Source organism: Cynocephalus volans, chromosome 4, assembly GCF_027409185.1.
Source record: "Cynocephalus volans isolate mCynVol1 chromosome 4, mCynVol1.pri, whole genome shotgun sequence".
Lineage (NCBI taxonomy): Eukaryota > Metazoa > Chordata > Mammalia > Dermoptera > Cynocephalidae > Cynocephalus > Cynocephalus volans.
In genome coordinates, this window is record NC_084463.1 from 49136869 (window position 1) to 49281047 (window position 144179).

At 40.0% G+C, this 144179-nt stretch overlaps 1 protein-coding gene and 1 pseudogene across 1 annotated transcript; both read right to left on the reverse strand.

Annotated features, from left to right (window-relative positions):
• The window catches only part of LOC134376116 (zinc finger protein 717-like), a 19184-nt pseudogene extending 13339 nt beyond the window's left edge, over positions 1-5845 (reverse strand).
• A 39812-nt stretch (positions 5846-45657) lies between these two features.
• LOC134376748 (death-inducer obliterator 1-like) lies at positions 45658-83325 on the reverse strand. The gene is given in 16 exon segments (XM_063095231.1): positions 45658-46690; positions 50245-50440; positions 51342-51432; positions 52204-52356; positions 52652-53156; positions 53398-53533; positions 53796-53849; positions 53852-53902; positions 54046-54162; positions 55314-55473; positions 55613-55678; positions 55680-56022; positions 75763-75976; positions 79243-79455; positions 81412-81733; positions 82490-83325. Coding segments are annotated over 16 exon segments (4137 nt in total). The 3' UTR covers positions 45658-46010.
• Positions 83326-144179: the final 60854 nt, after the last annotated feature.

Genomic DNA, 144179 nt, shown 5'->3' on the forward strand with positions numbered 1-144179 from the left:
CCAGGAACATGGACTTGCAACTGGCATCTGAAGTGGGGATAGTCTTGGGGATAAAGCTCTTAACTTATGAGATATGATGCTACCTCCAAGTAGATAGTGCCAAAATAAATTTGAATTAGAAATGCACCCTGCTTGATTTCTGCTGCAAAATTGCTTCTGGGCTTAGTGTATGAAGAGAAATCCTCATGTATCTGGTGTCAGCTGCCAGCAGTGTGTTCTGAGTATAGGAGGGGAAACTGAGTATGTTTTCCCCATCCAACCTAATTGATATTTGTAGAGTACAATCTGAAGCTGCTATGAGTAAATGTGTCCACCAATGTTAATGTGTTGGAAACTTGATCCCTATTATAACAGTGTTAAGAGGGTAGGAAATCCAATTATAATATTTGCAAGGTGGGACCTTTAAGAGGTGACTGGATTGTGATGACAATGCCCTGGGGAATACATTAATCCACTTACAAAGTAATGGATTAATGTGTTAATGAGGTATCATGGGCATAGACTGGTGGCTTTGTACACTGGGCACATGAAAGTGCTCTTGCCATTCCCACCATGTGTTAATCTGCATTGCCATAGGACTCCCTACAGAGGCCCCACCATGAAGAAGATCCTGGACTTGATCTTAGCCTCCAAAATTGTAAAATATAACCTCTTCTCTTAATGCATTGTCCAGTTTCACATATTCTGTTGTAAGAAACAAAACAAAAAAAAGAAAAGAAAAGAAAAGAAAAAAAACCAGACTAATACAGAAACACTCATCAAGACACAGTACACACTGACCTATAAAACAAGTCTCAAGACTGAAATACTATAAAATATGTTTTAACCACAATAAAATTAAATTAGAAACCAACAACAAAAGTATATTCACAAAGTCTCAAATATTTGAAAATTACATGACACACTTTGAATGGAGGCTAAAAATCAAAGAGCCTGTGTCGGCTCTGTGGGGGTAGTTTTGGTCTAATGGATTTTAATGCACAGAAGCCTGTGCTTTCTAAAGTAATGATTACATCATTTCTTGTATCAAAAGGCCAGAGTTAGATAAAAGGTGAAAAAGAGGCCATTGGATCCCCAAATTACTATAAGCAAGAAATAGAAAAAAAAAAAAAAGTTGGTCAAGTACAAACCCAAGCATGTGAGGAATAAGGATACTGACAGAAAATTGTGACAGCCAAAGGGGAAGTGTAAAGAGTCACGAGGAAACTTTCCAGGGAAGAGGACCAGGCCCTGTTCAAAGAACTACAGCACATGGCCAGTGGGAATAACTAACTGATCAGACCAGTGTCTACAGGTGCCTCTCCTTCCCACCAGCCCTCTCTGAAAGGAAATGCCCACACGTTCCCGCCAGTGTCTTCACTGTGAGGTGGGTGTTTCTGGAGGAGCAGATGACAGGCCACAGGACCTGTTTATGTTGGGCTTTCAGCCCGTTCTTTAACAGCAAAACATTTCTGAGGCTCTTGAGAGCGGAAAATTATATTGTGCACATGACAGCATTTTGTGAGAAACTGTGGTCTTGAATTTTTTTTACCTTAAGGTACATTTCTAATAGCTACAAGGAAGTATTCAACAGGGAGTTTAATCTATGGTTGAAAGGCTGGAAAAGAGGTACAAACTGGAGAGGAATAGGTCTGAAAACTACAGAGGATTGAATCTCTCAAGAAGAATTGCAGAGTGAGAATAGGGCCCAGGATGGAGTGCTTGGATGGGCTCTGCTACAAATAGAAAGTAGAAGAATTCAGAGAAAAAAGAAATCATCAGTGAGGTCATCCTAGCAAGTAACACAGAAGAATTTCTGGGAAAAGGTCATGAACAGCAGTTTCAAATATGGCAGAAGATTCAAGTAAGGCAAAGGCTAGAGAATAGTCATTGAAATTGATTAAAATTTAGGTGATTGGCAAACTTTTGAAGAACTGAACTAAAACTATATTGAGTGGGTTCAAGAGCAAATGAATGGTGAGAACATTTTCCAGAAAATATAACTTTGCACAGTGTGCTACACACCTGCATGAACACAGGAACTGAAAGAAACTTATAGAGTTATTCAAGAATCTGTGGTTGACTCCATCCTCCCGATGATCCAGGTTTTAGCTGTGAATCAAATAAGGCCTTCCAAAAGCTGTTGGGTTCACACTGTTTTAGAAATTCCAGAAAAACCTTTTTAAGGGAATTGTTCTTAAGCACTAGGTTATTGTTTTTACTGCAGAAAACTGAAAGTATTTGTTTTCAAATTGGTGGTTAAAAAAAAACCTTCCACAACACACTCAATGAAAATTGTCTGTCAGACTTTGGTGGCAACAAATCTGGATGTTCCGTAAAAAATGTAGCATACTGTCCTCTCAAATTTCATTTCAATCAAGAAACAAAAGTTCCTTTTTGCCATGACATCAAAAGGACTGGAGACAAATTTGCACTCAGCATGGAATATCCTAACTTCTGCCTACCTGCTGTGTCTACATGCCAACTTTATCTTTTATTCCTACATTTCCCACAAGCTAAGTTTTACTTATTTATATTTTTCTATTTTAATTCATGGACCCCATAAAGGTCATATATACAATGTCAGACAAAGTAAAGAACATAAACAAACAACTCACCAAAGACTTATTCATTTTTTGTTGCTCTTGGAAATGCAAATAGCACTCTGGCTGCACAGCTGAAGGAGAAAGAAAATGGAGTGAATTAAGAAGAGAACTGGTGTGACTTGATCTTAGATTCTCCTGACCAAAACACTGCCAATTAGCTGGAAACAAGAACCACCACCACCAGCAACACAACAGACTTTTCTCCCTATTGGATGATAGTCCTTTATGCCTCAAAAAGAGGCAGCACATAACTAACTGAAGATGCATCTACAAATACATTAATTGACAAAAAGCAGACAATTTAATTTGGGGTTAATGAAAACCGATGAGGGTACTTAAAAAGTCTGCATAAACATTAAATTAAAAGATAATGTGAATCCTTCAATACAGTTTTTGAAGTCCCCTCACAGATTACCTACTGCTTTAGCAACATCTAATTTTACCTTAAGATATAATTTAATCATTTAAACCAAAGAACAAAATATCATGTCTTCACTAAAATTAATGTGATAAAATATACCTAGGCTGTATTAACCATTTGCCTATTAATACAGGGATTTCACACAGGAGTCCACATGAGTGTTTCCACTATAACATATCTTGCTTTTATATACCTAAACATCAGAAAAGTGTACATCTTGCACCCCAACATTTTTTGCCCATAAGTATAAGAAAAGACATACATGATACATATTTCTTGTGGTACACTCTTCCAGTAATAATTTCCAGTGTCAGGTATCCCTGTATCCATCTTCTCATATAGTATGTTCTCGCAATAAACTGGGCTTTGCAATTGATTTTCTTTGGCCACTAAGACATTAGAAAATGTGATGCAAACATTGCTTCGGAAAGTGACTGCCGTTGGTGCTTGCCTTCTTAGACACAGTTATGTTGTAAAGAAGCCTGGGGCTACCCTGTTGGAGACACAGGACCTACCCAAGAGCCACCAAAAACTACAGGGCAAGTGAGTGATGACATCTTAAACCAACCAGCCTCAGTCGGGGCACAAGCTGACTGAAGCCTCATTTGTAATCCAGGCAACACTAACATAGAAACTGCCCACCTGAGCACACTCGAAAAAGCGTTTCCATAGCAAATACACATGTAGCAAATGAAATGCATTTTGTGTTTATTTCTGTTTTATAAGTCATTGAATTTTGGTTAGTTTCTTACCAATTTCCTTAGCAAATACCAACTGTTACACAGAAGATGCCAGAACTCAATAGAAACAAAATTATTTGGAAGAAGACATTTTAAATTACATGTCAAAAATAGTCAATAGAAATTCAAAATCACACACAAAAGTTTTGAAAATCACACAGAATGACAACTGGATGGACTTCAGTGAGGTTGTTAGAGCTCAGGGAGGCCACGTGAATTATATAAAGCAATTGGTTGCATCAGTAAAGTATGTTGTAAGTTTTTAAAATTTATTTTTCAAGTCATAAACAAGTCTATTTACCTAAAAACATAAAAAATAAAAAGTGTCTGTTACTTATAAGCAAGTATTACACTGTAACTTAATTACATTTTAAGATATAGGTGTGGGGCCACCTTGTGGCTCACTCGGGAGAGTGCAGCGCTGGGAGCGCAGCTGCACAGCGCCAAGGCCGCGGGTTCAGACCCTATATAGGGATGGCCATTGCGCTCACTGGCTCAGCACAGTGCAGCCGACACCAAGCCAAGGGTTACGATCCCCTTACCGGTCACAAAAAAAAAAAAAAGAAAAGAAAAAAGACATAGGTGTGGAGGAGAAGAGTGATGCAGTCTAATTTGCCCATTTTAAATAATGTTAAATAGGCTCCCATTATATCCTTGCAGATTTCATAATTTTTAAGAACAGATTACTGACATTAAGTGGAAAACACTTGTGTTGTTTACCCTTTGAAATCATATAATCCATAGAAAGTTTTGGAAATAAAAAAGGATAGTGATATTTAAAGCAAAGTATATTAAAGCAATGTTTAATCTAAGTTAATTTCATTCTCACAAAGATAATCTTAAAAGTAAACAAATGATTTTTTATATTTTTTTAATCTTAGTTTTATTGTAACATAGTTGATTGTACATATCTGTGGGGTTCAGAGTTGAATATCGATACCTGTGTGCAACATGTGATGCTCAAATAAGGATAACTGGCATGTTCAACAATATACAATGTCATCATTTTTCACAGCTCTTTATCAATTCCTCCCTCCCCCTTCCCCTTTCCCCCCTCTGGTAACCTCAGCTCTCCTTTTGAAAAGTTCAATGTATTATTGATTGTTTTTCTTTCCTTCTTTTAATTTATACATTTATTTTTTAGTGCCCACTTATGAGTGAAGGCATGCAGTCACTTATTTTGACTTAAGTGTGGCAAAAGGATAACATTATCCAAAAAGTCAGGCTGTGTAACATCAACAGATTATGTGACCATGGGCAAATCACATCTCCTAAAATCCATTTATAAACAATCTTTCTAATAAGGTAGGAATAACTTGGCAAACACTTCCTGAACTATTGAGAACAACTATCAGGATAGTGAGAGCCTCAGGATTATCTCTAGATGCCACAAATGGTGATAGGCTATGTTTGAGAGAGCTCAGACACTCGAAACAATCAGGGAAGATAGAAGAAACGAGAGCGTGTTTGGAGGGCACTGTAGGCAGATCCTCTCAGATATGACAGGTTATTCCTTCATTCCAGGCCATACATTCAAGCCCCCTACTATAAGTAACATTTCCTAGGCCCTCGCCTATACTCAAACTCATGTCTCTCTTTTTTTTTTTTCTTTTTTCGTGTCCGGCACTCAGCCAGTGAGTGCACCGGCCATTCCTATATAGGATCCGAACCCGCGGCCGCTGGGAGCGTTGCCGCGCTCCCAGCGCAGCACCCTCCCGAGTGCGCCACAGGCTCGGCCCAAAACTCATGTCTCTTTTGAAAGATGGTGCAAATCTTTCAATAGCACCCAGTCCCCAATAGCTATTGCACGAGAACACCTCATTCAATCAACCAACTCGTGTTCACTCCAGACACTGAGATCAGTAATGGGTTGGGCTGTGCAAAGCCAGGATCTTGACCTTCTGGGACATTTTTGCCTGTGCACTGAAGCACTATTGAGAGGTCTCAGGTCAGAGGGGAATTCTTGCAGGGGAGATTCCAATTCACTGGGCACCATCCTTCAAACTTTTTAACACCTCCTTTACTCCTAAGAGAACTGGACCATCAGCCAGTGGCCCAATCTTTGTCCTAGAAGTCACTGTCCCTGGAGACTCGGTCATGTACAAACATCTGTAGACTCGGACCAGAAGTGCTAGGCAGGCTACACAGTGCTGGAGGGAACAGAAACTACACTTGCTAAAAGAGACACCAAGACGCCCCACAGATACAACTTGCAGAGAGTAACACTGAGTGTGCACACGCTTCACAATTCTTTCTCTGGGAACTTGAGGCAATTTCGCTACTATTGCGAATGCGCTCATCTTACACATCAGTAAACTGAATGTCACTAGTTTAGTACCAGGTGCCCTCATGGCAGGGCCGCAACGGGAACTCACCGCACACCTCCCAGGCTCACGCTGTCTTCAGGCGCCCCCACTCCAGACCCGCCGCCATCTTGGTCTTGGCCCCCAATGGCGGAGCTTCTGCAACCGGCTTTTGTTCTCCAGGAAGGACAAGCCCCGCCTTCTGCAGGCCCACATTCCTCTGACGAAGCAGTCGACAGAACAGGGGGAGGCCCCCCTTCCCCAGCCCAGGTCCATGGTTCAGACCAGCCCATCAGGCTCCGCCCGCCTCACACGGACCAGCAGACCTGTTCCACCAAACGCTGAGACACCCGTCTGCTCCACAGGGTCCCCTCCTTCACCCTCGCACCCACCTTCAAGGACACAGACTCCAACCACAGAATCTCGTCAGCACCGTGGAGGTGGCAGCAGCCTCCGGAAGATGAGGGGAACGGGCAAGGCCGCACATGCGCACCAGAAACCCAGAACAGCCCTGCCCGGATCCCGTGCGGATGACGTCATTTCAAAGCCAAACTACCTTTCCCAGGTTGCAGAGCGAACTGAGCGGCACATGCGCAGAAGAAACACAAGGCCGGTTCCATAGCTCTCTGCAGGCGATGTCAACGGAGGATGAGACTTTATTTCCCACAAGCCTCTGTGGTTCCCCCTTGGGAACAATGGAGGAAATCTTTATTTCTCCAGCGGGAAATCTGCTACTGGGACACCAGGCCGTGATGGAACAGCTGTGGTCTCTATCCAGATGTTGGTGATGAGGAATTCTGATTCTTGATTAAATCCTTATTTGATGAGAGACATTGTGGTGATAAAGGGAAAATTCAATGTGGGCAAATGAGTAGATGATATTAATAAGTTCCTTTTTTAAAATTTTTATTTCTGATATTAGTATATCTGTTATATAGATATATATATCGCTGTTATAGAACCCAAGTCTATTTTCTACAGATGCATTTTAAAGTATGAAAAAAACTGTTTCCCTATTTGACCTCATTTTATTTTTATTTTATTTTTTAATGTTTTTAATTTTTTTGAAGTAACTTATTATACATATTTGTGTAGTACGAAGTTAACTATCAGTAGTTGTGTACTACGTGCGACGGTAGAATCAGGATAGTTAGCTTATTCATCATCACAATATGTAATCATTCTTTGAAAAGATTTAACAAGCCAGAAATTATTATGGTAACTTTCTTCCAGTTCATCAAAAGATGTTTGTTTTCATCCAATAAACTAATTTGTGAGTCTCCAATGGATTTTATTGTACAATTGGGAAAATGCTATTGTGTATATAGTGAAATAAAATAGCAGGTCATAGGGTAGGTGCACTCCATAATCCTGTGTCAATTTACACTTGCAGTATCTGATAATTATTTGCCCCCAAACCCCCAGGTCCTGTTCATTCATCCATATATGCATCAGTCAAATATTTCATTATATGTTTTTGTGTGTTTTTGAGTGTATGTGATGGGCCTGAACTTTCCCTTTTCTTCCCTGGTTTCTGCCACAGACTTGGCAAGGAGTTCTGTGCATGGGTTTCTCAAGCCCCTGCTACCACTGAATTTTCTTTTCAAACAGAGAAATGCCTGGCTTGAGTCATCAAGGTTGATGTGGGCTTGAGTGGTAGAATGAGACCAAAATTGCTCAGAGATTATTATCACGGGGATCTGGTGATAGTCAGTAAGATTGAGAACAGCGGCTACTGTTTAGGATAATCTAAGAATGGCATTTTAATAAATATGTTCTGACATAATAATTTATCATAAAGAGGAAAGAAGAGAAAAAGCTATGTGTCAACAATGAAGGTGCAATATATACTATACCCAGATTAACAAAACTGAAATAATTTGTTGCTGGTAGATGGGAATACAAGAAATAGAAAAAGTGTTCTTAAGCCTGGAAGCAAATAACCCCAGACAATAATACAAATTCACACACAAAAAAAACATGGAGCCACTGTAAAGGTAAATGAGAAACTATAAAAGGCAATATAAGTGCACATTGTTTCTACTTTCTTCTCTTAATTGACTTAGAAAGAAACCTCATAAAGTTGTATATCTACATTGTATTGTTCTTCCTACAACATATAGAAATGTAATATACCAGAACTGATGAAGACCACCAGGCTAGAATTTTCTGAGGTCCTAGTGTGAAATCCACAGTCCCAGACCTTCTGTTTGGCCACAGCTGAGGGACATTACTCTCCATGAGAGGGTCTCATAAAAAATGCTGCCCATGCAAAAGCAATCATCTCAGCATCCAGCCACATGGACACATTGAGGTCAATGTGCATGTTTGACTTATTGTCTAACACCAGTGTTTAATGGGATGAAGAAAAAGAGTGCTTGAAATACACCAAAATGCTTCTACCATGAGGTTCACATTGGTACATAGTGGTAGTCACATTTACTAAGCTGCTGGTCACAGGTCCACTGGTGTCATGTCTAAGAAACTACTTCTCAAAGCAAGGTCACAAAACTCTGCTTCTATATTCTCCCATAAGAGTTTATTTTTTACATTTAGGTTTATAATCCGTTTTGAGTTAATTTTTGTGTATGCACCGAATCAAGAGTTTAACCTCATTATTTTCATTGTAAGTATCCATTTTTCTAAGCATTATTTGTTGAAAACCCTAAATTTTACCTTTACATTGTCTTCTCGTATTTGTTGATAATCAATTTACCATAAATGTCAGGATTTGTTTGTTGACTTTCAATTCTATTCTACTGATACATATATTTTTTTCTGTGCTCTGTCGCTATCACATTGCCTTCATTACTGATGCTTTATAGCAAATTTTTCAGTATTATGTTGATTATACTGGGTCGCTTGCACTTTCACATAATTCTTAAGATGAGCATTTCTAGAGGAAAAAAATGTAGCTTAAGTTTTAATACGGATTGTATTGAATCTACATTTCAGTTTGGCAAGTATCATTATGTTAACAATGAATGTTAGCTACGTAAACCAGACATGTATTTTTATTTATTTAGGTCTTTTATAATTTCACTCAAAAAAGCAGTTCTGTTTTTGCTGTAAACATCTTGAACTTTCAAAAATTTATTCTGAAGTAGGTGTAAGATTTTAGCAGATATTCTTTATCAGGTTCCTTCTATTTCCAGTTTGTTGTGTGTGTTTAATCACGAAGATGTGTTACCTTTTTTTTATGCTTTAAATGCACATATTGGGAATCAGCTTCTTCTACAGACACTTTAAAACCAACGGTTCATCTTCCTTTCTGTTTCTGGATCCTTCTCTCACAAACGCAATCTTTCTGAAGGCAAATCAGATTCTATGTATTAAAAACAGGGTGAGTGGATGAATGAGTAGTTGAGAACCCTTGATCTCAGTTATCCTTGCAGCTGACTGCTGTGTTATTGAGGAGGGTTGGTTTTCACTCCCATGAAATGTAAATTAGAAATGCAAATACCAGGGGCCAAGCCCATGCCACACTCGGTAGCGTGCAGCGCTGGGAGCGCGGCGACGCTCCCACCGCGGTTTCGGATGCTATATAGGAATGACCGGTGCACTCACTGGCTGAGTGCCGGTCACGAAAACGACCCCCCCCCAAAAAAGAAATTCAAATACCAATAATGTTAGAGGGCAGGAAGGAGGATACCTGTAGAGTGCACACTTTAGAAATTTGTCTTCTCTTTATTTACTGTGAAGTGGAAATATTAGCACCAAGGGAGAAGAACTTGTAGAAAATACAGCATATCAAAGGTGTGTGTAGCTGAAAATAAAAGAGAAAAATAAGTAAACCTTTATTTACACAAGGATTATGTTGAAGGAAGTAGAAAAGATTTTGGCCATAGATTTCAGAAGTGCGTTTGTGCATTTTGAAAATACTGCTTCTGGTTTATTTTATGAGGGGTCTGATACCATCCTATCTATTTCAGAAGTCTGGATGGTAACCACTGTGTCTGCCTCCATCATGTGTGGGAAGTGTCTGTTCCACATTCTCTCCTGTTACAGGTAAGAGGGCTCTGGGAGTCACCTGTGGGTCTTCAGCTGGAAAGCATGTGACAGGCTGTTCTTGAGTTCTCGCTCTGTTTCCTTCTCCCTGAGTCTCATGGGATATCTGTAATCTAAATGCTGTGCACCCTGGTTGTCTGTGATTGTAGTCAAATGCCTCAATGACAATCTCCCAGTCACTTGTAGGCTATTATGGGAAGGAGCAGACAATATTTGGCTGGGGAGGGGAGCAGCAGGTTACAGACATCCAGTGAGACTCCCCACCCCAGCCAAATGTGTTTACTCCTTCCCACAATAGCCTACAAGTGACTGGGAGATTTTCAGGGAGGCATTTGACTACAATTACAGAAAACCAAGGTGCACAGCATGTCGGTTTTTAATTCAATAGATATAATTTCCTAAATGGTGTAAGGTAAGGGTCCGACTTTATTTTTTTTGCACATGTGTGTCCTGTTTTCCCAGCATTATTTGTTGAATAGACTACCCTTTCCTGATTGTGTAGTCTTGCCATTTTGGATGAGGATTATTTGAACATATACGAGGGTACTTCAAAAAGCTATCTTTTATTTTATTTTTTCACAAATATTTTGAAGTACCCTCTTGTGTGAGATTTTATTTCTGGGATTCCTGTTTTATTCCACTGGTCTAAATCTCTGTCTTTATGCAAGTTTCGTACTATCTGGATTACTGTAACTTTGTAATATGTTTGGAAATCAGAAAGTGTGAGGGCCAAAATTTGCTTTTCGCCCATCTCTAGTATCTTTAGGTTTGTTCTCTCCTTCTGAATGTTCAACATATTGTTTTGGCTTCTTCCTTCCTTCCTCCCTTCCTTCCCTCCTTCCTTCCTCCCTCCCTCCCTCCCTCCCTCCCTGTTAAGAGTGAGAACATGTGTTATTTCCCCTTCCTTGTTTGGTTTATTTCACTTAACATGATTTTCTCCAGACACATCCATGTTGCTGCAAATGGCAGAATTTCATTCCTTTTTATGGCTGAGTATGTATACACATTTTCCTTATCCAGTCATCAATCGAAGGACATTTAGGTTGGTTCCATATTTTGGCTATTGAAAATAGAGCTACTATGAACATGGGAGTGCACGTATCCGTTTAGCATGATTATTTCCATTCCTTTGGATATATGCCCAGTACTGGGATTGCTGGATCATATGGTAGTTCTATCTGTAGTTGTTTCAGGAACATCCATACCATTTCCCATAATGACTGCACCAGTTTACAGTTCAACCAGCAGTATAGAAGAGTTCCCCTTTCCCCGCATCCTTGCCAGCATTTGTTATTCTCAGTCTTTTAATAATGGCCAGTCTAACTGGCGTGAGATGATATCTCAATATGGTTTTGATTTTCATTTCTCTAATGATTAGTGATGCGGAGCATTTTTTCATTTGTCTGCTGGACATTTGTATGTCTTCCTTTGAAAAACGTCTATTCATCTTCTTTGCCCATTTCTTAATTGGGTTATTATTCATCTATATATTTATTTTTACTGTATAGTTGTTTGAGTTCTTTATATATTCTGGATATTAATCTCTTGTCAGATGTATAGTTTGCAAATATTCTCTCCCCTTCCATACATTGTCTTTCCACTCTGTTGATTGTTTCCTTTGCCATGCAGAAGCAATTTACTTTGATATAATCTCATTTGTTTATATTTTCTTTACTTGCTTGTGCTTTGGGGGTCTTCTGCATAAAGTCTTTGTCCAATCCTACTTGCTGAAGTGTTTCCCCTATGTTTTCCATTAGTAATGTTATGGTTTTGGTCTTATATTTAAGTCTTTAGTCCATTTTGAGTTGATTTTGCTATGTGGTTAGAGGTACAAGTCCAGTTTCATTCTTCAGCATAGGGATGCCCAATTTTCCCAGCACCATTTATTGAAGAGGCAGTCTTTCCCCCAGTGTATGTTCTTGTTGATTTTGTCAAAGATCAGTTTGCTGTAAGTATGTGGGTTGATTCCCAGGTTTTCTATACTGTTCCATTGATCCAAGTGTTCGTTTTTATGCCAGTACCATGCTGTTTTGGTTACAATAGCTTTGTAATATAATTTGAAGTCAGGTAGTGTTATGCCACCGGGTTTATTTCTAGATTTTGCTCAGGATTGCTTTGGGTATTTGAGGTCTTTTGTTTTTATATATGAATGTTAGGATTGCTTTTTCTTTTATTGTGAGGAATGTCATTGGTATTTTGATGAGGATTGCATTGAATCTGTAGATTGCTTTGGGTGAGATAGGCATTTTCAGGATGTTAATTCTTCCATTCCAAGAGCATAGTATGCCTTACCACCTTTTTGTGTCCTCTTTAATTTCTTTCAGTAGTGTTGAAAGTATAGAATACATTATTTTAAAGTATGCTCACTCTGTTGTACAACAATATATATCCTGAAATTACTTGTTCTGTCCATCTGAAATATTTTATCCTTTGACCAACATATCTCCTTTTGTCACCCCACTCTGAACCCCAGATAACCACCATGGTACTCTGTTTCTATGAGTGAGACAATTTTGGATTCACATATAAATGAGTTCATGAAGGTTTTGTCTTTCTGTGCCTGCCATATTTCATTCAGCATAATGTCGTCCAGGTTCATGCAGTTTTCTTTTAAGGATGAAAAGTATCCTGCTGTTGTTGTTTTTTTTAATTACTGTACATGCATGTGGGTACAATGTTGATTTTCAATACTTGTTTTCAACGTGTGGTGGTTAGATCAGTGTAGTTAGGGTATTCATCATTACAATATACAATCGTTTTTTGTGTCTGTTGACCAAATCCTTATTAGCCCCCTTCCCTCTCCCCTCTCCTACCCCCCCCATTTTCCACCTCTAGTTTTTTGTAAAGAAAATGTAATTTTATTAATATTATTTTTTACATTCTAGCATGTGGTTGCCATGCAGTTGGGAGGGAGGGGGAGAGGAGAAATGGGAAGGAAATGGAGTGGAAGAAGGAGGAAGGAGGAGAGGTGGTATTGAGGCCTGTGGCATCCCCTCATTCCCACAGGAGAGACTGGGGGGATTCCAACAGTGGCTTGCTCATTGCTGGGCTGGGTGCAGATGTAAGGCAGGTGTGATAAAAGCCCTCACCACCCACTGTCCCAGCTTGGGAACCCAGGGCCTTTCTTGCTACAGCTTGGTGGTTGCCACTGGGCTGGTTGCATGTGTTGGGGTATGTGGCTGAGGCCCAAGAGCCCCCGCTATCCTGGGTGGGACAGCCTGAGGCACTCCCTGCAGTGGCTCAGTGCTCACTGCTGAACTGGCTGCAGGTGTCAGGGTGTTGTGGCTGTGGCCCAAGGCCCCACACCACCCCAGCTCTAGAGAGCCCAGGGTGCTTCCTGCAGTGACTCAGTGATCACTGCTGAGCTGGCTGTGGGTGTTGGGGGTGTGAGGCCAAAGCTTGAGCTCCCCCACAAACTCAGCTCAGGAAAGCCTGGCTTGCTTCCTGTGGTGGCTAGGTGGCTGCCACTGGGCTGGTTGTGGCCACATCTAGTTTTTTAAAAGTTCAGTCTATTACTGTGATTGTTGTTTCTTTCTTTCTTTCTCTCTGTCTTTCTTTATTGTTCATTTGTTTATTTATGGATTCAGCTCCCAGTTATGATTATGCATATGTGGTATTTCTCTTTCTGTACCTGGGTTGTTTCACTTAGGAGAATTTTCCCCAGGCTCACCCATGTTGTTGCAAATGGCAGAATTTTATTCTTTTTTATGGCTGTGTAGTATTCCATTATGTTTATATACCACAATTTCCTTATCCAGTCATCCATCCGTAGACATTTAGGTTGGTTCCAACATCTAGCTATTGTAAATAGAGCTGCAATAAACATGGGAGTGCAGGTATCTCTTTGACCTGATGTTTTACAATCCTCTGGATATATCCCCAGGACTCGGATTGCTGGATCATGTGAAAGTTCTATCTGTATTTGTTTAAGGAATCTTTGTACTGTTCTCCACAATGGCAGTACTAATTTACAGCCCCATCGACAGTGCAGGAGGGTTCCACTCTCTCCATATCTTTACCATCATTTGTTATTCTCTGTCTTTTTAATAATATATATACCACATTTCTTTATTTAGTCCTGATGGACATGTTGATTAACTTCATATCTTGGCTATCGTGAATAAGATTACAATAAACACAAGAGTAAAAATATTTCTTTGACATACTGATTTCATTTATTTTAGATATATATACCCAGATGTAAAATTGCTGGATCTTATGGTAGTTCCATTTTTAATATTTTGAGAATATCATACTGGTTTACATAATACCTTTACTAACTTACATTCCCACCAACAGTGTACAAGTGCCCACTTATCTCTGCACCCGTTCCAAGAGTTTTCTTTCTTTTTTAGTAATAGCCATGCTAACAGCTGTGATGTAATGTCTATTAGTTGTTTCTTTAAATTGCCTTTCCCTGATGACTGGTAATGTTAAACGTTACTTTTTCCACATACTTAGTGGTATTTGTATATCTTCTTATGATAAATACATTTCCAGAGTTTTTCGTATTTTAGTTTTTGTTCGTTTTTTCACCACTTTTAATTGGGTTATTTGCTTTCTTGCTATTGAGGTAAGTTCCTTATCTATTTTGGGTCTTAACCACTTATAAGATATATGGTTCCCAAATGGTTTTCTTATCCTGTACGTTGTCCCTTTACTCTGTTGACTGTCTCCTGTGCTTCACGTGAGCTTTTAGTTTTATGAGCTGCCATGTGTCCATTTCTACCTCGGTGAGCTGTGCTCTAGAGTTCATGTCCAAAACGTCTTTACTCAGGCCAAAGGCATGAAGCTTTTACCTCTAGCAGTTTTACGGTTTCTGGTCTGAGGTTTAATTCTTTAATTATTTTAGGTTTTTTTTTTACATGGGTAAAATATGGTCCATTTTTGTTTTTCTGGATGTAGATATTCAGTGTTTCTGACACTCTTAAAGAACCTATTGATTTCCCATTGTCTGTTAATGATATTTTGGTCAAAAATCAATTGACCATAAACGTGTGGGTTTCCTTTAGGACACTCTATTCTATTCCATTGGTCTTTGTATCTGTTTTTATGCCAGTGGCATGCTATATTGATTACTAGAGCTTTATATTATATTTTTAAATCAGGTAGTGTGATGCTATCAGCTTTGATCTTTTCACTCAATTTTACTTTGCCTGTTTGGGGTCTTTTGTGGTTCCATTCAAATTTTAGAATTTGTTTCTATTTATGTGAAAAAATGGTATAGGATTTTGATAGACATTGCAATGAATCTGTAGATCACTTTGGGTATTATGTGTATTTTCTCCATATCAATTCTTCAAAATAATAAGCACCAAATATTTCCATTTATTTTTGTATTTTTCAATTTCTTCCTTCAATGCTTTATCCTTTCAGTGCACAGACATTTCACCACCTTCGTTAAATTTATTTCTAAATATTTTATTTTTTTCTTTCTTTCTGATTTGGATGCTTTTTATTTATTTTTCTTGCTTGACATTTTGGCAAAGACTTCCAGTACTATGTTAAATAGAATTGAAAAGGGTGGCTATTCTTTTCTATTTCTGAACTTGATAAAAAGCTTTCAACCTTTCACTGTCGAGTATCGTATTCGATTGAACTTGTCATACATTAACTTTATTGTGTAGAAGCACATTTTTCTATACCTAATTTACTGAAATTTTAGTCATTTGTTAAAAATATGTTTAATATTCTCAGTTGCGTTTTTCTTTTTCGTATCTATTGATATGATCACATGGTTTCTGTGTTTTAGCCTGTTAATATGGTATGTCACCTTTATTGGTTTGCATATGTTAAAACTCCCTTACCTCACAGAAATAAATCTCACTTGTTCATGGTGAATAAACCTTTTAATGTGCTATTGAATTCAATTTTCTGCATCTGAATTTATGAGTGAGACTGGCCTATAATTTTTCTCTTGCAGTGTTCTTGTCTAACTTTTATATAAGGTAATGCTGGCCTTCTAAAATGAGTTGTAAGTATTCCATCCTGAACATTTCAGAAGATTTGAGAAGCACTGGTATTAGTTCTTTAAGTGGCTGGTAGAATTTAAACATGAAGCCCTTGGGTTCTGGGCTTTTATTTGATGAGAATTTGGAGGGAGATTATTATCATTTATTCAATCACCTTACTTGTTATCTGTCTGTTCAGATTTTGTATTTCTGTGTAATTTTATCCTAGTAGGTTGTATGTGTCTAAAAATGTATTCATTTATTCTAGGTATCCATTTTGTTGCTGTAACTCACTGAGAGTCGTTTAAATTTTTTCATGTTTGTTTTTCTCTGACATCAGTTGAAATGTCTTCTCTTTCATTTTTTATTTTACTTACTTGTGTCCTCTCACTTTTCTTATTAACCTAGGTAAAGTTTTATCAACTTTGTCTTTTAAGAAAACAAAAACAAAACCAAAAAATCTCAGTTCTGTTGATCTTCTCTAGTTTTTTAGTTTCTATTTTATTTATGTCTCTGCTCATTTTTGTTACTTCATTCCTTCTACTAACATTGGGTGTGGTTGTTCTTGGTTTTCTGATCCTTGAATTGTAATATTAGGTTGTTCCTCTGACATTTTTTTAATGTGGATATTTACTACTATAAACTTTCCTGTTACACCTTCTTTTCTCATCCTGTAAGTTTTGATATTTCTTGTCTCCATTTCTGTTTATCTCATAATATTTTTAAAAATTTTTATTTTGATTTCTACTTTGACCTATGAGTTGTTCTGGAGCATGTTGTTTAATTCACATGTTTGTGAATTTTTCAAATTTCTTCTTCACTATGATTTGAATTTGTCCATCCAAATTTTATGTTCAACCTTAATCTCCAATTGAATTCCATTAAGAGGTAGGCCCTTCGGAGGTGATTAGATTATGAGGGCTCCTTTCTTATGAATGGTATTAAGACTTATGTAAAAGGAACTCTTTATACAGTATTTGGATCTTTTTTTTATCTACTGCCATTGCTATGAGGATGAAAAGCTTAAGGCACCATCTTGGAAGGACGAACCCCAGTTATTAATATTTTGTCTATCTCCTACATGTTTTTTTTTCTTTGTGATCACCAAGCCTTTCATAAAATATCTCAGAGTAATAAAATCTTAATTTAAGCTGATAACATTTTAACCTTGATTGCAAACAAAATCTATATTCATTTGCTCTAAGCCAACATTTCATGCTTTTGATGTCACAATTTACATTTTTATATAGTATATTTCTTAACAATTTTTTATTGATATTGAAGTTTTTAATAGTTTTCTTTTCTCTTTTATTCTATAGATATAAGTGATTTACACATCTCTGTTACATTATCATAGTGTTTTGAATTTGAATATATATTTATCTTTAGCATTATGATTTTTACTTTCATAGGTTTTCATGTTTTAGGTTAATGTCTCTTCACTTTAATTTGAAGAACTCATGTTAGCATTTCTTGTAAGGGAGGTGGTGGTAATAAATTCCTTCAACTTTTGCTTGTCTAGGAATGTCTCCATTTTTCCATTTCTAAAGGACAGTTTCCCAATGTGAACTGTTCTTGTTTGGCTTTCCCCCCCATCTTTCAGCATTTCACTATCCCTTGGATTGCAAGGCTTTTGTTGATAAATCAGGTGATAGCTTAATGGGGGTTTCATTATATGTGATGAGTCTTTTGTCTGCAAGCTGCTTTCAAGACTCTCTCATTGTTTTGAATTTTAACATCTTGATAATTCACTTCAGATTATATTGTGTATGTATGTTGATCTTGCCTCAGGTTCTTTGAGCTTCTTGATGTCCACATTCCTCCCAAGATATGGAGGTTTTCTGACAGTATTTTTTTAAATAAACCTTCCTCCCCTTTTTATCTCGCTTTTCCTGCTGAGATGCCCATAACTTCTATGTGTTCACAGTTGATGGTGTTCCATGGGTCCCTTTTGTATTCTTCACCTTTTTCCATTTTGCTGTTTTTGCTGCTCCTGTTGTTCCTCTCAGTGGCTTATTTCAAATAATCTACCTTTGAGTTTGTTGGGTATTTCTGCATGATCACAACTGCTGCTGAAGGTCTCCATTCATTTTTTTCACTTCTCTCATTGTTTTCTTCAACTCCATCATTTCTGTTTGGTTCCCTTTTTATGGTTTCTATTTCTTTTATAAACACAATTTTGTTTATGTATTTTAAAATTGTATTTAGTTCTGTATCAGTGGCCTTTTTTTTTTTTTTTTGGTTGCTTTGTTTGTTTGCAGCTCACTGAGATTCATTAAGACCGTTATTTGGAATTATTTTTCTACCAATTCATAGATCTCATTTCTTTGCAGTAAGTTACTGGAGTTTATAAGTTTCTTTTAATGTCATCACAATTCACTGATCCTTCTTTATCTGCTACATTTGCATTAATGTCTGTGCATTTGAAGGGATGCACACCTCTTACGGTCTTTACAAGTTATGGGCTTTAAAAAACATTTTGGCAGGTTAAAGGCTTCCCCTTTTAGTTTCTGAGTCCATCTGAGTAGATAAACTTGGTCACAAACATTCACGTTTCTATCCTGCCAGCCATGGCTCAAGTTGTAAACATGACAGGACTATGAGGGTTCCAACCCCCTACCAACCTGATTCTGTTCAGGAAGGGCCCCTTTCATCTCTGCTACACAGACACAGAAACACACACACACTCACAGAGTTATGAGGAACAGGTGAAAAACTGCCCAGATAAGATCACAGGTGAGGACTGGCCTAAACAGACCTTCCCTGGACTGCCCTGTGTTACCTGTGACTGCCTTCTACCAAATGACCAAAGGTGTTGGGGGTGAGGACTGAGCCAATGTCTGCATTATTGAAAAATTTTCTCACTCCAGGCTTTTCTGAGGCAAGCACCTCAGAAAGTCAGGACACAGCAGAATATCTTCCTCTCTTGAGTGTTTCTTGGCAAGTGAGCTGAGCATGGGGCTTTCTCTCAAATGTAGGTGTCTGGTTACCAAAGTTCTAAGTTCTTTTTGGGTCTATTGTTAAGGAAGTGAGGTCACATCTTCAATGTTACATGACCTGGGTCTCTGTCTTCAATACCCTCTACTCAAAGATTCCACTAGGCTGCTGGCTTCTCACCCTCCTCTCCTTTGTCACCTCTTTCAGAGTCCATGATTGTGCAAACACAGCCCTTCCTCAGCCCCCTGGGAAAAAGTGAATGTAGCTGGTGTCTCAGGTTTGAAGACCCAGAGCTAGATCAGATCCTCCTTTTTCTTACCATTTCTGTGACCCCAGACCAACCATTGTGTCCTCTAAGTCCTTCTTGTCTCTTAATATGCACAATGGGAATCATGCCAGCATCTACTTCATAGGAAACTCATCAGGCGTGTATGAAATAAAACTGAGAAATCTCAGGCTTGGTGCCACATGTAGAAAGATAATGCACATGTTTAGAGATAAGAGGTGAGGAAAAGAGTGAGAGGCAGCATGGACTAGAGCTCTGACAGGCCTGAGTTCCAGCAGTGTGATCTTGGGGAAGTCACTTCTCTTTTTGGCCTCATTTTTTCATTCAATGCTGGTAAAACTTTAACATTAAATAAAATTCAGATATTTTTATCCTTTGATAATAAACCTTCCACTTCCTGTCCATCATGTTTACAATGAGACCCATGAGCCTCCCCTCAGCCTAGGAGGTGGCAGCCTCCACGGTGGCTCCAACACTGCCTGGTTATTCACTCGCTTCTGACCAACAGGATAAAAACAAATGTGAGAGTATCACTTCTGTCTTAGTCATTTCAGAGTGTGTGACAAAGCACTGTAGACAAGATCACTTGTAAATAACAGAAATTTACTTCTCACCATTCTGCAGCCTGGAAGTTTGAAATCAAGGTGCCACTGTGGCTGGGTTCTGGTGAGGACTCCCTTCCAGGTCGCAGACTGCAGACTTCAGGTTGTCTTTTAACCTGGCAGAGAGGGGAGGAGAGAGCCCTCTGTGGTCCATTTTATAAGGCCAGTCATCCCTTTCATGAGGGATCCAGCCTCATGACCTAATTACTTCCCAAAGGCCCCACTTTCTAATTTTATCACATTGGCTGTTAGAATTTCAACATACAATTTCGAGGTGGTACAAAAACATTCAGACCATTGCAGATTCCAAGATTTGATTACGCAAAAAGCTGTCATTTTCTTTTACTCTCTTCAATGTTTTCTGTTTCTCTCTTTTCCATTCTATTTCTCAAACTGTGAATGCAAGCTCCTATGTTATCAGCTTCCCTATGCAGAGGCCCACATGGCAGAGATCTGAGGGAATATCCAGGCCAACAGATGAAAAGAACCTTAGGCTGTCCATCTAAACTGAGTGAAAAATATTTTTTACCAGGGAGTCAGAACACAATGGGTCTTTGATAGAAAAGCAAAGCCAGCAGACACTTTCTGAGTACCTGAAACCCTTGGGGTCACTTGCTCCAAGCACCACAATTTATAAAGAGAAAAACTGATATACTTATTTTCTGTAGCCCCTGTCTACAACAGACTGGGTCACTTGCACTTTCACATAAATCTTAAGATGAGCATTTCTAGAGGAAAAAAATGTAGCTTAAGTTTTAATACAGATTGTATTGAATCTACATTTCAGTTTGGCAAGTATCATTATGTTAACAATGAATGTTAAATAATTAAACCAGACATGTATTTTTATTTATTTAGGTCTTTTATAATTCACTCAAAAAAGCAGTTCTGTTTTTGCTGTAAACATCTTGAACTTTCAAAAATTTATTCTGAAGTAGGTGTAAGATTTTAGCAGATATTCTTTATCAGTCTGAAAAAGGTTCCTTCTATTTCTAGTTTGTTGAGTGTTTAATCATGAAGATGTGTTACCTTTTTTATATGCTTTTAATGCACATATTGGGAATCAGCTTCTACAGACACTTTAAAACCCACAGCGCATCTTCCTTTCTGTGTCTGCATCCTTCTCTCACAAACGCAATCTTTCTGAAGGCAAATCAGATTCTAAATATTAAAAACAGGGTGATGAATGAATAGTTGAGAACCTGCCTGATGAAATAATGGTGGAAACGCTCCCAGGTATTGGCTGAGACCCAGACTTTCAGATCCAAAACTCTCAAAGATCCCCAAACAGATTCAATTCAAAGGTCCTTTCTGAGACATGTTATAGTCCAACTGTCAAAACTCAAAGACAGACTGAGAACACTAAATACAAGAGAAAAGCACTAAATCTCCTATAAGGAAGTCCCTATCAGACTAACAGCAGGTTTCTAAGCAGAAATCCCACAGGCCAGAAGAGAATATAATGATATATTCAAAGTACTAAAAGAAGAAAACCCTGCCAGCCAAGAATACTATTTCCAGCAATGCTATCCTTCAGAAATGAAGGAGAAATAGAGTATTTCCCAGACAAACAAAAACTGCAGGAGTTCACCACCACACAATCAGCCCTATGAGAAATCCAAAATGACAATCACCCATGAATATATTAACAACAAAACCCACTGATATGTCAGATATGCAATCAAGAAAGAGAAAGAAACTGTATCTTTCCACATCAAAAAACCAATGAACACCAAAGACAAACATTAAAGGGAAAGAAAGAAACAAAAGGTACTCAAAAGAACAAAACAAAAATCAACAAAATGCCAGGAGTATGACAATAATTTTCAATAGCCACCCTAAATGCAAATGGATTTTATTTCTCATTCAAAAGACACAATTTCAGATTTTGTTTAGTGTATTACTAAATTTGTTATGGCCTGCTAACCCATTAGATAAACAATTTCTATTTGTACCCATTTTGTGGTAATAAACACTGGGTCTGTTGCTGGCCAGATAAAACTTAGAAACCCATGAGGACAGAATTCCTGATTTTTCCATTACCATCCCTGGCACAGCAGAGGCCGCAGTTTATAAGCTTTTGGAGGCGGGATGGTGAGCACCCATGATGACGATCGGCATGATGGCAGGTGCCCCTCATAGGGAAGCGCACCGTGTCATTGGCCCTGGTGGGAGAAAACAGCACAGAAAAGCTTTGCAGGACCAGGTACCACTCAGCTCCTCATGCAGGTTTATGTCAGGCCAGGATGGGGTTATCAGCCAGACACCAAACAAGGTGACATGATGGGCTCTTTTCAAGCCCAAACCATCATTCACATAACTGACCACAAAGAAGGCAGGTGGCAGCGTCCAGAGTGTGGTTATCTGGGCCAGCCTGAGATCAGAGGGGCAGCCTAATTAGGCTGCAGACTGCTTTCTAGATGCATAGTATGGCATGGGCTTAAATGCTGTTCTCACACATCATGCAGTGTGAAGCATCTCATGGGTAAATCACTAGATGGTATAGCTAAATATTTTTAAGATATAATAATCTGTATTATATATAAATATGTTTTTTTCTCAGACTTATTATTTTTAAAACTACCTTTTTTTTTGCTTTGTCCTTTTTAAAATTGATTTCATAATAATAAAAAAACTGACTTGAAACCAAGTTGGGAATCAATTGCAATGCAATAGCCTATGAATTTGAACCAATGAGGTAGTGGGAGGAGAGCACTTGGTAACACCTGTCCCTGCATGTTCCTCCCAACACAGACCTGCTGCTCCCTGCTCCCTGTGGGGGACATGTGGGGGGCTTCTCCCTGCCCTGTACTCACACAGCCTGAGGCACCCTGCATTACTGTCATGAGTGGCTTTATAAAAGTGAGCATTTGTGGAAAACAAATAACATCTAGGAAAATGCAGAGAGGGTTGGGGTAGGGGCAGGCGGCCTCACCTTGCGGGCCACCAATTCCTCTTGGGCCAGTTTCCTCATCTCTGAAATAAGGGTCATCTCCATTTGTGCTGCACTTTCATGTTTCTATGAGGTACTTCAGTTTCATGTTTATTTCTGATTTGTACACAGAGAAGAGTCTGATTTGAACTAGCAATACCTTGAATCTAAGGAACATGCAGGTCTACCCTTTATATGTCTGCCAATTCTGCCTCTGTACAGATTTGAAAAAAGGAGGTGAGTCACTAAATATGTGTTCATTCCTGGCTTTTTTTTTTTTTTCAATTAAAATTTCTCTTATTTATCAGGAAAAAGTGTCATCATAGTTTCCAAAATTAAGCATTTTATTTTAGATCAAACTAAAATAAATTGTTATTTAAATGTTTCTTCCTCTGTTAACAATTTTTTGGCTGTATTTAGTGCATATAGTGAGATATAAAGGAATAAATATTAAAGGCTGAGTAGTAAGACTACACTGAGGGAATTGAATCACTTGTCAAATTTAGCCAAAATAATCCATTGCTTTACCTAGTTAAAGTTTCCATTTCTTCATGGTAATGAAGAAAATACAATGCCAATTTTCTAAATTCATGAATGCTTGGTTTTAGAATAGAACAGAATAGACAGGCAGGAGCCATGGGTTATGGAGAGGGTGGCATGTCAGTCTGGGGGACGTTTTAGTGTGGTGGAGAGGAAACACTTTGTGGTTACTGTCTGGCTGTCAGTCTCTCTACAGACAGCACAAACACTCAGGTCCTGTGAGGCAGACGCACTGTCGGGATTTGCAGATCTCATAGTTATTCATTGAGGATTCTTGAATTTTTTAAGAACAACTTTGCAGAAACAAGTGCTTTTACTGAGAGTTTAACATTAACAATGTATGCAGCATACTGTTTGTAGAGTACTTAGAATAAGTACGATAAATCTCAGTTCACTGCATGTGTGAGGACAAAGGTAATAAAATAAGTCTTCATTCTGTGTTGGTTCTAAAACTGTGTTACTGGCCAGTTCAGGGGCGAGTGGTCTTCACCACCGCCATGTGATCGCGTGTGGTTCCCAGACTCCCTGCTGTATCCAGGGGATTGCAGGTTTGCCGGGGCAGCCAGACTCATTCAAAACTGCCTGGTTAATGACAGCTCATCATCTTCCTGTTCCCTGTTTTCTGTGGAGGTTCCACTTCAATACAGTCTTAGAAGCAGTGCATCCGTGGCCACCCGTTCTCACAGGCCTCACAGATTCCGTACGAGAATATTAAACGTCCTTCATAGACACTCCTCAAACTGTGGACAGTTTTACAAGGTATTTAGAAGTGAGAAAGGAGGAGAGTGGAGAAATGTTGGGCCAGTTCTAACCTCTAGTAACGGTTTTGGGGGAGAAGTACAGAAATGTTACTATTGTCCACAGCAACATGATTCAGAGGCATTTTTATGAGCAAATTTCGAGACAGTTTCAAATGAATAGAGTGATTTTGACATTTTTATAAGAAATTTTACTTAAAGAAAAATATATCACCACTAAAAACTTTCTTGATCAATTAAATATTCACTTTATTAGAAATATCTCAACATTCAAAATGACTTAAACAATATAATAAAATCAATGTACCCACCGAAGTGTAATAACTGGAACATTACCAGTGAATGGAAAGAAACAAAAGTGCAATTCCTTATGGACGACATGAGCATGTGTTCAGAAAACCCAAAAGAATGTACAGAGTAACTATTAAAATTAACAATGTGAGTTTACTAGGACCACTGGATAGAACACCAGTTGTGCAAAAACTCAATTGCATTTCTATGTACCAGCAACAAAAACTACGGAGAAACTATAAAAACCAAATGGCAGCCGAAGGCGGGTTGTCGCTCGCTTTGCTGGAGGCGGCCTGCACATGGTGGGCTGAGGGGCCAACACTCTACTTTGCATCTGAAAGTCAGCAGCAGCTGCTCACTCTCCCGAGCCGACCTGCGCTTTGTACTGAATTTTTCTTGCTTTTGATAGACTTGATGTCTGTGCTGAACTTCCTTTAGTGTTAGACTTGGTCTCAGTCTCTGGAGCTATGCCTCACTCTCTGTGGGACCTGCATTTCTTATCTGTCCTATTAAACTTGTTCTCACTGTCTACTGTGACTCTGCCCTTGAATTCTTTCCTGTGGCAGAGTCAAGATCCCATTAAGAGGACTGTGTGTGTTGAGGCCAGCTATCAGCCACCCCCCACCAGACCCTATCTCCAGCATCATACGGAGATAGAGCTGAGACCAAAAGAGGCTTTGCTCTTATGCCCCAGAGAAACACTCTCTTTCAAGATTAAGGTGCAGAACTCTGTCTGCTCCAGGATGACTCCAGGCCATAGCTCTTTGAAGATGTTAAGGACATGTTTCCCAGGATATGGCTTGTATATAATGTGCATTTTTACCACAAAGTGACAAGTAAACTAATACCATTAATAAACCCGGTAGGTTTGATGATCTGACTTTACAAAAACTCAGTAACACACAAATGTTTCCCATTGATTCAGGATTCATAGCTTCATTAAGCATTAATATTTACACACAAAAAAAATATTGAAAACCTGCTGTGTGACAGACTTTACTCTGAGCACTATAGATACAACAGTGAACAGTGCAGACAGAAATTCCTGCCTCACAGGGGCTTACAACCTAGTGGTTTTTCTTTGAATATGGAGCTTCCTGTGAGCATAACACTGGATTTTATGTGATTTTCAAATTTGCAAGACTATCAATTACATAAAGGGGAACTTATGCATAGGCAAGCATAGCCTACAGCCAGAATTTGGACATAATCTTTTCAGGTCTTCTATTGCTTTAGAAGACTCTGTGGTAACTAAAAATATTATCCATGGAGATAATGCTTTGGACACTGGGCTATCTGCATCTCATCTTGGGCAGTCTGCGGTAGTGGAGTGAGCACTGAACTTGGAGTCAGAAAATCTGGACATGTCTGGCCTCCCAAGCACTATTCTTGTGACCTTCAGCAAGAGACTTAACTTCTGTGGCCTTCAGTGTCTCTGTTTGTAAAATGAGGGAGAATAACAGCCATTCCACCCATGTGAAAGTGTTCTATAAAGCCCAAAGCAAAAGAAAACAAAATAGAAATGAATTGCAGTTGAGAAAACACTTGAGATGTATGAAATTGCCCATAAATGTGTGGTGTTAATATCCCTAACCTAATATGAATGTGAACTGTGATAAATACAGGCAGCCTTATAATCTGATCTGCTACCTCATCAGTGGGCAAGTCAAATACATCAGAAGCTGGTTGCACTCTGTCCTTTGCTCTCCATCTGGAGGACTTTTTGAGTGTCAGCTTGCCTAGGCCAGAGGACAGTTCCTAGAATCCCCTTTCTAGTGTGTTTCTGGGCAGGTGGGTGGCAAGGGAGATGCATCTGGGAGAACTGGAGGACAGGGAGCAGCGGCTGCCACTCTGCACCATTCACACGTCCTCTCCCAGTTATTCATCCAAACTATGGTGTAGGTGCCTCTGGGAAGGGATTTCGCAGATGTGATGGAAATCTCTGCTCAGCTGACTGTGTCACTCAAAGGGGAGATTATTCTGCTGGGCCTCATTTGACCAGTTGGAAGGTTTTAAAAGCAACCGTATTCCCTCCCTGAGGGAGAGATTGCAGACAGCCCTGGGTCAGCATCTGCTCCCTTCCTCCAGACCTGCTTCCTGACAGCCCCCTTTACACAACAACTGTAGCTCACACGCATAGAATTCTGGTTACTCGTGATCGTCCCTTCCTAGCCACCAACCCTAACAACTTTGGACTTGTTTAACCATCATGCACAACTGGGTAAACTATTTCTTGCAATAAATCCATCTATATATGTTTCTATCTCCTCACACTTGGTCTATTCTGGTTGGAAACAGAGGCACATCCTTACCTGCTCGCTGGCGTTTTGCCTGTAAAGGTAACGTTACTCCCACCATGGCTGTCCTTATGCTTAAAGAAAAGTTGGCCTCAGCCTCTAAGTACATTTGGGAGACACAAGCCTCTGGCACATTATGTGCTGCAGGAATGGGCTGAGGAACCAGGCTGATATTCGATGTAAGGATCAATAAAACATAACAAGGTGGAGCCCACTGACAGCCTGCTCTGGAGTGTTACTCTCCATCCCCTACCACTCAGGACCACTCATGGGCTCATAATTTCCTACATGCAATGCCCCCTTCTTAGGGCTTTCAGTTGAACTAGGTGGTCTACTGGCCTGTGTGTGTGTTTCCTCAGTGCAGTTTGTCCTAAACCATCAAGACAGATGGCCAGCTCAGGTAAGTTTGTGCAACAAACCCAGGGAAAGAAACACTAAATCAACCTACTGGACAAATACGAATGCTCTCATTAGGAGCTTAATAATTCACGTCAGCCTTTGGTTCTTTCCATGACATTAATTCCATATTCGACTACAGAGCAATCGCTCTTCTCAAACTTGTGAGACACCCAACGAGAACTCTCAGTTCCCAGAATGTGAAAATAGTTTTCATACGGCCCAAAGAGATACATCTCAGAACTAGCCTCCCTCCTCCTGTGCCCCCTACACACACAGCCCACAGCTTATGACCTCTGAATATTGGAAGCAAAGCTTGGAACTTTCCCCACGCATGCTCAGACTTACAGTCCCATCTTTTCCCCATTCAGACTAATAACTCACATATAGTGATTTGTGTGGGCCCAAGCACTGCTTTCAATGCTCTAAATATATCAACTGACGTCTAGCATCTGTGAAGTAGAACTACTTTATTATCAGTATTTTACCAATAAAAGAACTGAGACACAGATGATCAGTGTCTTGCCTGAGGTCTGCTAACTAGAAAAGGTAGGAGTGAGGAGTTAGAGATTGAGCCAGTCCTGGAGCCCATCCATTTAATTTTTCAGAAGTGCCACTCCCTACGCAGGGTACTTACTCCACTACCCTTCTCTTCTGTGTACCTCCCCATAAGGTTTTGCTACGTTTTAAAAAATCACTCTACCTTCTTGACCCGCTGGCCCTTCTGCCTCCGTTCCCCCATCTCCCCAGAAGCACACAGCTATCTCAGTGACTCTTTGGGAAGAAGGTGTCAAGTTTACACAGGATAAGAGCAGCCAACTGGGTTTTTCATTATGGGCATCCCCCCACAATCTTACACAAAACTCCAATTTCCTTTTATGCGATCCAAGCCCTTCAGCATCCTCATGCTGCCACTGCACACAAGGCAATGCTTCAGATCGTCTGCAAGGAGCTCTGGTGTGATCTCTCCACCCTCTTGTGCCTGCACTTTCCAGCTGGGTAGCTCTGCCTGAGGCACTGCAGTGTCAGAAGCAAACACACCCTAACAGCTTTTTGTCATTTACCTGTCTTTCCCCAGAGTGCCACTTCACCTTAGAGAGTTAGTAGGGAGGAGATAATCCCCAGGGCGAATGAAAACAATGCTTCCTTACAACTTGTGGGATGTCACTTCTGGCTAAGCTGCCAGGTTCGTACTCTCAGGGAACATCACAAAGCAAGCTGGGGTTTGGATACCAAGGCAGCTTCTTCCTCTTTGAATAAAGTAACATCAAATGCACTGTTCTGATGAGCAGGATATTAATCAAATACACTATTTCCAAGTAAATAAAGGGTTCTGGAGAATTAGGTAGAAAAAATAATACTGAGTTTCAGATACATGTAAAACTCTCCAGCTAAAATTAAAATAGCAAGTAAATAAATCTAGTGGAACAGGCCAGCATTATAGAAAATCACTTGATGTCACTCAGTGATTCAATAAATATATTTTTTCAACCTGAGGCAATGCTGTTCCAGTCACTGTGCTAGGACCGTATTTGATGAGCAAGACTGAAAAGCTTCTGTTCTCACAAGAACTCACATTTTGGCAGAATGCTAGGAAGCACACCTTGACACTATTGCCAAGAGAGGTGACATCCAAGTGATAGGTGGCTTAGCCTTCTTTGCCTGCCTTAGTGTCCCTTCTTTTGTTAATAACACCTGGATATTTCCTTTGGAGAGCTGTGTCTACAACAATGCCAGTCGTCCTGGCTCAGGAGACAGGCCTGTGTCCTGGGCCTACTGAGAGCATCACGTGTCCCTGGGGATGGCAATCATGCAACAAGATCCACTCACGCACTTGAGACTCTCATCCTTGGATTCTCCAAACTGTTGGAAGTAAGCCACGAGCTGCTGGGGACAGACTGAAAGCAGCAGAGACAGTGAGACAAAACCCTAACTGCACCGCACGAGCCCCTGAATCCAGTTCTACCGAGGCTAGATATACTGTGAGACTTGGGAGACACATAAATCTCTCTCACGTTTTTTCCTTTAGATCAGTTTGAGTTGGGATTCTATCTCTTCCAACAGATCTTGACTAAGAACAGTTAAGAATCCTTCATTTTCAGCTGGACATTGAAAAGTTACTTACTCATCTGCTGTGTTTACAAGGCTTTCACTCACAGTAAGACAGGTCTAGCTTGGCCTCCCGGTTCATCACTTACCAGATTTAGAATTCTGATTCCTCTTCTCTCTCACCTCTAAACTGACAGTAACAGCAGAGCCTTCTTTGTAGGTTTGCAAAATGCAGTGAGACCCTGGATGGAGAATGCTTTGCACAGTGCCTGGCACATGGTAAGTGCCCAATAAATGGCAGTCATTTTGATTCTGATGATAATGGTTATTATCATAATCATGATCATAACACTCCAAACCCTCTCCTGGCTCTATGCCCTCCCCTCTTGCAACTGCCCTGTTTCCCTGCTTCCTTTCACTACAAAACTCTTTTTAAAGGATATGTATTCTCTTTATTTTGCACTTTTTACTTTCTGCCCCCGATTTCCACCACTCTAATCAGGCTTTTATTTCCCCAGTATGCTATTGAAATTGCTGTTGTCAAGATCACCTATAAACTCCATCTTGCCAAAAACAGTAATTAAATTTCCTCTCATTTTTCTCAGCCCTTTGGTTGTGTTTACCACAGTGGACACATTCTTCATCTTGAAGCATTGTCCTCACTTGGCTTCTGGGAAACCACACACCAGGCTTTTCTTCAACCTGACTCTCCACCCTCTGTCTGTCTTTGCTGTCTCCTCCTCCTCTTCTGATGAGCTCTCTATGCTCACTCCCTGGGTCACTTCATTGTGTTCTTACCTAGGTAAACCACTTATCCATCAATGGCTTTGCAATATATCCCTGTAGTCCCAAACCCTCCCCTGAGGTCCAGATCCCTCAGTCTAACCATCCATGTAACTTCACTTGGATGTCTAACAGGGCCCTTAAGCATAATAGAAACAAAACTCACTTGTCAATTTCACCATCCCTCTCTTCTCCTAGAACCTGCTCCTCCTCATGGGGTCTCCATCTTGGAAGATAGCATGATTATTTCTACTTTCTCAGATGAAAACCTAGACATCATCTTCAATTCCTGTCTTTTCTTGGTCACCACATTCAACTTATCAGCAGGTACTGTAGACTCTGACTTCAGATTTATTCTGAATCTAATTCCATTTCATTTCCTCCACCCTTTCCAACTGAGTTCACACACAAGACTATGCAGCAGCATTTCACTGGTCCCCAGACCTTACATTTGCCCCCTCAGATACTGACAGATCATCTCACACTTCTGCCACCTCAAATCTCCAGTGGCTTAATACCTGTAATACCTATTACACCAATGATAAAATTCAAGCACCTATGATATGACTATCATAAAATCCAAAATTCTTTAAAATGTCCCATGACATTTATGTTTTATGTAGCACTTGCATCCTCCTCTGACTATCACTTGCAAACTTCTTCCACCTGTCTGTCACTTTCTCACCATCTCCAGCCACACTCAGTGTGCTTCAGGGATCTCACACATGCCACACTGGGTCCTGCTTCAAGGCTTTTGTTGTTGCTGTTCCTTCTGCCTGGAACACTATTCTCCCAAGGATTCCCATGGCGGGCTTCTCAGCTTTTAGTTCATTGCTCAAAAGTTACCTCCCTAGAGAGGCCTTGCCTGACCATGGCCCCTAAAGATGTCTCTTTCCCACCCCTTTCACGCTCTCTCCTGCTCTTCTGTATTCTGCCTTATTTTCTTCAGATTGCTTATTTATTTATTTTCACCTACTTGTTGTCTGACTTCCCTGGTTGGGTTCACTGTCACATAGCACAGAAGAAAGTCTTAGAGGGATTTAAAGCCAACAGGCAAAGACAATTCCAATCTAACAGTCAAAAGCAGAGGAACTTCTGAGTCTTCTCTCCACTTATACTACCTTGAGAGTCCAACTACCTCCTTTCAGCTTAGTCTAAAAACCTGGAGTTGAGAAACATACTTCTAAGTGGTGAGACTTACCCAACAGGGCAGCTACCTCTATTATACAGTGCTGCCTCTATTATAAAGAAGTAATGATTTTTAAATACTTGGCATTCAAACTATTCAATAAGCCCAATTATCATGGATAAGGGTGAAAACCCCTGAAAGGCAAAGGTAGACAGAGAATGAGATGTAAATAATTTGTATTCTATATGTGGCATTTACTAAAAAGCCATTAGAGTCATTCCTGAAAATCTGATATAAAATTGATTGCAATTTCACAAACTACCTTGTGGCCCTACTAGGGAAATGAGTGAGTAAGACAGGCATAGCGAGCATGCATACAGAATGATTAGCTGTATAAACAACTAAATCAATAGCTTTATAAAACTGGATATCAATATGGTAATTGGAAATCAATAGGGTAAGCCAGAGCAATGCTAAATCTCTCCCAACATTCAGTAAATCTTGAATAGCAGACAGAACACCTCTTTCTATGAAAATGTAAATAAACCAGTACATCAAAGAACAAAACTACTATGAAATTAATCAGTTATTTCAGGGATCTCCAAAATATTAAACATCTGGGGAAATGGTCTATTGTTATAGTTGGGGCAATATTCTTTTACACTCAGTTTAACTGAACTTTATCTTACATCTACATGTTATTACCTGATTAATTCAACCTGATTCTAATCACAGCTTTGCCAAGCCCTCAAGCAGGTGCAATATTGAGATGATTTTATATTAATTTTTAGTAGTAATATATGGTTTGTAAGTGCAAAATTTCATTCATGGACACTGTTTTCTTTATAAAACAGACAACTCCTTGAGGGAAAGACTTACTCTAGCATTCTATGTCATTAATTTTACATGACCAGGGTTCTGTTCCTTGTATGGAAGTAGCCAGGATCATGCATGAAGTACGTGGCTCCAGAGCCTAAGGGAATACTCCTTATACAAAACCTGTCACCAAGAGGTCCCATGCAGATCATAGGTTGGCATGGAGTTTGATTCAGAATTGTACAAGGCCAAAGGCTAGCTAGATTTGAGGCAAACACACCTAACTGTGTGGACTGGCTATTCCCTAACTGCTTTCTAATTCTATTTTCCACCCTCTTGTCCACTTCTGTGCCCTGGGAGAGTGGCCTCTACCCACACCACCACCCAGTTTACCCTGCCCTCAGGTTCTCTGTGGTTTTCACCAATAGAATTTCCAAGGAGGAGATGGGAGGCAGAGGACTGAGAGTTTGAAGACCTATCACTCAGCTGCTTTGGGACAGGCCCCTCCCACCACAAAGTTCCACCCCACACTTGTACCTAACCCCTGCTCTTCTTTTTGCTTTTTTATCCAGGGATAGTAATGATTCCCACAGTGGCAGGTCACCATCTTATGCTTACTCCCTGAGCTCTGCCAACACCTCTGTAATAGTCCCTTCATTACACATTCTTCCACTGAATTCATTGGGTTTTCTACAGGGCTCGCTCAAGTCGTTAGTACCCGTATGTGCACAATGAGGGGTACTTTCACCAAGAAAAAATGTGTGAACTCCTATGAGGCAGAAGACAATGTGGTGACTGTAATATACAAATTAATTAAACACCCATAACTTCTCTAACAATGCAGAGTCAGCCTTGATATCCACAGGTTCTGCATCTGCAGATTCAACCAACTACAGATCAAAAACATTCATGTATAAAAACAATAATAACAATACAAGAATACAAATATGCAAATAAAAACAATGCACTATAACAACTATTTACATAGGATTTACATTGTATTAGGTATTGTAAGTAACCTAAAGATGATTTAAAGTATACAGAAGAATGTGTGTAGATTATATGCAAATACAATGGCATATTTTATCAGGGACTTGATTATCCACTGATTTTGATAACTGCTAAAAGTCTTGGAACCAATCCCCCACAAGTACTGAGGAATGACTGTATATCTATTTTTTTTTACAGCACATTGTAACATACCTTATTGTTACAGAATCATTATCTGCCCTCCTCACAAGACTAGGAATACTTTGAGTGCTGGAAATAGGTTTGTTTTAATACACCCAAAACCTGGCCAGTACCTAACTCAGAGTTCGTTTACATTTGTGAAACATCTCAAAGAATTTTAAACTGATTAGTAAAGCCAGGTAAGTAATTCACCATAATATAATGTGATAAGTGTTTAAAAGCAGCATGACTGAAATTACCAGAACATAGAGGAGGAGGAAGGGCTTGATTCTGATGGCATCTGGAAGAATGAAGACTTGAGGGAAGGGATTATAGTGAAGAGGTGACATGCAATTAGAAGGATTAGTAGATGTACCTCAGAAAGAAATGGAGCAAGGAGATGAGCCAGCCTAAGTGTCCAACAACAAGTGAATGAAAAAGAAAACATGGTATATGTACACAATGATAATACTATTGAACTATGAAAAATAATAAAATCCAACCATTTATGGTAGTAAAATCCCCCCAAATTATAAGCAAACCAAATTCAACAGCACATTAAAAGGGTTATATACTACAGTCAGGTGGGATTTAATGCTGGAATGCAAGGATCATTCAACATGTTAAAATTACTTAATGGGATACACCACATTAACAGAATGAAAGATATTGACCACACGATTACCTTGATAATCCAATAAAAAAGCATTTAAAAATTCAGGATCTATTCATGTAAGAAAAAATTTCAGCCAAATCTGTATAGAAAAACTTACTTTATTACAATAGAGGGTATATATAAGAGCTGTAGAGCTAACATCAAAATCAGTGGAGAGAAAATAAATTTTGGCCTGTAAGATCAGTATGAGGCAAGTATACCCATTCTTACCACATCCATTTGACATAGCCCTGAAAGTCCTAGCCAGAGCAATTATATAAGAAATAAATAATAAAAAGAATCCAAAGCAAAAAGGAAGTAATACTGTCCCTCTTTGTTGACAAGATGATTATAAATGCAGAAAATACTAGTGTCTCCACAAAAACACTGTTATATTAATAAATTTTCTAATGTTACAGGATACAAAAATTAGTGGTTTTCTAAACAGAAATATATATTCAGAAAATATGCTTCTACAAATGAAGAAAACAATCTCATATTTTTAAAAAGTATGAAATATTTATGCATAAACATAAAGTAAGTAGTAAAAGTCTGCACAGAAGATTATAAAATGTTGATGATAGAAATTTAAAAAGAAATGGTTAGGTACAAGTACATACAGTGTTCATGCATAAGGGAACTAATAGTGTTAAAATATTCAGATTATCTTTCGATATCTACAAATTCAAAGAAATGAATATTATTCATTTCCAATGTTGAACAAATAACACTAAAATGTATATTTAACCACAAAAGTTCCTGAATAGCCAAAGGGATGCTATACAAAGAAGGAAATGCTGGAGGCATCAAACTTCCTGACTTCAAAATATATTGCCAAGTTGTAGTATTCCATGCCATATAGTATAGACATACAAAAAGGCATATACCCCAACAAAACAGAGAGCCCATTAATAAATCCGTACATATATTTTAATAATATATAATTATTGTACACATTTATAATTTATGCATATTGACGTATCACAATAAAACCTGACAGCAGTATATCAATGATAGATTTAAATATTTCCCTTTTAAGAATGAAACACCCAGAGAAAAAAATTATTACAGAATCTGCTCACTTGAATAACACTCTATAAGAAACAGTTCTAACTTATTATCCAGAAGTTTCCAACCAACCACAAAATCCACTTTCTTCCTAAGAGCATAAAAAACATTTTACAGGACAGATTATATATCAGCTTACAAAATAACTCTCAAAAAATTTGAGAAGTTCAAAATAATCCCAGGTATCTTTTCCAAAAATAACTGAATGAAACTACAAATGTATAACTTTAAGAAAATAGGAAAATTTACAACTACAGAAAAACTAAACAAGACATTCTTGAACAACCATTGGGCCAAAGAGAAAATACAAAGGTAATTTGAAAAATATCTCAAATCAAGGAAAATAAAAACACGAGATGTTAAAACCTTTAAGATGCAGTCAAAGCAGTATTATGAGGGAAGTTTATGAACAACCACATTATATATTTTAAAAAGTCTCAAATAAGCAATGTCACTTTACACTTCAAGGAAGCAGAAGAAGAACAAACAGAGCAACAAATTAGTGGATGACAGAAAAAAATTAGATTAGGACAGAAATTAATAATGAGTAGAAAAACAAGAAAAAATGTTTTGCACCCCCAAAAACAAAACACACAAACAGAAAAAAACATAATCAAAAAACCATTCAGTTTATAAGACAAAAAAAGAGAGAAAAAATTTTTAAAAAGAGAGACATAAACAGAGACTTCAAAATGCTCCAAAAATAATAGTGGACAATTTTAAACAAGTATGTGAGAACAAATTTGATAACTTACAAGAAATACTTTTTTTACTGACATAAAATGTACCAGAACTTGATTGAGGTAAAAACAAAAACAAACAAACAAACAAAAGAACAAAGACTGAATGTACCAACAACAAATAAAGTGATTGAATTAGTTCTACAAAGCTTAACATCAAAAAATGCTCAGGACTGGATAAATTTGTGGCCAATTCTACCAACACTGAAGAAATATTGGTAACTATCATTATCTTTTCTTACTTTTCATTCACATATAATAACTGTACACATTTCTAGGGCACACTGTGATATTTGGATACCTGTATATGAAACGGAATGAAAAGTGTATCCATCACATTATGTATGATTATTGTATGTGTGATGAGAGCATTCAAAACTCTATATTTTGGCTACTGAAAACAAGACAATACCTCTGTGGTAACTGCAGTCACTCTGCCAATTCTTCTTCAATACTTCCAAAAAAACAAAAAAGAAGAAAAAATGTGGAGAATACTTCAAAACTCATTTTAGGAGGTTAGTATCAGCATGATATTAAAACCAAAAAAAAAAAAAAACCACACACTTGAATAATACTACAAAAAAATGTTCCTGACATACAACATTGATACATAAATTCCCCCCAAATATGAGCAAACCTAATCCAACAGCAAATTAAAAGCGTTATATAACACAACCAGGTGCAATTTACTTTTGGAATGCAAACATCATTCAACATGCTAAAATTGCTTAATGTGATACACTGCACTAACAGAATGAAAGATATAGAACACATAATTACTTCAATAATACAATAAAAAAGCATTCAAATATTCAGCCTCTATTCATGACACAAAAATCTTCATCCAAATCTCTACAGAAAATCTTACATTATTACAATAAAGGGTATATATAAAAGTTGTAGAGCTAAGATCAAAATCATTTGGGTGAAACTAAAATTTTTGCTGGTAAGATCCAGTACAAGGCAAGAATACCATTCTTACCACATTGATTCAACATAACCCTGAAAGTCCTAGCCAGAGCAATTACATGAAATAAACAAAGAGAATCCAAAGCAAAAAGGAAGAAGTAATACTGTCCTTGTTTGTTGATGAGATGATTATAAATCTAAAACACACTAGTGACTCCACAAAATCACTGCTTTAAATAACAAATTCACTAATGTTGCAGGATACAAAAACAAATGGTATTTCTAAACATATACATATGTTCAGAAAATATGCTTTTTAAAAATGAAGAAATCAATCTCATATTTTTTAAAAGTATGAAATACTTATGAATAAATTTAAACTAACTAAAGACTGGTACACAGAAGATTATAAAATATTGATGATAGAAAATGAAAAAGAAGTAGATACATAGAAACACATACAGTGTTCATGAATGAGGGAACTAATAGTGTTAAAATATTTAAGTTGTCTCTAGGTATCTACAAATTCATAGAAATCACTATCATTCTTTTCCAATATAGAAAAAACAACCCTAAAATGTATGTCAAGCCAGAAAAGACTCTCAATAGCCAAAGGGATATTAAACAAAGAAGGAAAGGCTAGAAGCATCAAACTTCCTGACTTCAAAATATATTACAAACCTATAGTAATCAAAACAATATGGTACTGACATACAAAGAGGCACATAAACCAACCGACCAGAGAGCCCATAAATAAATCCACACATATATTTTTCCATAGTATATAATAATTATACACATTTATAATTTATGAATATTGACATATCACCAAAAAAAATATGACAGCAGTAGATTAACAGTAGGAGACTTAAATAGTTCACTTTTAATAATGAAAGAAACACCCACAGAGAAAATTATGAAAGAATCTGCTCACTTGAATAACACTCTAGACCAAAGTATCCTAACAAAAATATCCACAAATTTCCACCCAACAGCAAAATCCCCCTTCTTACTAAGAGCATAGGAAACAATTTACAGAATAGTATATATATCAGCTTACAAAATAAGTCTCAAAAAACTTGAGATGTTCAAAATAATCCCAAGTACCTTTCCCGAATAAAATTGAATGAAACTACAAATCTATAACTTTAAGAAAAGAGGTAAATTTACTAGTACAGAAAAACTAAACAAGACACACTTGAATGACCATTGGGCCAAAAAGAAAATTAAAAAGTAATTTAAAAAATATTTCAGATCAACGAAAATAAAAACACAAGATATTAAAGCCTTTATGATGCAAACAAAGCAGTATTATGAGGAAAGTTTATGAACAACCATATTATATATTTAAAAGGATCTCAAATAAGCAGTGTCACTGTACACTTCCAGGAAGCAGAAGAAGAAAAAACAGAGCACAAAAATAGCAGAAGATAGAAAATAATAGGATTAAAACAGAAATTAATAAAGAGTAGAAAACAACAAAAATGTCTCCCTCCCCAAAATTAAACAATCAGTAAAGACAAAATCAGCAAACCGTTTAAGATCTTATGCAAAAAAGAGAGAAAATAAAATGAGAAACTGAAAAGAGACATAACAATATGACTTCAAAATGATCAAATAATCATAGTAGACAATTTTAAACAAGTATGTGACAACAAATTTGGTAACTTAGAAAAAATACTTCTTTTACTGACATACAAGCTGCCAGCACTGAATCGAGAAAAGAGAGAAAAAAAAAAAAAAAAGCCTGAATGGACCAACCACAAATAAAGGGACTTAATTAGTGCTACAAATCTTCCCATGAAAAACAGCTCAGGATCAGATAACTTCGTGGGTCAATTCTACCAACACCCAAAGAAGATAACTATCATTATCTTTTCCTACATTTCCTTCACATGCAATAATTGTACACATTTCTAGGGCACAGTGTGACATATGGATACCAGTACACAAAATGAAATGATCAAATCAGGATGATTAGTGTATCAGTCACCTTATGTACCAGTTTTATATGTATGATGGAAACAGTCAAAATTCTTTCTTCTGGCTACTTAAAATAGTTTTGTGATAGCTACAGTCACCCAATATCAATTCTTCAATACTTGCAAAAAAACAAAATAGAAGAAAACATACACAGAACACTTCTAAACTCATACTAGGAGGCTAGTATCAGCCTGATATTAAAACTAAAAAAAGAAACTTGAAGAAAACTAGAAAATGTCCCTGACATACAGCATTGATGTATAAATTCCCCCCAAATATGAGCAAACCAAATTCAACAGCACATTAGGGAATATATACCACAATCAGGATGGATTTACTGCTGGAATTCAAGGATCATCCAACATTCAAAAATTGCTTACTGTGATACACCACGTTTAAAAAATGAAAAATATAGACTACACGATTACCTCAAAATGCTATAAAAAGGCATTTAAAAATCCAGCATCTATCATGATACAAAAAGTTTCAACCAAATCTGTATAGAAAACTTACATTATTACAATAAAGGGTATATAATAAAGCCACAGAGCTAACATCAAAATCCATGGGGAGAAACTAATATATTGGCCTGTAAGATCCAGTACAAGGCAAGTATGCCCATTCTTACCTCATCCATTCAACATAGCCCTGAAAGTCCCAGCCAGAGCAATTATATAAGAAATACATAATAAAAAGAATCTAAAGCAAAAAGGAAGAAGTAATATTGTCCCTATTTGTTGATGAGATGTTTATAAATGTAGAAAACACTAGTTATATCTAACAAATTTACTATTGTTGCAGGATACAAAACTAGAGTTGTTTCTAAACACAAATTTAAATTTAAAATGTTTTTTAAAATGAAGAAAACATTCTCATATATTTAAAAACTATGAAATACATATGAATAAACTTAAACTAAGTATTAATATATTGGTCTACAGAAGATTATAAAATATTGATGATAGAAACTTAAAACGAAATGGGTAGGTAGAAACACATAGAGTGTTCATGGATGAGGGAACTAATACCATTAAAATATCCAAATTATCTCCACCTATCTACAAATTTAAAGAAATCACTATCATTCTTTTCCAATACACAACAAACAACCACAAAACCTATATGGATCCAGAAAAGACCCAGAATAGTCAAAGGGATATTTTGTAAAGATAGAAAGGCTGGAGGCATCAATCTTCCTGACTTCAAAATATATCACAAAGCTATAGTAAAGAAAACAACATGGTAGTGACACACAAAGTGGAATATACACCAACAGAACAGAGAACCCATAAATAAATCCACACATATATTTTTCCATAATGTATAATTGTACACATTTATAATTTATGAGTACTGACGTATCACAAAAAAACCCTGACAGCAGTATATTAACAGTAGGAAACTTAAATAGTTCACTTTAAATATTGAAAGAAACACCCACAGAGAAAATGATTAAAGAACCTGCTCACTTGAATAACGCTCTAGACCAAAGTGTCCTAGCAAAAATATCCACAAATTTCCACCCAACAGCAAAATCTAACTTCTTTCTAAGAACATAGGAAACATTTTACAGAATAGTATGTGTATCAGCTTATAAAATGTCTAAAAAATTTGAGAAGTTCAAAATAATCCCAAGTATCTTTTCCAAACAATGATACTTGTAATGATCATTTGTAATGATACTACAAATATATAACTTTAAGTAAATAAGAAAATTTACTAGTACAGAACAACTAATCAAGACACACTTGAATGACCATTGGGCCAAAGGGAAAATTAAAAAGTAATTAGAAAAATATCTCAAATCAAGGAAAATAAAAACACAAGATACTAAAACCTTTGTGCTGCAAACAAAGCAGTATTATGAGGGAATCTTATGAACCATCACCCTCTATATTTAAAAGGATCTCAAATAAGCAATGTCACTTTACACTTCAAGGAAGCAGAAGAAGAGCAAACTGTGCACACAATTAAAAGAAGACAGAAAATAAGATTAGGACAGAATTTAATAAAGGGTAGAAAAACAAGAAAAAATGTTTTCCTCCCAAATAAACAAAACAAAACATCAGAAAAGACAAAATCAACAAACCCTTTAGTCTATTATGCAAAGAAAGAGAAATAAAAATATCAGAAACTGAAAAGAGACATAACAATATGACTTCAAAATGATCAAAAAATCATAGTGGACAATTTTAAACAAGTATGTGACAACAAATTTGATAACAAAGAAAAAATAAATCCTTTTTTACTGACATACACAACCTACCAGAACTGAATCGAGATAGGAAAAAAAAAAAAAAAAAAAAAAGCCTGACTGTACCGACAACAAAAGAAGGGATGGAATTAGTACTGCAAATCTTCCTATGAAAAAACGCTCAGGACCAGATAACTTTGTGGGTCAATTCTACCTACACCCAAAGAAATATTAATAACTATCATTATCCTTTAATCCTTTTCATTCACATATAATGTGTACACATTTCTAGGGGACAGTGTGACATTTGGATACCTGTATAGAAACTGGAATGATCAAGTCAGGATGACTAGTGTATCCATCACCTTAGGTACCAGTTTAATATGTGTGATGGGAACATTCAAAATTCTTTCTTCTGGCTTTTCACGACTATAAGACCCTTTTGTGTTAACTACAGTCACCCAATACCAAGTCTTCTTCAATACTTCCAAAGAAACAAAACAGAAGAAAAAATACAGAGAATACTTCTAAACTCATTTTAGGAGGCTAGTATCAGCCTGATATTAAAACCAAAAAAAGAGCCTTGAAGAAAACTATAGAAATATGTCCCTGACACACAGCATTGAAACCGTAGGATTCCAGGCAACATGAATTAACTTGGAGGACGTTATGTTGAGGAAATGTGCCATGCACAGAAAGGCAAGTACTGCATGACATCACTCATATGTGAAATGTAGAAAAAGTTGTTCTCATAGAAGTAGAGAGGAAAATAGTGGTCACCAGAGGCTGGGGAGGGTACTGGGGAGGGGGCGGGGGAGAGATTGGTCAATGAGCACAAAGTTACAGTCCGGCAGGAAAACTAAGTTCCGGTGCTCCAGGGTGACGATAGCTAACAATATCGTACTGTACATTTCAAGGTAGCCAGCACGGAGGATCTTGAATGCCACCATCAGAAAGAAATGATAAATGTTTGGATGATGGCTATGCTAACTACCCTGACTGGATCATTAAACACTGTATGCATGTACTGAAACAACACATAAAATTTAAATTTGCTTAAAAAATAAGAAAAGGGGCAAAAGGAGAGCATTCAGGCAGAGGGAGCAGACTGAACAAGAAGCATCAGAGGTGTAGAGGATCATGACGTGTTGGGGACGAGGGGCCTCCTGACATGCCCTGAAGCATGGGGGTGCCTAGGAAGAGTGGGGGCAATGAGGCAGGACAGCTAAGTCACGTTCAGAACGTTGTCCATCCTGAATCAGTTAGCGGATCTCTTCTTGCCTCAATTTCTACCTCATGGTACAGTTCCGAGGAACTTCACATTTCAGAAAGCAGCTAGTCCCCCTCCCACCACGGTGAAGTGTAGAAGGGGCGCTCCATCCGAGAGGTCACTGGCAGTTCCAGTGGTTAGGAAGACTCTGTCTCTTTGGCTTATGACATTTATATTGCTTCTCAGTCCTTATCCCCTTCTTGGGACTGGAAGCTTCGAGAGGGATGGAGTTGGGCATTTCCCCTGCCCCAGGAGGTTTGACCCCGGTAAAATCTCGTTGGTTATTAGGCTCTTAAGAAATCGTTTCCTTTGAAGGCAGCACCTGTTAAGGAGGACAGAATTCAATGGGCGTATTTTAAATGCCTACTTTCCCCTCCTGCTGGAAGCTGAAAGCAATCATTTTGTGATCTTCTACGTGAGAGCCTGGTCGTGTTTCTGGAGGTAAAACTCCTTAATTTGTGGAAACTTCCAAGACTGGGCACCCCAGAGGTTTTGACTCAAACTTTATGAATTCGCCAATTCCAGTTTCGGATTCTGCCACCTGGAGCGCTTCTCACAGAGGTTTGCTTGTGGTTTTCTGATCAAGTAAGTGATGGTTCTTTGAAAGAGCTTCTTTCTCCAGCTTCTGTCTGTCTCTGTCTCTCCCTATTTCTATCTCTCTCTGACTCTGTCTCGCTATCTCTCCGTGTCTCTGTCCCCATCTACCTCTCCCTGTCTCTGTATTTCCTGCTGTTTCTCTATCTCTTTCTGTCTCTGTCTCTCACTCTCTTGCTCTTTCTCTCCCTGTCTGTCCCTCTGTCCCTCACTTTCTTCCTGTCTACCAATATCGATCCCTCTCTCTCACTGTCTCAATCTTTCTGTCCCTCTTTCTGTCCCTCCTTGTCTGTCCCTGTCTCACCCTGTCTCTGTCCCTCTGTCTCAGTTTCTCCCCATCTCTCTCTGTCTCCCTATCTCTGTATCTCTATCTCTGTCTCTGTGACTCTGTGTCTCAGTCTCTCCCTGTCTCTGTCTCACCCCATCTCTCTGTCTCTGTCTCCCACTGTCCCCCTCACTGGCTGTCATCTGTCTGGTCCTGTCACATTCTCCTCCTTGACCACAGGCTGACACAAGGAAGAGGAAGGAGGAGGAAGGGACGGGCGTGTGTCTGTGGCACCAGCAGTGTGGACACCACATGATGCGTGTCTTGTCACCACTGGGATTTGTGTTTTGTTTGCTCTTAAAGATGTAAGTACCTAAGAGCATCTGATAAACCTTCATTATGGATGTGATTTTAATTAAGTCCTTAGGAGTACTTGATTAAATATGTTCGTAACTGATATATAAATATTTGGAAAAATTAACTTTGTTCAATATTGAATTTAATGTTTAAGTGTTTAATATGCAGTGTTTAAATATTTTTTAAAAATATTATTCAATAGCTTTATAGGACTAGGAAATAGGATGTTAAACAAAATATGAGAGAGAGGAAAAGAAGGTTAAGGAAATATTCCAAAATGTCAACAGCAGTTAGTGCTGGGTATAAAATTATGGGTGACTTTGGTTTTCCTTCCTCTCTTTTGCTGAGTGTCCTGCAGGAAGCAGGTGCAGGACCCGGTGGCTACCAGTCGAGTGCCTGGCCCTGCCCTGCCACTGAGTGCATGAGGTCCTGTCTGTGCTTGAACCCACGTGGTTCCTGCCTTTCCTTTTCAACCCTCCTGTTCAGGCCCCTCCCAGGGCACAGCCACAGCTAAGGGCCCCACTGCTGCCACCGTTGCTGATGCCATGGAGTTCAGTGGGGCGAAGGGTCTGGTGTGGCATGGAGGGGCACGGGGTACCTACTCCCTTTGGGTGTTACCCTCCACTGGAGGCACCAACACCTTCGAGTTTTCTAGAGAGATGGCTCTTTCCACTTTATGACACCTGCCTCAACAGATGTGCCAGGACTAGGAGCCACACCCAAGTGGTCCCTGTGCACTGGCAGCCCAGGATCTCTGGCCTGGGTATTTCTCTGCCCTGTGAGGTGGACATGGCTGTGCCCTTGTCTAGGGACGGGCTGGGGCTGGACTGCTCACCTGTCAGGTTTCTAGAGAGCCATGCATGGCACAGTGCACAAGTGTTGTGGGTGACGTCGGCCAAATGGCACTATGGGCTGGAGCCATTAGAGCTGGTCCTGGAGGGGATGTCGGGGTGGACAGGTGCTTGAGCAGTGGAAGGAGCATGGCATAGCTGCCTGATGCAGCAGGAGGGTTTCAACAGGGCTTTGGGGTGAACGAGAATGAGACCAGACAATATCCGAGGCCTGCAAGGCCCGAGGGCTTTCAAGTCGGGGCATATTTTCCCAGGCATCTGGGAGGCCACCCTGATGGGAACCTGCAGGCCACAAAGTGTGGAGCCAGGGGCTGTGCCAGGCACCCCTTAGTGTCTGTGTAGTGGAATTGGAACTTCCACTCTCTGGCAAAGTGTCACTGTTGGGCTGGATCGCAGACACCTCTGCCTCGTCCTGTGCAGGTCCTGAGTCAGGTAAGGGAAAGAAAAACCGAGCAGCTGCTGGCAAAGTGGACATGTTTTATTCTTCAGACACGAGCTCCACCGACCTGCAGTTCAGAGCCGCTGCCTTCCATACGAAGTACACAACAGCGGCAATGAGCCAAGGGGTGCCCGGGTTCATGTGCACTAACTCTACTCTTACATCACTTGTTTACAAAGGATGTACCTAGTCACACCCAGCCGGATATGAGGTGAGGGGACCTGACAAACCAACTCCACTTTCCTCACTGTCAGCTACCAGGAGCTCACTTCAGAGCAGTCTTCCACGAGGGACACCTACACATGTGCCACCACTCGGCTTGACAAGGCCCTTGAGGTGATGGGGCCATTGTGGAGGCAGTGCCAATGGCTGTGACAGCAGTCTGAAGGGAGTGGGGGCTGTGTGGCCAGCACAGGTGGTCAGAGGGGTCCCCTTATGAAGTCACCTCCCTTGTTACACTTGCCTCAGGTCTGCCTGAGCTTGTCTGCGAAACGAGACACCAGCCCCACTGAACACTCTGCCACACAAGGCCTGTCCTGTCTGGGCTGGTCAATGCTTTGTTCAGGAATGTTCCCTTAGGGTCTATGCTCACGGCAGAGTTGTGGACATAGGTGCTTGCTGAGAAGCTAAGTGCTGGCCCAAGGGTGACCACATCGATCTGTCATGTGGAAGGTGGGCCAGACCCACACCCACATGCTCCTTCTAGTCGTGGCCACACACCATCTCCCCTTCACCTGCAAGTACTGAGTCTGGGCCACCAACTCTGCCCAACCAGTCACTTCCTAAGAAGCCTGAATGGCAGCTGGATGCTCCTTTGAACCCCAATGAACTGGGATTAGGGGACAAACTCCTGCCCAGGAGCCACATGCTCAGCCCATCCCTGCACCTCCTCACTGTTACACTGTGACCACGTTTCCCCCTTCATCATACTCTGTGGTTCAATGGGAGGGAGGCTCCTTGGTGGCCCCCAGCAGGGGTGTGTGACACCTGCAGAGTGATGAAGAATGTGGGAACCCGGGTGGCCAGCCATGAACTAGGCTCATCCCCCAAGTTCAGGAAGGGGCCGAGGGCAACAGAAGCTGGGGGTCCAGGTGCCCATATCCAACCTCTGACTGCCCAGTGTTAGGACAAAAAGGCTGAGTGAAGACACACGAGAAAAAACTCTTTGTAGATATTTATTCTACTTCAACTAACAGAACCTGACAGCCCAATATACAGTGATAAAATACTCTGCAATATAAATACAACTTACAGAAATTTCTATCAACAAAACCTAAAGAAACTAACTTCATTTTTACTTTTGTATATTTAAATTAGAAGAAAAAAAAACCTTCACAACATATTAAATATTGGAAATGACCCCTGCTTTAAGGTAATTTAACATAGCGACACTTGGTTTATAACACAAACACCCCAAATAGACATGTTCTCCATATTTCCTTAAAAATTTGTGCTATAAAGTGAAAATCTGTAGTGATGTGTAATGCAATAGACTCCAAAAGAACATATGAAATTCTCTAATTTTGCATCTGAAAAAGTTCATGAAAATATAAAAATTATCAACATGTATTTGTACAGTCAAATAAATTAGCCAGGTTTTCTCTTATTTCACACTTCAGAAGGACTTGAAAAATACAACAGGCATATCTTGTACTTCACAGTGAAAAGTTTTCTATTTAGTTTGTAGTTTTTTAACTAATAATCACTATTTTCCCTCGCTTGGCGAGCTGTGCATCCAAGGCTCTCTCCAGGTTCTGCTCTTCTTCAGGGCTGTGCGGCTGATCCTCCTCCTCTTCCTCTAGAGCCTGAGCCTTTGAGAACTGACCAAACTGCTGAACAGTCGGATCTGGCCAAGGAGCTGCGGACACCCCGTCGTCTGCCTTGGTGTTGGAGTCCTGGTGGAAGGAAGGAAGAGCTCCGACAGACTCCTTGGCAGGGGGCTCAGATGATTTCTTCTTTCTGAAGAGAATTTGCAAGATGGATTCCAGCGGTGACACAACAGAGGAATTTGCTGTAGTGACTGCTGCTCGCTTAGTGGAGGCTGTGACAATCTGGGTAGCTTCTGGCTTGACGGATGACTGTATTTTTAACTCTGATGGTTCTGGAAGAGAGGGTGGAGGTGGAGGTGGAGGGTACCCTGTGGGTGCGGTGCCGACAGCGGTGCCTGCAGGGTACAGGGGACACTTGGAAGGCTTCTCCTCAGACCACGGGGCTGCAGTTATCTTGGGGTAGATGGAACCTTCCACTTCTTCCTGTTGAAGTCGGGGCCGTTTCTTCTCAATTTTGTCTAATTCTCCAGCACTTGAAGGACGTTTTATTTTATGACAGATTACTAACCCAAGGATTATATTTGGACATGGTGACTCAAGACCTGAAAAACAAAATATTGTGTGAATTTTAGAATCTAAATCCAGTTTTCATCTTTCAGAGGTAAATTTTATTAAGGGCTTTCATGGAGAAATTATGTAGCAAAATAAAGCCAAGTGATTGATAAGCTAATTGCCAAAGACCAAATGGTTCCCATCCCACGAAGTCACCACCAGTCCTACCGAGCCCTGATGGCGGCTGCTGAAAGGGAGGGATTAGCCCCCCAGCCACCAACTACAGAACCAAGGGCCCAATTCACGAATAAACTCACTCCAATTGTCAGAACTTGTTACATATTTTACAAAAAATTACACACAGTGCTAAAGCAATAGCATGGTGCAGGTGGCAGGAAGGGCACTACAGCAATGACTAACGTTAACCTGCAGGAATCAAAAGTGCGTGTGGACCACATGTCTTTTAAACGAACGCATCTCAGATACGCTCTTATGGTGCCTCTTGTGACATATCCAGAAGGTAACAGCACTTTTTCTCGTTCACTTATGAGTTGCAACACAATGACCAATAGGATTATAATGATCAATAAAGCACAAAAACCATTAGGTATATTCATTAGTTTCTGGTACCAGAATTACAATGAATGAAACAATAATGCTGACTGAAATAGCTAAAGTAGATGTTTGAGGCTTAGAAAAAAATTCAATGAGCATTAATTTATCAAAAACTAGCTAATGTTTGAGTCTTTGTAAACACAGGGCTTGTGCTTAAGTAAAGCGCCGAGGCATTCAGCACACTGGTGGGGAAGGACAGTCACACGGAGACAGACTGGGAGCTTCAGGGCACAGCATCAGTTTACAGAATAGGTATTTGTTAAGAGACGGTTACTCCAAAGATCCTAAGTTGTGACAACTTACATCAGGAATGCTAACGTTCCCATAATGATCCCCCACCCCCACACTCAATCAAGAATTCCCAAAGGGGAACTAACTAAACAGCCAAGTCACAAACAGTAACTTACAGAAAAATCATTCACGAAGGACAGAATATTTGTTTCAATAGCATAAGGATACAATCAGTCAACCTGTATAAATTCAATTTACAGATAACATTACATAATATACAGGAGGTAATCACACTTTTTTCTTACAATTTAAACCAGTGCTAAGATTGTCCTGTTCTTTTTGTGATTTAGAGATGATCACACATAACTTCACATGGTTGTTTTCATAGTTCTAAATATGTTTGCTGTGAGTCTTCCAAAATTCAGTACGGAATTGATTACCGACAGCTGAGCACACAAGTGCAGGTGGATGTCCTGCCCGCCACTTAGGAGGAGGACACCAGGTTGAGCTGGGGCAACCCGGCCTCCGCAGACTGACGCCGCTCTGTTCCCCTCCCTGCTTAAGGGTGTCCTAAGGCCTCCTGCTTCACAGGCTGCTGTGTAAGAGATTCGTGTTGAAGGCACCCCTGGGTGAGCTGTGATCACAACATATCCTAGTACCACGCCACCCTCCTCTCATGAGAACTTTCTGTCATAATGTCCTCTCCCTGCCCCATCTGGGAACAGCACTGTGTCAGCAAAAGAAAAGGCAAAGGAGGGGATAGCATCTGGCGTCTGGCCACCACACTGAAGAGCACTGCCAAAATTTCCTGCTTGGCCAATGCGAAGAGCAACTTATCAAGTTAATTTCCTAATTAGCATTCATTATGGGTATTTTATCTTCAAATACTACTTCTTTCACCGTAATAGCTATTTACCGAATACTTTATAGCTAATTTAAACAGACAGTTTTGGGGTTTGGTCAATTGTTAAATCAGCTATCATGGCCTTGTGGACCAAGTACCTCTGCTAAAGATGGTCCCAGAGCTTCAGTACAGGTTTAACTGCTGAGCACATTCGGACCTACTGAGTCACAGCTGAAGTTCTGTCTGTGGGGCAGCTCTGTAAGCCAGGCTCTCTCCCTACAGAACTTGGTCTCAGGAGCAGAAGTAGGAGTGGGCTTGGCCGGGGTGGGGGTGGGGCACTGGACGGCAAGGACTGGGGGGGTCTTTGCATGGGGAAGTCACCAGGGACTACCTCACTCAGGGAAAGGCTCAACTTCTAAAGGGCCAACATCAGGGCTCTTGCACAAATCAAGTTTCTTGCATGAATCAACTGCATGTGATTTGCCCAGGCAAGCCATTGTGTTAAACTCAGGAAGACACGGTCCCGGGGCTCTGTAAAGTGCTTCACTCCAACTATCTTTTAATAGCCTAATATGCTTATTGATAAAAACAATTAGTATATCCCAGCCCTGGCAAGCTGGCTTTGACCTTTGTTGTCATATTCATCATAGGTGAGGTTACTCAATATTTATGTTTGTCTTGAAAACAGCAAGCTGTCTAGAGATTGGCATCTAATAAGCAGCTGGTTTTTTAGATACCTTCAACTCTTGCCCATCTCATCTGCACACACTGGGAAATGATCTAGTGAAGCTCCATGGTTTTGAACATCCCCAGCAATCTTCCCAAAGATTTTAAATTTAAATAGGCCTGTCCCAAAATGTGTACTCCTATCCTGAAATAGTCAAATCTTATCACTTGACTCACATATTTATGTTATGTTATGGTTGCATGAATATTTGAAATATAACTAGCACCTTGGAAATAACTTATATTCATGGATGAAACAATAAAATTCACTTATCTATCTTGGACCTTAGAAGCAATGTTTACTGAGTTGAAGTGACTTGTCTCAAATTTAATGGCGCTCTACACTGTTGTCAGACAGGTGTGTCCAGCATGACAATACCAAACAAATGAGGGCAAAGGGCAACATGAGCACCCCCAACTGTGCCCCACATCTAGGGGAGGAGCGAGAGAGGCCCAGGTTTCCCGGGAGTAACTCTCTGGGCTCACCCCATTTTGACAGCTCCTGTGTCATGAGTATTTACCTGGAGAGTGGTGTGTGTCCCAAGAAAGCACAGAAGCAGAGGCCATGCCAGCTGCAGCAGGGAGGAGGCTGCCCCGTGGGAGGCCGGGCACCAGCTGGGCATAGGATGCTACTTACCCACCTCCCATGTGAGGGCTGCTGTGAGGTTTACAATTCATAAAGTGTGTGAAAATAAGCAAGTAGGTATGTGAGATATTGAAAGACCAGCTGCAGTTAAAATGTGCCATCTTCCACTTCCACAGAAGCGACACCCCCACCTGATGCCCTCCAAAACACCAGCATGTACTGTGTATATGAAGACTTTTTAGCTCCATGTCTGTGTCCCTTGAGTTCATGGTGGAAGGTCTAGCCTCAGACTCAGTGGTTAAAATTAAGTCACATGTATGGGAAAAGAAACCAAGGACAAGGGGTACATACTGATACCAATCAATACCTCTATGGGCATTTAATTCCAGAAAGTTGGCACAAGCCAAGCCCATGCCAGGTGTTAAGAGTGGGCTCCAGTCGGTGCATGGGCCATGCTGGGGGTGATGGATTCCAGCCCCCAACACAAGCCCAGGAAGTGGAGGGGCCCGTACAGGATCCCAACTCAGCAGGACTCCATGTCAGGGGAGAATATGTGTGGGTATCACATGCTCGTAATTGCCACCCAGAAAGTTGGTGCTTACCTGGTCCCTCAAAGGGCAAGAGTGCAGATGGAATATGGTCCTTAGCACCCAGTGGGATGAGGTAGAGGTTCTTGATGTGCCTGGTCTTATTAGGTACAACACCAAAACGGCCACGACTGCTCAAGTAGGAGTAGAGAGAAATGTAGGCAACCTCTTCTTCCTCTGTCAGGGGGTGAAAGCGGATCAGACAGAGCTCCTACAATGCAAACAGAGGACAGGGGAAAGCCTTCACCTGTGGCTATGCGAGGAAAGCATCTGCTTTAAAATTTTTACCCACACCTCAAAGGTACAGCCTGAAATGGGAGATTTTAGCAATTGATTTTGACTTTCATAGCCTTATTGTCCAACATTTGAAACAATGAAATAATGAAGTAGTAAAAGAAACTCACAATCAAGCATCCTAATGCTTAACTCAAGTCTTGGTTTCAGCAGGACACCCTTTAAAATGACTTCTACTCACAGCCTCAATTTCAGAGAACTGTCCTGTGAGAGGCACAGGCCATGTAAGGTGTAGGCTTAGCTGCGTCTGGAGCAACGTGTAAGCTTTCCCGCATGCACAGCGGCTGTGGGCACGGTGAGCAGCTGCACGATCTGCAGCCATTCCCTGTGTGTCTCCACATGGGAGGGTTAAACTAGGCACAGGGTCTAAACCCTTTTGGGAATCTGATGGAAAACTGTACATACAGACACACGCAGCTGTAGCTAAACCTCAGGGGTTCCCAGAAAATCAAAACCCATTCAAGAGCCCAGGCTCGGTGCCCTTTGCCAGATCACCTCCAAATTCCCATTGTACTCCTTCAATCATAAAAAAATAAACATAAAAATGAGGAAATAAAGTTTTCACATTTTTTTACTAAAATGTAATCATATATACATGATTACAATAAACAAGAAAAGAAATTTCTATCATTGTATTTCTCAAACACACCGCCACATAGGAATGGAACTATATAAACTTATTTTAACATTCACCTGAAAGTATCTAATAAGTTGCAGGCTGACATTTCAAGTGTTAACCATCAAAATGAAACGTTAAAAAAGATGTTTAAATAAGCTCTATGTTCCATTGTTGCAGAGACTATACTATAAGCGGATACCTTAGACACAGAAGACTTGAGTTCACCAACATAATCCCAAACCATCTTCGGTGCGATCCTCCCACTGATGTGAATTATGTTGGGCAAGTCCAAAAAAAAAGTACTTTGAGTAAATCACCTGTGAAACTCTAGTGTTCAAAAAGAGACTAATGTAGTAACATGAAGGCACCAAACAACCCAAAATTCAAGAAAACAACAATTCCAAGGAAAATGGTGATAACTGTATTAAATACTGACTGGTGAACTACCATCAAGGATTACGACCTCCCAAACTCAAAGGTGGTATAATAACCTTCTGACAAACAGGATTGTTTAGAAACTGCTGCCCAACCTTTTTACGTTATCTTTTGTGAACACACACACACACACACACACACACACACACACACACACACACACACACACACACACACACACACACACACACACACACACAGTAAAGATTCAGTTATTACCAGGACAACTGACTTGCCACTCCTTCCTAAGGTCATAAATTCTAGTGCCATCTTTGTTAACTTTGAAAAATGAAAGACCTATCAGGGGGTTACACCTGCCACCCACACTATGCAGGTTACAGATGCCTGGCCATGCTGGTGGCTGGGCACACACGTGTGGTAAATGCCCTTGCTAAACAGATCACTGCTAAACAGATCACTGGGCTGCCCAACTGCTCAGTCAAATTTCAGCTCTGTGCAAACTGCATGACCTGCTGACCCACTGTGGCAACCATTATCTTGCCTTTGGAGGTATTTAAGTGCCCAGGCAGCCAGCGTAAGAGTGTCACATGTCTGCCTGTAGTAGAGGAACTCCTGTGAAAGACACATACACACAAGCACACACACATACACTTTTGGTACTAACCTCACTGAGATAATCAAAACACCCAGAGACAGGATATGCCTTAGTGAGAGATTTTGCTACACTTTTCATGTTAATAAATCCTTTCCAAACGGTGCTGAGTTCAGATAAAAAGCGGTTCGTATCTCCTTCTGCAGAGGAATGTGACCCTGAGACACTGTAAAACAAAACCATGAAAAATAAGGAAATCTCTCTGTGTACAATCAGAATTTCAAAAGAATGAAGAGCATGTGTTTAAAAGTAAAAGTAAATTCCTACAAGTTTTAGTAGCTTACTTTTGTCAATTAAATGCTTTAATCATAATGATATAAATAGACATTTTGGTCAAAGAAAAAATAACCTGAATTGTATTTCTGAGTAAAATTCAGAGTTGAAATCACCAATTGTCTTTCCATTCATTAGTTTAAAAGAAAACTTCACTGGCTCTTTCAGACTATATCTGAAATACACACGTGATATTCTGTGATGGAACTGACAAGTGTCCTGGGTCAGGGGATGAGGACGGCTTAGCCAGTATGAACCTGGGCACCATCACAGAAGTCAAAGCAGGCATCGGTGTGTCTTGTTTGGTTTCTACCACATGGGCACTGTCTGGCTGGGCTGCTATGGAGGCTGTGACTGTGCACGATCCACTTGGAGCAGTCCTGGAGTCCCAGCTGGACATGACGACAGTGGTGACAACCGCATTCCCACGGCCTTCCAGTGGGGAGAGCTCAGGAATGACATCTCCTGGGGGCCCAGGGAAATACTTTCTCTCCAGGTCTGGATGAGAAGCACTTTCCAGGTCTGGCTCAGAAGCATTTCTGGGCAGAGTTCCTGGTATCCCTTCATCAGCTGAGTTAGGAACTGGATCAGATGGAGAGTTGGTACACTTGGATTTTAAGTCTTCTTTCTTAGCAGAAGCTAACAATTTCTGTTTTTTCAGAGGTGGCTCATCTTCTGATGAGGAAATCTGACCTGAGGTAGATGAGGAAAGACATGGTGAGAAATCTGACACATCCAAGAGCACAGCGTGCTCACGAGCAGGTAATTGCTTACGAGAATCCAAAAGCAACAATGCAAAGAGAGGAGCTAACTTCATGAACTCCAGAAATCCATTCTACCCCCCCCCCTTTTTTTTTTGGTTTAAACTCACCTTTACAAGGATTAGTGATTTTAAACAAAATCCAGTTTAACATTATCCCAAAATTATGCTCACCTGTACAGATTTTACAATTTAGATTAAAAAGATGCGCCTCATGGTGGCTTGTTGTGTCTTTCAACAAACTGCTACGAATGTCCAGAAGGGGCTGGGGGCTTTTTTCAGGGACAGCTTGTACTGATTCTTGCTGTTCCTCAGAGAAAACAAAAAGGTAGGTCATTTATTTTCCAATGCCACTTCCAAATTAACAGCACACATGAAAAAAGGTGGATGTGATGAAGAACCATCAGAAGAAAATAAAAGATCACTGGATACAAGTCCTTGAGAAGTAATGAAATTATATATATTTGTTATAAGCTCAGTGTCCTGCCCAATAATTTAAGACACCTAAAAACATTTTGAATGGAGAAATTTTACTCTATCTTTTCTGAACCCTGATAATACCAAATGCTCACACCTAAGTCTGACACGGGTGTATAATCTTTTATATTGGGAATGGTTTCCTGTTTTTAATGTCAGTCTTTTTGCTTTCATGGCACAATTTACTTCTGGATTCTATCACCTAAAATAAAAAAGACAAAAATCAAGCCCTCCACCTTGTTTTCCAGGAGGAAAGCATATCACTCCTGCAAACAGTGTATTATTTGACTTCTGGTAAAGTTAAGTCTCTGGTATCTGAAACAGCCATTCTGAGTCAGTACTCACAGATGTCATCAGTTTCTCTTTCCCCCGGGAAATTTCCTTAGATCCAAGTTCTTCTGGCTTCATTCTCACAAGTTTTGCCAAAGAGATTTCTCCATGCAAAACACGACGGAAGAGTCCCTATAAAGAAACATCATTCATTCATTCATCCATTCATTCAAACAATATCTGTGTGTGTTAATGTGGAGGCTAAAGAAACAACAAAGCAGCACAAGAAGCTCTGCCTGGAGGTTCAAGGACCACTGGACATAAACCAAAGCTTTCAATGGAAGGCTGCACTGCACAGAGCCCTGCAGAGGCGCGACCTCACCTGCCTCCCCAAACAGTCCCTTGAGAGCACGCACCAGGCCGCCCAGCTGAGAGCAAATGGAGGCACAGAAAACATGGGTTTCAAAGTCAAGCAAGGCCCATGTTGCACTGATTCTTCTTTAAAAAACAAAAAGTCACCTCTGCAGGAAAAACAAAAGCATGTACACAATTTGGAATACAGGTCAGTAAGATACAGTTTTAGGAATACAGACAGGATGAAATGACTTGTGCTGGGGGGCTTTTAACCACGATGAGATACAGAGTATCTGACCCTGGTTCTACTGCACAGCTAAGAGCTCAGAGAGTGACACAGAGGACCAGAAGACTGTGAGCCCTGGAGGCAGGAGGCAAGAGACTGTACCAGACATGCAGCTCAGCCTTCTCAGATTTCATTTCCATTTTCATTGCAGGAGAACAGCCCCCACTCCACGGCTGCTATGAGGACTGAGCTGCCCTGCAGCACCTGTCCAAATGGTGAGAACTGGAGGGGCTGTTCCTTATTATTACTGTGAAGTAGCCCAAATTCTCGGGCTCACTCAAGTGAGGAGAGAAAAGAAAATAAGGCAGAAAAGGCTGTCTGTAGCCAGAATATGGTCACACCCATATTCTAGGTTAAAGAATCTGTACTTTACTTTAGAGCAAATGAAGGGATGGACATGTAATTTGGCACTGCAATGTTTAGAAGAGGCTAATCTGGTGAAATAAAAGATGAACTTCAGCCAGTGAGATCCCTGATAAGAGTCCACTTAAGGTAGGGAACAGAAAGATCCGCAAGTAACACCAAGTACATGGGGCCATACAGAAGTGTCACAGAGGATAAAAATACTTTCTAACTTTCATGGAAAGAATATAAATGTTGCAAATGCTCTTTGATGTATTACTGTGAAACTCAGCGAATAGAAAACACACACCAAGTTTCCTTCTGCGTCAGGAATATTGCAGTACACAGAGACCACACACACCTGATTTTTAGGATCCTTGAGGTTGAACAGGAGGCTGCGGTATTTTCTCATGTAGCGAATATCTGTAACTTGAAACAAGTTAAATATTTCCTTCTCCAGATGAAGGGTGATGTTTCCTACTTCTTTCTCAGTCATGATTAAGTCATCACTGTCACTGACTCTGAATCGAATGAAAAAGAAACTACATAAACCCCTTGAATTTGGATACATTACATTTTTGAAACAGTGGGGCAATCTCAAAATGATCACGCCATACATGGAAGAGCTGCCACAGATAAAAGCCAAGGACAACAGCCCACCTTTTCCACAAAATCTCTTTCAAGGAGCGTCTTATATTCTGCCGAATTTGTGAACTGGGTTGTGACTGGGCAGGCCACAGGGAGAGAAGTTGTTACCGGCTTCCCAATGGCACCAACCAAAACAGCAGATCTAGGGAACTGTCTGGAAGCCGCCGTCTGCCTGACAGCAGAAGTGCCACCTGATGGGGTGGCCGAGAGCCACAGCTTTTGGGAGATGGTGCCCTTGAAGCTAGAGGGTGCCTTTTTAATGGACGGTTGAGCTGCTGCCACATTAGCAAAAGGAGGAGACTTCTTTGGAGCGAGATGTCTTGGCGATGGTCCTTTGCCCACCAAGCAGCCCGGGCGGGCTTTTCTCTTTGAGCCCGAGGCCACCGCTGCCTTCTCCTCTGCTCTTCCGTCTGCCTTTCTGGCTGCAAGAGAGAGCGCAGGTGTGTGGGTGACACAGGAGAACAGGCTTCAAACACGCCCACCCTTAACTAGCAGGAGCTTACTAGGCATTACTGAATAGGATACATCTAGAAAAAAGGATTTTTAAAATCTTAAAATTCAGAAAAGAAGCAAAATTAAGGGCTGTCAGCAGTATTTATGATAGTGACTATAGCTTATTTGAGATATAAAAATGCTTTATTATATTACTATATTAAAGCTTTTACTTCGACCAACAAACTCCATAATCAAAGACTCAATTTACTCCTCAGTTGAGCTTTAAAACTGAAGGACAAACTTCATTTTACCAAAAAAACAAACAAAAATACCCTACGTGGGTTTAGGATAGCACTAAAGAATTCAAGTGAAATTTTTTTGTAAACTTGAGTTTCAAAACTCTTCTCAGGAAGGGTAAACAGACGAGTGCGCTTTCCATGCACATTCAACCCCCTGAGTGGACCTCTGTGGCAACCACATCTGAGCAGGGGGGTGGGGGAGGTTTCACATGCCACATTGTCCTACTAGACGAGTCACTTGGAGGTGATGCCATTAATGAAATATGGAAAGGTGAGAGGAATTTGCAAGATGGGGAAAGTCAATCATGTTTCCATACTAAGAATTGGCAACCAACAATATAATAATGTTGCTGTTTAAATGTCCCCCTTTACAGCCCTCTAGTCATTATTTAATTAATGTGGTAAACAGTAAATTAGTGCTTTTAATTAAAACAAGGATTATAGTCAAAAGCTCAAAAAAAAACCCTCAAAAGCCCCCAACTTGCAAAAAAACCTTTACATGCCAGGAAAGAACCCATTGCATTATAATCCTATATAGTCCACCAGAACTCAAAGATCAGCACTGCAGCCCCTCAGCTAGGCAGGGGCTCTGGTGCAGACGGCATGTCAGTGGATGATGCTTGTTTGGGAAGCTGTGTAACACAGCAGCAATCCAGGCAGTGGGACAAGGCATGAAATGTCGGGGGAACAGGTCAGAGCTGCAGGCGGCCTTGGGCTGCATGGGATGAGGGTTTCCCAGGGAAGTGGTCAAGGTACAAGTTCTTCTCAAACTTTCCACTCAGCAGCAACCCTCCAAATTCCCAAACATCTTAGTGGGAGAATTCGACTCATATTCGAGTGATCCTGTAAGTTCTCAGTCAATTCACTAAAAACCTGGGAGCTGCAGTTTCCCCACTTTACAGGACAAATAAAATTCTTTAATTTTACAAATTTGCAACAGTACCACATGGATCCAAAGCTTAGGACAGTCAGACAGTGTTAACAGGCATTACAGTTCACTTTAATTCCAACTGCTTTCGTATTTTTTGTCCTAAACGTCCTTTTAATGGTAATTCACACAAATGGCAAATCCTACATTTTCCTCTCATAGAGCCCTTCCAACCTCATACCCTGCCTGTCCTGTCCCCTGCCACAGGGGGTCTGCCCACAGCACTCCATACTTGGCAGCATTTCTAAGTCTCAATGGTCGAGGCTCTCCACAGACCACTGTGTCCCCAGGGGACTGCGGCTCACATGCTACAACAGCCACCCCTCTAAATGCTTCATGCCTCTGGCACCTCTGGGTCTTCAAATGAAGTGCACTACACAGCAATGACAGTGTCTGACAAAATCAAAAATAGGGACACACTAGGAACAATGACAAAGACTACCTTTTAATGTCCAGACACCTTGTTTTAACATTTTTACATGTATTATTTTATCAGATCAAGTTTGTATACCTAAGGGATCACTGTACGTTAGTATTTGGAAGTTTATTTTTTAACAACTCAGATTTAGGTAGCAAGGTTTGCAGCATCTAACTTGACTGGCTCCTGGAGTTTAGATTAAATGAAATTGGCAGAGTCCCCTTTCCACGGGGGAAGAAGTGTGGAGGCAGGAAATGGCTGAACATATAAAGCACAGCAAGGGTGAAGTGCTACATGACAATGTCAAAAGGACTCTGACACTGAGCCAGGGCACCATGAACCAACTACTGGCCTAGAGAGGTGTGTAACTAACCACCAGCCAGGAAGCTGACCATCCAGCAGTCATGAAAAGAATGAACCTGGCATGAATGAACTTGAGACCTAAATCCAGTTCAGTCACTGTTTCTACAAACAGAAATTTTTCTGAGAATATTTTAACATTTCCAGAAACCTCAACAAAACACCTTGAATGCAGCACATGGGACACCTGTGCTATGTGACCTGAAGCCAAACCTTAGTGACATTTAACAATCACCTTGTTTCAGGTTACAAATACATGACCACCTCAAAAATATTAACAACATTTCTCCAAATTATAAGCTTTAAAATGAGACGTCCACAAATGATTAATACTTCCACGACTGGTCTAGTTATGTATTTTCTCCCTCATTCATGGAAAACCAAGGGATTGTTTCTGGGACTTTCCAACACATGTGTCTAAAGTCATTTATTACCCAAAAGCAGTAGTAGTAAATTATGTAATACATTACAAAAGGTGATTGCCTTCCTTAACCATGAAGATGCTATTTTATAAAATTAGCTGCTTCTCTTAAAAGCCAACCTTTGTTATCCTTTACCTACTCTTTACTGAGTATATAAATAGAAATAAGTAAATTATTGGTAAAATGTTCTATAACTGGGAGACTTCAGTGGCCAGTTGCCCACAGTTTACCTGCTGGTTTCCTATGACACATATTAAGCCTCTGTTCTACGTCGACGGAAAATGTTCAAAACATACCAAAAGTTCTACCCAGCAGCTGCCCCAGGGACCTGCACGCACTTCTGTCCCACTGTGAGTGGCAACCGCATCGGTGGTGCTGGACTTGGGTCAGCTCTGCTGGAATGGCAGCGAAAGAGAAACTCATTTTTGAGCACAGCTAAATTGTAAACTTGCAAGTTCACTTTTTAGTGAATTATGTCGTGTATAAATTTACAGGATGGCAAGGAGTAACTCTGTGACCAACCAGAAAAAAACCTATTCTAGAAAAATAGCAGCACCACCTCTCAGGGCTGAGACACTCCTGCGAGCTGCTGAGCTCTCTGCTGGTCAACGGCAACACTAACTGCATCATGATCAGAGGTGTGACACCCAGTCCCCTCCCATTTGTCCACTGGACAGGAGGGAAGCCATTCTGTCCACACAGCCTCTTTCAGCATCTGCACCCATGGGGCCTGCTTGGGGGAGAAAATGTGTCACCTTAGGGAGCTGGCTTAAACCTTAGCAGCAGGAGAAACAGCTGCCCATGGCCAGGCTGCTGCCCCAGATGAAACTGCTACTGCCGGGCCTGGCCATTTGTTTACAATGGAAATAAGTTGTTTGGGGTCCAGCCGAGTATAGAATGAAGCAGGCCCTTGGGCACAGAGAGCAGCAACACACCCTAGTGGGCTAATTTCCCCAAATCATGAAACTAGGTGTCTTATCTCACTACAAGGGTTACTGTGGCAGTACAGCATCACTGGACACTCGTTGGAACTAGAGGGCCTCACAGAAACCAGGAGGAGATAATCTGGCCTCCAGCAAAGGAACTATACTAATAATGTGCTCCTCTGGGTAGAATCTTCCCAGTAACCCACATGGAAGTTGCAGCAGGACAGGGATGAAAAATACAGGGCAAGAGCTCAAGTCTGCACAGTCCCAACCAACCCCACAGATACCCATGTCCAATGACCACGCACAATGGACGGGTCCTCAGATGCAAAGAAACAGGTGAGACACACCCCTTCTCAGTACTGGTGACTGATCTAGGGAAGTCAGGTTCCAGACCCTCTTTCTCTCACACTGTGTCCTGAATCCTCACCATCACAGCTACAGCTGTAAGGACTGTTTCTCTTCTGTGAACCTGCAAGCTAGGTCTCTGAAGAGACACAGAGGAGAAAGTGTGTGAGTAAATTCTGCTCTATTTTTAGACCTCAGTAAGGCACATGCACATTGTAGTTTCCGATCTCAACTGTTTCTTCACTGTCAAGATTTTTCCTGGTATGAAAAATCAAGGTGCCAGTAGCAAAAGAAAATGTTTTGCTTTTGCTCCCCTGCTTAAACATTTTCAAGTAAATTTCATGTCATGAGGGGAGATGGGGATTGCTCTCAGCTGCATCATGGGTCACCTCTCAGCTGTGCAGTGGTGTGCCTGGCTGCCAAGCTCACTTGGGAGCAGAGATGCTGCTTTTCCAGATTTTCCAAGCCAGAAACAAGCATTGTTCACATTGAGAAGGTTAAACTTAAACCAAGATCATTTTTTGTGCCTAAATGTTTACTACTTAAACCCAGCAAGACAGAAGCATGTTAAAATAGTCCATTTGCACTCCCCCTGTCCCAAAGAGTCACATGCACATAAAACCCAGAGCTGATGACACCATGCAAATCATGGTGCAGGACATGCAACCTTGAGTTCTTCTCACTGAACACTTCCAGGTTTGCATCAAGTAAAAGTTGACTCAACTTTCATTTAAGTAGAAAAAGTAGCAAAAATTCCTACTGATTTCCTAAATTTGCTTCTCTAATTCCCACAAGCTGGCTATAACTATATTAGTGTTGATATATAACAAACAACTATTAAATAGTTTATGACTTTATACAGATGTATCTGAAGATTGTATACCATACTGGAGGAATTGTACCAAGTGTCTTCAGAGGTGACCTTTGCAATCTATGACACTGATAATGCCTTCAAAGGGACTTTCCAAGATTATTAATCTTTAAGGTGTATTAGAGTAGATCCATAGCTCTAAAAGGCTCTATGAAGGTTATTGAGGAGCAGGTGAATTTATTGAGACCACTCCTACTGAAAATTCTACTCTTCTCATCCCACTTCTCCAAAGTGGCTGAAGAATAAGAAAGAAGGGAACAAGTAAAGGACAGACTGAAGGATGCCACAGGACAGTGCTGACAAGATCTCACCTTGCAGGTTCAAGTTTACAGAGATGTGAAACCTTTCTCTGACCTAATTTTCTGAATAGGCTATTTTTTTAAATTTATGAAATGTAAGACACTTCTTTAAGGAAGCTGAAGGCCCACCCACACATGCATGAGCCCTGGAGGGGCCTACACACACCAACAGAGCCAGCACCCAAGTGAGTGCAGGATACTGCAAGCCAAACTCTTATGTAGCCGTAGGCCCACCGCTGCCCACCAGAGCCCCAGTGGGGCATGCACATTGACCCAGAAGGAGCCAAGGGAGCCAAGCATGCACTCAAATGCATTGATACAAGAAGAGTCACCACCACAGCCTACAAACAGAGGAGGAAGTCTCTTCCCTCATAGCCCACTCCAGAGTAACAGAAGAAACAAATGTCCTATCAGATGACCAAACACCAATGAAAATAACAGAACTACAAATAAATAAGAAGATATGACACCACCAAAGGAATATGGTAATTCTTAAGTTCCAGACTGCATCAAGCAGGAAAACCTTGAGATGTCTGAAAAGGAATTGCAAGCACTGATCTTAATAAAACTGAGAGAGATAAGAGGAGAATCAACTAGAGAACACAATGAAGCGAGAAAAATTATGCAGGTAATGAAGGAGGAAATTTAAAAAGAGATTAATAATTTTGAAAAGAATGTAACAAAACTAGAAAGGAAGGATTCATTCAGTGAAATAAAAAACAGAACAGGAAGCTTGAGCTGCAGGCAAGAGCAAGCAGAAGAAGGAATTTCAGACCCAGAAGATGGTCTTTTTGAAATAACCCAGGCAGACAAAAAAAGGAAAAAAAAATTGAAATGAAGAAAATTTAAGAGAGCTAATAGAAAACCTCAAGTGCACAAACATCCAAATCATGGGTATTCCAGAAGGGGAGGAGAAAGTAAAAGTCATTGTAAACCTGTCTAAGAAAGTAATGACAGAAAGCTTCCCAGGCATAGAGATGCAGACTTTCAGATCTAGGAAGCCTGAAGATCTCCAAAAAGATGCAATCCAAAAAGATCCTCTCTAAGCCACATTACAGTCAAACTGGCAAAACTTATAAACAAACAGAATTCTAAAAGCAACAGGAGAAAAGTGTCAAGTCACCTATAAGGGAGTCCCCATCAAACTAACAGCAGACTTCTCAACTGAAATTTTACATGCCAGAAGAAAATGAGATGATATATTAAAAAATACTAAAAAGACAAAACTTCTAGGCAACAATTCTATACCCAACAAGTTTATCCTTCAGAAATGAGGGAGAAATAGTGTATTTCCCAGATAGACAAAAATTATAGGAGTTCACTACCACATGACCAACCCTGCAAGAAATTCTCAAAGGAGTCTTGCATCCAGAAACTGAAAAATGATAATCACTCTCATGGATTTACAAGAAAGAGCCAAACTCACCATTAAAACCAAAACACTAGAGTTTTCAAGATGGCGGCGGCTGCGGCGGCTGGCGCGGAGTAGCTGAGGTGGAAAAGGTGGCCACTGGGCCTCAGGCAGCCGGGAAACTTGTGGACCTTCCTCTGGCCATCTCTTAAGGGAGGACTGCTGCTGCTGGCCGGTCGTGGGGGCTCAACGCCACTTTGCCCCCGGCAGGAGAGGCTGCCTCATTTACAGGCAACAGCTTTGAAGTGTGGAGCAGGAAAAGAACTGATTCTTAGCTGCAAAAGTGAGTCTTGAAACAGGGAACACGGCGCCAGGGCTGCTGTGGATGCAGCCAGGATCCCGGAGGCTGGGGCCGCACTGAAGGCGGCCAGCTGCCCTATTCAGGATTCGAGGTTTCAGGCCGGCATTAAAGAAGATTCCTGGGAGCGCCCGAGCGGCGCCGCGACTGAACAGCCCGAGGCGGCAGCGCCGAGAACACGGAAGGCAACAAACCAGAGACAGAGCGAGCGCCCGACCTGGCACAGCACTGTGAGTGATCCCTGGCACAGCTCTGTTCGGGGGGTGGATGCCCACGCGGCTCCCGCCTGCACCACCAGGCCACTCACTGCCACGGTGCTGCCTCCATTTTCCCAGGTGCGGGCAGCTCCGCCCTGCTCGGCCATCACTGAGCCCATTTGCTTGGCCTGGCGCGGGGCTTTCCGGACCCTGCGGGCCGACCTCCTCTCCCACTCCCGCCGCGGTTCTCTGGCAGGGCTGGGGGTGTGGGGCGTCCCAACCAGTTTTGGGAGGGCTAGGAAGTATGGGCGGGCTGACTGTCACTCCACCACACCCTGGACTCCGCCCCGGTAAACTTCCTCTTACTGGGAGGCAGATACCATCTCTGCCACCACCAGTTTGGAAAAAAGCCTAACGAATTTCTGGTTGGGAATAGTGTGGTAGGAGAGTTCCCAGGTCCGCTTGAACCTGCCGGAGAGCAGGCTGCAGGCGGGCACTAGACTCGGTTTATACCGGGGGGATACAAAGGTGAACAAGACCCGAGAAAGATCTACACAGTGCTACAAAGGCACCCAGAGAGACCGGTCGTCTGTGCCTAGCAGAAACCTGGTAGACTTCCTGGGCGAGGCGGTGCTGAGCAGGGTCTTGAAGGCCCAGCTGATAGACGAGGGGTGCAGAAGACACGCCCCAGCCCAGCACAGTGTGCACAGAGGGGGGAGACGTGCGACCAGGGAGGCGGAGACTCGACAGAAACCACACACCCGGTGGGGTCGCCACTGCACGATCTAACAGCCTGGGCCAGAGCACACGGAACGGGGAGAAGTCCTGTACAGAAAGTGAAAGCTCAACAGAGATCACACACCCTGTGGTACGTGATCCACCAGCCCAGCAGAGTACAAGCTGACCAGAAAGGTGGATCCCCGGAGAAGCCCAAGACCCGAGGCAACCACACACACAAGACACTAGAGGCCAACTGAGCAGTCACGGCGGGAGCCATACCAAATTGGCAACCACAGCAACATCCTAGTTAGTCATTAGTCTTAAACCGGTGGACTGTGAAACCCCCTGCCACAATGAATAAACACCAAAAAAAAGACACCAGAAATACAAAAAATCAAGAAAGTACACCACCAAAAGTTAATAAATCTCATACTCTAGATCCTATAGAACAAGAGGCCCTTGAAATAACTGACAAGGAATTTCGAGTGATAATTCTAAGGAAACTGAATGAGATACAAGAAAACTCAGCTAGACATCATGATGAAATGAGGAAAAGTATACAGGATCTGAAAGAGGAAATATACAAGGAAATCAATGTCCTGAAAAAAAATGTAGCAGAACTTGCTGAACTGAAGAAGTTATTCAGCGAAAAAAAAAACACAACGGAGAGTTTAACCAGCAGGCTTGTCGAAGTTGAAGAGAGAACCTCTGAACTTGAAGATGGGCTGTTTGAAATAACACAAGCAGACAAAAAGAAAGAAAAAAGAATCAAGAACATGGAAGAAAATCTGAGAGAGATATCAGACAACCTCAAGCACTCAAATATCCGAGTCATGGGTATTCCAGAAGGGGAGGAAAATGGAGATTCCATTGAAAACATATTCAACAAAATAGTGGCAGAAAACTTCCCAGGTATAGGAAAAATCACAGATCTTCAGATCCAGGAAGCTCAACGATCTCCAAACGTGTTCAACCCAAAAAGGCCTTCTCCAAGACATGTCATAGTCAAATTGACAAAACTCAGAGACAAAGAGAGAATCTTAAAAGCTGCAAGAGAGAAGCGTCAAATCACCTATAAGGGAGCCCCAATCAGGTTAACATCAGACTTTTCATCACAAACCCTAAAAGCTAGAAAGGAATGGGATGATATTTTCAAAATACTAAAAGACAAAGATTGCCAGCCAAGAATACTCTACCCTGCAAGGCTATCCTTCCGAAATGAGGGGCAAATAGTATATTTCTCAGACAAACAAAAACTGCGGGAGTTCACTACCACAAGACCACCCTTACAAGAAATCCTCAAGGGAGTACTGGGTTTGGTTCCTGAAAAATAACTACCACTGCCATAAAAACCTAAGAAAAATCTAAACCCACTAGTACAATAAAAATGGCATTCATGAAGAGAAAACAAGCTAACAAAAACACTATCTACAACCTAAGGAACCAACAAACAAAGAAACCAAACAGTAAATCAGAAAGCAAGGAACAAAAGACACCTAAGACAACCAAACAACCAATAAAATGCTAGGAATAAATCAACACCTTTCAATAACAACTCTTAATGTTAAAGGCTTAAATTCCCCAATTAAAAGACACAGACTGGCTGACTGGATCAAAAAGGAGGACCCAACTATATGCTGCCTACAAGAGACCCACCTCACCCATAAAGATTCACACAGACTAAGAGTGAAAGGATGGAAAAAGATTTACCATGCAAACAGAAAAGAAAAACGAGCTGGAGTGGCTATTCTTATATCTGACAAAATAGACTTTAAACTAAAAACCATAAAAAGAGACAATGAGGGACACTACTTAATGATAAAAGGACTGATCCATCAAGAAGACATAACAATCATAAATATGTACGCACCCAATGTTGGAGCAGCCAGATTTATAAAACAAACTCTACTAGACCTAAAGAAGGAAATAGACACTAATACCATAATAGCAGGGGACCTGAACACTCCACTGTCAATATTAGACAGATCATCTAGGCAAAGAATCAGTAGAGAAACACAAGATCTAAACAAGACTCTAGACCAATTGGAATTGGCAGATATCTACAGAACATTCCACCCAACAACCTCAGAATATTCATTCTTCTCATCAGCACATGGATCATTCTCCAGGATAGTTCACATATTAGGTCACAAATCAAGTCTCAATAAATTCAAAAAAATTGGAATTATCCCATGTATCTTCTCAGACCACAATGGATTAAAACTAGAAATTAATAACAAACAAAACTCTGGAAACTATACAAACACATGGAAATTAAACAGCATTCTACTTAATGACATATGGGTCCAAGAAGAAATCAAGCAGGAAATCAAAAAGTTTATTTAAACTAATGAAAACAATGATACATCATACCAAAACCTGTGGGATACTGCAAAAGCAGTATTGAGGGGAAAATTTATTGCATTAAATGCTCACTTCAGAAGAATGGAAAGATGGCAAGTGAACAACCTAACACTTCACCTTAAAGAACTAGAAAAACAAGAACAATCCAATCCTAAAGTTAGCAGACGGAAAGAAATCATTAAGATCAGAGCAGAACTGAATGAAATTGAAAACCAAAAAACAATTCAAAAGATCAACAAATCAAAAAGTTGGTTTTTTGAAAAGATAAATAAAATTGACAAACCATTAGCATGGCTAACAAAAAAAAGAAGAGAGAAGATTCAAATAACAAAAATTAGAAATGAAAAAGGCGATATTACAACTGATTCATCTGAAATACAAGGAATCATTCGAGACTACTATAAACAACTATACGCCAACAAATTTGAAAATCTGAAGGAAATGGATAAATTTCTGGACACACACAAGCTCCCAAAACTGAACCGTGAAGACGTAGAAAATTTGAACAGACCAGTAACAATAAAGGAGATTGAAGCTGTTATCAGAAGGCTCCCAACAAAGAAAAGCCCAGGACCAGATGGATTCACAGCAGAATTTTACCAAACATTCAAAGAGGAATTGACACCGATTCTTTACAAACTATTCCAAAAGATTGAAACGGACGCAAATCTCCCAAACTCATTCTATGAAGCAAACATCATCCTGATACCAAAACCAGGTAAAGATATAACCAAAAAAGAAAACTACAGGCCGATATCCTTGATGAATATAGATGCAAAAATCCTCACTAAAATACTAGCAAACAGAATACAGCAACACATACGAAAAATTATTCATCACGATCAAGTGGGATTCATCCCAGGGATGCAAGGTTGGTTCAACATACGCAAATCAATAAATGTGATACACCATATTAATAAACTCAAACACAAGGACCATATGATCATCTCTATAGGTGCTGAAAAAGCATTTGATAAAGTTCAGCACTCATTCATGACAAAGACCCTCTATAAGTTAGGTATAGAGGGAAAGTATCTCAACATAATTAAAGCCATATATGACAAACCCACTGCCAATATTATCCTGAATGGGCAAAAGCTGAAAGCTTTTCCTTTAAGAACAGGCACTAGACAAGGATGCCCACTCTCACCACTCCTATTCAACATAGTGTTGGAAGTACTAGCCAGAGCAATCAGAGAAGAGAAGGAAATAAAGGGCATCCAGATTGGAAAAGATGAAGTCAAACTGTCCCTGTTTGCAGATGACATGATCCTATATATCGAACAGCCTAAAACCTCTACAAAAAAACTGTTGGAATTGATAAATGATTTCAGCACAGTAGCAGGATACAAAATCAACACACAAAAATCAGTAGCATTTCTTTTCTCCAATAGTGAACATGCAGAAGGAGAAATCAAGAAAGCCTGCCCATTTACAATAGCCACCAAAAAAATAAAATACTTAGGAATTGAGTTAACCAAGGAGGTGAAAAATCTCTATAATGAGAACTACAAACCACTGCTGAGAGAAATTAGAGAGGATACAAGAAGATGGAAAGATATTCCATGCTCTTGGATTGGAAGAATCAACATAGTGAAAATGTCCATACTACCCAAAGTGATATACAAATTCAATGCAATCCCCATCAAAATTCCAAAGACATTTTTCTCAGAAATGGAAAAAACTATTCAGACATTTATATGGAACAATAAAAGACCACGCATAGCCAAAGCAATGCTCAGCAAAAAAAATAAAGCTGGAGGCATAACACTACCTGACTTTAAGCTATACTACAAAGCTATAATAACCAAAACAGTATGGTACTGGCATAAAAACAGACACTCTGACCAATGGAATAGAATAGAGAATCCAGAAATCAACCCACACACTTACTGCCATCTGATCTTTGACAAAGGCACCAAGCCTATTCACTGGGGAAGGGACTGCCTCTTCAGCAAGTGGTGCTGGGATAACTGGATATCGATATGCAGGAGAATGAAACTAGATCCATACCTCTCACCGTATACTAAAATCAACTCAAAATGGATTAAGGATTTAAATATACACCCTGAGACAATAAAACTTCTTAAAGAAAACATAGGGGAAACACTTCAGGAAATAGGACTGGGCACAGACTTCATGAATACAACCCCAAAAGCACGGGCAACCAAAGGAAAAATAAACAAATGGGATTATATCAAACTAAAAAGCTTCTGCACAGCAAAAGAAACAATTAACAGAGTTAAAAGACAACCAACAGAGTGGGAGAAAATATTTGCAAAATATACATCTGACAAAGGATTAATATCCAGAATATATAAGGAACTCAAACAACTTTACAAGAAGAAAACAAGCAACCCAATTAAAAAATGGGCAAAAGAGCTAAGTAGGCATTTCTCTAAGGAAGATATCCAAATGGCCAACAGACATATGAAAAAATGCTCAACATCACTCAGCATCCGGGAAATGCAAATCAAAACCACATTGAGATACCATCTAACCCCAGTTAGGATGGCTAAAATCCAAAAGACTATGAACGATAAATGCTGGCGAGGCTGCGGAGAAAAAGGAACTCTCATACATTGTTGGTGGGACTGCAAAATGGTGCAGCCTCTATGGAAAATGGTATGGAGGTTCCTTAAACAATTGCAAATAGATCTACCATACGACCCAGCCATCCCACTGTTGGGAATATACCCAGAGGAATGGAAATCATCAAGTCGAAGGTATACCTGTTCCCCAATGTTCATCGCAGCACTCTTTACAATAGCCAAGAGTTGGAACCAGCCCAAATGCCCATCATCAGATGAGTGGATACGGAAAATGTGGTACATCTACACAATGGAATACTACTCAGCTATAAAAACGAATGAAATACTGCCATTTGCAACAACATGGATGGACCTCGAGAGAATTATATTAAGTGAAACAATCAGGCACAGAAAGAGAAATACCACATGTTCTCACTTATTGGAGGGAGCTAAAAATTAATATATAAATTCACACACACATACACACATACACACACAAACCGGGGGGGGGGGAAGAAGATATAACAACCACAATTATTTGAAGTTGATACAACAAACAAACAGAAAGGACATGGTTGGGGGGGAGGGGGGGAGGGAGAAGGGAGGGAGGTTTTGGTGATGGGGAGCATTAATCAGCTACAATGTATATCGACAAAATAAAATTTAAAAAAAAATAAAAAAAAAAAAAAATAAAAACATAAAAATAAAAAAATAAAAAAAACCCAAAACACTAATAAGAAAGAGAAAGAAGTTAAATCATGTCACCTTAAAAATCTAATTAACATTGAAGGTGAAAAAAAAAAGGGGGAAGAAAGGAACAAATGATATATAAAACATCTAAATAAAAAGCAATATAATGACAGGCAAAAAGCAATATTTACCAATAACCATAAATGCAAATAGACTAAACTCTCCATTAAGAAGACACAGATTGAATGATTATACAAAAGCTAGAACCAACTATATGTTGTCTTCAAGAGACCCACGTCGCCTATAAAGAAACACAGACTAAAAGTGATGGGATGAAAAAAGATATACCATGCAAATGGAAACAAAATCTGAGCAGGAGTGGCTGTTCTTCTACCAGATAAAATAGACTTCAAACCAAAATCCATAAAAAGAGACAAAGAAAGTAATCAAATAATGATAAAGGAACCTTTCCAGTTAGAAGACATAACAATCATAAGTATGTATGCACCCAGCACTGGAGCACCCAGATGTAAAGCAAACACTCTTAGACCTAAAAAAAGATAGACCCTAACACAATAATATTGGGTGAACTGAACACCCCTCTCTCAGCATTGGAAAGATCCTCCATGCCACAAATCAACAAAGAAACACAGGACTTAAACTTAACCTTAGAACAATTGGACCTGGCAGACATCTACAGAACATTTCACCCAATGACTAGAGAATACACATTTTTTCTCATCAGCACATGGAACATTCTCCAGGATAGATCACATGTTAGGTCACAAAACAGGTTTCGGCAAATTTTTAAAAACTGACATCCTTCCTGGAAATCAATTACAAGCAAATTTCTGGAAAATACTCCAGTGCACGAAAACTAAACGACAGATGCCTGAATGAACTATGGGTCCAAGAAGAAATTAAAAAGGAAATCAAAAACGTTCTTGAAACTGAGAAAAGATGCATCATACCAAAATCTGTGGGATACTGCAAAAGCAATGCTGAGAAGGCAGTATATTGCAATACATGCTTACATCAAAAGAACGGAAAAACTTCCCATAAATGACCTAAATCTACACCTCAAAGGACCAGAAAAACAACAACAATCCAAACATAAAAGAACTAGAGAGAAAGAAATAATTAGCATCGGGGCAGAATTAAATGAAACGGAGCCCCGAAAAATGATACAAAGGATCAATGAAACAAAAAGTTATGTTTTGAGAAGATAAATAAAATAGACAAACCATTAGGTTTGCCCACTCCCACCACACTTATTTAACATAGTATTGAAAGGTGTAACCAGAGTAATCAAGCAAGAGAAAGAAATAAAGGGCATCCAGATTGGAAAGGACGAAGTCAAACTGTCCCTGTTTGCAGATGACAAGATCTTATATATAGAAACCTTAAACACTACAAAAAAACTTTTACAGCTGACTAACAATTTTGATAATGTTGCAGGGTACAAAATCAACACCCACAAATCAGGAGCATTTTTATACTCCAAAAATGAACTAGCAGAAAAAGAAATCAAGAAAGCAAGCCCATTTACAATAGTCACCACCAAAAAAAAAAAAATACATAGGAATCAATTTAACAAAGGAGGTGAAAGATCTCTACAATGAGAACCAAAAACACTACTGAAAGAAATTAAAGAGGACACAAAAAAAGTGGAAAGACATACCAGGCTCTTGTATGGGAAGAATTAACATCGTGAAAATGTCCATTCTACCCAAAGCAATCTACAAATTCAATGCAATCTCTATCAAAATATCAACAACTTTCTTCACAGAAATAGAAAAAGCAATGCTAACATTCATAAGGTATAAAAAAAGACCCTGAATAGCCAAAGCAATTTTGAGCTTTAAACGAAAAAAAGCTGGAGGCATAACATTACCCAATTTCAAATTATACTACAAAGCTCAAAACAGCATGGTAATGACATAGAAACAGACACTCAGATCAATCTAACAGGATAGAAAACCCAGGAATCAACTTGCATACTTACAGCCAACTGATCTTTGACAAAGTCAGCCAGAACATACATTGAGGAAAAGACAGCCTCTTCAGTAAATAAATGGTGCTTGGAAAATTGGACATCCAAATGCAGAAAAATGAAACTGACCAGTATCTCACCATATGCTTAAATCAACTCAAAATGGATTAAAGACCTGAATATAAGACCCCAAAGCATTAAATTACTAAAGGAAAACATTGGGGAAACACTCCAGGAAGTAGGAGGGGGCAAAGGCTTTCTGAATAACATCCCAAAAGTCACAAACAACAATATAAAAAATAAACAAATGAGCTAATATCAAACCAAGAAGCTTCTGCACAGCAAAGGAAATAATCAACAGAGCAGAAAGACAACCTAAAAAATGGGAGAAAATATTTGCAAACTCTACATCTGCCAAGGGCTTAATATCCAGAATATACAAAGAACTCAAACAGCTATACAGTAAGAAATCAAGTAATCCAATAAAAACTGGGCAAAGGAGATGAATAGACATTTTTCAAAGACATACAAATGGCAACAGTACATGAAAAAATGCTCAGCATCACTAGACATCAGAGAAATTCAAATCAAAACCACACTGAGCTATCATCTCACTCCAGTTAGACTGACCATTATTAAAAAGATCATTAATAACAAATGCTACTGAGGATATGGGGAAAGGAGAATTCTGCTACAATGTTGGTGGGACTGTAAATTAGCACAGCCACTATGGAAAACAGCAAAGAAGCTTCCTCAAATACAGACAGCACTACCATATGATCCAGCAATCCCACTACTGTATATATATCCAAAGAAATGGAAATCACTTCAAAGGGTTACCTGCACTCCCACGTTCACTGCAGCTCTATTTACAATAGCCAAAATATAGAACCAACCTCCGTGCCCATCGACAGATGACTGGATAAGGAAAATGTGATACATGTACACATGTATCACATGTATCAGCTATAAAAAATGAATGAAATTCTGCCATTTGTAACAACCTGGATGAGTCTGGAGAAAATTATGTTGTGTGAAATAAGCTAGACAAGGAAAGATAAATACCACTTGCTCTCACTTACAACTAGGTGCTAAGAAAGAAAGAAACAAAGAAGCAAAGTAACAAAGAAACAGAAAAGACTACAATTCCTTGAACTTTCAGAAGGACAGAAGAAACAATGGTTAGTTACTAGAGATGGGGGGACGGAGGGAGGGAGGGAGTTTGGGGCATGATGGGTCAGGTAAAGGGCATAAGAAAAAACACAATTTGTAATAATGAATATGCTAATAACAATATTTTTAAAAGTAACACCTTAAATACAAAAAGAATGTCATTATTGTTCTTCAAGAAAATTCCAGCTATGTGGATTACATTAAAAACCAGCTGTCAAGCTAAATCCTTTATCAGAACAAATTTTGGTATTTCTTCAAATTGGGAGGAGAATGCTGGTTTACATGAACAATGTCTGGTTACTCCCAGCTTCATTTATTTGTCACTGACAACTCTGGGAGAGACAAGAGAAAATGGCTTATGCAACTTGTAAAACACAGACACACCCTCCACCACCAGCTTTAAATTTCTACAAAACGATCTTGGGTTCTGGTATTCTACCATATGTTTGTTTTATTAAAGGAAATTTGCTCATGATTTCAATGCAATGTGCTTCTGGAGCCAATGCCAGAATTTATCCTTGAGGACACATGTTCTCCTGGATCCATTTCACACTGTGCCTGGCCACCTGTGTGGCACACACACATGAGCGGGAGGACAAGGCTTTCAGATGGGGAACTCACACAAGCAATTATCTGGGTTTACGTCTGCAGGCTATTAAGGTTTTCCTTTTCAACTCCCACAGCTAGAATTAAACTGCTGAAATCTGTTTTCTACTTATAACCTGTTCACATCCCAAATGTTTTAAGTTACTTAACAAGACTTTAGGGAGTCCAATATACTGGGAATTGTGCCTGTAAATATAAAGACCAGGCACTTCCATTTCAAAATTGCAATAAAGCAGAAATACGTTAGAAAAGAATTTTCAGCCCACTTCAAGCCTTGAGTAATGGGGGGTAAACAGTGGAAACAAAGAGAGGCAATATGGAAGCAAACAGATATAAAAACACAAGAGAAACATCATTTTCTTGGGGAGAACTAAAAAGCAAACTGTGTCTGTAAACTAAGGAAATTATACAGAAATCCGCCCCCCCAAAATTTACAAAAATTGCATGTTAATCGCATCACCTTGAGAATGTGAAGGATACTTTAACAGGCAAGGCACCTCCTTAAGCAGCAGCAGAGAGTTTCCTGCACAGCAAGGCCCAGTTCACTGAGCAGCTATACCTGTGACCACACACTGAGGGCAGCACCAGCCATGTGGGAGCAGAAGATGTTGTCAAGGCCACCTCCACAAGCAGCAGCAATGCTCAGCTCTACACCACAGGACTTCTCACAATGTACACAGTCACACAGACTGGAAATGGACCCGATATCAGCCTCAAGACCCCCGCCCCCTGAAAGCATTTCTGCAGCCAGTCAGGGAGACAAGGGTCTTCACGGGGTGCAGTTATGATGGGCTGTGTACATGCTGCCCCCTCCCACTATACCTGTCAGGACTCAGAGGATGTGGCCTGCTACCAAAAAGTCAGAGATGTTTGGTGGGAGAGAGAGGCAGAGGCACATTGAACTTGAATTATTTTACCCATGACCATACTCTCCTCCCAATCACCATTTGGAAAAATGACATTTCTGGGGAAACAGAAAATGATCAGAAGCAAGTAGCTAAAATGTATGTCCCTTATAAATTTGAGATATCAATCAATTTCAATTTTGAGATGTAGAGATGTGCTGGGAAGGTTAATTAGCGATATCAGTGTCAGTGAAAAGCTGATGGAAGAAGTGGGAAAGGTCAAAGGAGAAAACCTATGAGTACAGAAATTACTCTCTCTGATCTGGACTTCCATCCATCCCTGTCCCCCCTCAAAAGGTGAGTGAAGTAGGAGATTACTTCCCCATCTTTTCCTCTCTCCAATGTGCACAGTCTCCTCAACCCCCACACTTGGAGTCTTGGGGTCAGCTCTCCAATTCTGGTCAACACAGAGAAAAACTAACTGAACTGAAATTGATCATCCAAATTATCTCTTCTGTGTTTATTTATACCCTCCAGTTTTTCTTTCCTTTTCTGTTAAGTGCATATAATCAATTTAATTAAAGCATTTTAGCAGAATATTACAAAGTGACTGCTCCCACCCCCCTTTCACAGATATGGGATACTTATTTTAACATCTGTTCATTGGCTCTAAAAGTGCTATTTTGCACAGGTGCTATGATTGGATGAACATATGAAACATGCTATTTGCTGGCTTGAAATTCTCAGCTCAAACAAGCTAAGGTGTATGGAGATTCATTATAATACAGTAACAGGATAACTCAATTGGGATTCCATTTCTTACGTCTTGGGCTGCTTACATAACCAAAAGGAAGTACTTTTTTATATACATATATAGACCACAATAGATATAGCACCTACCTACACAAGTACTCCCCTGCCAAGTGATGTGTTCAAAGGACAATAAAAAGGAAAACACAGAACACATTTATAATCCTGAAATCTAGGGCTATTTAACCTTTTTGGTGTTTATTTTTTAAGGCACAAAATGCACTATCAACACCATAAATGAGAACTGATTTGACCATAGTTTTATGATAGAATAAAATGTATGATGGATTGAATTTAAATTTCTAAAATTTAACTGTGCAACATTAGTATGAGAAACAAGATGCATGATCAAATCAACAGGCTGCGTGATCTCATCGGGTTTAATGGATCTATTTGGAATATGCTCATTACATTAATTTGAAATGTATGCCAGGGTATGACCTTTAATAGTCTGATCTTTAATAATAGCTTAAAAGATGAGCCAGGAAACCAGTCACACTTAGAATTCTCAACACTTTCTCTTTAGTGAGGACACCCTGCGGTTCCACATGGGCAAGCACACCCCTCACTCACTGTGGGATATACAGAGCAGCAGTAAATGCCCTTCACAATTCAAATGCATGTTACGTGGGTTTGTAGTATATGAGTAGGACATGAAAAAACTCCCACCTGTCCAGTCAGAGATAAACTTAACTCCTGAAAAGCATACCTAAGTTGAATACCAGATGCAACACTAATTTGCAGAGGTTCCCAAAACATATTAAAAAAATGTGCTGATTTTATGTGCTGAGATTGGATCATGTGGGAAAACTTAAGTTTTATACGGGCTGTAAGAAGACTAACTGATGTTTGGACAATGAGGAATTTTAAATTCTGGGCAGTCTATTCAGATTTTGCTGAAGACAATACAAATGCTTATCAGAGCCTGACAAGGAAAACAGCTTTAAAAACTTAATCATCAAGGTGAAACATTTACTAATGAGGTTTGTACACCTTTTTGGAAAACACGGACTGGAAGTCCCAAGAGATTAGAGATAGATCCTCAGTGTCAGGAGGCATCTTGCACATGGGCATTCCCTTCCAGCACTGATGGTGCAGCCAGTGTTTATGATCAGCATTAAAACACAACTGCAACCCCCAGTCCTGGACAGGCTCAGGAAACAGCTATCCGGAAAGAGTGGGAGGGGTCCAAGAGGCCAGCCCCCAGGTGATACATACGTTTACACAACAGTGATGACGAGACAGTGGAAATCTTTTCCAGCTTTACTGCACTGTAATTCTGGTTGCTAGCCCAGGACGACATGCTGCTTTCACAAGTTGTCTCCTTCCCGAGGGATTTGCTCCTAGAAAAAGCTACCACCGCCTTCTTCACTGTGCCTCCTTTTTTTTCTAGAGCTGGTCTCTCGTGCAGAGAAGAGCTTTTAATGCCTCCCTGGATAATAAGTAAAACCCCAATTATTAAGAAGGCCAGAAAGTACACCTCCACTTCATTTCACTGAGAAAGAAAGGTCATAATCCTATACCTTCTTTGGGTCATCTACCCTGAGTCTGCACACCACAGCAGTCTGGCTACCTTTACACATCGAGCCAACCTTTAGCACTCCCACCTCTTATTCAGGATTCCAACTTTTTGAGTGACAAGAAGATCGCTGACACAGAAACCCCTGTAACCTTGCTGAGGTATGAGAGCAGTGATACAGGATGCATGAAGTGCACAAATGATGTTTCTTTATCCTCTGCAAGGCCCAGGGCATGCTTGGGTGCAGCCATTCTCCCTCCTGGGTGCAGCAGCAACCACTTCTTTGTCAGTTCTATGATTCAAAACTACCAACTTTAAAAATTAAGTCACCTAAAAGTAAAATAAGCATTTGGAATTAATCAAGAAAACTCTCCAAACAGTGTTAGTTACACTTTGCTTGTCATAAATGTAACATCAACCTGAGCCCCAGGACAGGCCTGAGACAAGAACCTGTGATTTCCAGCCATCCCTGAATTCTCCCCAAATTCCACAGAGTACCAAAGCAGGACAACCTTGGCAGGAGCCAAGGGCAGCCTCATCCACCTGGAAGCAGGCAAGAAGCAGAGCATACCTGGAGTCCAAGGCAGGACCTGAGGGCAGCATCTCCTGCCTGGAAGCAGAAATGGAGCACACTAAAACACCCCTTCCACATGGGTGGGCCACCACAGCCACTACCACAGCCATGGCTGCTGCAAAAGCAGCTCAAGACCACCACAGTAGCACAGGTGTCATGCAGACAGCCTACCAGATACCTGATTGCATTGACACAAGGAAAGCCACCAGTGGAGTGTGGAAAAAGAAGAGTACATCCTTCTCTGCAAAGCCCACTCTAGAGTGACAGAAGCAGCAGCAACTATTCTCTAACAGATGACCAGACATAAATATAGAGATACTAGAAATATGAAAATCCAAGAAAATATGACACCACCAAAAGAATACAGTAACTCAGAAATACCAGACTGTATATAGCAAGAAACCCTTGCAAGGACATAAGGGGTATTATGAGCAACAATCTTAAAGGAATTCACTGAGACAAGAGAAGACTCAGACAACATAAAGAAATGAGAAAAAAAATCTATGATATAAGGGAGGAAATTTACAAAGAGATTAATATCTTATAAAAGAATGATCAGAACTCATGGAACTGAAAGATTCACTCAACAAAATAACACAATGAATAGCCTTAAGCAGCAGGATAGAACAAGCAGAAGAAAAAATTTCTTATCTTGAAGATGGGCTTTTTAAAAATTACCCAGGTAGGAAAAAAAAAAAAGAAAGAAAGAAAGAAAAGAAAAAAAAACCTTTAAAAAAGGAAGAAAATCTAAGAGAGCTACAAGGCAACCTTAGGCACACAAAAATTCAAATCATGGGTGTTCCAGAAGAGGAGGAGAAATGAAATGGCATGGAAAACCTATCCAATGAAATAATAATGGTAAACTTCCCAGGAACAGGGAGAGACATGGACCTCCAGACCCAGGAAGCTCAAAGATCCCCAAACACACTCACCCCAATAATCCTCCCCAAGACACACAATAGTCAAACTGGCAAAGCTCAAAGACAGAGAATATTTTAAAAGAAGCAAGAGGAAAACATCAAGTCACCTATAAGGGAGCCCTTATCAGACTACCAGTAGACTTTTCAACAGTAACTCTGCAGGACAGAAGGAAATGGGATGACATACTGAAAATACTAAAAGAAATAAACTGCCAGCCAAGCATAACATATCCAGCAAGGCTATCCGTCAGAAATGAGAGAGAAACAGTGTATTTTCCAGACAAAAAATGTGGGAGTTTACCACCATGTCACCAGCCCTGTAAGAAATCCTCAAGGGAGTCCTACACCAGCAATTCAAAAAATGGTAATCACCCATCTTACTAGCCATAGTTCTGTTCATACTGCTTCTTAGAAAATTCAGTCTTGGTAGGTGATGTGTTTCAAGAAATTTATTCATTTCATCTAGATGATCTAATTTGTTGACCAACAATTATGCATAGTATTCTCCTATAACCCTTTTGATTTCTGTAAATTTCATTGTAATGACCCCTCTTTCATTTCTGATTTTAGTTTTTTGAGTTTTCTTTTTTCTTAGTCTACCTAGACAAAGGTTTGCCAATTTTGTGGATCTCATCAAATTACCAACATTTACTTTCATTGATTTTCCCTATTTTTTTCTATTTTGTTTCTTTTTCTATGCTCTAATTATTATTATTTACATTCTTTGCTAGGTCTGGGCTTAGATTGCTCTTCATTTTCTAGTTTCCTGAGGTGGAAAGGTGATTGTTGATTTGAGATCTTTCTTTTTTACTAATATATGCATTTATATTAAATAAATTTCTCTTTTAGCAAAAAATAAAACATAAGAAGTAAATAAATAAAAACAGGTAAGCTATGGAGACAGTAAAAAGATCAGAGGTTATAGAGGAGGAATGGATGAATAGGCAGAGAGGATTTCAGGGCAATGAAATTCTGTGACAGTATCATGGTAGACATACATCATTAAACATCTGTCCAAACCCACAGAATACACAAAAAAGTGTGAACTCTAATGTAAACTTTGGTCTTTGGATGATGATGATGTATAAATCCTTTTCATTAATTGTAACAAATGTACCACTTTGTTGGGCAATGTTGATAATGGGACAGGCTACACATGTGTGGGTCAGGGATACACATGGGAAATCTCTGTACTTCCTGCTCAATATTGCTGTGAACCTAAAACTGCTCTAAAAAGTAAAGTCTATTAAAAATAAATGAATAAAAATAATAAACAAACAATCTTGTGAGTGAGGTCTCAAATGAAGAACACAGACTTGTCCAGAGCTCACCTCCCTCCCAACTGCCCTGTGTGTCTACTTTCTATACAAACTCCATCGGGTGACTACCAACTCTTTTATTCAAGACTGCTGCCAGTGTCCTGAAGTCTTATGTTCTCCATGCAGCAGTGAGTTAGCTGCTTTTGCTTTACTGCATTTATATGACTGAATTTCAGCTAATGGGTTATGAAAAAAAAAATAGGTGGAAAAAGTGGAAGACAAAGGTAAAGGTGATACTATCTGCAGTACATCTGTACCTGGTTTCCCTTACATTATATAAATAAATAAAAAAACAAGTCTCAGGGGGAAACACTGTTACACAAATTTTGCTCCAATTGTTCAAATGGCTGGTCTTAGTCAGCTTACCTGAACACTATACTGTGCAAGACGGAGCTTCTCTGGCTTCATCTTGATCTTCTCCTTAGGTTTTGGCTTCTGTTCTTTGCCTGAACTTAAGCATTTCATAGTAGCTGCAGCATGTTTAAGAATGCGGTCCTTGCTGCAGTAGGCCAGGTTGGGCTGCACCACAGTGGAGCGCCCAGGTCTGGTACACCTGGAGGTGCCTGGAGCCTCTACCACCTGCAGAGCAAAACAGGGAGCTTCAGACAGTTTGCTTGACAATTTCAGCAGTTAAAATGCTGTGTAAAATCACTATGTGTAGTACCAAACTCACTGTTTTTAATTAAGAGATGTCGATAATATTTTTAATATGAATAAAATCCTATCTTTACTTATTCAAACTACATGAGTGTATTTCCCCGAGGCAAGGTATTCAAATTTTAACTGTCCTTCAAACCATCTGTAGTGGGCAGAACTCTAAGGTGACCCTTAGGACACCTGCCGCTGGTACATATGCTCTGTATGATTCCCTCCATCTTGAGCGTGAACAAGGTCCATGGACACGGTGAGATTTCATACCCACAATCAGGTTCTGCTATAGGGCAAATGTGCAGTAATTTGCAAAGGTAAGCAAGGTCCCAAATGAGATGACCAGAAAGGACACTTAAGAGAGAAACGGGCCTTTCCTAAAGAGAGGAGACTCCATTGCTGATTGTGAAATAAGCTACCCTGCTTTGGGAAGGCCAACCAAGTTTAGGATCTGAGTACAGCTGCTAGATAAAATACGGGACACACAACTAAATGTGGATTTCAAATAAACAAACAAAATTATTATATAAGTATGCCACAAAAATTGCATGGGACATACTTATATACTGAACAGCATGAGGGATTCTGGAAGGGGATCTTTCCCCTGCTGAGCCTCTGATGAGACAAAAGTCACAGCCTGACTGCAGTCCTGTTAAGATCCCAATCAGAGGGCCCAGTGAAGTCATGCCCAGGCTTGAGAACAACAGAAACTGAAACCATAAATGTGTGATGTTCTAAGCTAAGTTTGTGGTAGTGTGGTATATAGTAACAAAAACCTAATACATCACAAGATGTACACTTGGTTGCTTCTGTGTTGATGGTCAAGACTAAAATACACATGAAGGCATCCCTCAAATGTACTTAAGTGAAAACTTATTTCTCAAATTAAATAATTAACAGTTATATTTCTTCCACAGAATCTGTTTTACTTTGAACAAAATTTTATGTAAGCTTACGTAAAACACAGTGATGATAAAGATGAAATGGAGAAATTTTCCTATTAATTTTTCTTAATGACTGTGATATTAACAGTAATGTCATATTTCCATTTAGTCACTCTTAATACTTTCATGGCACATTTATTTAAATGGCTCAGTCCTTGCACTTCCACCTTGCAGCTAACAGTGCAAGAGTGTTCATAAGGCAGAGATGCTTTGAGACACAGCAACCTCAAAGCCTCCTGTTTGGTTGGCCCCAGTTAGAGGACAAGCTGCCGGGGTAGGGGTGGGCCAGGGACTCAGGAAGGCTCAAAGTGAAACATGCTGAGTCACGCCCCCTCATGGGCACTGGAATGGAGATTATGAGCATGTGACATCTCTCCTCAACAGCAGAAGCTGACATATGTGGAAAAAATGATGAAGAATCACAGCCCCAGAGGAACATAAAAACCAGGTGGCAAGGAGAGTCAAGGAAATAGCCACAAGGCAGAGAAATGACACACTGAGCCAAGAATAGTGAGGGTCAGACTGTTGCAGGCACCAAGACCGCTCAGGGCTTCCCACACCAAGATGACAAAAGAACCACAAGGCAGCTCAAGATGGTGTGTGTGGGTGGACAGGAGGGCACACGCATTTCAGCAATTCAAAAACAATTCTGCTGATACACATAAAATACATAAGTAACATCAAGTACATGGAAATAAAAGTGAATTGTTAAGAATTAAGTCCACAACAGCAGATGAGGTAGGTACAGATGCTTGTCCAGATGGTGTAGGCAGGAGATGGGGGCAGAGCTCAGGAGGCCCCACCCAGATGCAGCACCTGTCCTGGTAGAAATTAGCTTATTTCAAGACAGAAACTTTCCTAGCCTTGATAGTTCTGCCAATAGCAAGTCTGGAACCCATAAGTTCATCCCCTTAATGTTTACCTCAGTAGGCAAAATACTCACAGGCTGGCAAAGCTTGAGTTTTTTCTTGCCACTTGGATTTGCAGCTTTCTCAACTCTCCTCTTTATCTTTCGGTCTTCACTAGATTTTTGCTCCACTGTTCCTGTACTTGTAAACTCTGTGTCATCAGCATCTCCAGGTCTAAATTTAGTTTCCCGACGATCTGTGGTTTCTGCATTAGTCTCATCCTGCACTTGCAGAACAGTGCAGTTTGGGCAGATATAACCTTCCCTGTTCCTTTCCAAAAGCCTTCCTCGAGCCTGAGAAGCGCCCCCACAATCACCACGAAACCGTTTTTCACATCGGTCACAGCAACTCATAAACCTGAAATCACAAAACAGTGATATTAGGAATGGGACGTGAGGGACAAACACTCACTTTTTGACAAATTAAGAAGTCCAATAGGTTTTAACATTCTATTGCTTAGAAAATGCAAATATACATAAAAGTACAGAGAACAGAACAAAGAACACATATGTCCCTCTTTTGATTTTACTAATATTCAACTAAATTTGTTTATCCTTTTTTGGCTGGAGTGAGCTATAGGCTTTCCAGGCATTGTACACTAACTACTTCAGTATATGTCTCCTCAAAACAGCAGTGATGCCTTTGTCCCACCAACAAGCCAACAGAGATTCCTTAACACCAAAGTCTAGCAAAGACTCTGAGCTGCCCCCATGTCCACACTGGGGTTCAACCAGTCTGCACCTGGCCCTCTGCTGTCTCCCAAGGAACAGTCTATGGGAGCACTCTCTGACAGATTACTGAGACCACGTGTGGGGTACTCGGCAGCCACTGGCTGCACATGGCTGGGTGGGGGCAGGGAGCATCTCACCTCCTCTCATGCTCATCACTTTGACTGTAAACAGCCACAAGTCCGGTGGCTACCACAGGGGAGGGGCGGCTCTAGGCAGGCCTTTCATTCCCTGATAATGATGTGTTCGTCTTTTTTGAATGAACAAATTATTCATCGAGCCCAGCTTTGTAACATTTAAAATCAAAACAAACATAAACACTATTTTCATCACCCAGATTTCTTATAAAGCTGGGGCAGCCCATCCCTGTCCTCCCATGACCCACCTATTGTTACGAGGCTGGAGACACATGCGGTCCAGGGTGTTGGGGTCGTGCAGCTCACATTCAGGCTTAGGCTTGCCCGAGTCCCTGCTCTCTTCATCTTTAAATTGCTAAGCTGCTGCCCTCTCCCGCTGACTCTCTTGGTCATCGGTCACTGCCTGGGACACAACCCTCTGGACAGTCTCTGGCTCTTGCTTGCTGGGCAGAGCATTCTCGACAGTAGTTCCTGCCTCGACATGCACAGTGTCTGTGGGATTCTCCTCCCGACGCTTCTTTCTCAGGTGATTCTGGATGCCTTTCAGGGGTCTGTCAGGTGGCTCTTGCTCTTGCTTTCTCCAAAGGCGATTCTGAAGCTCCTTCAAAGTCAGGCCATCACTGTCATTGTCGGATGTGTCCTCCTTCTCCTTGCTTCCTGTGCCCTTTCCAGAAGAGGCAGGTCGCTCCTGTACACTCAAGGAACCAGAATGGGGGCCACTTTTCATCTCAGAGGTACTTCCTATCCTCCCTTCCAAGGCAGTTTCAACATCTGGGACTGGACAAGACATTGGCTCACTGGAATCTTCAAAGGAGACATGAGCATTCTTCCTTCCTCGGCGCTGAACTATTGTAAGGGATTCCTCTACTGGCTCGGTGCACTGTGGCCACCTCCCACTGCGTCCCAAGGCCAGGCTGTGCTGCCGAGGGGGCTGCTGCCCCTGTGAGCCTGCCTCCACATCTCCCACACTCTCTCGCTTAGCAACAGTTGTTCTTCCGAATCCCTGGGTTTTGATGAAGGCTTTCCTTGTGGGTTTGATCATATCAGGTGCCTCTTCACTGCTCAGGTCACCTTTACCTTCCATACCTAATGAGAAAATGTAATCACATCATGACCAGCAAGCCACTGAGCAAAAAGATGACACAACCTCAAACACACACAAGAGGGAGCACAACCTGTCTAAATGTAAATAAGAACAGGATGAAATGGAACAATCCTCTACCTACAAGATGTGGGACTGTGCATGAAGTAAGCCCTGTTGACCAGTGTTTCGTGAAGTGTGGCACATAAGATGATTTCAGGAGACTCATTAAGGTAACTTTAATAGTTACATACGTAATGTTTGGTAGGAAAAAACAGTCAGCATTCAAATGTGTCCTGCTGCCATTTACCTGCTAAGGACAGGGCTTTACAAAACAGGGATCAGGGAACAAAGGAAATAAGCTCCAGCACAAGTTTGGTAAAGACAGGATCACAGAGTGAGGTCGACAGACAGCCAGCAAGGGGACTGGCCACATCTACTTGGCTCTGGAGTCCTAGGCTGCAGACCACCCTGCTGGAGATTACATGCAGGGGAGAGGAACAGCTGAGCCCTTGCCTTTAGCTGCCCTGACCCAGGCCCAGGAGGGATGCTGCTCTTGGACCCTCCGTCCAGCCTTCCTGCTGGCTGAACTCTGAGTGATCCTATTGGATGCCATGTGGGAGAAGCACTGCTCAGATTCCACAACGTTGAGAGATAAGAAACAGGCATTGTTTTAGTCCACTGAGTTTCTGGGATATTGTCAGCAGCAACAGATAATTGAGACACTTAGAAAATATGAACCTAGGCAATAGCTTTAAGGTATAACTCTTTTCTCTATTTTTTTCACTTTCTAATAGGTTCTAAAGGATCATGTTGGTGAAACTTTTGCTCTTGTTTAAAACAACAAAACCTGAAAAACAGTACATACCATGAGAATTCTTTTCCAAGCTGTCCAGCTTTAATCACATTTAAATGCTAATGACTCTGGTTTTTGCCATGTTCCATCTGAGAGAACAGACAGGTATAAAATGAAAACCTTAAAAACATAAAACACACAACTTAAGATCACTTGCAACCTAAATTTTTCTTTTTGCTTCCATCTAAATGTTATCACTTCCCAGTTTCCTATCCAGCCGTAGGTGCTGCCTGACTGCAAACCTGACCCACACACTCCTCAGTCACCCAGAAACTGATGAGGCATGGACCACACCCCTTCCTTTATGCCCCAACATGGCTAAACTAAACCAGACACCAACACTGACCCTGCATCAGCATGGAAACCCCAGGCCCCCAGTAGTGTGCAGAAGATCCTCTGTGATGGTGGCAACACAAAGGGGGGCTTACCATGCCAGCTGGGGACACTGGGCAAATCACACTGAGCTGCTCTCATCTAGGAGGCAATGCTGACCTGAAAAGGTCATAGGTTTTAAATGTGAGAAATAACACAAAAAGCAAAGACATGCTCCTTATCAGTACATACAGCAGAGCTGTTACTATACTACAGTATACTACATTATACTTGTAATAGATAATTATAATACAGTACCAAATTACAATTGTTTATTCATTCTTGCTAAAAATTTTACTTCTTGGGAAACAGTTTCTTTGCTTACACAAATCAGCAAACTTGCAGTAAATTTGACAGACATTTTAAAAGAAAGTCAAGTCCCAATTTTCTTATAACACTTTGAATTTCTACTAAAGATGCAGTCTGAGGGGCCTTCACCAAGAAGGGCATGTGGATGCAGTCCCTCTACCGCTGGGACCTGCCTCTGTGGGGAAAGCTTTCTGTAGGAGGAATAAAGGGACGCTGTGAATCAAATTCCTTTTGTTTGTTTCTTGAGTGGCTGGCCGGTAAGGGGATCCAAACCACAGACCTTGGTGTTAGCACGTGAACCTAATTCTTAACAGATAATTTTCAAATGAAAACTTTAGGCAAAAGTTTAGAATATTTCAAATAAATATGAATGCTCCATTATGTTGATCTCCTTACAAATAAATTCCACTTTATTAATAGAAGACACAAACTTATTAAGTTAAAATTTAGTTATTACCATTTAACAGAACTGATACTTTACGAGCCCAATAATGAAAGCTTGGATACTTTTTCTGCTGGAATCCCAAATACAAAACACAAAACAAAAAGCAAACAAAAAAACCCAAAAAAACCTAGCTGACAAAATCTCTTGGTTCAAGTAGACAGCCAGGCCTCACAACACCGTTGTTGTTGGTCACTGTTCACAAGTAACAGGATTCATATTTTCAACATCTCACTTTATCTAGAGATCTTAAAAGAAAATTAAAAAATAAATTTTTATAGCTCTTAAATAACTGTAACTAAAGCCACATATCAGTAGTTTTAAAATAAAAAGGCACTACATTTTCCAAGTGATCTTATATTTGAATGTACATTATGTTACCCACAAATACATCTGGGGAGTTAGAAAAAAGCACATAACACCCTCTCTTTAAGGACTTTAACACAGAAAGGCAGATATTACCAGTACACTCTGAGAGAAGGGACTAAGAGAGCCCGGGAAGGAGCGGACAATCTTGGGTTTGCCCGGGGGGGCTGGCAGAGGCACAGAAGATGAGGGCTCAGAGGGCTCAGAGGTCAGCCATCAGGCATCTCCTTCTTTCCAAGGAGAAGCCTGCTTTAGAGGTGAACTCAGCTCAACAAAACCCAGGACAGAGCAGAGAAACACGAACAAAAGGTGAAAAGGCTGAATAAAATTGTATATGGGGCCGGCCCATGGCTCACTCGGTAGAGTGCGGTGCTGATAACACCAAGGCCCCGGGTTCGGATCCCATATATGGATGGCCGGTTCGCTCACTGGCTGAGTGTGGTATTGACAACACCAAGTCAAGGGTTAAGATCCCCTTACCGGTCACCTTTAAAAAAAAAAAAAAAATTGTATATGAATGTAACTATTCAAAAACTCATAATACTGTAGCTATGTCATCATTTTAATCAAAAAACTAAGAAAATCTTTAGAAGACTAATGTTTACAATTACTAAACATCAATGTGGCACAGTTCATCTACGTGTACTTAAATAACATTTCTCCTTCTAGATCCTCTTTCAATAGCCACACCTAAACACTCACTTGAGATGCTTTTATTTCTAGGTAGGACCTGAATATCTACCTTTTTCTAGCACATCTGCCCCAGAGCCCACCCTCCTGAGCAGTGCTTACCACCTCCTACCTTCTCACCTGCTCCAGCTGCCACCTCTAACTGTGGTCTCCCTGGTGACCTCAGAACAGAGAGGAAAACATTCCACCTCATCCTTTTAAAGAGACGGTGACCATTTAGTGTTCATTGATTACCCAATGACATCATCATGGTCACATAATCTCTTTAATGTAGTAAAACTACCCTCAAAATGCCTGCTTCAAGAATTCAGAAACTACCTGGAAATACACTTTTATATTTCACAACACTGAACATTTATAAAAGCAATGTTCTCAGGAATGAAAAACGTTTTAAAAATTCAAATTCTATATTAATCTGAAAACATAAACATGTTTATGGATTTAAGTTCTGAATAATCAGAAAAAATATAGTTATTTCTGTTAAGTAGAATGAGATAAAGGGCATATTCAGAACAGATCAGATCATTCCATATATGCAAAATAGATATCTTTTTATAATATCTTCAACACTGGGAATCTAAAATAAAATTTCAGTTAGCTTGTGAAATAAAAACATGTATACCAAGGCAAAAGTAAAACAAAAAATTGTTAAATTTCTAGCACAACTTAGAATTAGTGTATCACTCTACCCACTACCCAGCACATTACATGGGGAACATGGTCAATCACACCATATTAACACTTTTTTTTCGAAATAGGAAGAGAAAGGTGGGCTTCTCTGAAACTAGGAAAGTAAATAAACTGTAGGGTAAGACTGAATGTACTGAATTTAAAATTATCTTTCTACATTTCTAAGCACAAATTTCTTCTCAGCTGAAAACTGCTCTACTTCCTACTAACTAGAAGTAGGGATGATGCTATGGAATCTAAGGTTAAATATTATGTATGCATACATTTGTGCGTGCGTGCGTGCACATGCACACATGCATGTAGAAACCTGGAGTGCCACAATGGAGCCTATTGTCCAGGCCCAGGACTTGAAGCACTGGGAACCTCTCTCCACTCCACCTCCCCGCCTGAACCACCTTGGCATTTGAGTATTCCAGCCCTACCCTGACTTCCTTCTGGCAGACCTCTATACCAGAAGTGGGAAATGTGGAGGAACACTCTGCATCTGGCCAATAGGAAACACCCTCTGCCGATTGCAAAGATGTACTGGCTAATGATAGAGGCCCGTGTATACATGCTGCTCTCCACTAACTTCCAGCCTTTTAATATAAAATGTTTGCTACCTTGAGGCCTCTAGATGTAAAGAGGTTGCCAATGTATGATAAAGTTAAAAATGTCACCCCTTGTAAATGTCCATTTTCTTACTGTTTTGAACCCTAAGGCTATATTAAATAAAGTGATAAAAGTGGACATTATTGATTTGTTCTCAGGCTTTAAGGTAAAGCATATAGTCTTTCACCATTAAGCATGATATTAGCAGTACTTTTATACAGGCACCCTTTACAGGTCTAGAAAATTCCTTCCTATTCCTAATGTGCTAGGAATTTTATTATAAATGGATGTTGGATATGTGAAATATTTTTGTGTCAATTGAAGTAATGTTTTTGCTGTTCTTTAGTCTACTATACTGTGTATTGTATTAATTGACTTTTGAATGTTAAGTCAACATTGCATTTGTGAAATACTCTAATTTGGTCATGGTGTTGGTCATTTTTATATATTCCAGGATACAGTTTGGTAAAGTTTTTAAAGGACATCTGTGTCTGCATTCATTAGGGATGCTCATTCATATCATACCTTACATGTGATGCTTTTGTCTGGCTATGATATCAACATAGATCTCATGGAATGAACCGAGGAGGGTCCTCTCCTCACGTTTTTTTTTGTGAAAAAAGGGGTTGTGAATAATTAATATTGATTCTTCTTCATATTTAGTAGAATTGATCATGCAAGATATCTAATTCTATGTTTTTCTTTGTAGAAAGATTTTAAAAATTTCAATTTCTTTACTTGTTGTAGGCCTAACTATATGTATTCCTTGAGTTTACTTCAATAATTTGTGCCTATCAAGTAGTTATGTCTCATGTGTCATATTCCATGTTTCTAAATTTTCTATACTGTTGTCATAAAAGGTTCAGGAAGTGCAACATAAAAGAATGAAGCTTTGGTGTGATTAATGAATGACCAAACGTTTCTTCTGATATAGGATGAAGAATATGACTATAATTACTGTAGTTAATATTCATATTTATTGCGTGAGTCAAACAGTTATTAAATCTGAAGGAAAACAGTGAAGCATTCCATTCGACTTCGGATTTTATCAAGATAGCACATTAGCCTATCTCTGTTTTTAAATCAGTATTTACACACATCAGAGAAGCAAATTTTAATAAAAACAGATATAAAATAATTTGGTAAATGAAAAATAAATTAAACAAATAAAATTTGACAAATCAGAGTATTTACTTAGCCCTCCAAATGTTAGAGCTAAGAGTTTAAAATGTATAACAAAAAGATTCATGGAAAATGACAAAACTGACACATCTATACTCATATTAAGTGACATTACAACCATTACCAAGAGAATCACCATGTATACACTTGAAGAATGATCCCTTCAAAGGAGACATTGCTGGATACTGTCAGAGTAAAAACATGTATGTAATACAGTTCATGGGTGAAAGTGAGCAGTAGTTAGCACTGCTATGTGGATGAGGGCCAAGTGACAGGTGATCAGACCAGTGGTCTAGTCCTGCGATCCAGAAAGAGTGTGAAGATACAGATGAGAAGAATGAAGGTGCTGGCTATGAGTCCAATGCCAACTTGGAAAAGAAAGGCATTTTTAATAATATAAATTGAAATTGATCATTTTACTGGCAAAGAAGGAACATCTGAAAAAAAGAAATAGACCTCTTATCACTAATGTTATTTACCCCATAGTCAAAATTATCACCAACATCATTTGAACTTTACCCATTTATGCTGATTTACCTTCTCTTATATGATTTCTTAAAAGTACAGTCTGAATATTATTTTATCTATCAAATACTCAATATACATTAATCACCAACACATCCACAATCACACATGTGCAGGGTGCACATTATCTATACTTCCATAGCCCCTGCGATTCACTGTTTAGAGAGCATCGCTTTACTATCTTTATTTAATTCTTGCCACCAGAGCAGTGATGTGCATATAAAAATAAGCCATGGTTGCCTGTGAAAATGAACTGAAGTAAATTTCATGCTAATTAGAAAAGAATCACCCAAAAACATTTTTAAAATAAAAGTTGGGTGTGGTTTACCTTACATCAAATCCTTTAATACTTCTTCTTCATCAACCCTCTACATTTAACTACCCTTGTCTTTACATGATGAGCATCGTGATGGAGCCTAATCTTATCATAAAGTCAGCTGATTATTAACCTTGATTCTATCTGCACCTAAATTTCCCATTGCCACATTCCCTAATATATTCACAAGATCAGGGGATTACTGTGTGACATCTTTATGCCAACTGTATCTCCTCAAAATAATCCCAGCTCTCTCCCAGTTTACTTTCTATACCATAGACCTCCCATGTAAAGTATTCATCTAACGAAGGTAATTGCTTAAGCCCTGCTCTCAATTTCAAGAGGGCAGTACTTTTTTCTACTTTGTAACATTCATGAGATTGCATCAAAATATTTATATGGTGATTCTCTTCTTGAGACTTCAGTTATGAGGATACCCTCCTATGCCTTTAAAAATACTTAGGTCTCCATAGTGAAGACAATTCCACTCCTTCCTTCCTTCCTCCTTCCTTCCTTCCTCCCTCCCTCCCCCCTCTTTCCTTCCTTCTTTCCTTCCTTCCTCCCTCCCTCCCTTCATTTATTATAGATATTCATAAGATACAAACCCAATTGTCACCTCTTTTGTCCATAATGTGAGAGTCAGATTCATACTGGGGGCATACCCATTACCAGAAATTACTTTTGTACCCTGTGTCCCTACCCAGTTATCCCCCAACCTTCCTCCCCTTCCCCCCACTCCACTTTGTAGACCTAGGAATGATCCCTCCCTGTGTAAGACCAATGCAGACAATTCCACTCTTGTCTTAACCAAGAGATATCTGTATCAGAACCCTTTGTAAATGTTCACAGAATGATCCTGAAATCACATTATCATATTTCCCTGAATTCAGGCATTATTATTTTATCAGATTAAACCAATCTATGGCTTAGAACAATTCAACTGTATGACACACACAAAAAATCCACACATTCACTCTATTTCTTTTTAGATATGACTGTTCAATTAGATTTTAAGATTATACAGCTCATAAATATAAATATGGAAAGCAGTGCAGATAGCAGAAAGTGCTCTTGGGTCATCCTCAGAAAATTATAGCTGAAGCAGAGCATTGTTCCACACATATGACTTATGTATCCATGTATATCATAGATATATAATAAGGATATACATATATATATATATAATAGCATATGTTATCACATGCTAGATTAAGAATTTCAAGAAAGAACAAAAATACATGGAATGCTTATATAAATTTTTGCTCTTTCTTCAAATGCTTAATTTAGCAAAGAACTCATTTATTTATCTCAACTGCCAGAACCAAAAAACTGGTAATCCCAACAATATACATCTGCACTCTCAGTTCAGTTGAAATCCGTTGGCATGTTCCACTTGGGAAAACACCAGGATAATATTGACTTATGCACAATGGTCTCTACAATTTAAAGTTCACCATCTAGTACAAGGAAAACAATATTTGGTCATGAACCACTAATATATGTGTAATTATTTAATAACTATGTGTCTGAACCATTTTGTTATTGCCCTGTGTATATTATAGGCCATATACCAAAATGAAATAAAATAGTAGAAAAAGTAACATAGATAAGAATTTTAATGTTTCTTTTCTCACCCCAAGGAATATCCAGCTCACTTCCTCTAACTCATGGCCCCACTCTGTAACCGAATATCACATCCTGAGCAAAGAGTGTATCTGCTACTCCATCATGTGCATCCTTCTCTAATGAGACTCTGGAGGGCACTGGTGCTCAGCCTGGACTGGGGAGGACTGTGGTTCCCATGAACTGGTGTTACCAGATAGATCACAAGACAGTCTGCTAAATATGAATTTCAGATACATAATGAAAGTCATTTCATAGATAATTATTATGAATTACATGTATATATAAAATATATAATATATCCCCAAATATTACATGGAAGTATTATGTGCAAATATGCAAAGATTTTAGTTATACTAAAAAGTTATTTGTCTTTCTTAATTTTACACTTTACTCTGTGTCCTGTATTTTTATTTGGTGAATCTGGCAACCCCAACATAAAATAATACTGGGATTTGAAAACATGGTACATACTAGGAGAAACAGGATAGAAGAAAAACTCATCGAGGTCGTATAGTCTAGTCTGAGTGTGAAGGAGAATTGGGTCCTAACACCTTAAAGGTCCTGATGCCTTGAAAAGTTACAAACCTGAATGCACATCTCAGCACTCACTGTGAGCAGTGACAACCAGGCTGTCCTTGGGCTGAGGGTGAAGTCCCTGAGCATAATCGGAAGACAGATGATGCAGATCAAGTTCATCCTCACTATTCTTACTTTCAACTTAGAATATTCTTAGTATTGTAAGCCCCAAAGAATATCAGCAGTCATAACTGTTATAGGGAAAATAACATCATTACATGGACAAGGAACCAAAGACTGATCATAATATCTATGGGTTTAGACCAGATGTCCAAAAAAGAGAATGAGTGTAATGAAAAGAGGAAGCCACTTACAAACCCAATGCTATTTGCATTAAAAAAATGTTTTATTTTTAGAAAATGAAGTTCAATAACATTTTCTTATTTATAATATCTAATATTTAGACTTGTATAATTTTAGGAATGATATCATATTAATACAGTTCTTCACATTCTTCCCGATTTATATTTAAGTATAAACCTATGAGGGTACATCAAAAACTTCATGGAAAAAGAGAATTAAAAGATGATGTGAATCTTTCCATGATCTCTTTAATGTACCCTTCTATAACACAAAACAACATCCTCTGTCTTATTTTATTGTTATAATAGTAAAAAAATATCACATTCCTCATCAATTTCACTATATTTTATGTACAGCACTGTAAAACCTATGACTGGTCACTGTCCTCTATGCTCCAGGAAGCCTGGTCAGGATCAGTCATGCCCATCCTCAGACATCCTCCCTATACATGGAATGCAGGGGCTTTTAACAAGAGAGAATTTAAGACAAACTTCTCCAATGTTCAAGAACAAAAGTTTTCTACTCATCAAGGTTCTTAAGGTTATGATGCCCTTGTGAGCAACAAATGGACAATTTCTGTCACTTTCTTCTATTTTCTACCTTATCATGATTCCATCCTGTCTTCAATTTTAAAGACACATGAGCATTAGAAGGCATTAAACTGACTGAACTCACATGTTAACTTGTGAATTTCAACAACTAAATAGAAATTTACTTAATTTTTGGAATTATATTTTCATATTGAGCTTATTGAAATTTGAATCTTTCAGAGAAAAAAGTAGGGAGATTAAATTTAGATTTTTTAATAAGGAAATGACATGTCACTCACATTTGTAAATTATTATTTTGTCATCACTAAACAATCTCATACAAGCTAATATATAGAACATTTTATGTTTTCAAAGATTTAGAAAACACCAAATATTAAATTTAAAGAAATATTTGAAATTATGATGAACATTACTATTCATTTACATAAGGTAGTCATCATTCACTCTATAGAGATTTGATATATAGCAGAAGATAATGTTTCCAGACAGTTTTCTGGGAACAACAACAAAAAAACCCTGTATTCGCATATATACATACACACACACACACATATATATTGTCATCTCATAAAATTTCATTACTGTAAAATGTTAAAAAATCTCATGTTTTATGACATTATTAGCTACATAGTCCTAAAACATTAGAAATATACTAAAGGATCTCTAAACTTAAGAAAACACAGAAATCTGATTCAATTATTCTGAATTAGTTTAGATTTACCATGCCTTAAAAGATAAAAAAGGATCATAATTTCATAAAATTTGTTGTTGTACTAATTTATTAAAATAAAGAGTCAAATAAAATTTCACTTTAAATGTAACATCACAAAATTTCAAATTTCTTTCCACAAATCCATTCATTTATGTGCTGACTTTAACAAAATGTATATTTTGTCTGGAAACACTTACTGATTACTTACAATTCCGTGAGATATAAGAACAAAATTATGAGAGAATTACAGACATCACTGAGAAAATCCTGCCTCCTTTCACCACCCACCTGAGTCTTGAGCTGTCACTATTAATGAAGCTGAGAAACAGACACTCACCCAGCTGAGTCCTGGAGTAATTATGTGCATGTGAATTGTGGTCCCTAAGACATGGCTGTAAGGAAGGAATGCTGTCAGCTCATCTCCCTCTAGGTGCATAATTTTTATGCCACCTGTCGATGCAGGACATCCCAGGCCTTGAGATTGCTAGAAACAGAAGTCAACAAAGGGAAAACTGATGTTACTTTATTCCTGGGAAACAGCAGAGCAGGAGAAGCTGGGTTCCAAACATTTCCATGTGTGAGCTCAATGTCTCAGAGGGGGGTTACCCAGGCGGGTTGTCTGATCTCAGTCCTTGTCAACAAAAACAGAATTAAACAATAGTTCTAAATTCAATTAATATTTTTTAAATTTTCAGGTCAGATTATCCAAAGTATCCTTGCTGACTCAGGAGATTCCTGGTGGCCTTCACACATGTTCTTCAGCTGCCCCTGGATTTCAGGATTTCGAGTAGTCTTTATAGTACATTTTTGGGAATGGAAAAAAACGGGCCTTCATGTAACTTCCTAGGCAATGGGCTCTTTCTCCAGAGGACACAGCCCTGAGCCATCAAACATGGTATAGGATCCAGAATGCATATAACATTTTATGCCCATGGCCCAACCATGGGAGGTGCATTTTGGTGGACAGAAAAGATCCATTCAAGCCAAACAGAGGGTTGGAATGTGCACTGCCCTTGCCAAGATATCTTATTTCTTTTTTTTAAATTTAATTTTGTCAATATACAATGTGTTTGATTATTGTGGCCCATTACCAAAACTTCCCTCCCTCCTCCCTCTTCCCCCTTCCTCCCAACAACCTCCTTTCTGTTCGCATGTCATATCGACTTCAAGGAATTGTTATTGTTATATCTTCTTCCCACCCCATTTGTGTATTTATTTATTTATTTTTATCTCCCACAAATAAGTGAGAAATGCCATATTTCTCTTTCTGTGCCTGACTTGTTTCACTTACTATAATTCTCCCTAGGTCCATCCATGTCATTGCAAATGGCAGTATTTCATTCATTTTATAGCTGAGTAGTATTCTATTCTGCAGATATACCACATTTTCCGTATCCACTCATCTGATGATGGACATTTGCGCTGGTTCCAACTCTTAGCTATTTTTTTTTTTTTTTGTCTTTTTCATGACCGGTACTCAGCCAGTGAGTGTACCGGCCATTCCTAGATAGGATCCGAACCCGTAGCAGGAGCATCGCTGCGCTCCCAGCACCGCACTCTCCTGCGTGCACCACGGGCTCGGCCCCCAACTCTTAGCTATTGTAAAGAGTGCTGCGATGAACATTGGAAAACAGGTATACCTTCGACTTGATGATTTCCATTCCTTTGGGTATATTCCCAGCAATGGGATAGCTGGGTCATATGGTAGATCTATCTGCAATTGTTTGAGGAACCTCCATACCATTTTCCACAAAGGCTGCACCATTTTGCAGTCCAACCAACAATGTACGAGAGTTCCTTTTTCTTCGCAACCTCACCAGCATTTATCATTCACAGTCTTTTGGATATTAGCCATCCTAACTGAGGTGAGATGGTATCTCAGTGTGGTTTTGATTTGCATTTCCTGAATGCTGAGTGATGTTGAGCATTTTTTCATATGTCTGTTAGCCATTCGTATATCTTCTTTTGAGAAATGCCTATTTAGCTTTTTTGCCCGTTTTTTAATTGGTTTACTTGTTTTTTTCTTTTAAAGTTGTTTCAGTTCCTTTTATATTCTGGATATTAATCCTTTGTCAGATGTATATTTTGAAAATATTTTCTCCCACTCTGTTGGTTGTCTTAACTCAGTTGTTTCTTTTGCTGTGCAGAAGCTTTTTAGTTTGATACAATCCCATTTGTTTATTTTTCCTTTGGTTGCCCATGCTTTTGGGGCATGAAGTCTGTGCCCACTCCTACTTCCTGAAGTGTTTCTCCTGTTTTCTTTCAGCTTCTTTCTCTCTTTAAAACATCCTGTCACCTCTGCACAAATCAATGAATTCAGTTCACACTGAACTCTTTTTCCTACTGCAGTAGTGTTACTGAGTACAATCTGTCCTTACTGCTTCACCTAGTGTCCGGCTTCATTTATCTTTGAGATAAGGCAGGGAAAACATTTCCTTTATAACCAAACTAACTTTAAAAGGGGCCTTGGAGTGCATAGACTTTAAGAACATTTTGGACTTTGGTGCCACAGGGACTAGATTTCCAGTCCCTGTAATACCCCAGGCCTGATTGCTGTCCTCTTCTCTTAGTAGTAAAGTGGTGAAAAAATTAGGGAAGAACCTTAGGCAAGTCCACCAAGTATGTTCTGGGCCCAGAGATCAGCAGGAATAATTCAGACCCAATTCAAGGAATTGAAGCGGAAGAATGTTGTTAAAAATGTTCCGTTTGACTGCCTTCTCTACACGTTTCTCTCATGCTTCTTTTAAAGTCTTCTCATGATCGGTCTAACATCTGTCATGCCAACATATTACCTTAAAAGTTGCTGAAAAGGTGCCACGCTTGGGGAATGTGTTTGGAGGATTTTGCTTTTTCCCAGTTTTAGTCTTTAGAGTTTGGACTAGGAGAGAAGAGGAGAAAAGTTATCTTCCCTTCCTCTTCCCATGGCTTCAGTAGACCTTAACTTGAACCAACCAACAGACAGACCGCTAGGGAAAAGGAGACAGTTTCAAACTGCAATAGGTCAAAGAGGAACTTAAATATGGGCAGAGATTGGACTACTCAGCTGTTGTAACTGTTTTAATATCCCAGATCCAACCAAGAATATACCATACACGCAGGTGTTAGAAAGGAACCCCGGAATCAAAAAGCTGCCCATTCCAGCCACACTGAATCCATCATGAAACTAACATGAGAGGTTGCTGCACTGCAAACAACCCATGTGTTTACTACTAACTTGGCTTCCAAGATTCCAGACTGGGTTTTTGGCTGCAGTGTTCGAACACTGACACTAGAACACCACCAGTTAAAAAAGATTGCACCAAACAGAATATTTTTACTCTTTGGGAAGAAAAAACCATTTGAATCACTTTGTGCAGTAATTTAATACATGCCTTAGGTGTGCCATCCAGTCCCAGATGGTGTGGGTACACAAAGAGATGGCCCGTCTTCAAGGAACTTAATATCAAGTTCTGCAGACAAAACACATGCTCATCAGAAAGCTAGATCACAAATCATAATGATGTTATTAAATTCTGAAATAAATGGTATGCTCTATAAATTCTCACCTTAAGACTCAGTTTCAGTATGACTAGTTCCCAGAAGTCTTCCCTCAGATGGATATTTGTTCAACATGCACCCAAGTATCCTATGATGACTCCTTTGCCCTGATATTTCTTATACTCTCACCTTGTCCCCCAATAGTCCAAAAGCGTTTGAGGTGGGTTTGCCAGATTTAGCAAATAATAATATAGGACACCCAGGAACTTGAATATTAGATGAACAACAGATACATTTTTAGCATATGTATGTCTAGTGCAATATTTGGGACATACAACAATAATAATCCATGTTTATCCCAAAATGCAAATTTAACCATACATTCTGTATTTTTATCTGGCAACCTTACCTTGAGGGCAGGAATTATATCTACAAATTTTCATATCCTCAATGTCTAGCTCTAGTACAGATTTTAAAAAGTCTAACTTTGTGGACTAATAAATGAATGTCCTAGATAAGGCACCACAAATTCCAGGTTTTCTGGACAGTCCTTATCTGTAAATACTCTATGTTGTTGAAAGATTGGGTACCCTGATTTTTAATTTAGAAAATACTGTCTCCATTGTTATAGAACAATGTTTTCTGAAGTACAGAATAGAGCAAATGATTTGGGGCCCCAGTGACTGGTAGGGGCCCCTCTGGATGGTCTCGTACCTTTGCCTGGTTTCATGCAGGGTTGCTGGATTCACTGCTGAGCAGCATCCCACACACCCACGGATACGGACACCAGTATTTTCCAAGAAGAGATGTGGGAGTGGGGATTCTTTTCAGTCAGCAGCATGTGGAAACTTTTTCTCAAACCCAATTTCCCTTTAAACTGGAGAGACACGAAACAGGACAACCTCAAGTGCCGAGCATAGCAGCACCCTATTGCCTTGAGGCGTGGGGCTGTATTTTCTTTTTGTCCCTCTGTTGAGCTCAACATAGATACGTGTTAAAAAACAGGATGCTTAAAGTATAAAGGTGAAGATGATGAGGGATGTGCGAGCAGTGGCAGTGATTATTAGATAGACTACTAGATAGTCTAATAATCAGACAGACTATTAGTGATTATTAGTGGAACACTTTTTTCCTGAATAATCACTAACAGCTCCATTTTTCTGACTGAGGAATTTATTTTTAGGTGCTCATATTTGTAGTTCAATTAGGTTGGTTTTTATTTGCATTCAGTTGTTTTTACATTTGAAAATTATTTTAACTAAGTGACTTCATTCTATTTTTACAGTTACTTCTATCATGGCAAGTGATATGGTGTTGATAAGAAATTTGCTTTTTAAATAAACTTAAGTTGAAAATGAGTTGATTCAAAGAAAATCTGAGTACGTAACAGGACAGTTGTTTCTCATTAATAGTAAATATGAGTAAGCAAAGTTTCCAAAACAGTCATTTTTTCCATCTTTAAAATAACCCTTTAGCTAACACCCCATTTCTGTGTTCCCCCTATAGCAAAACTTTTTAAGAATCATCTGCTATTTCAAATTCTTCCATCTACTATTACGTTTTTTTTTAATTGAAGTAAAATGTAAATACAAGTACAGAAAGGTGCACAAATCCTAAACATATTATCATGAAGCAAACACAGCATATTAGATACCCTCATCCCTGCCAAAAGACCCCTTGTCCTTCCTTTCCAATCACACATATCTCTATTCTGTCAAAGGTAACTACTAATCTGTCTTACTACCACATATGCTAGTTTTGCCTTGTTTATAAAATTTACATAAATGGAGTCAAGCCGTTTTTATTCTTTAGCATTTGGCCTCTTTTGTCAAACTTTGTGTTTGTGAGATTCATCAATATTATTGAGAGAACCTATAGTTTTTTTCTTTTTTCTTTTTATGTAGAATTCCATTATATAATCATATTATATTTTATTCATTCTACTATTGGTAGATATCTGAGTTGTTTACAGATTTGGGCTATTATTAATAATGCTTCTACGAATGTGCTTGTGACTTCTTGGGCATGTGACTTCAACTCCTACTACTCACGCTCTTGTCCACTCCACTTTAGCCATGCTGACCTCCTTGCCACTTCTGAATGTCCCAGGTACATTCCACCTCTAGGCTTTGACATATACTGCTTCTTCTTCCCAGCATGCTCTTCTACCAGCCATCCACATGGCTTAGTCTCAAAAAATGTGATGAAATGCTAGGAGTAAGACAATGCCCATCAATAACCACACTAAGTATAAGTGGATTAAACTCCCCATTCAACAGACACAGAATAACTGATGGGATTAAAATGCTAGACCCAACTATATGCTGTCTTCAAGAGACTCACCTCACCTGTAAAGACACACAGACTAAAAGCAAAGGGATGGAAAAGGATATACCAAACAAATGGAAACCAAAAATGAGTAGGAGTAGCTATTCTTATTTCCAATAAAATAAACTTTAAACCAAAAATCATAAAAAGAGACAAAGAAGGACATGATAAAGGGACCCATCTAGCAAGAAGACTTAATAATCATAAATATATACACACCCAAAACCAGACCACCAGATATATAAAGCAAACACTATTAGATCTATAGAAAGAGACAGATGTGAATATGATAATAGATGAGGATGTGAACACCCCTCTCAGCATTGGACAGGGATATCTACAAAACATTTCATCTGACAACTACAGAGTATACATTCTCCTCATCAGCACATGGATCATTCTGCAGGATACACCACATGTTAGGTCATAGATCAAGTCTCGACAAATATAAAAACATTAAAATCATTTTGAGTATCTCTTCTGACCACAATGGATTAAAACCAGAAATCAATAACAAGTGAAACTCTGGAAATTATACAAATATATGGAAATTAATATGATGCTGAATGACATATGGACTGAAGGAGAAATCAAACAGGATATCAAAACTTTTCTTAAAACCAATTAAAATAAAGACATAATACCAAAACCTGTGGGATACTGCAAAATCAGTACTACAAGGGAAGTTTATTGCAATTGGCACTTACATGAAGTGAATGCAAAGATTTCAAATAAACAACCAAACACTATACCTCAAAGAAACAGAAAAACAAGGACAATCCCAAAATTATTAGACAGAAAGAAATAATTAAGATCAGAGCAGAAATGAATGAAATCAAGACCGATAAACATGTGATCTAACATGTGATGTATCTTAGGACTTTGTATCTATCGTATTCAGTTGCCAATTAATCATTAATTGATTATTAGTATTTGGATAGCTTAACTTTTTTTACACACATAATTGTTTTGCAAACATAATTTTTTACAAAATTTAATTTTTTATGTAGCACCTCACATCAGTGCCCATTTTTTTTGAGCTAGGAATGGTGACTGTTTCTTTCCACATATGGTATTCCTTGGTGTCTTTCACCATGTGTTTAATCAGGTTTTCTCCTGAGTGCTCACCTGGGATCGAGTTGGAGGGCCTCTGTCATTGGGGTGAACATCTGGGGGCTTGACCGTCAAGCAGCTGGAGAAAGCATTCACCCAGGCTCATTCATGCTTCAATATAGCCGACATTTTTGAAATATGAAGTGATTTCTCCTTCATATCTGAATTGTTATAGGAGAACTCTACACTGTGCCCAATGACAGGTCAGACAGAAGAATTAGGTCTACCTGAGAGTGGAATTTTTTTAGCCTTCACGGAGATTCACATTATGATACTGTTGCTGAACCCTATGGCTCTCTTCTGAAAAGTTTCAGAGAGAGGGGCACAATGCTCCTTAGTGGTGCTCACTATGAAAAATGACTTTTACCTTATGTGAGACCTTTGCACATGTGGGCTTTTCTCAGAAACTGCATTAAGTCTTGCAACTGGGACCTCAGAAAATAAGAGAGTGAGTAATTAGTGCAGCCATTATGGAAAACAGCGTGAAGATGCATCAAAAAATTAAAAATGGAACTACCGTGTGATCCAGCAAGCCCACCTCTGGGTGTACATCCAAAGGAGTTGAAATCAGTGTGACAAAGAGACACCTGCTCTCCCATGTTTATCGCAGCACTAATAGCCAAGATGTGTAATCAGCAAAAGTGTTCATCAAAGGGTGAATGGATAAAGAAAAGGCACTGCAGTATATGTAACATATATACATGTGGTGTTTGTGCATTGTGTTTGGGTCGATTGGGCAACCAGGGTAGGGGGCTTTCCTGTTGGGATGACATCCCTCTAACCACACACATCCCATTGGTGTGAAGGTGAATGAGGCTGGAGTCTTCATCCCATTAAAAAATGAATGTGCACAAGTAGCCTTATACTCTGCTTCTAGGAGACATTACAGATAGAGAAAACACATTGTCTTTGGTTATGATTCTGTGGGATAAACGTAAGCAGTGAATTCTACCCCTTTACCTTATTTCAATTGTGAGTTATCTGTGTGCAGACACTGTGTTGGGCCGAGAGCACATCCAGTGCAAGGGAAAACAAATACAGACAGTATTTGTGGCTTCCAGTCTAGTGAACAAATATTTACCCACTTAAATATTTAATTCCTTGGTCTGTTACTCCTTTCCACCTCAGATTGTGCTCCAGGGAACCCGGCTCACTTTCTCTCTGCACTCCAGCCCCAATCCAGTGCTTGGAGGAATGAGTGCTGAGAAGTTGGCAGAACGGGCCATTCTCATGCTGTCTAATGTCAGCTTCTGCAAGGAAGGTTCTTGGGTCCCAGCACGGAGGCCAGTGGTAACAATGGTTGGCCTGCTTAGATGCACTCTCCTGAGATGGCTGTTAGAAGAGCACCGAGTAGATAAATGGAGCTGAGAGTTTTGGACACTTCTCTGGGATTGGTGTAGCATCTCTCCTCCTGACTGCACTGCAAGGGGTGGTGACCACAGGAGTGCCTTTGAGTCTGCAGCAATTACAGAAGTGAGGCCTCAGCACTGCCATCCTGCTACAGCTGGGAGTGGGGGTCATTACAAGGTGTCTCCAGACAGAGCATCTGCTCCTGGGATGGCTCAGATTAGAAAAGATGACACACACACTGCTTAGTACTGGGAGATGCTGATCAGTGACAGGTACTGTTCACCAGGTAGGCTGTGCATGAGAAGACAGGCCACCTGAGATGCCCCACAAGCCTGATCTCACCTGAGTTAGAGCTAGCTACAGCTCTGAAGCTGGTGATAGGGCTGCTTCTGGAGCTGGCTGTAGCTTTGGACTTACCACTGGCTCTAGCTGTGGAGCTGAAGCTGGGATAAGCTCTAATGCTGCAGTTGGTGCTACAGCTGCTGCTGCTGCTGAAATGGCTCTTCCTCTGAAGCTGGTGCTGTCTAATTGCTGGATTGCTTTTGGAGCGGGATCCAGATCTAGAACTGGCACTAGAGATATCACTGGATCTGGGACAGAAGTTGGTTTAAGAGATCACAATGGAGGAGGCTCTAGCTTAAGAGACAGTGCTGCCTCTGACCCTTGGAAGTGGCAATGAAACTACAGCTAGAGTTGGTGCTCTGTTAGGAACTGATGGAAAAACTGGTGCTGGAGTTGGCTCTAGCTCTGTAGCTGGCACTAGCTCTAGATCTGAAGAATTTGTCAAAGGTGGTTCTAGCTCTGGAAATAGTGCCTGAGCTGGTTGTGAAGTTGTCTCTAGGTCTAAAGCTGGCTGAAACTCTAGTCCTGCAGCTGTGGCTGAAGTGGGTAGTAAAGCTGGCACTGGAAGTTGCTCAGGAGGTGGGGCTGGAGATAACTCTGGTGCTGACACCAGCTCTGGAGAGAGCACTAGCTCTAGAGCTGCCTGTAGCTCTGGTCCTGTTGCCAGAGTTGGTGCTGGAGCCGGCTGGAGCTCTGGACCTGGCTTCCACCAGGTGTGCCCATCCAGGTCTCCAGCCCTTAACTTGGGGAGGAGAATCAGCCCCCATGCCTGGAATGTGGCTCATGAAGGCAGAGAAGGTTGGCCCTGGGCACTGCAGATTCTCCCAGTACCAAGTGCAGCCTATTGCAATACAATACAAAGTTTTTCTCTGGGCACTGGGACCAAAGTCACAGAACGTCAGAGCTGAGGAGTCCCTAGTACGGCATCTGGGTGCAGCCCCCTTTTCAGGAGGGAACACCTGGGATCTATAGATACTGGGATCAAATATTACCTCTCACCCTCTGTAGAACCTAGGAGGGGGAGAGTTTTATTCAGTCTCAGTTTCCTCATCAGCAAAGTGGGAACAGTAGTTCAGCCTCCCTCATGGAGCCATTATGAGGATTCAGTGAGATTCTCATGATGACGTTTGAGGCCCCCAGAGGACCTGCTGCTATGGACTCCCTGCCTCTGCCCACCCTGTTCCCTCTGCCTGGTAGGCCCGACTCACCCCAACTATGTTGATCCTCAGGAAAGCCTTTCCTCACCCCTAGTCTGGGTGAGGCGTCCCTCCAAGGGGCTCCTGCAGCACTGGGACTCCCATCATCAGACCCACACTGGCACCAGGACTGGACAAGACCCACTACTTCGTCCTTGTGCCTGTGGATGACTGTCCTGAGGGGATAGTCCTGTTCTCTGGGGATGCCTGCCATGCATCTTCCTCTCCATCAGCCACGTCAGGGTCCCTGGTAGTGTCTCTTCCTCCTTCCCCAGGACCCTGATCTCAGCTGTCTGTGCTCCCTGGCAGGAATCCTCCCCACCCAGGCTTTCCACTCATCAGCCAGACACATCTCAGGATTCCAAAGTGGCCCAGCAGCACTGGGAGGTAGTTAGTGGTGTTTTTTGGAAGAGAATCTTGTTTTGGCTGGAGACATTGGTGGGTTTATTTGCCAGTCACTTTGTACAAAGTATGTAGAGCCCGGGTCCCAAAACACTAGGTCACACCCAGCCCATGCAAGCCCTTCCCCGTGGCCTTTGCTGCTCTCTGCATATATTATGATAACTAGATTTTAAAAATATATATTTCTATGGTAGAAATTCCTACAAAGATAGTAGAAGGAAAGTAGGAATATTACAAAGCCTAATCTTTTGAAGGTAATTTAAGAAAAATACCTATGAAGATGTGCTTGACTTAGGAGGAGATGTAAATTCAGGAAATGGAAGATCAAAAGAGCCGTTGGTGTGAGAAGCTCCTCAAGGCCCCTGGAGTTACAAATGGGAGGAAGTGCTGAAGTCAGTCCTGCTGGTCCCCAGAACTCTCCTTCGTCAGCCTGACGGTGCTGTGTCCACGACATCAGATGTTGTTCATGTTGGTTCTTTAATAATAATTTCAAGTGTGAAAAATGTAAATTATCATCATCACGAGACCTTCCTAAACACTCAGCAGCAAGGATGGCTTTTGCTTTAGGGAACCCCAGTCTACAACAGAACACAAAGATGGGGTACCAAAGCTTCTGCACATGTCATTGACCAGTGTTCAAGTCATGACAAGGAACAGTGAAAATGGGATCCATTTCTCCTACTGGATGTGCAATAGAAGGCAAAGGAGATTTCAACCACAGGGCAAATGATGACTTCGGGGCTTTGCAAAGGTCTGAAAATATTCACAGTCACACTGCAGGATTTGAAATCTGAAGAGTCTCAGGTTGATGTTTACAAGTTACTAAGTCAACTGAGAAACCTGCCCACAAGTCTAGAATGCGCACTCAGCCCACCACTGTTATTGCTGTTTCCTATTCTGTCTTGTGCATGTACTGATGCCTATGAAGTGCCAAAGTGGCTTCGCAAAGCTGGCCATGGAAAGGGCGTCAGGAATTACTACCCATGAATGTCAAGTTGCAGCTTCATACATCACACATGCTGGATGAAATGCAAACATGGAGACTTGGTATTAAGAATGTGAATGGAGAGCAAATGTTCTTGGTCCTTGATGAGAATCTGGACTCAAGGGCCACTCTGCAGGCACCAGCAGAGTAGGGAAGTAGGGTGGGCCACATTCTCACTGGTGCTGGAAGCCACTGGACACAGAAACCTGCCCATCATATGGAGACAAATGACATCTCAATACTGTAAAATTTCTGTTGTCAGCATGGAGGAGCTCCAAATCTTGACATTTCCTGTCCCTATGTACTGCTCCCCTTTGGGGTTGCAAGAGCTTGTCCTCTGTCCCTTTAACAGCATTGATAAATGAGAGTTGTGTGTACCCCTGGCATAGTCACCCTTTCTCTGACAATGAGGGCTTTTCCAGTTGGTCTTTTCACCTGTAGACAGTTTGGTGCATTTAGTTTTAGCAATAGGAAGTCCAGTCATTTTCACTGTGGCTTCTGGCTCCTCAATTGTTGGACAAGTTTCTACGACAAGATTATGAAAATACTTATAGTTACGGTTGTGTTGTGTGATTTTACTTATAATCTTTGACCTACTATAATGTGTTTCTTAAAACACAAAATAAAAATAAATCACTTTGCTACATAGTATGTGACCAGATGCAAAAGGCCATATAATATATATGATTGCAGTGACAGGAACAATCTTGAATAGTTAAATTCAAAACACCAAAAAATTTGTGGTTTCTAGGGACTAGGGGATGGATGATAGGGAGCGACTGCTTAAAGGCTACAGTCAATGACGTTTTCAGTCACTGGACACAGGTGATGGTTGCACAACACGGGGAAGATACTTAATGCTACTGAATTGTACACTGTAAAAACACTGAAACATTTTATTCTATTGCAAGGAAAATCTACTACAGAAAAGACAGAAAACTTGGAGGAGATGCACGAGAGACAAAAGTGAAGACAAACACAATGGCAGAGTAGGGGAAGGACAGCTGTGGAGCAAGAGGTGACAGGGTCACGTGCTCAGGAGCTGGCAGGGAAGGTGGGACAGGAGCTGGCGCAAGGTGTGGGACCACTGGCAGCTCAGGTTCTGCAGCTGGTGCAGAGGGGGTTCCTGGCACCGGATTTGCCACAAAAAGAGCTTCCATCACAGAATCCTCCTTGACAGCAGGTGCTGCATCTTGCCCGGGACCTGGAGCCAGTGGCAGAGCTCGAGGTGGACCCAGTGCTGGTGTGGGTGCTCTGGCTGGGGTTGCCTCCAGCTCTGCAGCCACCATCATCCTCCATGCTGGGCCTGGTTCCTGTTCTGGTGACGTCTGCATGGCTGTGAGCTCCGCTTCCTCTGGTTCTGGCTCTTGACATGGCAATGGACCTGGAGAAGGCATAAGCTCTTGGATGGTGTTTGAGCTTGGACTGGACTTCCAGCCACAAGAAGACAAAATACCGTCCATGTGACTGACTTCCTATCTGCTTTCCAATAACAGAACAAACTTCCCCCGTCTTTCTGAGAAGCCAAGTGCAATGAGCCAGCCTAAGCAAGTATCCCCAGATGCAGAATGCTGCAGGATTGGTCTGAGTTTCTCAGTGTCCCTGTCCCCACCCCCACATCTGGAAGCTCTATTCTGTGTGGCCCAACCCAGCCCCGTCCCCAAACCCTCACATGCACCCACCCCATCCTCCTCACCCTTGTGCTCTGCCTCAGTGGGTGCCAGGTGCTCCTTCTGGGCCAGAAGAAGGTGAACACAGCACTCCAGTTCTGAGCCTGGAAGATTCAGCTGCAGACAGTCCAGCACCATGTTTAGAACAAAACATTCAGGGGGCTGACTGCAATCACTGTCATATGAATCCAGCCATGTGCCCAGGATAAAGGACATGGCACTGGAGAATACAGGAGGGTAGCAGAGTCACAGGGTGGACTTTCATTCCACACTGCCCTTCCAGGGTTCCCCTGTGTGGCTGCGCTCCTGGGGCCCCTGTCGGGCTGCTAGCCCCATCCCACGCCCACCCCCTATCTTCCAGTCCTTGCAGAGATGGGCCTGGTGACCCAGGAAGGCCAGCAGGAGCTTCCATGAGAGGAGCCTTCAGTCACTGGTGTGACCACCTTTCCCTCTTCAGGGACACTGCCACACTCCTCTGTCTGTGTCCCTGTCCCCACCCCCACATCTGGAAGCTCTATTCTGTGTGGCCCAACCCAGCCCCGTCCCCAAACCCTCACATGCACCCACCCCATCCTCCTCACCCTTGTGCTCTGCCTCAGTGGGTGCCAGGTGCTCCTTCTGGGCCAGAAGAAGGTGAACACAGCACTCCAGTTCTGAGCCTGGAAGATTCAGCTGCAGACAGTCCAGCACCATGTTTAGAACAAAACATTCAGGGGGCTGACTGCAATCACTGTCATATGAATCCAGCCATGTGCCCAGGATAAAGGACATGGCACTGGAGAATACAGGAGGGTAGCAGAGTCACAGGGTGGACTTTCATTCCACACTGCCCTTCCAGGGTTCCCCTGTGTGGCTGCGCTCCTGGGGCCCCTGTCGGGCTGCTAGCCCCATCCCACGCCCACCCCCTATCTTCCAGTCCTTGCAGAGATGGGCCTGGTGACCCAGGAAGGCCAGCAGGAGCTTCCATGAGAGGAGCCTTCAGTCACTGGTGTGACCACCTTTCCCTCTTCAGGGACATTGCCACACTCCTCTGTCTGTGTCCCTGCCCTATCCCCACTGGAATGAGCTCCCCTTCAGGGTAGAGAGGGTGCTGTCTGTTCTGTGCCTTGTATGGGCTGGGACACAGGAGGTGCTCTGTGAATACCTGATGAATGAGGGAACACAGGAGGCGTCCTCTCACCTGGCCTTCCCAAGGTCCGTGGAAAACATCACAGTTTAGAAAACCTGAGAGACTGTATTGAAAAATTCTTAGAGCTGAGAAAAAAAATTTAGTAATGTTGCAGGATACAAAATCAGTACACAAAAATCAATAGTCTTTTTTATACTCCAACAACAAACTAGCAGGAAAAGAATTCAAGAAAGCAACACTATTTACAATGGTTACCAAAAAAACAAAATATCTATGAATCAATTTAAGCAAGGAGGTCAAAGAATGCTACAATGAGAACTACAAATCACTGATGAAAGGAATTAAAGAGGATACCAAAAGATGGAAAGACTCTCCCTGTTCATGGATTGGCAGAATCAATGTAGTGAAAATGTCCATACCACCCAAAGCTGTCTAAAGATTCCATGTGATCCCCATCAAAATACCAATGACATTCTTCAGAGAAATAGGATAAACAATCCACACATTCATATGGAACCACAAAAGACCACAATTATTCAAAGAAATCCTGAGAAAAATAAATAAATAAAGCTGGCGGCATTATCCTTCATGACTATAAAATGTATTAAAAATCTACAGTAACCAACACAGCACGATACTCACATAAAAACAGATAATCAGACCAATGAAACAGAGCACCCAAAAATCCACCCACATATTTACAAACAACTGATCTTCAACAAGGGCACCAAGAACATACAATGGGTAAATTAATAGTGTTAGGAAAACTGGATATTCATATGTAGAAGAATAAAACTGGACCTGAAGCCCTTGCCATATACCAAAATCAACTCAAAGGGTTTAATCATATAAGACCTGAAACATTAAAACTTGAAGAAAACACAGGGGAAACTCTCCAGGATAAGTCTTTATGAATAAGACCCCAAAAGTACAGGCAACAAAAGAAAAAAAATAAACAAATGGGATTATATCAAACTAACAAGCTTCAACACAGCAAAGAAAATAATCAACACAGTGAACACACAACCTCAGAATGGAAGAAAGGGAGAAAATATCTGCAAACTATGCATCCGACAAGGGACTAATATCAAGAATATACAAGGAACTCAAAAAACTTTAGAGTAAAATAATAATAATAATAGTAATCCAATTAAAAAATGGGCAAAGTAACTGAATGACATCTCTCAAAGGAGGACATACAAATAGCCAACAGATACATGAAAAAATGCTCAACATCACTAATCATCATGGAAATACAAATCAAAACCACACTCACCCCAATTAGACTGGCTAATATACAAAAGACAGAATAACAAATACTGGCAACGATGCAGAGAAAGGGAAATCTCTTGGCACTGTTTTTGGGCCTTTAAACCAGCACATTATGGAGAAAAGTATGGCAGTTACTTAAACAACTACAGACAGAACTACCATATGATCGAGCCATCCCACTACTGGATATATATCCAAAGGAATGATGTATTAATGTGTTTCTGTTACTTATGGTAAAATACACAGAACTGGGTATTTTGTAAAGAAAATGAAATTTACCGCTTACAGTTTCTGAGGGTAGGAAGTCCGAAGTCCAGGGAATACATCTGGTGAAGGCTTTCTTTGGTGGTGACTTCAGAGATAGCAGAGCATCACACTGCAAAAATGGTGGAGCAGAGACAGTGAGAGAGACAGACTCTCCCCTCTCTTCTATTAAAGCCCTCTGAACCATGACCCTCACCACCACTTTTAATCCATTCACTATGGCAGGGTCCTACAATCTAATCACCTCTTCATGGCTCCACCTCTCAATTGCCATATTAGGATTTCCCACCCTCCTAAAGTCACAGTAGGGGCAAGTTTCTAATACATAAAACTTGGGGGACACAATTCAAGCTTCAGTGAGCTTCAATCCACTACAAATGGAAATCATCATGTCAAAGTGATACCTGCAAGCCCATTTTTATTGCAGCTCTATTTACAATAGCCAGGCTACAGAACCAACCTAAATCTCCATCAATGAGTGACTGGATAAGGAAAATGTGGCATGTATACACAATAGAATACTACTCAGCCACAATAAAGAATGAAATTATGCCATTTGAAGAAACATGGATGGGCTTGGAGAAAATTGTGACACAACCCGAGTACAGAAAGCAAAATACCACATGTCCTCACTCATAAGTATTAGCTGAATTCATAAATAAACAAGTGAACAATAAGGAAAGAGAGAGAGAAAGAAAGAAACAGTGATCACAATATGTTGATTTTCTAGAAGAAGAGAACAGAACTGTGGTTACTAGATGAGAAACAGGGAAGAGAGGAGAGAGGGAGGGGGGTTAATGAGAAATGAATGAGAAATTGGTTAATGGACACCGGGAATGCTTATGAATTGTAATGATGAAGACGCTAACTATCTTGATTTGACCATTACACACTGTACACTACTACCGATAGTCAATTTTTCACCCCACTAAGATGTATAATCAACTATGCTTCAATAAAAAATAAATGGAAAAAATATTTTTAAAATTTAAAAAAAATGATAATGAAACAGAAGAATTAAGAATTTTGATCAAAAATTAAAATTATCAGGTGACATTTTTATAAATTGATGTTTTAAGTCAATGTGAAACAAAAAAAGCCAGTGCACTGTAGGTTGCTGAACTCATGACCACTTTATAAAACTATAACATGTTTGTTTCATAAAAACATGTCTGATGTATAGCTATTGTATGGCCTCTCATTTACACTGGTTTGATTATTGGTTATACTGACTTCTAAAGGTATAAAACATGCTCTTGCAAACTTTTAAAGTTTTCAGGATTACAGGATATTTAGAGATTAAACTAGTTTCTATCCAATTCCTTTGATCTGTCTAACATCTAAAAAGCTAATAGAAAAAAAGACTTGAATCTTGGACACCTTCAGGCTTCCAGACCTACAGACTTATGTGATTAACTGTGAGGGACGTGGGAGTGGAAAATAAAGTGAAGACTTCAAGGACGGACAACAGGACCCTTGCAGAAAAATTACAATGAGAAGGCAGGTGGCTCACTTGGCCGCACATACTCAGAAAGAGCCTGGATATGTGGAGGGGGCAGGAAAGCTGTCCCAGATGTGATCTGACTCTCTCGAAGCACCTCTGTGAGAGACTGAGGTGGATGTAACCATGTAGCAACAGACGTAGTAAGAAAACAGAAAAAATTTTCTATGGATTCCATGTGAGGTGTGAGAGAAAATAGTCAAATGTAAAGTATTATTTTTCCTGATTCATTACGTAGAATGCATGTGTAAAACACAATCCAATAAGATGAAATAAAATGTGAAAACATTTAAAAAATATTTAGGAGAATAAAATGTGGGGGTATACATGAGACAGTCATCCTTGGAGATTGTATAATGCATGTGTTTTCTGCAAACAGACAAGCTGTGTTCAGATCTGGGATCTAGGGAAAAAATGGTAGAAACAGCAGAATATGACCAACAAATGCTGGGCTTTACTCTTCCCTGCCTCCCTGCCCATTATGCACTGACTAACCTTGTAGGCTCTGGTTGAGGGTTTCTTCTAATGTCCATGACTCTGCTCCCTGCTCCAACTTGAAGATCACCTCACATTTGGGAATGCAGCAGCCTGTTAATAAGAAACAACACAGAACTTTGTAAACCCGCTAAGTCAGGTCCTTAGAAGAATGACAAGAGCTTGGCTTCAGAAGCTGTGCAATGAAGGGGCCAGTTAGAGACTGATGACATTTACATTCTCCACTCACATTCCCCACAAAATGGAATCTTACCTAAATAGAATTCAACCCTATAAGTTGTTCCTATATTTATCAACAAAGAAGAAAGTGGTGCTCCTAGGACTTACAATGGAGTTTCACTCACCCAACACCACCAGGCTGCTACAGGTCTCCAGCATCACATCCCAGCAAAGGCTCCTCTGAGCATCATCCAGGTACTGCCACTCCTCCCAGGTGAAGTCCACAGCCAAATCCTCAAACGACACCAATCCCTGTAATGACACATTTCTCCTCAACTCGAATCATCAGCCCTGGATCACACAACAGGAACCTGGAAGGGGCAAGCGTCTATGTGTGTGTGTGTGTCGTAGGTGTGTTACATAAGATGCAGCTTCTTTGTACTCTACATGGTGGGAGAAAGAAAAATCACAGAAGACACATTCTGCCTTTGTAATAATTTATTAATTACTAAAAACATGATTACAAAGCTTACCTTATAGGTCTAGGATCATTCTTATTGCTAGTGATAAAAGTATGAACAAAATCCTGCTCCTTTAAGGAGCTTACGATCTGGTATGAAGACATAAGTATAAACACATGCCTAAAATCTAATGTTACATGAACTAATTTAGACAAAAGTTCAATACAGACAGGGATAAAAAAGGAGAAAATATTGTTCTGCTTTATATTCAGTTTGCTGTTCACTGCAATGACCAAAGATGTTTTAGCTCTTCCATGTGAACCATGTGTTCTCACGAATATGAGGTAGTAGCAAGAGTTAAGTCACAACGGCACAAGGAACATACAATGCGCTAATGGAACTACACACAACACCGTGTCTAGGTAAATGATGCTGTGCTGAGATGACAGACAAATGCAATATTGAAGAAAGTGATTATGGAGTGATTCTGCATTTAAATATTTGGCCCAATTTAAACAAGAAAACATTTTATTCACTAATTGTTGTTTTTTTTAAAAATTACTTACAAATGAAAAGCACATACAAAGGTATCCCAAAATGTATTTCTTACATGTGAAAGCATTGTTTGTGTCCACTTGCCCGAGACCAGCTCCGCAGGATTCGTTGGCCCTGAATAGGTGGTGTGGCTTCAGCGAGGAAAGAAAAGACACGGACCACGATGTCTAGTGCATCAGTGGATAACAACCATAAGAATCTTGCTTTATTTATATTTTTTTTACTTAACCTTTTACATGATGATTTATCTTTTAATCAAAACATTTCTTGTTTTGTTTCTATTGAAAAAGAAAGGTCAAAACGTTCCAAGTCACTCATGCTGTGACACAAACATCTACTCATGCATCAACAGTTCACCCCAAAGCCTGTGGCTTGTGGCCAGGAAACTATACAATAGCAGCATGCTTGGCTTTAAAGAGCGTCACACTTTTAGTTTAAACTATAATTCTTAACCTTTTTAACTTACAATTTAACCCTTTTTTAATCTTACACTTACTATACTTGATTTTAATAACATTGATTAGTTATGTTTGACAATTTAATATTGCTTATACTCTACATTGATCATTTTAATTTATAAACAAAATCACAATGTTTATACCTTTTATTTCCCTGCCACTAAACTCTGGGAACAGCACAGGGGACAAAGTGAAAATTTAAATGATCCTACTCAAACTAACAAAAACACACTATATCATTCTTCTTGTTACCAAGGAAAGAACACGTTCTTGGTAAATCAAGTGAAACTGTGGGAGTGGGGAGAAACAAAGAAATCTGTAACTGGTTGATGATCAAATAATTGTAAACACCACAGCACTCGGACCCACCAAGTCCCTGCTGGATGTGGACAGAAATCCAACACAATAACTTCATTCCACATGTACAAGAGCATGGGTCCATGCACACATCACTAACAAAAAAGATTAATAACAAAATTAAACTGATCAACCCATACCGGGAACATGCATCAAAAACACCTTTAGTAGTGACAATGCCCTTTAAATAAACCAGTTAATTTTGATGTATTTTAACATGTCCTTTGAGAAACTCCAGGGAATTTCCCAAAGCCATACTAAGCCAAAAGGTTAGGCTGTTTAATTCTGGAAAGCCTTGTCAAGCAACCAAAGGTGAACAAACAAGAAATTCCATGGAGCCGTGCCACACACATGGGACCCCCTTGTAGCCTGCAGGACAGCTTTCGACAGCCACTACAAGGTAAACCCTGACACTTTCCAAACCAAGGGTATAAATAATTAGTCACTGTAAGAACAGGTAAGTTACATTACTGGATTTGCATTTTAACATTCATCCACTAGAAGGAGAATGGGAAAAGGCAAGGGAGACTCAGGGGAAGAAAACAGGGTAAGAGATGACCACATACATCAGGACACAGAGCAGTAAACACAGAGAAGTGGGAAGTAAATCTTATAAAAGGGAACAAATAACAAAAAACAAAAAAGCAGAAACAGAATGTGGTAGAAATTTGTTCTGCAGAGGGTAAAAAGAAGAGTTTTAGTCCAAGGCTATGGCAACTACTTAAGTACTGGCACTGTAAAGTGAAATTTGGAAAATAAGAGAAAAATATAATGAGCAGAAGTGACACAGACTCAGACACTTTACATTTGAAATCTCTGTGGAAATGTCCAAATAGCAATTGGATATATGATTCCAGGGTTCAGGAGATAGATCTGAAGGTAAAGATTTGGAAACCTGGAGATAAAGATTTGGAAAATATCAGGATTTCAGTGGAACCCGAAGCTGCCATCAGAGTGAATGAACCTAAGAGATTGAAAGAAAACACACACACACACACACACACACCCAAATAATTCTTTGATTATCAAAGACATCATGAAGGGACTTTTAGAAATATATTTTAGGTTTCTATTTTTCCACATAAGAAGCTTGGAAGTCACCATTCCATCCCAACAACAACTAAAAAGTTGAACAGCCTGAAAAACCAACAACTCTTCTTAGATCTGTGAAAGGGAAGGACACAGGGCAAACCACTGTCCCCAATTAGAGAGGAAGACAGGAAAATATCCATAGTCACAGCTTACACAAGAAGACTTAGTAGTGGGAACCACCATGAGAACCAGTGCTGGATCAGGACAACCTGAATTGTGAGTGACACATTGCTGGAGGCTCAGTGCAAACTACCCAGAGATAAAAACTCCAGGGAAACCCAGTCATAAATGGGCCACCAAAATACTGTGCAATTCACCTCGAAAAACTCCACCAAGTTTCTAAAGGAAATACTAAAGAAAATTCCCCCCCCGCTGCTTCCACCTGTGAGACGGGAAGAGGCAAACTCTTTTGAAATATGCCAGAACACTCTGTTCTTCTCAATAAGGCTTCAAGAAAAACTACTTCACGAGAGCCGAACCTGTTGTACTATTATCAGAGCCTACTCAACCTGGGTAAAGGGAAATAACTAACTCCAGCCCTCTGTAGCCTTCCACAGGGAAGAAGGGAAATATCCAATTCTGGCCCACTCCAGACATCTTGTCCCATGTAAGGAAAAAGAAAAAAACAAATGGAAAAACACTTATAAAGTTGACAGATCAAAGACAGGGGCTCATTAAGAGAATGAGACAATGATAGAAGTATAAAACATTTCTGCTATGGTCTTAATGTATCCCCCCAAAATCGACATTTTTAAACATTAACATAATTAACATTATTAAACATATTAAACATTATGTCCCCCCAAAATTAACTTTATAAATGTTGAAATTTAATTCCCAATGCACTGGATTTATGAGGTGGACCCTTTGGGAGGAGATTAAGCCATGAGGATAAAGCCCTCAGAGAGGAATCAGTGATCTGATAAAAAAGACCAAAGAAAGCCTCTTTGCCCCTTTCACCATGGAAGGACATAAAGCAGGTGCCATCCATGAGGAATGGGTCCTCACCACACAGTAAATCTACTACAGCCTAGATCATGAACTTGCCAGCCTCTAAAACTAGAAGCAATATGTTTCTGTTGTTGATACACTGCCCACTCTAAGGTATACTGTTATAGCCTCCAAAACAAGCTAATACAGCTTCCCCTTCTGCACACCTTATGAACACATTACTGAAGGTACTTTACAGCACTTCCTTTTCCATAGCACATCATGTCTGGCTATTAAAAAAAATTACAAGGCATTCAAAAGCACGAGAAGCATAACTTGAAGTGATGCATCAAAACAACACATGGATAAGATGTTGAAATCATCAGGGAATATTATGTTAAGAGCATAAATGGATAAAGTAGACAACATTCAGCAACAGATGTGCAATGTAAGCAGAGAGAAAAAGTCCTAATAAAGAACCAGAAAGAAATACTACAGATCAAAAACACTGTAACGGAAGTAAAAAATGTTTTTCATTGATTTATTAGTAGACTAGACACAGCCGAGAGAAAAAAAAAAAAAAAAAACCCTGGGCTTGAAGACATGTCAAGAGAAACTTGAAAAATTGAAAAGCCAAAAGCAAACAACAACAACAATAAAACCACTCAAAAAATAAAACAGACAAAAAATAAATAAATAAAGATGAAAAGAACACAACATAATATTCAAAGACTATGGAAAAACTATGAAAGATATAACATATAGTAATGAGAACAACAGAAGAAAGGGAGAAAAAAATATACTTGAAACAATAATGTCTGAGATCTTCCACAAATTAATGTCAGACACTAAACAAAAGACCCAGGGAGGAAAGATAACACCAAACAGGATAAAGGCCAAAAATCTATATCTAGGAATATAATTTTCAAAATACAGAGAATCAAAAATAAAGAAAAACCTGAAACAAGCCAAAAGGGGGAAAAAGTCTTACCCAGAAAGTAACAGAAGAATTACATCCATCATCTCCTCAAAAAGCATGCAAGCAAGAAGAGAGTAGAGTCAAATATTCAGTGTTGGGAGAAGAAACCCATCAAACTAGATCAGAAAATAGAGTGGGATTTAACAAAACAACTCTAAATAACACATGGGTCAAAAAAAAATCTCAAGAGAAATTTAAGAGAATTTTTAACTAAATAAAAATGAAAACCCAACTTATCAAAATTTGTGAAATACAAGAAAAGCAGTTCATTAAAAAAGTTTATGGCATTGAATTCATATATTTAAAAAGAAACATCTAAAATTAACAATGTAAGTTTCTACCATTGGAAACTAGAAATAAAAGGAGCAAACTAAATCAAAAGAAAACAGGATAAAATAATTAAGAATTAGAGCAGTAATAAATAATATTGAAAACAGGAAATAAACAGAGAAAACCAACAACAACAAAAAATCTGGTTTTCTAAAAAGATCAGTAAAATTTATAAGGCTATATCCAGGCTAACTAAAAAGATAAGGACACAGTGCAGAAATTACTAACATTAGCAGTACCAGGATATTACTACAGATCCTGTGGACATTAAAGAAATAATAACTACTATGAACACCTCTCTGGGCACACATTTGATAACACAGATGAAATGGATCAATTCCTCAAAAGAAACAATTTGTCCAAACACACACAAGAAATACACATTTGAATAGGCTTACATTATGAAAATTGAGTGAATAAATAATAACCTTCAAAAGAAAAAGCACTTGGCCCAGATGTTTTCACTGGTGAATTCAACCACATATTTAAGGAAGACATTACACCAATTTCCTATAATATATTTTAGAGAACAGAAAATGACATACTTCTCAACTTATTCTATGAGGACAGCACTGTCACAATACCAAAACCAGACAAAGATATGACAGGAATAGAAAACTACAAACCATTATCTCTCTCATAAACATACATGCAAAAATCCTCAACAAAATATTAGCAAACCCAAGAATTATGCAACATAACAAAGTGGTATCTATTCCAAACACACAAGGCTGGGTTAATATTTGGACATAAATTAACTTAATCCATCATTATCACAACACTAAAAAGGAAATTATCACATGATCATAATAATAGATGCAGAAAAAGCATTTGAAAAAATATAGCATCCAACATGATAAAAAGAAAAAAACTTTAGTAAATGAGGAATAGAATCTTCTGCAATTAATAAGTAATTACAGCAAGACTGTAAGATGCAAAGTTAATATACAAAAGTCAATCACTTGCCTATAATACAGCAACAACCAAGTGGAATCTGAAATGAAAAACTAGCTACTTACATTAGCACCCAAACAATAAAACAGTTTTAAATCATATAACTAATAAGAACTTAACATCCAGAATACAAAAAGAACTCTTACAACTAAACAACAAAAACACAAATAGCCTGATTAAACAATGAGCAAAGGACTTGAACAGGTACTTTTCCAAAGATGATATACAAATGTTTTCATAACGAGCAAATGGAAACATGCTTAATGTCACTGATCAACTGAGAAATGCAAATCAAAACCAAAATAAAACATCACCACTTCACAACCAATAGAAAATAAAAAGTGTTAGCAAAATCAGAATATTTGTACCTTGCTAGTGGGTCATCTTAAACAGTGCACCCACTATGGAAAATAGTATAATGGCTTCTGAAAAAAAAGAAAAAATAGAACTACCACATGACCCAAAAACCAACTGCTATGGATATATACAAAATAACAGGATCTCAAAAAGATATCTGCACATCCATGTTCACAGCAGCATTATTCCCATAGCCAAGTAGTGAAAGCAACCCAAATGTCAATCCATGAACAGACAGATTGTCGCCTCTAACCCAGGGTGACAGAGACGCAAAGGATTACTCAGAGCTCGTTTCTCCAGAGCAGTGAGAGGCCCAGAAGGGGTTAATTCCAGGAGACGACTTCTTCAAGAGAGAAGGAATTCCTGAGAAATAACCCCGAACTAGGTTTTGTCTCCATTTTTATTGCCCAGGCAAGAAAGTTACAGAAAAGAACACAAGTGAAAGTCATAGTGAAAACATACACAAACTGGCTACTTGACAATTTTCATTAAAGCAGGTGCAGCTTAAAAACAGTTTAAGCAATTTACCATCAAAGGAGTCATAAAACTAAGCTCTGTGACATACTAAAAAACAATGATAATCGTTATGGCAACACTTAGTTCCCTAGGAAACTTAAAGAAACAGCTGAAGGTGAAATGAGGAACCAGCCACTAATTGGCAGAGTAGCCTTGACGCTTTTAGCGCACATATTTTCCCATCATTAGATTTAGCTGCACCAAGGACACCTGCCCTCAGAACAAGCACTTTTGCTGTGTTACAATTTTCATATCCATACCACAGACTTTTTAGTCCTGTGAAAGTTTTCTGGTTTTTCCCAAGCTTAGCATTTCTATGTGTAATACCACAAAGTTAGGCTATTCCCTAAACTACAGGGCAGTGGCCCTTCTAACACAAAGGACTGTGACCCTACTAGGCTAAAGGTTAAAGCCCTGTGAAATACATGTGTTTTATTAATGCTAGTACCCTCCACAATAGATAAACAAAATGTGGTATATACATACAAGGGAATGTTATTCAGCCTTAAACAGAAAGGAAATCTTGTCATATGCTACAACATGGAAGTTTGAGGACACTATGAAAAGTGACATGAGCCACTCACAAAATGAAAAATATTTTATGGGTCCACTGATATGAGTACAAATTTTTAGAAAAACAAAGTAGAATGGTGGTTGTCAGGAGCTAAAAGGAGGAGGAAATTGAGAGTCAACATTTAATGGGTACAGAGTTTCAGTTTTCCAGGATAAAAAGTTCCGAATATCTGATGCAAAACAGTATGAGTATACTGAACACCACATAAATGTTATGAAATGGTTAAGATGATAAATTTGATGTCATGTGTTTTTTACCAAAATTAAAATAAGTTATGTTTTAAAATTATTTTAAGGGCCAATAGATGAACCAAACTAAAATATTAACAAATATTTAATCAACTGAAAATAAATTAGGGAAGGAAAAGCAGAGGATCAAAAAGCAGATGAGACATACAGAAAATAAGTAGCAAAATGATCAATCTAAATCAAACCTTATTATTAATTTGTTTAAATGAAATAGGACTAAACAGTTTCCATAAGGCAGACTGTCAGCGTTGATAGGAAAGTAAGATGCAAAAACACATTATCCACAGAGATACACTTTAAATACAAAGACACAGACTAAAAAAATGGATAAAGATTTGCTCCACAGACACTAATCAAAAAAGCTTAAGTGGAAATATTAATAGTAGCCAAAGGAAACTTCAAGACAAAATATATCACCAGAAATAAAAAACACTTTCATAATAATAAAAGGATCATATGTAAGGATAACACAACAATTATAAATGTGGCTGTGCCTAAACACACAGCCTCAAAGTAAAATCTTGTGTTGCTTAACAACTGAAATATGTTTCAAGAAATGCATTATTAGGCAATTTTGTCATAGTGTGCACATCACAGAGTGTACTTACACAAACCTGGATAATATAAATTACTACACACCTAAGCTGTATGTTATAGAGTACTGTTTTGATCACTGTCATATTTATGGTCTGTTGTTGACTGAAACACCATTATGTGACACATCACTACCTGAAACAAAAAACAACAGAACTAAAGTGGGAAATTGACAAATTGACAATTATAAATAGAAAATTAATACTCCTCTCTCAGTAACAGATGGGACAACCAAATAAAAAGAAATTTAGATTAATTTCTAAATAAATGAATAAAAATAATCTCATATTTTATGTTATGATACCACACTATGATTGTGAATTTAAAATGTTTGGTTAAGAAAGAACACAAATTCTGTATAACATTGGGGTTGGCAATAATTGATTCAATATGGTACCAAAAGCTTAAAACAACAACAACAACAAAAAAAGATAAGTTGAACTGTATAAAATTAAAATATTTTCTGCATTAAATGACACTATCTACAGGGTGAAAAGGCAACCTGCTAAATCTGGGAGAATATTTGCAAAGCATGTATCTCATAAGAGATTAAAATCTGGGAAAAAATGTATATATAAACCCTACAACTCAAAAAAAATGGACAGAAAAAGATACACAAATTGCTGATAAACACATGGAGAGATAGTCAACATCACTAGTCCTTAGAGAAATGCATATCAAAATGACAATAAAGTATCACATTACACCTATTACAATGGCCATCACAAAAAAGCAACAAAAAACAGCAGGTTTGGCAAGGATGTGGAAATTGCAATCCTGAAGCATTACTGGTGAGAATATAAAGTGTGGAAGATGTTATGGAGATTCCTGAAAAAACTAAACATAGAATTATCATAGGATCCTTCAACTCCACTGCTAGGCATAACCCAAATTATGTGAAAGCAAGAACTAAAACAAACATTGGTACATGTATGTTCACAGCAGCATTATTCACAATGGCCAAAAGGTGGAAGCAACCCAAGTGTCCACTGAAGGAGGAATGGATGAACAAAATGTTCTCAATACAAAGAACAGAATATTATGGAGCTTTAAAAAGTAAAATTAATTTTCATTACAATATGGATGAATCTTGAAGATGTTATATTGCATGAAATAAGTGAGTCACAAGATGACAAACATTGTAAGATGCCACTTTACGTGAGGCTCCTAGAGTAGACAAATTCACAGAGATAGAAAGTGGAATAACGTTTGCCACGTCCCAGAGTTCAGGGGAATAGGAGTTTAGTGTTTGATGAGTAGAGAGTTTCATTTGGGGAAAATGAAAAATATCTGTTGATGGATGGTGGTGATGGTTGCAAATTAATGTGAACATACTTAATATGCCACTGAACTGTAACCTTAAAAATGATTAAAGGGTCAAATTTTATGTTATGTATAATTTATCACAAAAAGTCTGTTTTTAGCCAACTATTAACCACAGTTTTAATGCATAATTGATGCATACATTTATATTACCCTACTAATTTTTAAGTGATTAGCTGAAATAACAGAATTAAATATAATCTTTAGTTTGAAAACATGAAAAGCCATTTTTGAGCTAGAAACCTATAATTCTGTATAAGTACAGACTACTGCTAAAATTACTGAAGTACACAGCAAAAGGTACAAAAGATTAAAACATGTGCTATTTTTATTCTTTGCAGGTTTTTCTCTTGACTCTCATTCAAAGGCATCCCAGTAACTCCTATGACTGTCACTTGTCAGTAGCACAGCTCAGGAGGCACAGAATCTCATCACTGAGCAAACACGCCCTTCAGGTTCTGCCAAGAGTGACATTTCTAATGTTAAAAAAGAAAGTTACTGTATCCATTTTTGAGTACCAAAAGTTCCTACCCTTCTAAGGGCACTGCATGTAGCCATTAGAATAAACATTTAAAAACACAGAAACAAAAGTAGCAGGATGTGATGCCAGATGAGACAGCAACTGAGAGAGAGGGAGGAGACCAGGAATAATCCCCTGTTGGTGGTTTGGGTCAAGGCTAGCAGGTAGTAATACTATATATGAGGGTGCTTCATAAAGTTCCTCGGAAAATAGAACTAAAAGATAAGAGGAAACTTTCCGTGAAACTTTTGAAGTACCTTTCTTATACGGGAAGAATGGTGCATGTGTTTTCATTGTGGATCTGTTGAACTTGAGATGACGAGCAGCTCAGGTCCCACAGTAACTTGGTGGCCCATAGTCAAGCGTTCAGTTTCTACTAAGGCCCAGTAGCAGGCCAAGATCTGTTTCTCAAAAGGAAAGTCGTTATCTGCAGATGATGCCTAAGGGTCTCCGCTATGATTCACCTATAGGGGCCTGCCAAAGGCTCCATACTGCATCCTTATCTGCCACTGCCACTTCAAGGACCATTGTGTCTGCTGGATCATATGGCCCAAGGGGCAGAGCAGCCTGCACAGCAGCCTGGACCTGTTTCAGAGCCTTCTCCTGCTCTGGGACCCAATCAAAACTAGCAGCCTTTCAGGTCACTCGCTAGGGGGCCGGATAAAACCCCCAAGGGAGGGTGTGTTGTCCCTGCCAAAACTCATGTGGAAATTTGATCTCCAATGTGGCAGTGTTGGAAACTGATTGAGTCATGGGGGCAGATCCCTCATGAATGGATTAATGCTCTTCCTGGGAGAAGGGAGATTAATGAGTGAGTTCTTGCTCAATCAGTTCCCGGATTAGTACCCGCAAGAGCTCGTTGCTTAAAAAGACCCTAGCACCTTCTCTCTCTCACTTCCTCTCGCCATGTGATCTGCTTGTACCCGCCAGCTGCCTGGCACTTTCTGCCATCAATAGAAGCAGGCTGAGGCCCATGCCAGATGCAGCTGTCCCAGAATCGGAAGCCTAATAAACCTCTCTTCTTTATAAATTACCCAGTCTCAGGTAATTCTGTTATAGCAACAGAAAACAGACTAATACACTAACAAAGAAGTATTTCCAGGACATCACGGATAGTAATTTCAAATATGGCAGAAGATTCAAATAAAATAAAGCAAAGAAGCAGTCTTTGGATTGGCACCTATTTAAGTTACTGGTGAACTTCTGAAGAACTGAACTAAGACTACATTGAGTTGGGTAAAGTGCAAATTAGCAATGAAAATACTCATCAGAAAGTATAACATTTGGAATGGCTGTGGTACAACCTGCATATACAGACCAGCTGAGAGAAATGTATGCAGTTATTTAAGAAACTGTAGAAGGGCTGGCAAGTTAGCTCAGCTAGTTAGAGCTCAGTGTTATACCAAGGTCAAGGGTTTGAATCTCCCTATAGTCCTCCCCACCCCCCAAAAAAACCTGCAGTAGATTCTATCCTCCACACATTCTAGGTTTTATCCATGAAACAGGTGGGGACTTGCAAGGGCTGTTTGGGACCACAGTATTTTACTAATTCCAGAAAAACCTTACTAACTGATTTGTGCTTTAGCACTAGGTAACCATTACCACTGCAGAACCCTGTTAATTTCCAGGTCAGTAGTAAAACACTGTCCATTACATCACCTATGTGACCAATAAAGACTTTGCTTCAGACTTCATATCCTATGAGAATTTAGCATGTTCTGTCTTAGTCCATTTTCATGTTGTTATAACAGAATACCTGAGACTGTGTAATATATAAAGAACAGAGGTTTATTTGGCTTATGATTCTGGGACAGCTGCATCTGGTATGGTCCTTGGGCTGCTTCTACTCATGGCAGAAAGTGGCAGGCAGTCAGCAGGTACAAGCAGATCACATGGTGAGAGGAAGCGAGAGAGAGAGAGAGAGAGAGAGAGAGAGAGAGAGAGAGAGAGGAGGTACCAGGGTCTTTTAAACAACCAGCTCTCATGGGACGTAACAGAGTGAGATCTCACTCAGGCCCTCCTCCACCAGGAAGAGCATTAATACTTTCTTGAAGGATCAGCCCCCAATGACTCAAACAGCTCCCAACACTGCCACATTGGGGATCAGATTTCCACATGACTTTTGGTGGGGAAAACACATCCAAACTCTATCATTCTCCTCTTAGGGTCTATTCCAATCATGTAATAAATGTGTCTTTTTGCTATGTTATCAGAAAGACCAGAGACCAATTTGCATTCAACTTAGATGGCCGTAAGGCCTTGTAACCTGCCTTTATCAACATGTCAACTTTATCCTGCTTATGTGTATTTCTCTGCTGCGGAATTTTGTTTACATTTCTGCATTTTTAATCAAACTCCTAAAAAGCCCCTAAAATAAAATGTAAAACCAGCTGAGGAATAAACAAACAAACAACTTACCAGAGATGTTCGCATTTTCTTTGCTCTTGAAAACACATAGAGGACTCTGGAATTATACCTGGAAGAGAAGGTGAATGGAGGCAGTCATTAGAGAAATGGTGACACTTGCTCCTAGAGTCTGCTGTGCAAAGTGCTCTACACAATAGCTGGAAAAAACAAAACGAAATAAGGTTGGCTGTGGGGCAAGAGTCTCTTACACACAAGCAAGGGCAGGAAAGACCTCATCAAAAGAGCACCCACAATTCTATTCATTGGTAGAGATTAAACACACGATTTATCCTTAGGTTAGTGAAAATATTGACTTGCTAGTGATTTGGTAACAATTAATGTTACTGTGAAGAAATAATTTAAAAATTTTAAAGATGGTTGAATAAATTACACTACATCAAAAAAAGGCACATTATGCCCTCATTAAAATTGACTTTATAGAGAAATACTTGGGTGGTATTAACTATGTTCCTATTAATACATATGTACTATATAGGACTCTAACAATAGTATAGCCACTAGAACACCTCTTGCTTTTATAGACCTAAACTTCATGGAAGAAAAGCATCTGCAAACTAACATTTTTGGCCAATGATTTATAGGAAAAAAGTGCACATAATGTATATTAATTGCAGCACACTTTTCCAGTAATGGTTCCCAATGACACATCACCTTGTATCCACACCTTCATGTAGTTCCCTCCTACAATGACCCCGGGCTTTGCCATTTCACTTGTTTTGGTCAATGGGACACGAGTAAAAGGGATATGATCATAGTTCTGAAAAGTAGTTGCACAACAAAGTTTGCCTTCTTGGAATACTGTCATTTGGAGAAAAAGCCCGAGGGCATGCCTTTTGGAAACACATGCCCTATGCAAGAGCCAGCACAAACCACCAGACACGTGAGTGAAGTCTTCCTAAGGAACCAGCCTCAGTCAAGGAACTCGAAGCCTAATGCCTCACTTGTGCTCCCATGTGACACCAGCATAGATACTGCCCAGCTCAGCCCAGCCAAAAATGCTGACTCACAGAATCACAAACAGATAAAATGGTTGTTTTTCAAACCAGTAAGTTTTTGTTGATTTGCCCTGCATCAAACTCTGCTACCTGTAATCCCCCAGAACTCAATGTTTTTAACGTATTGATGAGTAGACAAGAACTAAGAATTACAATCAACAGAACTTCACAATCACATGTAGAAATTTTCATAAACATGATAAATGTCAACCAGATGGACCCTGGCCAGGTTGCTGGCACTAATAAGGCCACGTGACCATCCTTTCTATGGCCGCCGCCCTCCGCATAGGGTCCCCACCATCCCTCTGCTCCCCCAACCGTCCCTTCTAGGCCCCACCGTCCCCCAGCTCCGTACCTTGCTCCTTCTGTCCCTTTCTCGGTGCAGGCCTCATCCCACCTCCTTCCCCCAGCCCTTGGGACTTTGGAGAGAGGACAGCTCATCACCTCTTCGTCCGGGCTGACCACGCCGAGGCACAGGCGGAAGCGCTTGGGCACAGGACCAGGACCAGGCCCAGGCGAGCGCCGCCGCCCACCTGAGGAGCTGCAGGAGGCTGCAGGACTGCGAGAAATGGCCGTTTACAGCGGAGAACCTTTTACGCGGAGAACCGCACTCAGCAGATGTGGCCCTGAGCCTGCGCGAAGCCGTGTGAGCGCTCGCGCGCCTGCGCGGGCTGAGGGCACCGGACGCGCGTGCGTGGAGGTTCGGCGAGCCGAGGCTTGGATCCGGCGGGAGCAGCGCACTTGGGCACCGGTTCAGTACGCATTCTACATGTTATTAATACCTTGTGATATATTGAGGGTGTGTACTAAATGAAGAAACTTGGAATTTCTCATGAGATGCTGTTGTCTGCCACAGGAAATAAATGTGAAACATTTTACTCGTGTACATTGCTGACATTTGTTTTGGTTTTTTGTTTTGTCTAGTACTATTTATTCCAAATTCTTTCGTGCAGAAAATTAAAATCTTCAGAAAGTTATAGGAAGCCTTAAATTAAGTAATAGAGTTGAAAAAAAATGAAAACTTTCCAGGAATATGAGTAAACCAAGGAAATATTCCAGAAAAGAAATCAAACTAAACAGTAAGTGCTCCCTTTGGATATGGTAGATTGCAAGGATGACAAATTTATGTGGGTTGCCCAAATTGCCAGAGGGCAAAAGAAAAGAAAACAAGAACAAAAATGATAAAAGAAAAAAAGAAAGAAACTGCAAACATCTCAAATGAAATATCTCCCATATGTGAGAACCAAATTACAAATTCTATTGCACACAAAAAAGGTAGCAGGATGAAGGTCAGAAGAAATTTCATGTCACATAACCTGCAGATATAGAAGTTGTGTTTGAAATGCTTAAATTGACACAACAGAAAAAAAATGTTTAAATCCAAATGATATAAAAATAACAACAAAAAAGACTTGATAAGCCACAGTATGAAAAGAGCCAAAATGAAAGTAAATAATTCTTTTTTTACTTTTTAAAAATTGATACAATATTGATTGTACATATCTTTGGGGTGCCTGTGTGCAATACGTGATGCTCAAATCAAGATAATTAGTATATTCAACAACACAATGTAATCATTTTTTTGTGGCACTTTATCAATTTCTCACTAACTCCCCTTCCCCCTTTCCCACCTCTGTTAACTCTGGTAATCTCAGTGCTGTTCCACATTTTGAAAGTTCAATGTATTATTGAGATTTGTTCATTCATTCATAATTTCTTTCTTTCTTTCTTCTCTCTTTCTCTCATTTATTTTTTTAAGCTCCCACTTATGAGAACAGGTAGTATTTCTCTGTCTGTGCCTGGCCTTGTTTACTTATAATTTTCTCTAATTTCATCTATGTTGCTGGGAATGTCAGAATTTCATTCTTTTTTATGGAAGAGTAGTATTTCATTAAGCATATATACTACATTTTCCTTATCAAGTTGCCCATTGATGGACATGTAGGTTGGTTGGTTCCAACTTTTATTTATTGTAAAAAGAGCTGCAATAAACATGGGAGTGGAGATATCCTTATTCATATGACATGATGATTTCCATTTCTTTGAGTATATATCCAGCAGTGGAATTACTGGATGGTATGGCACTTCTATCTGTAGTTACTTGAAGAACTTCCATGCTGATTTCCATAAAGGCTGCACTAATTTATAGTCCCACCCACAGAGTAGGAGAATTCCCCTTTCACTACATCTTCACCAGCATTTGTTATTCATTCTGTCTTTTTTTTTTTTTAATAATTAGCCAGTCTAATTGGGGTAAGATGATATCTCAATGTGGTTTTGATTTGCATTTCCCTGATGCTTAGTAATGCTAAGCATTGTTTCATATTGGCCATTCATATATCTTCTCCTGAGAAATGCCTATTCATCTCCTTTGCCTGAATTTTTAATCAGGTTCCTTTTTTAAAAAATTTAATTTAATTTTGTCAATATACAATGTGCTTGATTATTGTGGCCATTTACCAAAAACTCCCTCCCTCCTCTCTCCCCCCTCCCTCACAACAATGTCCTTTCTGTTTGCTTGTCGTATCAATTTCAAGGAATTGTAATTGTTATGTCTTCCCTCCCCCTCCATTTGTGTGTGTGTGTGTGTTTATGCATTTATTTTTAGCTCCCACAAATAAGTGAGAACATGTGATATTTCTCTTTCTGTGCCTGACTCGTGTCACAATATAATTCTCTCTAGGTCCATCTGTGTCTCTGCAAATGGCAGTATTTCATTCTTTTTTTATAGCTGAGTAGTATTCCGTTGTGTAGATATACCACGTTTTCTGTATCCACTCATCTGATGATGGACATCTGGACTGGTTCCAGCTCTTAGCTATTCTAAAGACTGCCGCGATGAACATTGGGGAACAGGTATACCTTCGACTTGATGATTTCCATTCCTCAGGGTATATTCCCAGCAATGGGATAGCTGGGTCATATGGTAGATCTATCTGCAATTGTTTGAGGAACCTCCATACCATTTTCCATAGAGGCTGCACCATTCTGAAGTCCCACCAACAATGTATGAGAGTTCCTTTTTCTACACAACCTCGCCAGCATTTATCGTTCAGTCTTTTTGATATTAGCCATCCTAACTGGGGTGAGATGGTATCTCAGTGTGGTTTTGATTTGCATTTCCCAAATGCTGAGTGATGTTCACCATTTTTTCTTGTGTCTGTTGGCCATTCCTATATCTTCCTTTGAGAAATGCCAACATGCAGAAAGAGAAATCAAGAAAGCTTGCCCATTTACAATAGTAACCAAAAAAATAAAATACTTAAGAATTGAGTTAACCAAGGATGTGAAAATCTCTATAATGAGAACTACAAACCACTGCTGAGAGAAATTAGAGAGGATACAAGAAGATGGAAAGATAGCCCATGCTCTTGGATTGGAAGAATCAACATTGTGAAAATGTCCATACTACCCAAAGCAATATACAAATTCAATGCAATCCCCATCAAAATTCCAATGACATTTTTCTCAAAAATCGAAACAACTATCCAGACATTTATATGGAACAACAAAAGACCATGCATAGCCAAAGCAATGCTGAGCAAAAAATAATAATAATAATAAAGCTGGAGGCATAACACTACCTGATTTAAACTATACTACAAAGCTATGATAACCAAAACAGCATAGTACTGGCATAAAAACAGACACACTGATCAATGGAATAGAATAGAGAATCCAGAAATCAACGTGCACACCTACAGCCATCTGATCTTTGACAAAGGGACCAAGCCTATACACTGGGGAAGAGACTGCCTCTTCAGAAAATGGTGCTGGGAGAACTGTATATCAATATGCAGGAGAATGAAACTAGACCCATACCTTTCACCATACACTAAATTCAACTCAAAATGGATTAAAGAATTAAACATACACCCTGAAACAATAAAACTTCTTAAAGAAAACATAGGGGAAACACTTCAGGAAGTAGGACTGGACACAGACTTCATGAATATGACCCCAAAAGCACAGGCAACCAAAGGAAAAACAAACAAATGGGATTATATCAAACTAAAAAGCTTCTGCACAGCAAAAGAAACAATTAACAGAGTTAAAAGACAACCAACAGAGTGGGAGAAAATATTTGCAAAATATACGTCTGACAGAGGATTAATATCCAGAACATACAAGGAACTGATTCAACTTTACAAGAAAAAAACAAGCAACCCAATTTTTTTTTACTCTTAAGTTGTTTGAGTTCCTTGTACACTCTGGATATTTATGTGTTGTCAGATTCCTAGTTTTCAACTATTTTCTCCCATTTTATAGGTTGTAACAGGCTAAACAGAAGTGATTCCATTTTGTTAAACTTCTAAATTAAAAAGTTTTTTTCTTACTCTCGTAACCTGAACTGCATAGCTTGCAGGTGGACATTAGAATACAATGATTTTCATTCACATGACTTGCTAAAACATAATGACTTTTGCTCACACTGTACACAGAGTAATTATACAAGAAATTATTAACCCAGGTGGCTATTCTTTATTAGCTTATAAATCAGATCTTTTTGAGGTTAACAGAAACTGAATCTGTGACTTGACATCATGGAAGACAGTCATCATGAATCAGTTCCCACCTGAGAAGTTCTTTGATGTTTATCTGATGCCTGCATATCCCTGCCTAGGGAACTGCGGCCTGAAAAGATACTTGAAATAATTTCAACTTTTAAAAATTTGTTGAGACTTCATTTGTCACCTAACATGTGATCTGCTCTGGAGAATGTTCCATGTGTTGAAGAGAAGAACGTATATTCTGTGATTGTTAGAGGAAATTTTCTGTACATAGCTGCCAAGCCCAATTCACCTAAAGTGTAGTTTAAATTCTGTGTTTCTCTGTAAATATACAGGTCCTTAACTATAACCGTATTTGGGTTTATCTCTTTCTTGAGGTCTAATAGTGTTTGCTCTATATATCTGGGTGTTCAAGTGTTGGGTGTGTGGCTGACCTTTGTGTTACAACACCATGCTCTAACCAGCTCAGCTAATGGCTAGCCCAGTTGCATATATAATTGTTATGCCTTCTTGCTGGGTAGATCTCTTTGTCATTATATAATGGACTTCCTTTCATGAGTTTTCATTTAAAGCCTATTTTATTCAATATAAGAATAGTGATTCCTGCTCATTTTTGGTTTCCTTTTGTGTGGTATGTATTTTTCCATCCCTTCACTTTTAGCCTGTGTGTGTTTTTACAGGTGAGGCAAGTCTCTTGTAGACCACATAGTGTTGGGTCTAGCTTCTTAATCCAATGTCAGTCTTCGTCTTTTGAGTAGGGAATTTAATCCATTTACACTTAGGGTTGTTATTGAAAGCTATTGTTTTACTCCTGGCATTTTATCAATTTTAATTTGGAGGTTTTAAGTATCTTTCATTCTTTCCTTTCCTTTTTGTTTTCTGTCTGCAGTGTTTATTGGTCTTTTGATGTGGTATAGTTTCTTTCTGTTTCTCATTTGCATATCTGCTCTACAAGTAGTGCTTGTTCTTTCCTGTGTACTCATGATGGTGATTATCATTCTTTGGATTCCAGGTGCAGGACTTCCTTAAAGATTTCTTGTACAGCTGGTCTTGTGGTGGTGAACTCCTGCAGTTTTTGTTTGGGAAATACTCTCCTTTTTATTTCCAAATTATATCCTTGCTGGGGTATAGTATTTTTGGTTGGCAGCTTTGTTCTTTTAGTACTTGGAGTATATCATCCCATTCTCTTCTGACATGTAGACTTTTTGCTGAGAAATCTGCTGTTGGTATGATGGGGACTCCCTTATATATGACTTGACACTTCTACTCTTTTCAAGATTCTATCTTTTTCTTTGACTTTTGACAGTTTGATTACAATGTACCTCAGAGAGGACCTTTTTGTATTGAATCAATTTGGGTATCTTTGAGCCTCTTGGATCTGGAAGTCTGTATCTCTCTCAATACCTAGGATGTTTTCTGCTATTATTTTATTGAATATGTTTTTGATAACTTCTCCTTTCTTCTTCCCTTCTGAACACCCATGATTTGGATGTCTGTGTGTGTGCTCAAGGTGCTCTGCTAGCTTAGATTTTCCTTAATTAAAAAAAAAATTTTTTTTGTCTGCTTGGATTATTTAGAAAAGACTGTCTCTGAGATCAGAATTCTTTCTTCCCCTTGCTCTAGCCTACTGCTTATGCACTCAATTGTAGTTAGCATTTCATTCAATGAGGCTTTCAGTTCCAGTTCTGGTACATTCTTTTGTACAGTATATCTCTTTGTAAATTTCCTCTTTCACATCCTGGGTGGTTTTTCTCATTTCTTTGTGTTGTCTGACTGAGTCTTCCTGTATGTCACTGAGTTGTTTTAAGATTATTACTCAGAATTCTCTTTTAGACATTTCAAGAGTTTCCTGTTTGGTGGCTGTTATTTGAGAATTGTAGTCTTTCTTTTTTGGTGTCATTTTGTTTTGTTTGTTCATATTTCTGGTATCCTTGCAATGATGTCTAGTCATCTGATGGAATGGTTGTTTCTTCTATTACTCTGGGGTGGCTTTTGAGGAGAGACTCCCTCCTGTACATTTGCTATATATTGTCCATTGGGCAGGGTGTTTTAGTTTTGGTTCTGGGTGGACTCAGTAGTTTCAATAGTTCTAGGTAGACTATGTGATTCTAGGTCGACTCAGTAATTCTGGAGGGTGCTTGCAGCTATATCTGTGACTAAGGTGCATGTGCAGCTGAGCCTATGCAGGTCAGAAGGGGCCATGTGGGCAGCTGAGTTGGCTGGGCCATGTGGGTGGCTGAGACCACAAGTGCAGGTGTAGTCACACAGATGGCTGTGGTGGCTAAGACCACACAGGTGGCTGGATGTCTGAGGTCACGCGGGCAGCTGGGACTGCATGGACTGCAGGATGGCTGTGCCCTTGCTAGTGGGTGGAGCCAGGTAGGCAGCTGGGGTTGCATAGGTGGCTGGATGGCAGGGTTCACACTGGCAGGTGGGGCCACATTAGTAGGTCAGTCGGTGGAGCTATGTGTGTGGCTAGACAGCCAGAAGAAGCACCAGGATAATATTGACTCAAGGGTTTAGTGGTCTCCACATTTTGAGTATTACAGTTCAATTCCAGTAAAGTAATATTTGGGCATGGATTAGTAATATATGTGTAAAATAAAAAGAAAAAAATGTAATTAACTATATATAATGTTATTACCATATTTATATGTTATGTTATATGCCAAAAAGAAATAAAATTAGATAAAATAACATAAAGGTTTTAATATTTTCTTTTTCACCCCAAGAGATATTCAGCTCACCCCTTCTAACTCCTGTCCCTCACTCTGTAAATGACTATTGCATACTGAAAAAGACAATTCTAGATAATCAAATGGTGTCTTTAGCCAACAAGGCTTTTGAGGTACTGTGTACTGAGGCTGGGAACAAGCAGGTAGCTTGATGGTTGGGCCCACACTAGTGGTGGGGGCTGTATGGGCAGCCAGAAGACAGGGCCCATGTGGGCAGGTGGGACCTCATAGGTTGCTGGGTGGTTGGGGTTATGTGGGCTGTGAAACTGTTGGGGCTGCAAGTGCAACAAATGATGGCTGGGCCCAGGCAGGTGGGTGGGGCCATGTTGGCGGCTGGAGCTGCACAAGTGCCCTTTGCCACATGGTTGACAAATGTTGCATGATGGGGTGTGCTGTGCAGGATAAACTCCTGTGCAAGAGAAGGGCCATAGCTCTCTCTGGGACTAGACAATGTCACAAGTAACTGCAGGGGTGGTGGGGGCAGGCTGGGGCAACAGTAGGAGGGGGATTCCAGCTGAGAAGTGCTCACGGACAAGCAGATTCCTTCAGAAGCAAGGGACAATTCCTCCTGGCTGATCCTGGTTTGGGAGACATAGCAGCAGCTGAAGCCATATGTTTCTTTCTCCTCTACACCACCCTGCACAGTTTTTGCGCTCCACAGGCTCCTCACCAGACTCCTGCTGCCCTCTCATGCTCTCCCAGCAGTGCTATCCCCAGTATGTAGCTGTCCTTTCCTTGCTCTGGTTCCTTTCTGTGGGAGCATCCTACACTGGGAACCTCTAGTCCACCATCTTCCCCCGCCTCTATCCCTGCCTCTATCAACAGGGAAGTTTAATCTACATAACTTTGTGCTGTTTGCATATTTTAAGGCAGAATTTATTGAAGTGTCACTTAAGCAAAATGGTAAATCTAAGAAGAACTACTTGGAATTCATTTCAGCCAAAGGTCTGCTGTCTTCACCAAACCAGCTGAAGATATTCCTAGAAAGGGGAATAACTAGGAGAAAGGGGTGTTGGTGTTTCACTTTTGGCTTTATATTCTAATACCTATGTTAATTACTTGAATCATTTAAAATGCTCATGCAAAAAATTATGAAAACTAATTTGAATGAGATTTCAGGTGAGAACAACAAATGTTTTTTTAAAAGTAATCTTGAAAACTGATTTTTCATAACACTTTGCATTATTTTTAACGGCTATAAAAAATTTTATCCTATGGATGTGCTATAATTTTATTTAACGAATCCTCCCAGGCATTCTTTAGCTTTTTACCATTGTAAACAATAATGAACATCATCATTATTTTCTCAGAATATATTCCTAAGAAGGTCTATGTATCCATTTAAGATTTTTGATATTTACTACCATACACTTTGTAAGGAAATGCTTGTTTTGCATATGTGGTTGACAAGGATGAACATATTGGAAAACAACTGGCTGGCAACAATGGAAAACAGAGCATCTTGCAAATACTAATAGGCTCATAATAGGTCTGCAACATCTTTTGGGAAGTTTGGTAATGTCAATCAAAAGTGTGACAAGAGTCCCTTCTTGAGCAAACTTTGGTCATGTTCCTCTGAACCCTCTTCTCAACTTTGTCTCAACCTTGCCCTGCTTTCAGCAAAAATTGTGCTAAGTCAGTTTATGAAGAATCCCCTCACTCTTGATATCCTGTCTTGGCAATTTTCCAGCCAATGACCCCTTAGGTTGTCATGCTTATAAATTCCAACTTATCCCTGTTGTATTAGGAGTTGAGCTCAATCTCTCTCCTACTGCAATAGAGTTGGCTCCTTCTGCAGAAGTCTTGACTAAAGTATTTCTTACTTTTTAAATACGCATATAATTTTTATCTGACAATTATTAATATACAAACCACCATAAACAGGCTGGTATATTTCCTTACTGATCTTTTTAAAAATTTAATCTACTCTAATATAATGACATGGGAAGGTATGTGTGATTATTTTCCCTTTAATTTGTGTCACGCAAAATTTTATACACATACAGCAGGTAGACTTCTCAGAATTCATCTGACAGATTCTCCCATATGAGCACAAAGATGAATGCACAATGGCCTTTGCAGCACTGCTTGTAACAGCAAAACATGGGAAACAACCTAAATGCCCATCAATAGGGGAGTGCAATTACATTATAGATTTTTCATACAGTTGCCCACCATGAAGCCTTTTAAAAGTGTAAAAATTTCCATACATGCTAACAAGATTCCAAAAATATATTGTTACATGAAAAAATTAAGGTGTGAGACATCATATCTAATAGGCCACAATTCCTATTAGAAAATGGGCCAGAGATTGATGGTTGGGGACACAGACACAGGATTGCCTATGAATTCAATTATTTTAAGGACAAACAAACAGCTGGTCACAGTGGTTTCCTCAGGGGAGGGGAATAGGGGAACTGGTGAGAGAGAGAGACAACTCACTGCACACTAAATGGGGAAACAGTCCTGCAGTCACTTCATGGTCATCATGGCTTTTGTCACCTTCCTTTCAGTGCACTCTGCTCATTTCTCTTTGAAATGGAAATAGTACTGTGAATTTGGCATTTTTGTTGACTTTCAAGAGTTTTAACATCGTTTACATGGTATAAACCTGTTTCTAATATTAACTTTTTAATTAAAACAGTATGCACAAGAATATTCAGTGAATAGTTACCATCCTGTTCCTAACCAGCCAGTTTTACATTTTCCAGGTAACCACTACCTACAGTTTGGGTTTTGTTTTGTTTTGTGTGTGTGTATGCGTGTGATTCTACTAGATTATCTGTATAGGGTATCCATATATTTGCTGACTAAGAGATATATATTTTGTCTCATTTTGTAGCCATATGGAAATCTATGATACATCATTTTGCACGTTCTTTCCCTTTAACATATATAGGATGTCTGTTCAAATTAACATATAAGTCTACCCCCTGATCAGTGTCTACACAGTGTTCTGTTCTGTGGATTAACCATAAGTTAATCTACTGATGGGCATTCAAGGTGTTTTCTTCTTTTGCTTTGACAAATATTGCTTCTACATCATTGAACATCACTTTTGCAAACTTCACTGAGAATATCTGATGGATAAATTCCTAGGAGTGAAATTGTTATTAAAATATGGATGTAGCCAAACCACCTTCCAAAAGGTGAAGAAGAGTACCTGTCTCTCAGTGAAGAAGAGTACCTGTCTGCACACATCATCACAGACACTGGGCATTATCAGATATATCGATCTTTACCAGTCTGCTAGGTGCAATGACTTAATTTGCATTTATTTAATTATGACTGAGGTAGTACATATTTTCAAACACTTATGTATATATATATGAATGGCATGTAAAAATATATACACACACATACATATATGTGTGTGTATATACATGTTTTTTGTTTTATTTTGTTTTTGGTGTTATAACACCACTCTCTAACCAATAGAGCTAATTGGTCAGACCATTTGTGTAATTTTTTGTCTGTTGTTCTCTTCCATTCTCCACTCTTCTATAGACAAGATTGTTCAACTTTTCTATATTGATTGGTTTTTAAACAAATTAGGAAAAAATTTAAGCATATATATATTTATACACACACACACAAAGTATGATTAGCCTATGAACTCCTCTCCCACCATTAACAACGATCAAGTCTTGACCAACCTTGTTTCCTCTTTATCCTCACCCACTCCCGACTATCTGTCTCACTATTTCATTTTAAAGCATCTCAGGCATCATAGCATATCATCTATAAATATCTCCTTTAAATTTGTAAAGGATAAGTACTCTGCAGAAAAGTAGTAACATTGTCATGTCTAAATAACATTAATGATAATTCTTTTACTTCATCAAATATCTAGTCAATTTCAAATTTCCCTGCTTACATTATCAATAAATTTTTCAGTGCATTTGTTTGAATCAAGATCTAGTTACAAATCATTTACTGAGATTGGCTGATGAGTCTGCTAGGCCCTTTTAGTCTTTAAGGTCTTCCATTTTTCCTGTTTTCTCCCTTGGAATTTATTTACTAAGCAGGGTTGTTTTTCCCGTGGAGTTTCCCAATCTGGACGTTGCTAATTGCACCACCATGTACAACTGAGTATGTTGCTCTATCTCTGTTTCTTCTCCAACTTCATATTTCAATCTAGAGCTTTAATAATCATGTGTCATTTTTCTTTTTTTGGGGGGGGAGGGGTCCTTAATATGTGATATTGACTTTTTAGATCAGGTGGCTCATGATGTCTAGTAATCATTATTGTGGTGTTAATGCCATAAATAGCAATTTCTTATATCTTCTAACTTATTAGGAGAGTAAAAATAGGTGCCTAGATTGATTAAAAACAAATATAAAATATTATTTTACCAACAGGCTTTAAAATTCATATTGATTTTAGATAGAAAAGCTATTTGTATTTACGTATGTTTATAACAGACATCTTAGAACATTTCTTATTAGTTTTTGTAGTTCTAGACAAGAATCTCTAGAACTTTTTCTCAGTAATTACACCATATGCCAGTTTCAGTGATTTCTGACACCTTGTTTCCAGTATTTTAAACCCATTTCTTCTTGTATTATTACCATACAAGCTTTGACCTAACTTTGAACAGCATCAGCAGTGAGAATGCACCCTACCCTTGCCCTGAGTTTTCTGACGATGATCTGTGCTATCATTTCACCCTGGAGGGAAAATCTGGCCATGGAGGGGCCTGACTCTTCAGGACCAGGACCAGGGGCGCCACTCTGGCTGGAGTCCTGCCCTCAGCAAAAATTAAACCCATTGAGGACCTGGGAGAGACTCAGGCTGTCTGGGAGGCCCTGCAGAAGGAACTGGACTCACATTAGTGAGCCAGGGTCACTGAGAGGTCTTCACACATCTCCAGCCTCTCCAGGCTCAATATTTCAGACATGCAGCATCCTTGCCAGGGTCAAGGCCCTGCCCCACTCCAACCTTATGTTCTACCTATCTGTTTCCCTCTGCTGGTTGAAGTGTTCCAGAAACAGCCTCCAAGCACACTCCCACCTCAGGGCCTCTGCCAGGCTGTCTGTGTGTTCCCCCAGACACTACATGTTCCTCTCGCCTCATGTCATCATTCAGCTCTAAGCTCCAATGTTCCTTTCTCAAAGAGGCCTTCCCCAATCTTCCCATCTGAAGATAGTGCCCTGCCCCACCTGGTCACACACCCCTTCCTGCTTGATGTGCTTCTTTGCAGCCCTTACCCCACTTCACGTGGTGTGTTGATTATTACCTTCCCCTCCTTGTAAAACCAGGGGCATCCTGCAGGGTCCTCACAGCCTTCCTTTGTAAATGCCAGGGCTCTCTTGTGCCTACAGGGAGTGAGCAACAGAGGAGAGAAGCCTAACTGAGGAATCCACACTTGGACTGGGGACAGGACTGTATCAGACCTCCCAACTGATTTTTGGCAAGCCCAGTCCCTTAGGGTGCAGGGAGCGGTCCCTGAAGCCTTAATGTGTCACTGTGTTTTCCCTTACGTGGAGAAAAAGTTCACGTGAAAGAGACCTTGAGCAAAAAGCAAGATTTCCAGGCTTTTGCCTTTGCCACCCACAGAAGCCACTCTCCCTACAGCAGCTGAAGCCCTTGAAACCTGCCTCAGCTTATCCTTGTGTTTTCCATCAGACTTGCAGTAAGTGTCAAAGCCCAGTCAGGTGTTCACAGACCTGACATGATGTGGCCCTGTTTCCTCTGCCTGAACCTGATGCTTGAGGGGCTCTCACAGAGCCTGTTGCTGTCCCTCCAGGAACTCTGAGAACTCTGCAGCTACACTACCAAAAGGAGGGTGAAGCACAGAGATACAAGCTCGCAGCTCAGCCTGGCTCTGCCCTTCCCTTCATTCTGGTAGATTAGAGGGAGACAAGGCTCAGGCCCACAGCTCTCACTCTCTTCTCTGTACAATGAGACTGAAGCATGTCTTCCCCCTCGGACTGCACAGCAGGCAGTAGCATTGAGGGTCACTCTCTCACTCACTGGGATAACCATTCACTTGCTATGTTATCAATTAAACGTCTTCACCATTTTTATTCTGTGCCTTTTACTCACTGTCACCCAGCTCCTAAGTGGTCTATTCACTCATCTGTCTGTTCATTTAGGCATCAAGCCAACCATTTGAACATCCTCTCTCCATTCATCCATTTTCCCAAGTACATGTCCACCCATCCCTCCACCTCCTGGAATCTTACCTATTTTGTGACCAGAGGCCCCACATTGTAGCACACAGAGATGGGGACTATTTGGGACAATGGGATGATATTAACACCACGTATGTACGTGGATTTGAACATATCTACATTGATCTCCCTAAATCTCACAAGGATGCTTCCAGGGGGCAAGTACCCATATCACCCCCGCCCACCACTATGTTACAGAGAAGGACCTCAGTGTGGAGGAACAGAATAGCCCCTTTGGAGGGAGGAAAAAGCCCCACCCCAGCCCCTCTGGGCAGTCATTTAGAGAACATGGCTGCGGGCTGCCGCTTCCCAGGGAGCACACCATGTTGCAGGAGGGCAAGGAGAGAATTTCCTCAAACTGCCAGATAGAGGAAGAGAACAGAGGCAGATGAGGTGGTCCCAGTGCCAGAGGCCTGGGGATTGGGCTGGGTTGCAAGAGGAACACTATCAAGGATGGGACCAGAGGAGCTGGCTAAGCTGAGCCCTGGATGGTTGACAGAAAGGTGCATCCAGTGGGGCAGAGCATGGACAAAGCCCCTGAAGTGTCTGCATGAAGACCCCCCTTGGGCCAGGCCATGGTATGAGTTCTCAGCCCATGGGCCCTAATGCCTGTGCGGTCAGCCCCCAAGCTGCATTTTGAGGAAAAGCTGGAGGACCTGATGGGCCCACACAAGGACCTCTGGGAACTCCACATGAATCTCTCAAATCCATTTCTTGCTCTTTCCACAACTTCCCTAGCAGCACCAGGACCAAACCATAGGGTCATACCCAGGTCTTCTCTCACCTGCAACACCAGTTCCTAAGCAAGCCGTGGTGGTACTAATGTCAACATCACCCTGAATCGAGTCGCTTGTTACCACCCTTGTGACCACCCAGCATCCTCATCACTGATCCTGCTAACCCATCCCTGCTACCCTCTTATGTCCATTCAGAGGCCAAAAGGATGCTGGTAAAACAAGGTGGAGCCATTCTTCATGGCCATGGATGTGTATTGGACCATCACAGGCCCAGGTGAGAAAGTGGGGAGCAAAGCAGCCAGCGTTTGCCCCCAATGGATCCCATGCACCAAACAAGAGAATGAATGTCAAGAGGGAACGGGTCATTTGGGTCACCAGAGCGATGAAGGGGAGAAGAGCTGCAGCTGTGCTGGTAAGTGACTCTCCTGACAACACCCTGGATTTGTAGTGTTTGCAGTTTTTCTGTTGTAAATACTCACACTGGACCAACTTGAATGCTTACAAAATTTCTAGACATCAACAACGATCCTCTCCAGCACAACACTGTAGGTATACGGGTGAGAGAGGTCCAGGGGGAGGGAATGGCCTGTGGAAAGGTCCTGAGACTGGACCCTGGCTGGTGTGCGTGGAGGAGTATAGTAGTAGGAAGTGAGGCATGGTGACCAACTAAGTGACTAGATCCAGCTGGGCTTCTCTGAGGTATGGGGGAAGCTGGGAAGATGTGGATGGGTGGCTAGGAGGGAAGACCTTGGAAGGAGGGTGGCCCTTATCTGTCCTCACCTGCTCATCACCCTCCTGGCTGCAGAGGAACAGGTCAAGGTGAAGGTGGAGGCTATGAACCTGCAGCTGTGTTCCCTGTGTGAGCCCAGGACCCCTCCACTGTCACCTAGGGCTCTTCCTCCACAGCCAGGAGTCAGCGGCCATGGGGAAGGTGTGGAACTGGAGGGTGTACGAGGAGAGGCCAGTGGTGACCGCCATAGCCCCAGCCCCACAGGCAACTTTTCCCAAACAGGACGACCAAGGAAGCCGCAGAGCTGGATGTCAAGCCCCCATTCTTCCCCTTGCACCACAGAGGCTGAGGGGCCTCTCCTCCCCTCTGCTCCTGTCTGTGTCTCTTCACACCCCTCTTGACCCACCTAAACCCTTTCCCTTTCTCCCCCCCATCCCACCTTAACCCACTTCATTCCTCTCTACAGCTCCCTCCTTCCTACACGCTGAGGGCTGGGAAATCACAGATGCAGTTCCTTGCCCAAGCCCAGTGCATGCATGAGCAAGGGGTTGGCCCGAGGCAGTGAGCCCTGGAATCAGGTGGCAGGGGGCAGAGACAGCTCCTGAATGGGGCTGGGTGACAAAGGGCAAGAATGTTCCTGGAAAGTCCTGAGAGGAGAATCTGGGGGAAGGGTGTTCCTGCAGGAGGCATGGTCAAGGTAAAGGCATGGAGGTGTGGTGGTGGTGGTGGTGGTGGAGCAGGAGTGGATGGTACATGTGCAAACGTGGGTGAAGACCCCCACCCCAGACCCACACCTCTCACAGACAAGTCCCAAGGCCTTACAAGTCCTCAGGAGAAACACTGGGAGCCACCTACTGGGAGAGCCTGATGCCTTCAAGAACAGGGAGAAGAGACCCTGCCCTGACCTGGGGCTGCAGGAATTGAAGGGCCATTGTGCTTACAACCGGCCTTGGCTGAGTCTGTGCTGTGGGAAAGATGTGGGTGTGGCTCAAGACCCCTGGCCCCTGAGGCTGGGTGAAGCCTTGGCCTGACTCTCCTTCATGGCCTTGGCCACAGTCACACTGCAGGTGCTCAATAAATGTTTCCCCACCTGCCAAGTCTCTGGATCACTCCTCTCTAGGACCTGACAGGTGTTCTGGGTCCCCAGGCAGAAGGATGCAGACCTGAAACCCTCTCACAATAGGTCTAGGGGGTCTCAGAATTGAAGAAAAAGAGAAAAATGAAAGAAAAGAGGGTCAATGAGCTGGGATCCAAAGGCAATCAGTTTCATGCTGTAGTCCCTACTGTATAGCTGAGAAATAGAAATATAAAGGTAGTTTCCCCTTTCATGATCATAAAATACATAACTAAGGCACTTGTTGGCAGAAACATAATATGTTAGAAATCCTCAATGTGCAGGGAGCCAGTCAACGAGGACTTAAATTGTGTCTACCTGATGCAAATTTTAAATCTACCAACATAAATCGACCCACTAAAGCCAATGATGGGAGTCAAGGTCTGCATCTCCCAGGTCCAAATACACTGAATTAATGACAAAGAGATTCCTTCTCTTGACAAGCAACCCCACCACGGAGGCCAGTGACACTGACATCGTAGGTTGGAGAGAGAAGCCCACCCAGGTTCCAAGACTGGAGAGCAGTTTCCATGGGAGAATGGAAGACCATGGCAAGGTAGGAAAATTCTTGTCAGTCCAGGACATTAGACAACAAACTTAAAACTCGACCTCTCATCTTTCTACCTATGAGAAGGGGCTAATCACATTTGTGTTATTAATGACCCAACACCTAACATCAAGTAGAAATTAGATAATATATTGAACCAAATGGCAACAAAAACATCACATTTACACACTGCAATTCAGCTAAGCCCGTGATTAGAAAAAACTTTATAGCCTTGTTTACTTCACCACAATTAAACAAATAAATTAATAAAAGGCCTTTGACAAAATTCAACAATTATTTGTGATTTAAAAACCTCATGTAAAGCTAGGAATAAAAAGTAAATTCCTTTACTCTTATTGGTGACATGTTTAAGGTACTTCAGGTTCAGAACAATTTAAGTATGCCTGGTATATTCAAATACAATTGACCACCGTACTGGAAATGCTAGACAATAAAATAGGTAAAAAATAATGGCATAAAAATTTCTGACTAAGTAACCTACAAGCCGAAAGAATCTACAAAACAAACGAACAACAAACGGAAAAAGCACAGATAGGCTAAATGAGTATAAATGGGTGCTAAATATAAAAAATCAACTCTGAGTAAATGCCAGGACACTGGAGCAAAAAACGGCAGTGCTTTCAAATCTACAGTTTGCTGAAGAAAAAAGATATGCTATAGCAATAGCATTAAAGAAACACATCAAGTGAGGAAGAGCATCTCAGCCAAAGGCAGCCTCACAGTGACAGGTCATGAGAGGATGGCATGGGCTCCAGTGCTCCTCTCTGCAGGGATACACCAGGAGGCACTTCCTCTCTCAGATCAGGAGCCATCTGTGTGTGCACAGAACACCTCAGACCCCGGGACCCCTATATAAAGTGTGGACTGAGCTTCTTATACCCTGCTGATCCTGCAGGCATATTTTCACTGTGGGCCAGCCCCAGCAGAAGAGCCCTCTTGTGTTCTCACCAAGACCAGGTAAAAACCTGGTCAAACACCACATTCACTACTATCAATAAATAACGGTGACAAGATGATATAAACCTCAGCCAAACCTAGCTAAGACCCACTATTAGTCAGTACATTTGACACCTCAATCAGGGCTCAGTTCCAGGTAAGTCACTCACCCCAGCAAAACAGCTCAGCTCATTCCACACCTCCTGGAATTAACACAGACAGTAACAAACAGCAAAAATAAATTAAAAAATAGATGCTTACAATATCATAAAAATACTATGACTTAGAGATTAATATAATGACATGTATAAAATCCCCCCTCCAAGAAATAACATAGTTTAGAAACCTAAATAAAAAATAATCATGCTCATAAATTGGAAAAACATTATTATAAAGACGTTATTTCTTCTAAAGATGATACATGCATCTATTACAATATCAATGAAAAACAAGTCTTTTTGTGTAAATTCACTGCTGATTTGAAGAATATAAAAATGCAAAGGTCCAATAATCTCCAACATGCTTTTGAAAACCAACAGGGTGGGGAGATGTCTCTACAGGGTATCAGAACATTCTATGAAGGTACAAGGAATAAAACCTTGTGGTATTGATGGAAAGAGGGACAAATGACCTAAAGAGAATCTAGAAAGAGGCTGGTGCATGTTGCACAGCTGAGAAAGAACAGAGATTGCTATGCAGAGCTGTTTTCAATTTTTAAATCAATGTTGCTGCATCAAATGGATGTTTATTAGGAAAAATTTAATAACATTTGATCAGGATATCATACCATACAAAAAGATATTTTACATTTAAATGTAAAAAGTAATTTTGGAAAAAATCTTTATAACTTTGTTATGAGTAAAGTGCTCTAACATTGCATTTTTATAAACCATAAATTCTAAAGAAATTCTAACGAATTTCTATGAAACTTTATTAGAATTTAGTAATTTCTGCTCATCAAAAACATCATTAAGAGTGTGTAAGGGTAAGACAGAGTGGAAGAAAAAATGTGAAGTTCGCATTTCTAACAAAGGCCTTATAGTGCAGAATACATGAAGAACTACATATTTCCAAGGAAAAAGACTTCCCAATAGAAAGAGAGCCAAGCCACTTCAATGAGCACTTTACAAAGGAGAAGACATTCCAATGACAAATGAATACATGAAAATGTGTACAAACTCAATAGCAATTAGAGAAGTAGAAATTAAAACCGGTAGAAACTACTGCATACTCATCTGAATGCAAAAACACTGACAACAAATGCATGAAACAATAAAAAACACACTACAGATCCAAGAGTTGGCAAAGACAATGAGCAACTGGAATTGATAAGCACTGCTGGTGGCAGTGTCAATTGGCAGAGCCACTTTGGACCATGGTTTGGAAGCACCTATTCAGGCACGCCCATGAACCAGCAATTCCAGTCCTAGATGGGACAGAAATGCACCAAAAGATTTTACAAGGAAGTTGTAACAGGACTAGTTGAAATAGAAAAATAGCAGTTTCCGCAAGAGAAAATGGAGAAGATAGTGAGTGGAAGAGGCCCAAAGATTTCCTGAGGCAGTGCTCATGCTCCATTTCTTGACCTAGGTGGTAGTTACATGGTGTGTTCCCTTTGTGATTATTCATTGACCAGTATGGTTTCGATATTTGTTCTATTATTTTTTTTTAATGCTTTGCTCAATGAAATCAAGTTCATTAAATAAAGGGTGGAGAGGAGGAGCAGGAAGGAGGAATAATACAGGGGCATGAGAAATATTTTGTGATAATAGTATGTTCATTATATTGATTGTGGTGATGGTTTCTTGGGTGCATACATATGTCCAAACATAAAAGTATATACCTTAAGTATATGCATTTCTTCCATTTCATTTATACTTTAATTAAGC